Source organism: Amblyraja radiata, chromosome 32 (genome assembly GCF_010909765.2).
Source record: "Amblyraja radiata isolate CabotCenter1 chromosome 32, sAmbRad1.1.pri, whole genome shotgun sequence".
Classification (NCBI taxonomy): Eukaryota; Metazoa; Chordata; class Chondrichthyes; order Rajiformes; family Rajidae; genus Amblyraja; species Amblyraja radiata.
Window position 1 is genome coordinate 28,248,394 of NC_045987.1, and position 115,369 is coordinate 28,363,762.

The 115,369-nt window shown below is 46.9% G+C and overlaps 1 protein-coding gene across 1 annotated transcript; it reads right to left on the reverse strand.

Annotated features, from left to right (window-relative positions):
- Nucleotides 1–26,094: 26,094 nt before the first annotated feature.
- Nucleotides 26,095–70,755, reverse strand: stom (stomatin). Its single transcript, XM_033049038.1, has 7 exons — nucleotides 70,558–70,755; nucleotides 59,035–59,138; nucleotides 56,242–56,314; nucleotides 37,215–37,297; nucleotides 36,888–37,091; nucleotides 32,056–32,190; nucleotides 26,095–27,951 (listed from the first exon to the last, which is right to left on the reverse strand). The coding sequence occupies exons 1-7, from the start codon at nucleotides 70,706–70,708 to the stop codon at nucleotides 27,757–27,759; spliced, it is 945 nt and encodes a 314-aa protein (XP_032904929.1). The 5' UTR covers nucleotides 70,709–70,755; the 3' UTR covers nucleotides 26,095–27,756.
- Between the last annotated feature and the right edge of the window lie 44,614 nt (nucleotides 70,756–115,369).

Here is a 115,369-nt window from a genome sequence, read left to right on the forward strand (position 1 = left end):
TTTGTCACATGTACTGAGGTACAGTGAAAAAATTTTGTTGCTTGCTATCCAGTCTCTGTTCTCTGCCACAGAGGGCGTGGAGGCCAAGAAAAGACAATACATGATTAGAATAAGCCGTCCATAGCATGCAGATAAAGGGGGCAAGATTTAGTGAAAGATACGTCCAGTTAAAGATAGTTCAAAGTCTCTCAATGCGGTAGATGGCAGGTCGGAAGTTTGCACTCACCTGGTGATAGGATGGATCAGTTTGCCTGATAACAGCTGGGCCTGAATCTGGAGGTGCACATTTCAAACTTCTGTATGTCTTGCCTGATTGGAAGAGGAGGAGTGGTCTTGGATGGAGCTGTTTCCCAACCGTGCTGTGGTGCATCCCGATAAAATGCTTTCCATGATGCATCTGTAGAATTTGGGGAGGGTTTGTTGGAACATGCTGAACTTCCTAACCTTCCTAGCCTTCTAAGTGTTGATGTGCTTCTTGACTAATAGGCTGGTTCAGGACAAATTGCTGGTGATATTTATTCCTAGGAAGTTGAAGCTTTCCACCATGTCTACTTCTGCGTCATCGATGTTATACCACGGTGTGTGTACTGGTCGATTATAATCTCCTTTGTCTTGCTGACATTGAAGGGGAAGTTGTTTAATTTGGCATCAGGTTACAAGGATCTCACTCTCCTCCTGAACTCCGTCTCATCATTAATTGATATCTGGCCCACGACGGTGATGTTGGCTGCAACAGTAATGAGTGTATAAATGAGTATAGAAGGGGACTGAGAACACATCCCTGCAGAGTACCAGTGTTGAGGGTTATTGTAGAAGGTGATTTGTCCCCTATCCTTCACTGGTGTGTGGTCAGGCCAGTGCAGAGGTGATTGCTAACTCCAAATCCAGCGAGTTTTTGAGATGAGTTTGGTCATTTTTCTGAAATGGGGAAATAGGGCAGCACAGTGGCGCAGCGGTAGAGTTCCTGCCTTACAAGCGCCCAGACACACGGGCGCGATCCTGACTACAGCTGTTTTCTGTACAGAGTTTGTACATTCCTCATGTGACCTGCGTGGGTTTTTCTCCGGGCGCTCCAGTTTCCTCTCACACTCCAAAGACATGCAGGTTTATAGGCTAATTGGCTTCGGTAAAATTGTAAATTGTCCCCAGTGTGTGTAGATAGTGTAGTGTGCGGGGATCGCTGGTCGGCATGGACTAGTGGACCGAAGGGCCTGTTTCTCGCGCTGTATCTCTAAAGTAAACTCAACTAAAGAATAATGATTATGAGTTAAGACTTTTTCACCCAGAGAGTTGTGAATTTATGGAATTCTCTGCCACAGAGGGCAGTGGAGCCAAGTCCTGGATGGATTTAAGAGAGAGTTAGATAGAGCTCTAGGGGCTAGTGGAATCAAGGCATATGGGGAGAAGGCAGGCACGGGATTATTGATTGGGGACGATCAGCCATGATCACAATGAATGGTGGTGCTGGCTCAAAGGGCCGAATGGCCTCCTCCTGCACCTATTTTCTATGTTTCTAAAGCAGAGCCGCAGTCTATGAATAAAAGTGGTGTATATTTTACATCAGTATAACAATAACTGATAAAAATAGTGCTTTGCTAAAGTCTGCTGATTGTGTATAACTTTATGGCAGGTTAGGCTATAGAGAGGATATAGAGGGGCTTAGGGGGATAAAGACAAGATAATGACGGGTTCAGGACATTTGTAATGGGACATCATTTGGAAAGAGTTGAAGAACATCCATTTAGTCAAATGTAAAGATGGAGTGAAGATGGTGGTGGATGAGGGGAGAGAAGTTGAGGAGCTGCCATGTTTTGTCCAACCACTCTACTCTTCCTTTCTTTCCCCCCACCCATGCCATCTGTCTGAAAGAGTCCCAACCCCAAACGTGGCCTCTCCACGTTCTCCAGCAATGCTGATGAGCTGCTAAGTATTTGTGGCCTGTGGCGGAGGGTCTTGACCAGTGGAGTTCTGCAGGGATCTGTGCTGGGACCCTCTGCTGTGTGTGGATATATTAATGACTTGCATGTAAATGTAGATGGGTTGGCTAGTAAGTTTGCAGATGCCACCAACATGATGGAGTTGCAGACTGTGAGGAAGGCTGTCAAAGTGTGGTAGAGGGATATAGATCAGCTGCAGAATAGTGGAGAAATGGCACAGAAATGTTTTCAAGATGGAGTTAGATTTCCTTCTCAGGCCTAAAGGAATCAAGAGATATGGAGAAAAAAATGCAGGAACGGGTTACTGTTTTGGATGATCAGCCATGATACATTGAATGACTCGAAGGGCCGAATGGCCTACTACTGCACCTATTTTCTATGTGTTCTAAGTCTGACGTGGGTGTCTCTCTTGCCCAATGATCCAGGGGTGAGTGTAGAGCCAGGGAGATGGCATCAGCCGTGGGCTTGTTGTGGTGGCAGGTCAACTGCAGTGGGCCAAGGATGCTTGGTAGACTGGATTTAATGCGTTCCATAACCAAGCCTCGCAAATACTTCATGGTTCATGTCAAGGCCACTGGACGGTAGTCATTAAGGCATGAGATCATGCTTTTCTTGTGGTTTTCTTGAAGCAGGTGGTACCTCGAACAGAATAGGGGGGGTATTAAAGATGTCCGTGAATACGGCCACTAGTTGGTCCATGCAGTCCTAAGGACGGGCCAGGAACTCGGTCTGGGCCGTTGCTTTGCATGGATCCTCAGGAAGGTCGTGTCACTTCTACACCAGTAATCCTGGAAATGACACCGTTGATTTGAGGGATGGATGTCATCACCCCTCGTGGCCTTCTGCTCAAAGCATTTGGTTCATCAGGTGGGATTTGCAGCAAGTTATCGACTCGGACCTTGCCTCAGTCTGCGGGTGTTTTGAATAATTATACCGGGACTCAAGTTTGTCCAGGCATTGTATTGTAGGGGTCTGTACACCAGCCGATCAGGAACGTATGCCTGGATCAGGATCAGGAGTGTTCATGTATTCACCCCTCCGCGTTAAAACACAGCATCCACTGGAAAATGTGTTGCACTGTCGATTAACATGTACAAAAGTGGAATAAAAGTATGTTTGGGTATTAGAGTGTAACGGTGCCTGATTACAGGAGATAGACACAAAGCGCTGGAGTAACTCAGCGGGTCAGGCAGCATCTCTGAAGAAAGGAACAGGTGACATTTCAGGTCAGAACTCTTCTTCAGCCTTAGACTGGTCATATGAGGTTCACAGTAGACGAATAGACCTGAAACGTCATCCAATTCCTTCTCTCCAGCGATGCTGCCTATCCCACTGAGTTACTCCAGCATTTGTGTCTGTATTCGGAATAAACCGGTACACTTGCCAGAATAATTTGGGTTTCCTCCATGACAATGACTTTGGGAATGTGCAGACTGAGCATTTGTAAATAACAATGTGCTCACATGTGCAATACATTGGAAACTGGCCCTGACCTTTTCCACTATTTACAATCAGATGAAGCAGATTATACCTGTACACATACTTATCTCATGCCTCGTGGTTTTAATCACATAATACGGGGGAGTTCATAGAGTAATCTCACCAGCCCTACCTGTAACAATATTCTTTCTCATGTGCCGGATATTGTTACCCAATCTTCCTGCCACTTCCCTACACAAGAGGCAAGACCATCACATGCAGGAATACAACTGGATATTTAGCCCCCTGAATTTATGAATTTATGAATTTATGGAATTCCCTGCCACAGAGGGCAGTGGAGGCCATATCACTGGATGGATTAAGAGAGAGTTAGATAGAGCTCTTGGGGCTAGTGGAGTCAAGGGATATGGGGAGAAGGCAGGCACGGGTTATTGATTAGGGGAACGATCAGCCGTGATCACAATGAATGGTGGTGCTGGCTCGAAGGGCTGAATGGCCTCCTCCTGCACCAAGTTTCTATCTTTTCTAACAAAACTATCCATGTACCTGGCCAAATGCTACATTACCAGCCTCTCCCACCTCCTCTTGTAACTCATCCCACAAACCTTCTGTGTGAAAATCTGGTCTTCCAGATCTACTTTAAATACGACATGATACGATAGAACTGTATTTATCCCAGGAGGGAAATTATTCTGCCAAGAGTCATTAAACGATGCATGAAGCATGAATTTAAAGTAACAGGTGGCGGGGGCGCTGCGAGTCGGCTGCCCTGCCAGCAGCATGTCCGTTATTTATTTGGTTTTTTTAGTGTGTCCAAATGTCTATTTTAGTGTCTCTTGGTATGTCTTGTGTAGGGGGTGGGGTGGATGGGGGGGGGAGGGGAAAGGGGGAACCGTTATCAGTCGCCTCTTCCACGGGAGAGGTGACTTTTTCCATGTTGGGCCCGGAGCCTCAGCAGCCGGCGCAGCCCTTGCCGGGAGTCGCCAGAGAGGTGTGCTCCGATCGCTGGCCCGCCGACTGTTACATCCTGAAGCTGCAGTCTCCGGTAAGAAAACGACGATTCGGTACCTCCAAACGCGGAGTGTGTTCGACCGTCCCGACGTTGGAGGTTCAAATCAACCCGACGAGAGGGCCTGTACATCGGGTTGTCCGTAGAGGCGACTACGGAGGGTCTATGTCCCCAACTTCGGATGAACAAAGGAGGAGGACTGGCTGAACTTTGTTGACTTCCACCACAGTGAAGAATGCTGTGGTGGATGTTTGTGTTAAATCTTATTGCGTATTGTGTGTTTGTTTTAAGTGTATCGCTGCTGGCAAATTCATTTCACTGCATCTTAGGGTGTATGTGACAAATAACATTGGCTTTGACTTTGAGCGGAAAGTCCAGGATTGGGATGTGCAAAGATTGAGGAGGGGAGGGACGAGGGGAGGGGGGGGGGGGGGGGGGGGGGTGTCAGTCAGTCTATCACACGACAGCAGGGGGAGGAAGGAGCTGTACAGTTTCTCTGTTTTCTGTAAACCAATGTCCTTCAGTATTAGACTCCCCTGCGCTGGTGATAATCTAACATACCTGTGCCCCTTGTAATTTTACACAACCTTTGTCAGGGCTGCCCTCAGCCTCCTGCGCTCCAGTCAGGACAATCCCAGCCTCTGATCTCTCTCTGTGCCACTTAAGCCGCTCTTCCAGGCAACATCCTGATGAATCTTGCTGCTCTGCCCATCTTTTCCATAGTGTTTGGTCACCAGAACCGTACACGGGTGGCCTAAGCAATGCCCTGTACATCAGCAGTTTGCCGCCCCCCTCACACAGGGTACCCCATGTTACAGGGCCGGGGTGGGGGTTCCTATAGGCCGGTCCATACAGCACATGGGCGCACCAAGATACAAAAAAAACATCAGTTCAATAAAGTTGACTTTGTATTTATTTATTTGCTCGTCTCATGTAAATTCAGTGAATGTAAATTTTATTCCATATCTCAAATTTATGGGCAGTAATTTCTAAATTCTGTGACATTTTAGACTAGAGAAACAGCGTGAAACAGACCCCGCTCCCACTGAGTCCTGTGCCGACCAGCAATTGTACACTATGGACAATTTACAATCTTTACCAAAGACAATCAACCTACAAACCTGTACGTCTGTGAAGTGTGGGAGGAAACCGGAGGAAACCCCATGCAGGTCACAGGGAGAATGGACAAACTCCGTACAGACAGCACCCGCAGTCAGGATTGAACCCGGGTCTCTGTCGCTGTGAGGCAGCAACTCTAACGCTGCGCTACTGTGCTCCCCTAATCGGGTGAGGCCGACTTTCAATTACCCATCAGCAGTAATACGGGAGGCAATTCTCTGCCATATACCAGCCTATAAAGCCAAACCAAGCACATCCTTCACCACCCGTGGCATCAGTTTCAGCGAGCTATGTACAGAGAACCATGAAACAGCACAGTACACAAACTTCCCCACAGTGTGTCTGCACGTGACTTGATGCCACCAAACTCATCTCATTTGCCCACACATGATCCATACCATCCTTGTACATCCCTGCATGTTGTCCCTCCAAGCCTCCACCACTAACATGTTCATGCACCAACCACTCTCTGTTGCAAAAACACTTCCCCTGCACATCCCCTTTAAACGTTGCCCCTCTGGCATTGAAGCTGTGCCTGACATTTCCACCCTGGGAAAAAGGTTCTGGCTATCCACCCTATTTATGCCTCTCATCATTTGATGTACTTCTAGCAGGTCTCAACCTTTGGTGTACAGAGAAACCAATGCGAGTCTGTCCAACCTCTCCCTGTAGCCAATCCCCACTAATCCAAGCATCATCCTGTTAAACCTCCTCTCTCTGCCCCCCTTTCCAAAGCCTCCACATCCTTCCTGTAATGGGACGACCAGAAATACACGCAATACTGCAAATGCAGCCAAACTAAAATACTATAAAGCTGCATCATGACTTGCTGATTCTTACACTCACTGCCCTGACCAGGTGCTGAGGTTCAGTGAAAAGCTTTACGGGCCTGTCCCACTTGGCGATTTTTTCGGCGACTGCCGTCATCATTGACTGATGTTTCAGGTCATCGAAAAATTTGTGGCATGATGTGTTTTTTCAAGTGTCGCAACATTGTTTTTGTCGCCGCTGGATTTTGAAACGTTCAAAATCTTTTGGCGACACTGATATGGCGCCAGCAGTCGCCGAAAATATCGCCAAGTGGGACAGGCCCTTTATGTTGAATGCCATCCAGTCAAATCAGATAATACTATACATAACTATAATCGACACAACTCGAGTACAATGGATAGAGTAACATGGAGATACATAGTGCAGAACATAGTTCTCAGCATTGTTGTTCCAGTTCCAAAGTCTAATGTCCACAATCATAATCATACTTTATTAGCCAAGTATGTTTTGCAACATACAAGGAATTTGATTTGCCATACAGTCATACAAATAAAAAGCATAAAAACACACAAAATACATTTTCACATGAACATCCACCACAGTGACTCCTCCACATTCCTCACTGTGATGGAAGACGAAAAAAAGTTCAATCTCTTCCCTTCTTTGTTCTCCCGCAGTCGGGGGCCTCGAGCTTTCCGGGGCAATCTTGGCTCCCGCAACCGGTGGTCGAGCCCTCCACATCGGGGCGTTGAAGCTCCCGCTCAGGGGGATCTCAGCTCCCTTGCGCCGAGCGATCGGAACCCTGGGTCGGGGTTGGTCGAACCTCCGGCGACTTTAGAGCTTCCCAACATCAGTCTCTACCCGAGACTGCGAGCTCCTTGATGGTGAAATCCACAGGGATCGCAGGCTCTGATGGTAAGTCCACGGCCCAGCGGTGGGACTCAAAGTCAGTCTCGAGCAAGGCCGCCAGCTCCATGATGTTAGGCCGCAGAGTGACCGGAGATATGATCTGGAAAACTATCGCATCTCCGGCAAGGTAAGAGATTGAAAAAAGTTTCCCCCGACCCCCCACAAAACAAACCAGAGAACATTAACACATATTTTTTAAAACACACTAAAAATAACAAAAAAGACAAAAGACAGACTGTTGGCGAGGCTGCCATTGCTGACATTGCCACCCGGTGGGGTAGAGGTGAATGGGACAAGACCCTATCTTATGGAAGGTCCGTTCAGAAGCCTGAAGACAGAAGGGAATAAGCTGTTCCTGGGTCTGATGGTGTGTGCTTTCAAGCTTCTGCACTTTCTACCTGATGGGCGCGTGGAGAAGGAATGTTGGCGGTGTCCGCCACTGTTGTTCCTCCACTCCGCGTGGCTGCAGGGCCGTGTCCGATCCGCACGGTGGACCCAGGGTGGGACAAGAGTCTGAGGGGAAACCTGACAGAAGTATGTAAAATGATGAGAGGCATAGATAGGGTAGGGTTCTCCCAAGGTGAACCTATCACAGACTAGTGGCCACATAACTTAAAGGGCAAAGCTTAAAGGAGGCAAGACTTTACAGAACGAGATGTGGGGTCTGGAACAGACGGTCGGGGGTGGTGATGGAGGAAGATTCTGTCCCATATTGGCATTCAAGAAGCTTTTAGATAGGCACATGGATCATGTACAGGCGGGGGAGATTAGTTTAATGGCATCTTGATCGGCACAAACATTGTGGGCCGAAGAGCCTGTTCCTGTGCTAAGAAGGGGAGTGGTGGGGGGAGGGTAGTGGTGGAGGGGGGGGGGGGGGGGGGGGGATGGGGAGGGGAGGGGTGGTGGGATGGGGAGGGGAGTGGACTGGATGGGAGGGAATGGGAGCAGCAGTGGAGACACCGACAACATCGCCAGGCCAGGCCGACCCTGCAACTCTCACCCAGTGCCGTTGCCAGGACAACGGGGCCTTCACGGCCAAGATAAGACTTCACAGTTCTAATATCTTTGAACTTCATGGATACAAGATGGCGGCAGAAAGATGGCGAGTCTTGTAGTCTACAGCAGTGTAATCTACTATACTTACACTCTTGTACATGGGGATGGTTGTGCTTATGTATGGTAACATTTTACTGAATTTGCACAAAAGAGGAATTTGGCTGTACCCAGGTACATGGGCAATAGACAATAGACAATAGACAACAGGTGCAGGAGTAGGCCATTCAACCCTTCAAGCCAGCACCACCATTCAATGTGATCATGGCTGATCATCCACAATCAGTACCCCGTTCCTGCCTTCTCCCCATATCCCCTGACTCCGCTATCTTCAAGAGCCCTATCTAGCTCTCTCTTAAAAGTATCCAGAGAACCAGCCTCCACCACCCTCTGAGGCAGAGAATTCCACACTCACAACCTTCTGTGTGAAAAAGTGTTTCCTCATCTCCGTTCTAAATGGCTCACCCCTTATTCTTAAACTGTGGACCCTGGTTCTGGACTCCCCCAACATCGGGAACATGTTTCCTGCCTCTAGCGTGTCCAAACCCTTAATAATCTTATATGTTTCAATAAAATTCCCTCTCATCCTAAATTCCAGAGTATTCAAGCCCAGCTGCTCCATTTTCTCAGCATATGACAGTCCCGCCATCCCGAGAATTAACCTTGTAAACCTACGCTGCACTCCCTCAATTGCAAGAATGTCCTTCCTCAAATTAGGGAACCAAAACTGCACACAATACTTCAGGTGTGGTCTTACTACAGCCCTGTACAACTGCCTTCTCTGCCAAGAAGGACCTCTTTGCTCCTATACTCAACTCCTCTTCAGATTCAGATTCAGATTCAGATTCAACTTTAATTGTCATTGTCAGTGTTCAGCACAGAGACAACGAAATGCAGTTAGCATCTCCCTGGAAGAGCGACATAGAATATTGTTATAAAGGCCAACATGCCATTCACTTTCTTCACTGCCTGCTGCACCTGCATGCTTACTTTCATTGACTGATGAACACGGACCCCCCAGATCCAGTTGTACTTCCCCTTTTCCCAACTTGACACCATTTAGATAATAATCTGCCTTCCTGTTCTTGCTACCTAAGTGGATAACCTCACATTTATCCACATTAAACTGCATCTGCCCACCCACCCAACCTCTCCAGGTCACCCTGCATTCTCATAGCATCCTCCTCACAGTCCATACTGCCACCCAGCTTTGTGACATCTGCAAATTTGCTAATGTTACTTGTAATCCCTTCATCTAAATCATTAATATATATTGTAAATAGCTGCAGTCCCAGCACCGAGTCTTGCGGTACCCCACTAGTCACTGCCTGCCATTCTGAAAGGGACCCGTTAATCCTTACTCTTTGTTTCCTGTCTGCCAACCAATTTTCTATCCATGTCAGTACCCTACCCCTAATACCATGTGCCCTAATTTTGCCCACTAATCTCCTATGCGGGACCTTATCAAATGCTTTCTGAAAGTCCAGGTACACTACATCCACTGGCTCTCCCTTGTCCATTTTCCTAGTTACATCCTCAAAAAATTCCAGAAGATTAGTCAAGCATGATTTCCCCTTCGTAAATCCATACTGTCTCAGACCGATCCTGTTACTGATATCCAAAAATGCCGTTATTTCATCTTTTATGCCATTGAACCGCAACTTCTCTTCTGTGGTCATTCCACATTGTCATCGATTCCTTGATTTACTTCCTGCGGATATATTTCATCTATCTACTTCCTCTTTAAATATCCCCAACGCAATGCACCAGGGTAGAGAATGTCAGAGATTCACCACCTTGTGCAGGAAGTGCCCAGGGTAGGCAAAAGTGCTGGAGAAACTCAGCGGGTGCAGCAGCATCTATGGAGCGAAGGAAATAGGCAACGTTTCGTAGAAGCTCACCTGCTGCACCCGCTGAGCTTCTCCAGCACTATTGTCTACCTTCGATTTTCCAGCATCTGCAGTTCCTTCTTAAACAGAAAGTGCCCATGCATAGAACATAGAACAACAGCATGGCACAGGCACAGGCCCTTCTGCCCACAACATCTGTGCTGAACGTGATGCCAAGACTAACTCTTATCTGCCTGCACATGATCCATATCCCTCCATTCCCTGCATATCCATGTGCGCCTATCTAAAAGTCTCTTACGTCTCACCCATTTGTGATAAATGTCAATCTCAAGAAGCTACCATAGCGCACTCTTTTGTTTTTTGTATAAAAAACGAAATCTTTGAAATCTTCACAAAATTATTTTAAATAAAACTGATACCAAAAGCAGAATGGATTATCTTTGGAATAATGGAAGGTAGCCCTGAACTAAACATGTTCCAAAAGAATTTATTTATTTACGGGCTAATAATGGGAAAAAAGCTTATACTCAAATTCTGGAAAAACTCTCCTATACCAACAATAAAAATGTGGATTTCAAACATGTTCGAAACATAACACCTGGAAGATATGAGACTCCTCCTCGCAGGCAAAGCAGACCACTTCCAAAAGACGTGGTCTGCATTTGTGGACTTACTACAAGTATAAGGTGCAACAGTAATTTAAAAAATAAACGGTGCCAGGATCTGGTAACGGGGGATGAAAAACATGGCTGGTTATCCCTTTTTGCGTAGTTTTTTATAATAGAGCAATTGTTTCTCTTTCTTTCTTTCTTTTCTAGGGTCTATTTCTTAACTTTCTTCTCTAACTCTCTTTCTAATGGGCTTTCTTTTCCCAACACTTTCTTGCACTATCACGACTCTTTCTCACTTTCCTTACTTCCTTTATTTCTATCTAAAAAATGAAGGGGTACAACAAATGTAATAAGATATATGTGGTGTGTATTAATGAAACTTATTGTACTTCTAAAAAATAAATTAAAAAATAAAATAAAATAAAAGTCTCTTAAATAGCACGATTGTAGCTGCCTCAACCACCACCCAGACACCCACCATCCTCTGCGTAAAAAAACTTCTCGTATCTTGCTTCTCGTATCTATGTGCTTGGACACGCTAGAGGCAGGAAACATGTTCCCGATGTTGGGGGAGTCCAGAACCAGGGGCCACAGTTTAAGAATAAGGAGTAAGCCATTTAGAACGGAGACGAGGAAACACCTTTTCTCACAGAGAGTTGTGAGTCTGTGGAATTCTCTGCTTCAGAGGGCGGTGGAGGCAAGTTCTCTGGATGCTTTCAAGAGAGAGCTAGTAGGGCTCTTACAAATAGCGGTCAGGGGATATGGGGAGAAGGCAGGAACGGGGTACTGATTGGGGATGATCAGCCATGATCACATTGAATGGCGGTGCTGGCTCGAAGAGCCAAATGGCCTACTCCTGCACCTATTGTCTATTGTCTGTTGTCTATTGTCTATAGTATTTGATATTTCCATACCTCCACCCGAACACCTCCACCCGAATGCTCAGAAAAGTTCAACATGTCAGTTGGAGGGACCACATCACCAACGCCCTGCTCTATGGGGAGATTCCACCTCTGACCGAGAGGATCAGGTGGAGAAGGGTGAGGCTCGCTGGTCACTGCCAGCGCCACCCAGAATTGCCAGCAAACAAGATTGTGCTGTTGGAACCCACCCATGGAAGACGTGACCCGGGACAGCCAAACAAGACGATGCTGAAAACGTTGATGGAAGATGCATGTGTAGAGACAAAAGAGGAGCTTGCCAGCTCCATGTAGGACAGAAATGTGTGGTGCGCCCATCACCGTGCCCGTCGGAAACCAGCACCACTGCGTCGCTAATGTTTTCAACAATTTAATAATAATAAATAATAATGCATAATAATAATTATTATTATAAGTGACTGCCCCCCTAATGTTATAACTGTGCCCCTGTATCTGACCACTGTTTGGATGAAAGCCGGTCCCAGTATCTGAATGGGCTGGTGGGCGGCCACATGCCTTTCGCTGCAGCTTCACCGTTGGCCTTGCTGGGATGTCCGAGCTAACCAGGGAGAAAGCCCAAGGGGGAGGCTGGTGGGGAGCGGGTGAGAGGTTACAACACCTGCAGCCTGCAAGTTGGAAGTGAATTGTTTTTTTGGTTTGTTTAGAGATACAGCACGGAAACAGGCTCTTCGGTCCACCGAGTCCGGACCGACCAGCGATACGCCGCACACACTAGGGACAATTTACAAGCTTACCAAGCCAATTAACCTACAAACCTGTACGTCTTTGGAGTGTGGGAGTATGGAAGCACCCGGAGGAAACTCGGGTCTCTGGCACAGTAAGGCAGCAACTCTACTGCTGCGCCACCGTGCCACTCATTGACTGCTCTTCACTAGCCTTGATCACTCTTCAGTGGTCTATGATTCATGAATGTATGAACCATGCACACCCACTCAGTATATTGGCCCTCTACACAGGTCCTGGGTTGGCCCGGAAATCATTCATCTTCATAAGTTCTGGTAGAATTAGGCCATTCGGCCATTAAGTCTACTCCGCCATTCAATCATGTCTGATCTATCTCTCCCTCTCAACCCCATTCTCCTGCCTTCTCTCCATAACCCCTGACACCCGTCAGCAGTAATCAATGGGTGGAGGCCATTCACATGATCGCCATGCCCTTTCTCAAGGGCAATTGCAATATAGCCACCTTTGGAATGTTAAATTGCCCTTGTTTAAAGGCTAATGTTTAACTTGAAACAAATAATAAATGTGAATCAGTCCACAACGTGTGGCCTCGTGGGAATGACCGGCAAGTCACAAGTGTGGCTGTGACAATAATACGTGGGAACTAATTTTAGCAACAATGAATGTTACGTGTAGCTCAGGTAAATGTAAGTGTATGTTTACTTAACAAACATTGTTAAGGATTCAGGGTCATTTTGCAGGCCAAGCCTCTGGAAGCAGCTTCAGATTCTTGCTCAACAGGAAATGTTGACGTCAATATGAGGACCAGTGAGCATGTTAACTCATGCATGAGTCGTGCACCTTCAGCTCCAGGCAGCCAGCGCTCAGGGCTATCTCCTCATAACCTCTTCCCTTCAGAAACTGCCTCCTCCATGGCCTAATCATGGAGTCAAATAGCAGGGAAACAGGCCCTTCGGCCCAACCTGCCCATGCCGACCTTTACACCCCATCACACTAGTTCCACCTTCCTGTATTTGGCCTATATCCCATGATCTCCCGGTTGCCAAACAAGTTAACTCCACTTTCCATTCCCACACTGGCCTTATAGAGAAAGAAATGCTGGAGTAACTCAGCGGGACAGCCAGCATCTCTGGATGGAGGTACACAAAAATACTGGAGAAACTCAGCGGGTGCAGCAGCATCTATGGAGCGAAGGAAATAGGTAACGTTTCGGGCCGAAACCCTTCTTCAGACTGATAGGAATGGGGGGGGGGGAGAAGGAAGGAAAAAGGGAGGAGGAGGAGCCCGAGGGCGGGGGGATGGGAGGAGACAACTCGAGGGTTAAGGAAGGGGAGGAGACAGCAAGGGCTAGCAAAATTGGGAGAATTCAATGTTCATGCCCGCCGGACGCAGCCTTCCCAGGCGGAATATGAGGTGTTGTTCTTCCAATTTCCGGTGTTGCTCACTCTGGCAATGGAGGAGACCCAGGACAGAGAGGTCGGATTGGGAATGGGAGGGGGAGTTGAAGTGCTGAGCCACCGGGAGTTCAGGTAGGTTCTTGCGGACCGAGCGGAGGTGTTCGGTGAAACGAACGCCCAACCTCCGCTTAGTCTCACCGATGTAGGTCAGCTGACATCTAGAGCAGCGGATGCAGTAGATGAGGTTGGAGGAGATACAGGTGAACCTTTGTCGCACCTGGAACGACTGCTTGGGTCCTTGAATGGAGTCGAGGGGGGAGGTAAAGGGACAGGTGTTGCATTTCTTGCGGTTGCAACGGAAAGTGCCCGGGGAGGGGGTGGTATGGGAGGGAAGGGAAGAATTGACAAGGGAGTTGCGGAGGGAGCGGTCTTTGCGGAAGGCAGACATGGGGGGAGATGGGAAGATGTGGCGAGTGGTGGGGTCACGTTGGAGGTGGCGAAAATGGCGGAGGATGATTTGTTGTATTTTCCGGCTGGTCGGGTGAAAGGTGAGGACTAGGGGGACTCTGCCCTTGTTGCGAGTGCGGGGATGGGGAGAGAGAGCAGTGTTGCGGGGTATGGAAGAGACCCTGGTGCGAGCCTCATCTATGGTGGAGGAGGGGAATCCCCGTTCCCTGAAGAACGAGGACATTTCCGATGCCCTGGTATGGAACGTCTCATCCTGGGAGCAGATGTGGCGTAGGCGGAGGAATTGGGAGTAGGGGATGGAGTCCTTACAGGGGGCAGAGTGGGAAGACGTGTAGTCCAGATAGCCATGTGAGTCAGTGGGTTTGTAGTGTATGTCGGTCAGAAGTCTATCCCCTGCGACAAAGAGGCAGACGTAGCTGGGGCCCATGCGTGTGCCCATAGCTACGCCTTGTGTTTGGAGGAAATGGGAGGAGTCAAACGTAAAGTTGTTGAGGGTGAGGACCAACTCCGCTAGGCGGGGGAGGGTGTCAGTGGCTGGGTATAGGTTGCTCCTCTGGTCGAGGAAGAACCGGAGGGCTCTGAGGCCATCCTGGTGGGGGATGGAGGTGTAGAGTAACTGGACGTCCATGGTGAAGAAGAGGGGGTGAGGGCCTAGAGAGTGGAATGCGCGGAGGCGGCGGAGAGTGTCTGAGGTGTCTAGAACATAGGTGGGAAGGGATTTGACCAAAGGGGATAGTATGGAGTCAAGGTATGTGGAGATGAGTTCGGTGGGGCACGAACAAGCAGAGACAATGGGTCTGCCGGGAGAGCCGGGTTTGTGGATTTTGGGGAGAAGGTAAAACCGGGCCGTGCGGGGCTGGGGAACGATGAGGTTGGAAGCTTGGTCGGGCAGGGCGTGGGAGTTGATGGAGGGATGGGTGACATTTTCGGGCCGAGACTCTTCTTCAGACCCATTCCTTCTATACAGAGATGCTGCCTGTCTTGCTGAGTTACTCTAGCATGTTGTGTCTATCTTCAGTTTTAAACCAGCATCTGCAGTTCCTTCCTGCAACCTCCCAAACTCACCTTTCTGTCCTGGGCCTCCTCCACTGTGAGAGTGAGGCCCAATGCAAATGTAAGGAACAGGACCTCATATTTCGCTTGGGCAGCTTACCACCCAGTGGTGTGAGTATTGATTTCTCTAACTTCAAGTAACCCTTGCTTTCCCTCTCTCTCTGTCCCTCCCCCACCCTAGTTATTGTACTAGTTTCATTGTCGTCCAGCTGAGTTTCACTGTTTGTATCACTCATTATCACCTTCCCCACTGCCAACAATGGACCATTGTGGTCTCCACCTTTTACTTGATCATCGTTGCTGGCTTCGATACCTTTTACATACCTTTCATTTATTTTTTCTATGTACCTTTTCATATCTCTCGATTCCCTCTCCCCTGACTCTCACTCTGAAGAAGGGTCTCGACCTGAAACATGACCTGAAACATCACTCTTCCTTTGCTCCAGAGATGCTGCTTGGCCCGCTGAGTTACTCCAGCATTTTGTGTCTATTCTAAGGGTAATTAGAGTATGAACTGAACTTGCTGAAGGAGAGAGCAGAGTTTATGTGACAAGAGCAGAAAGGAATGACCACTTGCAGCCTGCTGGGGAGGTGGAGAGGAGGAAAACATCTTGTTTACTAAAATATCGCAGCCACACAGAGGTGTACTTTAATCCCTTTGGTGAACAGATAGTAGTTGACACTTTTTTAAACATTGACAGAAGGCAACACTGCGATGAGTCCAATTTAACCAATTCACCCCACCCATGTTCACAGTTTCCACACTACCATATGTTACAGATAAATTAAAATGAGATCGCTCCCCGCAGAGATCGCCACACTGATAATCAGTAGCAGAGATCTGCTCGGTGTTATAACGCCACCAACCTCACTTCAGTTTCTGCAGGTTGAGTTGGGGCCTTTGTAACCGACCCCACCCACTCCCGATACAAAACTAAAGGCTGCCCACCCTGGTGTAGATTGTACCATGTAGTATGTACGATAACAATCGTGAAACGTTTATTGTTTTTCACTGAGGTTCAGTGGACAGCGTGTTATGGTGATAGCCTGGCACGGTGGCGCAGCGGTAGAGTTGCTGCCTTACAGCACCAGAGACCCGGGTTTGATCCAGACTACGGGTGCTGTCTGTATGGAGTTTGCACGTTCTCTCCGTGACCTGCGTGGGTTTTCTCCTGGTGCTCCGAATTCCTCCCACACTCCAAAGACGTACGTTAACCTTTGTACGTTTGTAGATCAATTGAATTCAGTAAAATTGTAAATTGTCCCTAGCATGTGTAGGATAGTATTCAGGGATGGCTGATTGGCACGGACCTGGTGGGCTGAAAGGCCTGTTTCTTCGCTGTATCTCTAAACTGTACTGTACCTCGGCACATGTGACAATAAACTAAACACAAACATGGGATGCTGATTCATCAGCATTTGAGCATTTTCCCTGATCTGATCATAGACAGGGGGATGTCCCTCACATTTTATCACCAGTAAGTCAAAGATTCCAGACTGCAAAGCTGGAAACTAGAGCAAAACATACACGAGTGTTGGAATTGGTGAAGCGGCATCCGTGGAGGCAAAAGAATTTCCTGAAACTTCTACCATTCCCTTTGGTTCCACAGATGTTGCTTGACTCGCCGAATTCCTCCAGTAGCTGTTTAAAAGATTGGTTTTCTAACCAGGAAGTCACTTCACCCAGCCCACTTCACCCAGTTTAGTCAAGTTCAAGTTCAAGTTCAAGTGAGTTTATTGTCATGTGTCCCTGTATAGGACAATGAAATTCTTGCTTTGCTTAAGCACACAGAAAATAGTAGGCATTTACTACAAAACAGATAAATGTGTCCATATACCATGATATAAATATATACACACATGAATAAATAAACTGGTAAATTGCAAATAACAGAAAGTGGTTATTAATAATCAGAGTTTTGTCCGAGCCAGGTTTAATAACCTGATGGCTGTGGGGAAGTAGTTATTCCTGAACCTGGTTGTTGCAGTCTTCAGGCTCCTGTACCTTCTACCTGAAGGTACCAGGGAGATGAGTGTGTGGCCAGGATGGTGTGGGTCTTTGATGAAGACCATGATGTCCCATGGGCAAACAAGTTTGCAAAAGGGGCAGAGAAGGATGTGAGGAACAGCTTCTGTTCTGTGAGGTGGTGATCTGCAATCTACTGTCTAGGAGGGTGATGAAAGAGGAGAAAGCAGGATGAGGAACAGCTTTTTCAATAACACTATTACACTGCTGAACTCGGAGTCCCGTCGCTAGATATCTTTAGTCTCTCCCATTTGTATACAGTATTTGCCTATGTACCAGTTTTTTTCTAATCCATCCACATTCCACACATTGTTAACCAGTACTCTTTTACTCTATTGTATGCTTATTCTGTATTTTTATTTTCTACTTCTACTATCTTGCACTATGACTATGACCAGACGCTAAACTGCATTTTGTTGTACCTATACTTGTATCTGTGCAATGACAATAAAGTTGAATTGAATTGAATTGAATTGAATTGAATTTGGTTAGATTAGATTAGATTAGATTAGATTAGATTTGATTCCTTTATTATCATTCAGACCTTTCGGTCTGAACGAAATTTTGTTGCCTGCAGTCATACATATAATAATAAATAACAAAACATACAATAAACACAAATTAACATCCACCACAGTGAGTTCACCAAGCACCTCCTCACTGTGATGGAGGCAAAAGTCTTAGTCTCTGTCTCTTTCCTCCTTGTACTCCCTCTGCGCTGAGGCGGATCCAGGCCGAAGATGCCGCCCTCCAGTCCAGCGGACCTCCGAAGTGATATCGCTGCCGCCTCAGCTCCGATTCGGGCCGCTGCCGAAAGCTGGAACCACCTCAGCGAGTCGGGCCGCCACCACCTCAGCTCCGAGTTGGGCCACCGCCACCTCAGCTCCGAGTCCCGCTGCCTCAGCTCCGAGTCGGGCCGCTGCCGAAAGCTGGAACACCACCTCAGCGAGTCGGGCCACCACCGCCTCAGCTCCGAGTCGGGCCGCTGCCGAAAGCTGGAACACCACCTCAGCTCCGAGTCGGGCCACCGCCACCTCAGCTCCAAGTCCCACCGCCTCAGCTCCGAGTCGGGCCGCTGCCGAAAGCTGGAACACCACCTCAGCTCCGAGTCGGGCCACCGCCACCTCAACTCCAAGTCCCGCCGCCTCAGCTCCGAGTCGGGCCGCCGCTGGAACGCTGCCTCAGCTCCGAGTCGGGCCGCTGCCGAAAGCTGGAATGCCGCCTCAGCTAGTCCTGGCTGGCTCTGACTCTGGAGCCTCGAGGTCGGTCGCAGTTGGAGACCGCCAGCTCCACCATTAGGCCTCAGCGCAGACGGAGGCAAAGAAGGGGGATACGACAAGAAAAAGTTGCATTCCCCCGTAGGAAGAGACTAAAAAACATGTTTCACCCCCCCCCCCCCCTACACATAACACAACCTAATAAACTAAAATGTAACTAAAACAAGACAAAAAACAACAACAAAAAGTAAAATCAGACGGACTGCAGGCGAGCCGCAGCTGTTCAACAGCGCCGCCACTTCCGGATAGGTTCTCAAGCAACGTGTAGTGCTGGAAATTTGGAATACAAATAGAGAAGGTGGAAATATTCAGCAGGCCAGACAGTATTTGTGAAGAGAGCACCAGAGGCCTGGATAGAGTGAATGTGGAGAGGATGTTTCCACTAGTGGGAGAGTCTAGGACCAGCGGCCATAGCCTCAGAATAAATGGACGTACCTTTAGAAAGGAGATGAAAACTGAATAAGGGGGGTGGGGTGTCAAATGGGATAGTGGAGGATGGAGTTAAAGGGAACATTTTTCTTAAATGTGTGAGCAGAGACAGAGGGGTGTAAAATGAGGGTAGAAGCAATAGGTAACAAGGTGAAAAGTAAAAGTGGCAGGCAGACAAATCCAGGGCAAAAATCAAAAAGGGCCACTTTTCAACATAATTGTATAAGGGGTAAGAGTGTTGTAAAAACAAGCCTGAAGGCTTTGTGTCTCAATGCAAGGAGCATTCGTAATAAGGTGGATGAGTTGAATGTGCAGATAGCTATTAATGACTATGATATAGTTGGGATCACGGAGACATGCTCTAGGGTGACCAAGGCTGGGAGCTGAACATCCAGGGATATTCAATATTCAGGAGGGATAGACAGAAAGGAAAATGAGGTGGGGTTGCTGGGTAGAGAGGAGATTAACGCAATAGAAAGGAAGGACATTAGCTTGGAGGATGTGGAATCAATATGGGTAGAGCTGCGAAACACTAAGGGGCAGAAAACGTTGGTGGGTGTTGTGTACAGGCCACCTAACAGTAGTAGTGGAGTTGGGGATGGCATCAAACAGGAAATTATAAATGCGTGCAACAAAGGTAAAACAGTTATAATGGGTGACTTCAATCTACATATAGATTGGGTGAATCAAATTGGCAAGGGTGCTGAGGAAGAGGATTTCTTGGAATGTAGAGGAACCAACGAGAGAGCAGGCTATTCTAGACTGGGTATTGAGTAATGAGGAAGGGTTAGTTAGCAGTCTTGTTGTGCGTGGCCCCTTGGGCAAGAGTGACCATAATATGGTTGAGTTCTTCATTAAGATGGAGAGTGACATTATTAATTCAGAAACAAGGGTCCTGAACTTAAAGAAAGGTAACTTTGAGGGTATGAGACGTGAATTGGCCCAGATAGACTGGCAATTGATTCTTAAAGGGTTGACGGTGGATATGCAATGGAAGGCATTTAAAGACTGCATGGATGAACTACAACAATTGTTCATCCCAGTTTGGCAAAATAATAAATCAGGGAAGGTAGTGCATCCATGGATAACAAGGGAAATCAGGGATAGTATCAAAACAAAAGATGAAGCATACAAATTAGCCAGAAAAAGCAGCCTACCAGAGGACTGGGAGAAATTCAGAGTCCAGCAGAGGAGGACAAAGGGCTTAATTAGGAAAGGGAAAATAGATTATGAAAGAAAACTGGCAGGGAACATAAAAACTGACTGCAAAAGTTTTTATAGACATGTGAAGAGAAAAAGATTAGTTAAAACAAATGTAGGTCCCTTGCAGTCGGAAACAGGTGAATTGATCATGGGGTACAAGGACATGGCAGACCAATTGAATAACTGCTTTGGTTCTGTCTTCACTAAGAAAGACATAAATTATCTGCCGGAAATAGCAGGGGACCGGGGGTCAAATGAGATGGAAAAACTGAGTGAAATCCAGGTTAGCTGGGAAGTGGTGTTAGGTCAATTGAATGGATTAAAGGCCGATAAATCCCCCAGGGCCAGATAGGCTGCATCCCAGAGTACTTAAGGAAGTAGCCCCAGAAATAGTGGATGCATTAGTGATAATTTTTCAAAACTCTTTAGATTCTGGAGTAGTTCCTGAGCACTGGAGGGTAGCTAATGTAACCCCACTTTTTAAAAAGGGAGGGAGAGAGAAAACGGGGAATTACAGACCAGTTAGTCTAACATCGGTAGTGGGGAAACTGCTAGAATCAGTTATTAAAGATGGGATAGCAGCACATTTGGAAAGTGGTGAAATCATTGGACAAAGTCAGCATGGATTTATGAAAGGTAAATCATGTCTGACGAATCTTATAAACTTTTTCGAGGATGTAACTAGTAGAGTGGATAAGGGAGCACTAGTGGATGTGTTATATCTGGACTTTCAGAAGGCTTTCGACAAGGTCCCACATAAGAGATTAGTATACAAACTTAAAGCGCACGGTATTGGGGGTTCAGTATTGATGTGGATAGAGAGCTGGCTGGCAGACAGGAAGCAAAGAGTAGGAGTAAACAGGTCCTTTTCACAATGGCAGGCAGTGACTAGTGGGGTACACAGAGAGTGGTGAATCTCTGGAATTCTCTGCCACAGAAGGTAGTTGAGGCCAGTTCATTGGCTATATTTAAGAGGGAGTTAGATGTGGTCCTTGTGGCTGAAGGGATCAGGGGGTATGGAGAGAAGGCAGGTACAGGATACTGAGTTGGATGATCAGCCATGATCATATTGAATGGCGGTGCAGGCTCGAAGGGCCGAATGGCCTACTCCTGCACCTATTTTCTATGTTTCTAAAAGGAATTTAGGTTTGTTTAGTTTGGAGATACAGTGTGGAAACAGGCCCAGCACCCCCCCCCCCCCCGCACATTAACACTATCCTACACACATTAGGGACAATTTACACATACACCAAGCCAACTTACCTACATACCTGCACGTCTTTGGAATGTGGGAGGAAACCAAAGATCTGGGAGAAAACCCACGCGGTCACGGGGAGAACGAACAAACAGCACCCGCAGTCAGGATCGAACCCGGGTCTCCGGTGCTACAAGCGCTGTAAGGCAGCAACTCTACCGCTGCGCCACCGTGTGTCCCAGAGGGTGGTGAATCGGCAGAATTTATTGTCATAAACAGCTGTCTGTGGCAATGAATTCCACAGATTCACCACCCTCGGACTAAAGAAATTATTTCTCATCTCCCTTTCTAATGGTACGTCCTTTAAATCTGAGGTAATGGATATTTTTAAGGCGCAGATTGACAGATTCTTGATTTGTACGGGTGTCAGGGGTTATGGGGAGAAGGCGGGAGAATAGGGTTGAGGGGGAAAGATAGATCAGCCATGATTGAATGGCAGAGTAAGTAGACCAAAGGCCTAATTCTACTCCTAGAACTTATGAACTAATGAGATATTGCTTCAGTATGATGACTGTGTGTCGAGTGTAGAGGCTGTGACAATCCCCACCACTGTCCCGTGAGGCACATCATCGTAACACATGGTTGGGCTGCTGGATGGAATCGATGATTAGATTACCCACGTGGCCACTTCATTACCATAAGCAGGCCACTGGACAGGCTCTGAAGTTAAGTCGGCAGGTCAATGAGTTTAAATACTTCTCTGTGCGATGGTTAGCATTTATTTTTAAACAGGTTAATATTCTTGCTGATATACTGGAAGTAAGACATGAATATATGGAATAGTGTGCTAAATATAGCTCAGAGGAACACCAAGTTCTTCAGCGCTGCTCCTGTAGATCGACCTGTGTCTAATTACAAATAACTGGAACCTTCCAGATCACTCACAGACTGAAACAGTCTGTTAAACAGTCTGTGAGCAGGGGAGGAGTTAAGGTGGGGAAAGCAATAAGCGAGTTCGGTATACCAAAAGATGCAAGGAATCATGGGATTTGTCAAAGGTCGAACGCTATAAATTAAAATCGAATGAAGCGCAGTAGATTAAGTGAGTATAGTTTGGGTCCGATGTTTTGTCTTTTTTCAGTGGGGGGAGAGACCTGGCGGGAGGGGGTGGAGTTGCCGAACCGCTACGCGACCGTCCCCGTTCCCCCAACCCTGCATCCGAGAGGTCCGGACCGACGGAACACTAGCCTCCAGGCCCAGCACGGAGAAGTGCCAACCCCGCTCACCTCTGCCTCTCCCGCCGGGCCAACCGACAGTCCGGACCGACAACACCTGCGGCCCTAGACCCACAGCCAGCGCCAACTCCAAAGGAACCCCCTCCCCGATGGGCCGCTATTGCGATGTGCCAGTTCGCCCACGGTCCCAGCCGCCACCCCAAGTACAAGCCGTACCTTGCACACCACCGGCTTCTGCCCCCACGGTACCCGCTGCCACTTCATCCACAACCCCGAGGAGGAGCGAGGACCCCGGCCTCACCTGCGCCACAGCGCCAGCCTGGGCTCGGCCTCCTCCGTCCCGGTGCTCGACTGGGTCGCTTTGCGGGCGGCCTTCAGCCTGGAGATGGAACTGGAGCTGGCCCGGACTCTGAGCTTGGGGCTGGGCAAGGGAGGGGGATGATATTGCTGCCGCCATAACCGGTAGCTCCATCGGGCGCCCAGCCTGCCCATGGCCGGCAGGAGCCAATCCGCAGACCTTCTCTGGCCAGGACAACTCCAGCAGCAGCGGCTCCCAGTCGCCCGTCTTCAAGCAGGGCCGGCGGCTGCCCATCTTCAGCAGGATCTTGGTGTCGGACTGAGGGGAGGGGGGGTGGAGGTGGAGGGCTGTCGGGGCCAATCCCCGGACAGGCAGAGCCGAGCTGGAGCCAGCGGCTGCAAGTCCAGGGCCACCCCGGACAGGGACGGGACACCGGGGAGAGGACGGGGATGGCCCAACAGCAACCGCAGCGACGGAGAGCCGGGCCCGACCCCGACTACGTACGAAACGCAAGCCTGCACACAAAGCAGCACCACCATTCACAACAATGTTTTATAGCTGGTGACCTATGACCTGGGCATGTGCAGTCGGAATACCGAACTCACTTATTAGCTGTACAAATAAGCAATGTGCTTTTCCATTAATTCAGGAGGCGTCCATATTGGCGACAAGGCCAAAACCGAACACTTACCTCTAATTCCACATAGGGGGCGCTGTCCTGTGCACGGCTGCCCTGCCAGCAGTTGTCTGTCTTTTCACCGTTTTATTTTTAGTTAGGTAACGAAAGTGTTTTGTTTGGAGGTCTAGACTTTTTTGTGTGGGGGGGGGGGGAAGGGGGAAACTACCTTTCAGGGTCCCTACCTGGTCGGAGAGGCAGCTTTTCTCCGGGCTGCAGCTTCGACCCGTCCTCGCGGCCTACCAGCGGGCCTGGAGCGGCGTTTCCTGTCGCGGACCGCCCAGAACCTCGGCTTCGGCGGCGGCACAGCGCTGGAGCGCTATCGTGGAGCGGGCGATGCCTTGCCTGGGTCGCCGCGCTGGAGCTCCGGTGAGCTGAGACCGCCGGGTAAAACATCGCGGAGCTGCGGGACTGTGGAGCGGCCAGCTGCGGCGCCGAACTTTACACCGGGAGCCTGGGATCTCGCGACGAGATCGCCAGTTGTGGAGCTCCAACCGGCGCGGCCTTGTCGGCTACGGAAGCCGCCGCGGCCTCCAGTACGGAGGCAGCCGTTCCAGGGTTCCCATGCCGCTGTGAGGACTCTCCCGACGCCGGAGCACCACCACCCGGCGAGAACGGCCAGGAACATCGGGCCTCCGTAGAGGCAACTGTGGAGGCTTCAATGGGCCCGACTATGGGTGAACTGGGGTTGGGGACTGGACTTTGTGCCTTCCCTCATGGTGGGAGCCATTGTGGGGGGATGTTCTTTGTGTTTAAGACTCTCATTGGTGTTATGTCTGTATTCTTTCTTTGTGTGCTGCAAAACGGCAAAAAGCATTTCACTTCATTGCACCTCGGTGTATGTGAATGTGACCAATAAAATACCTTTGATACCTTTGAATTGTCCCAGAGAAAAGTGGAGCTGGAGCAAGTACTGTGTACACAAGGCTATTAATGAACATATTGGATTTGGAATCAGTCATAGAGCGTAGAAACAGGCCCTTCGGCCCAACTTGCCCACACCAACCAAAATGTCCCATCTACACTAGTCCCACCTGTCTGTGTTTGGCCTCTATCCCTCTAAACTATCCATGTACCTATCCAAATGTTTCTTAAATGTTGTGATAGTAGCTGCCTCAACAACCGCCTCCAGCAGCTCAATCACATTGTGCAAAAAGGTTGCCACTCAGGTTACTATTAAATCTTTCCCCCCTCACCTTAAACTTATGGTCCCTGGTTCATGATTGCCCTACTCTGGGCAAGAGATTCTGTGCATCTACCCGATCCATTCCTCTTGACATTTTGTACACCTCTATAAGACCACCCCTTATCCTTCTGCGCTTCAAGGAAGCCCCACTTAACCTCTTCCTACTACTCAGGTCCTCGAGTCCTGAAAACATCCTCAAAAATCTTCTCTGTACACTTTCCAACCTGAAACCTTTTATATAGCATGGTGCACAGACCTGAACACAACTATCTAAATGCGACATAAATGCAACATCTTACAACTGCAACATGACCTCCCAACCTTAACACCCAATACTCTAACTGATGAAGGCCAATGTGCCAATAGCCTATTATTTTACAAATCAGTTGTTTCATGGGTGTTATTTGCATACCAGATATATTTTGGATTTATTACTATTATTTGAATTTATACTCCCCACTTGTCAACAATAGGGTTAATCCAGCACTAGTTCACTGGGTTACTGGTCCCCCATTATTGCCTCCCTTTATGCGATAATTTTGAATTATATTCATGTTTTCTAAGGCGTCGCAAGAGTGGACATCATTGTTTTCAGCTCCCTGCAGCAGGGAACTCTGAAGAAAACAGTTTCAGCTTAAACCAGTTGATCCACCTGAAGGCGAACCATTGCATCACCAATGCAGAACGGACCGTAGAGTTGCTGCCTTACAGCGCCAGGGACCCGGGTTCCATCCGGACTACAGGTGCTGTCTGTATGGAGTTTGTATGTTCTCACTGTGACTGCGTGTGCTCCGGTTTCCTCCCACACTCCAAAGGACATGCAGGTGTGTAGGCTAATTGGCTTGGTAAAATTGTCCCGAGTGTGTGTGTATGTATGATGGTGTTAGTGTGCGGGGATCGCTGGTCGACCAAAGGGTCCGTGTTCGTGTTGTATTTCTAAAATAAACTATTAAAAAAGTAGCAGTCCCAGCTAGGCAATGAGGATGGTGACCTTGTGAAATTGGAACAACATGGAAAACATAATTCTCATTGTGGGCTCTTGAAATAAAAAGTATTGTAATCAACAATAGCACTGAGCCTTGGGGGGAAAATACATGCAGTAGATATGAAAAAAGGGTAAAGGGTTTGTGAAAACAAAGTTGTGCTGGTTTGGTATTGCCCCAAGTAGCAACCAACAGACATGTAACCTGGTACATCAACCCAAGCTCAGGGACAGCAGTCAGTTCAAACCCGACTCCAGCATTTGATCAGTAAACCAGCGACATCTTGGTGCAGCACCAATGGAGTACCACACCGTTGGAAAAGAAAGAAGCTACAAACAAATAGGTGATGGAGACTTTGATTGATAACATTTATTAAATGCATTGCAGGCTGAATTATAAAAGTACACTACGACAACCATATTGAACATGCTTTCAGAAACATTCCATAATGTGAAAAATATTAATTTCTGGAAGAAAAGCCTTGGTTATTACATATCGATTACATTCTAAAATGTTACTGAATTTACATTCATAAACTTCAAGAGTGGTAAAATTATACAGTGTATAGCATTGTATTGTAAGGCCTTTAAAACCCTGCCTTGGTCAATAAAAATGGGAACTCAATATAGGGAGCCTCAGCTGTTTGAAAAGCATGCTTTACCTTGTACTGGGGCCCCATTCACTCTCGAAGCTGGGCTGATTCCAGTCCACATTGGATTGAAAAACAGACAAAAAAAGGAGTGAGAATGGTCACCTGGAAATCTGTCTAGTGTACAGCTGAATTAATTATGACCGACAGATTTAAAATGGTATGAAGGCAAGTTCACAAAAAAAATGCAGATATGTGTTTTGTGTTTAAATTGTAGCCATTATTAGCTCCAAGTGCTTCCCGGGAAATCTTTATTGGCTAGATAGTGAGCAATGTCCCTGGTCCAACTATGCACCTTCAACTCCTACTGTAGAGCAGAAGCACTCTACAGGGCGAGCTCTTTCCACTTTCTCTGATGGACTGAGCTAGTTTCCCCTCTGTTTGCCGAACAGTCTAAAGGCATTTTGTGTGAAGCCAGTGTATACTGGGCTTACTGTAATAATGTTCACGCTACAGGTTCAACCTTGCAGGGAGCTACAGCATGATGACACATGCTAGCCTGGGTAAATATGTTCTAATTGTGGTCAGGACTTTCAAAATCCTGAACAACGTGACCAAACGCTGATCTTGCCTTTGAGGGGTGACTCTGAGATCAGTGGTGTGATGTCTCTTGCTCAGAGAGGGAATCTTAGACAGGCCTCATTGCAAAAGAAATAATTTATTTTTGGGGATTTTGGAAATAAACCACATGCATTTATAGAAGTACACATTTGAATACTTCTCACAGATAATGATATGCTGATTAATTGTCCAAGGACATGGATAGGAAAATGTTTCAATACAGATTTCCAAAAATTCAACAGCATCACAGTAGAAGCAAATATCTTATGCTATTGTTGTTCTCCTCACGAGTTCTCAAGTGTAGGATCAAGTGGCAATGGCTACACTTGGATTGTGCAGGTTGTAAGATTGTGACTGGACCATGCATCATGCAATGAAGAATCAATTGTATTAAATCAAATTGGTAAGTTTGTGGAGAATAGTATTGGCTTTGAAAATTAATGGCTAACAAGCTGCTCAGTTTTGCTGTTCAGACATTTAGGTCAACGCTAGAACAATAGAAATGTGAAAACGGCAATGGCTAAATTAATAGTCTGCTCGGGCCTAGAGAACAACTGTGAGCTGTGAATTTGCCCGTCATTGTATCGTTACATTCTGAAACTCGGCTTTAACAGATGCGGAAGCATTTACATGGTGCGTGTCGGCCAGGACAGCCCATCAAGGTGGGACCATCAATCCATCATTAATGTAAACCAGTACCCTTGCATGGAAAAAGAAAATTAAAAGTCATTCTAATCAAAGGTGCCATTGGAAAAACATACAGACAAACGGTGGTCACGTTTTGAGTTTAGTTACGTCACTTTCTTGCTCCCATAATATTTTGCACCAGGTCCATGGGCAGAGGGAACACAATGGTGGAGTTCTTCTCCGCTGCGATGGTAGTCAGGGTCTGCAGGTAACGCAGCTGCAGTGCCGCTGGAGACTCGGAGATCACGATAGCAGCTTCTTTCAGGGCCCTGGAAGCATTCATTTCTCCTTCGGCTGCGATCACCTGCAGGAACAAACATGGTCAATGGCTGTAGGGAATCGCAGAACACAAGGAAAACAAACGCATTCACAACTAAATAAATGGAAACGCTTTTAGAATTAGACCTGTGAATAGACAAAGCGACAGCACCGTAATGAGAGAGATAGAAGGGGACTCGACAACTACCCACCACCACCAGTCTCCACTGCCCACGTTGCACCAAGGTGTGTGGATCGCGGATTGGCCTCTACAGACATCTGCAGACCCACAAGTAGACCACCCCATGAAGAGGAGAGGGCAGTCATACTCATTTCGAGTGACCGCCAATGATGATGATGATGATGATGATGAGCATAGTGCTAGGGTACGGGGTGATCGCTGGTCGGCATTTCTGTGCTCTTGTCGCTAAACTAAATGAAGGATCTGTATGTTTTTTTTTAATTACCAAGAAATGGAGCAGGTTAAAAGTGCCATAAACAAAACATAGCATTGGGGTTGCTTTTCGTGGAATAGAATTGGAAATCAGATGATAATGCCATGTTTAAATCCCACTTTGTTTTTTATTAGAACAATCTGGTTCCTACATTATAGCAAGAATAAGGGAGAGATGAAATAAGTGCAAAGAAGACTTCATAGAATGGAGCATTACGTAGCAGGGAAGACTGATAATAGACAAGACAATAGGTGCAGGAGCAGGCCTTTTGGCACCACCATTCAATGTGATCATGGCTGATCATCCCCAATCAGTACCCCGTTCCTGCCTTCTCCCCATATCCCCTGACTCCGCTATTTTTAAGAGCCCTATCTAGCTCTCTCTTGAAAGTATCCAGAGAACCTGCCTCCACCGCCCTCTGAGGCAGAGAATTCCACAGACTCACCACTCTCTGTGAGAAATGTGTTTCCTCGTCTCCGTTCTAAATGGCTTACTCCTTATTCTTAAACTGTGGCCCCTGGTTCTGGACTCCCCCAACATCGGGAGTCATGGACTCATCGGGAACATGTTTCCTGCCTCTAGTGGGTCCAAGCCCTTACCTATCTTATATGAATAGTGATCTTCAAGATTATTGAAGGGTTTGATAAGGCAGAAATGCTTCAGGCTGTGAAACTAGAAATAGAGGTTAGCTTAGACTGTGATATTTAATTTAGTGTTTAGTTTTTGTGGAACAATTGATCAAGACCATTGCAGAGGCAAAAACAGTTCAGACACATAGCAAGTGAAAGGCTGTCAAACGCAGAGACTAAATGGGGACTTTCCTTTGCGTCAAAGCATTGTTTCATTCAATAGCAGTTACTTTGTTCATTGTTTAAGTCGGAAGAATATCATGCCTGAATATACATTGAAACTGGTTTTAAGCCAAGTGTCAAAAAAAATGTTAGCTGAAAGCAATGTAACAAAATATTTATGCTCCTGTGGAAGTGGAGGCCGTCAATTGCTATTTTTAAGGTGAAGATTGACAGATTCTTGATTAGTAAGTGCGTCAGGTGTTGTGAAGCTAAGACAGGAGATTAGGTTTGAGAGGAAAAGATAGATCAGCCATGATTAAATGGCGGAGTAGACTTGATGGGCCAAATAGCCTAATTCTGCTCCTAGAACTTATGAACAGACTAACACCAGAACACGCCCTTTGTCCCATAACATGAACATGTTGAACATGATGCCACGACCATCTCTTATCTACCTGCACACAATCCTTGTCCCTTCATTCCCTGCATATCCATGCGCTCCACATATAAATGTTATTGAGAGTTGACTTTGACATGATGCAAATTTATGGCAAGGGTGATCTGCAAACAACTTCAGAAATCAGACGCTAGAAGATTATGGGCGGCACGGTGGAGCAGCGGTAAAGCTGCTGCCTTACAGCGCTCTCAGCACTAGCGATTAGGGTTCGATCCCGACTACAGGTTCTATCTGTACGGAGTTTGTACATTCTCCCCGTGACCGGTGGGTTTTCTCCAGGTGCTCCGGTTTCCTCCCACACTCCAAACACCTACAGGTTTGTAGGTTAATTGGCTTCGGTAATCAATTTGAAATTGTCCCTAGTGTATAGTGTTAATGTATGGGGATCGCTGGTCGGCATGGACTCGGTGGGCAGAAGGGCCTGTTTCCGTGCTGTATCTCTAAACTAAGAGACGTAGGAGTGTGGCAGGACTGAGAAGAACAAGAAAATGGGCAAGATTGTCGCCCCAGTGGACAACGATGATGTTCAGTTATAGCTCAGGAACTGAACCTTCGTCCAACAATATCCATCCAGCAACAAATACTGGCAATTGGTGAGCCTTTGAGACTCGTTCAGTCTCGTTTAAGGCTTTCTGGAGCAGGGAAAGGACAAGCACAAACATGTAACATAAGATAGCTTTGCTGGGCTAGTAGTAAAATTCATATGAACCCGCACGGAGACTTGCACGTTCAATCTAGGCTGGTGCCAGCAGTGGGTACGATATCTTCAAATATTAAACATGGTGTTTAATATCCTATGAGATGGTTGAAGAGCAGAGCATTCTCAACATTTTAGCCAGCATTCCTCCTTCAACCACTCCCACCACAAATATCAGCTCACTCAGCCTGTTTATTCCACGTGGGACCCACTTCGCACAAATGATCTTGTTCATCCGGTCAACAGCATCCATGCTTCACAATATGTCAGTGTCATAGAGTCACACAGTGTGGAAGCGCGCTCTTCAGCCCAACATGTCCCATCTACACAAGTCTCATGTCGCTGTGTTTGGCCCATATTCCTCTAAACCTGTCCAATCCCATGTACCTAATTACTTCTTAAATGGTGCTATAGTCCTTGCCTCTACTACCTCTTTCGGCAGCACGTTCCATACACCCATCACCCTTTGTGTGAAAATCTCTGGACATGAAATATATCAAGAGAGCGAGGAGGACAGTCGGAAGCTCCCGACGAATGCCGCAGAGCCGTCCGAGAGAGGACTCGGCGGCAGGCGGCTAAGGACAGGCCCGCAGCTGGTGCTGGAGGTCGGACAGCCTGCGGTGGGCAATGGGGCCCATTGTGGAGGGCTGCCAAGTGAACAACGAGGGATGATTGTGGACTACTGTGAAGACTTTGCAACTCTGTCGGCACCCTATACGTGGCGACTCTTTGCATACTTGGTGTATGGTGTACAAAACAAAGAGTCTCACTGTGACATGTCACGTGTGATATACAGTAGCAATCAAATAAATAGGGCAGTTTTTAACAAGGTATAACATTGATCTACCAAGGGTAAAACAAAATCCAACTCATTACACTTAATCTTTCTAATGTGTGAATGGATATCAATGATCATATCAAAGATTAATGAGAAGTTACCAATGTTTCCAATTCTGCGTCCGCAATCTACAGCAGAGCAAACTTTCCCCTGGATAAATATCTTTGATACAGAAATGCTAGTAATGTTGAACTAGTTCAAATGCACATTGAGTACGAGTTGCTCCAAGATATCTAATTCTGGAAACCCAAGGCAGCCTTGAGTGTAAATAAATCCCAGAAGTCTCCAGCAGTCTAGAATCCAATGCTCAACAAACAAAGTCCAAATATATCGGCAGCCAAGACACCTCACTCATTCAAGTCGCAGCACATGGCCTGAGCAAGTGAATTCATTTAAATTTTAATTGGTCTGGACATGTACAAACTCCAATTATCCAAGCTAATACTCCTCTGCCTCACAATTTTGAGCAACAGCAGACAGCTAATAAAGATTCATGGGATCCCCTTGTCTGTCAATACAGATACACGGCAAGACTATCAAGTAACCTTGCTCACAGAAGCTTCTGCCTATCAAAATAGATATGTTGATTATGAGAAAATAGGACATCCAAATAGTGTTTCTGAAGCAGCAGCGACCAAGAGAAAGAAATGCTAAACTATATTAATCGCCAGAACATTTATTGCACAATTCAGATAAGATTGCTGAATGATTAACTGATAAATCCCATCATGATATTTGTTATTCCTGTTTGTGCAAAGATGGGAGGTTGAGGAGATAAACTGGATTAAAACCACACAAATAGAAAGAAGTCCTTATCTGCAGAGCAGAGAAATCAGATAAATGCAAGTCTACACACAGAGTTGTTATGCCACACAGAATACAGTGGGGAGCACTGAATCTGCCGTAAATTACCTTGGCTCTGGCCTCCCTTGAAGCCTCGGCTTCTGCTGCCATTGCTCGCTGCAGTTGCACAGGCAGCTTCACATCCTTGATCTCCACACGCTCAACCTTAATTCCCCATTCATCTGTGGCAACGTCCAGGGTTGTCTGTGGGAGTAGCAAGCAGAACGTTTACTGGTGTAAAATAACCAAAGCTGTGCAATTTTCTCTGGAAAACTGAAAACATTCATCACTAATAACACTCTCATGAAGCAATGACACTATACAAAGCCAGTCCCTTCTCCAAACCTAACTCTAGAGACTGAAGAGACTGCAGATGCTGGAATCCTCAGCAAAAGACTGGAGGGACTCAGTGAGTCAGGGAGCATCTGTGGAGGGAATGGACAGGCAACATTTTAGGTTGGGACCCATCTTCAGACTTGCAAGGGTCTCACCCCAAAATGTTGATAGTCCATTCCCTTCACAGATGCCCGACTCGCTGAGTCCCTCCAGCACTGTTTCTAACTTTGAGAGCCCAGAGGTTATTTCCAAAAGAATGATCAAAGTTTGACACCAAGCCACTTCTAGTCATACATTAATTGCCCCTTTCCAAAACCCCTACAAAGCTGATGGTAAGCTGCCTTCTTGAATCACTGCCCTCCTTTTGATGGAAAGCATCCTCAGAGTGTTGAAGGGAATTCAAGAATTTAGACTCAATGAGAAAGAAATGGCAATTGGGTTAGGGTTAGGGCAGTACTTGATTTGGAGGGGAACTTCATACACTGTCCCCATATGCCTGCTGCCTCGTTTGACTAATGATTATGGGTATGTTTTTTAGGAGGTGCTGTTAATGCAATCTTGTCATGTTCCTTCAGTTCATTGCATGGATGGTGCCTACCAAAACCATATGGCAGAGGGAGGTTATATTTAGGAAAGCACAAATCAGACAGGTTAGTTTCTTGTGGAGGGTTGTAAGCTTGAGCAATGTTGGAGCTGGACCACTGCAAGCAAATGGACAGAGTTGAAGCACACACCTGACTTGTGGTTTGTTTGTGTGTGGTGGGAGGGCTCTGGGGAATCAGGTGAGTCACCAGCTGTGGGTTGTGCATTCTATGACCTGCTCTCGGGAATATCTGCTGTTGATAGTTACGTTTGTGATCCACTGCAATGTGCCACACCACTTCCTTCCCCATCTCACGTCTACAATGGCAACATTCACTTCTTTGAATCCTAACCCAAACCCGAGCAAGTGTGCACTATGGGAGGTCATATCCAAAGAGAAAATATACAAATAATGGCAAGAGACTTAACAGCATTGATGTACAGAGTTGTTAGACTCAGAGTCCATATCCCTCTGACAGTGGCAAGCACAAGTAGAGAGAGTGGTAGAGAAGGCATATGATGGGCTTGCCTTCATAGGTTGGAGCATTGAGTACCAGAGTCAGGAAGCAACTTTATAATGCTTTGGTTAGGCCGCATTTGGAGTATTGCGTGCAGTTCTGATCACATTACAGGAAGGATGTGGAGGCTTTGGAAAGGGTGCAGAGGAGATTTGCCAGAATGCTGCCTGGATTAGGATATATTAGTTCCAAGAAGAGCCTGGGCAGGCTGGGATTGCTTTCTCTGGAACACCGCAAAAACAATGTGCATTATATTCTATGTTCTATACGGAAAGGTGGAAGCAGTAGACAGATACTAAAGGCTGGAGTAACTCAGTGGGACAGTTAGCATCGCTGGATAGAAGGAATGGGTGAAGTTTCGGGTCGAGATCCTTCTTCAGACTCGTTGCAGATTTAACAGCTGATGACTAAAAGAGGTCATCTTCAAGTCCACCTGCAACAAATAAACAACTGAAGGCACAGACAGTAAACTAATACATTTGGAAAATATCAAGCGGTTCAAAGAGCAGGACAGATAGTTGAGGGCTGTATGAATGGAGAACCGTCAAAAGTAATGAATGAATGATGTCAAGAGAGAGGATTTTAAAAATATTTTTGCTTATTCTGAAGACTATTCTGGTCAGAAAGCATAGGACATAAAGAGCTAGGTCACAGCAGGAGATGTGGGTGATTTACAGATTGCAGAGAGCGCAGAGGAATGACAATAATAAAGATGTTTAAGAAAGAACTGCCAATGCTGGGAAAAACTCAGCGGATGAGGCAACATCCATGGAGAGAGGGAATTAGCGATGTTTCGAGTTGAGACCCTTCAAAAGCGCTAAAGTGAAGCTGTGCGTCAGGCAACATCTCTGGAAAATATGGATAAGCGACATTTCAGGTCCGAACATTTCTTCTTCAGACCGGAAGAAGAATCCTGACCTATCACCTATCCATGTTCTCCAGAGATGCTGCCTGACCCACTGAGTTACTACAGCATATTGTGTCTATCTTTGACCAGCATCTGTGATTCCTTTTATTACATAATAACTCAGAGCTTTAATTATGCCACGACTGGCTGTGTTAAATACAGCGTGCAGTAAAATAATTAAACAGAGGATAAAAATATGAGAAGTTGCCAATTATTGGACCTTGAAGCTATTTTTATAACATGCCGCTGTCATTTTTGGTATTCTAAACCAATAAACTGATAAATACTCCTGCGATAAGGATAAAACAACATGAGAAAACCAATCACACATATTTTTTTCCATGTGGTTCCAATTATAGACAACATCATCACATGGCACCCTATTCTCTCAATAACAATATTACAATTACACAACACAACTTGTGCGGCACGGTGGTGCAGCGGTAGAGTTGCTGCCTTACTGCACCAGAGACCCGGGTTCGATCCTGACTACGGGTGCTGTCTATATAGAGTTTATATGTTCTCCCCGTGACCGAGATCTTCGGTTTCCTCCCACACTCCAAAGACGTACAGGCTTGTAGGTTAATTGGCTTGGTGTAACTGTAAATTGTCCCTAATGTGTTTAGAATAATGTTAATGTGCGGGTATCACTGATCGATGTGGACTCGTTGGGCCGAAGGGCCCGAGTTCGTGCTGTATTTCTAAACTAAACAATAGACAATAGGTGCAGGAGTAGGCCATTTGGCCCTTCGAGCCAGCACCGCCATTCAATGTGATCATGGCTGATCATCCCCAATCAATTTTGCTAGCCCTTGCTGTCTCCTCCCCTTCCTTAACCCTCTAGCTGTCTCCTCCCACCCTCTTATCCGCCCGCCCTCGGGCTCCTCCTCCTCCTCCCCTTTTCCTTCTTTCTCCCCCCCCCACCCCCCATCAGTCTGAAGAAGGGTTTCGGCCCGAAACGTCGCATATTTCCTTCGCTCCATAGATGCTGCTGCACCCGCTGAGTTTCCCCAGCAATTTTGTGTACCATCCCCAATCAGTACCTCGTTCCTGCCTTCTCCCCATATCCCCTGACTCCGCTATTTTTAAGAGCCCTATCTAGCTCTCTCTTGAAAGCATCCAGAGAACCTGCCTCCACTTCAGATAACTTTAGGAGACACTTGGTTGTGTTTATGGGTAAATAAGCGTGGATAGAAGCAAACAATGATCAAATGAATTTAATGTAGGGTAGTGAGAGGTCTAGAGGTCATTTTCAATCAGAATTTTTTCAAATTTAGTTTTTAGTTCAGTTTAGAGATACAAAGAGATACAGTCCCTTCGGCCCACCGAGTCCATGTCAACCAGCGATCTCTGCACATTAGCACTATCCTACACACACTAGGGACAATTGACAATTTTACCTAGCCAATTAACCCTACAAACCTGTACGTCTTTGGAATGTGGGAGGAAACTGTAGCTCCCGGGAAAATCCCACGCAGGTCACGGGGAGAATGTACAAACTCCGCACAGACAAGCAGCCGTAGTCAGGATTGAACCCAGGACTCAGGCACCAGAAGGCAGCAACTGTACCGCTGCACCACCATTGGAGGGAAGTTCGGACCTGCGGCTTAATTAAAATACCACCTACTCAGATCAATGAAGACCTTTCTACAGATGCAAAAACTACAAGGCTAATGTTGGTCATTAGCTCAAAAGGGTTAGGGTTTAAAAAGTGAGGAAATTACAGTCTCCAACTGTATTCAGTAAAGTGGGAGCAAATCTCAGGAAATATGCTTTGGATTGGAGAGGCTAATGGACAGTTTCACTACAATAGCACAAGGATTTAAAGGATTAAAACATGAAGGTTTAAAAGGTTCAATCATGAGGATAGGCTGAACAAAACTGGCCTAAATGTACAAGATTAGAAGGTTATGGGGTAATCAAATTAAGCATTTTCAAATGACAATGGGATTCAAAGCATTCATGCAGAGATCTGGTGTGGATGGGGCATAATAGAATACCTATACGATTTGTAGGTAAACAGGTTTGTAGGTAAATTGGCTTCGGTAAACAATTGTAAATTGTCCCTAGTGTGTGTAGAATACCATTAATGTGTTGGGATCGCTGGTCTGCGAAAAACCCGGTGGGTCGAAGGAGCCTGTTTCCGTGCTTTAGAAGAAACTAAACTACCACCCATCGAGGGGCTCCTAGACTTTAGTTACGTCTTCAAAATTATGTAAAAAATACATGTAAAACTTTGGTTGGGACCCTTTTCGTTAGAGCGTAGAAGGCTGAGTGATGACCTTATTGATGTGTTCAAGATCACAAGGGGCATGGATAAGGTGAACACATACCAGGGTAGAGCATTCTACAATAGTTGGGGTAGGGTTGGGGTTGGGGTGAATGAGGAATGAAGTGAGCACAGAAAGTGAAAAACTAAAGCTATCAGGATTACCAGAAGTGATGGCTGAAAGTTTAGAATTCTCCTGATCACCAACTTTGATGCTGACTCTGCTAAACAAAAGCTCATCAAATGAACAGGGAAGTAACCCGAAGCAGAAGCTATCTGCCACGCTCACCTGCATACTATGGGCAATCTCCTCCCGATCCGAGAGAATCTGAGACAGGTTCTTTGTTCCGAGTACATTTCTCAAGGTGGTCTGAGCCAGGAGACGGGTTGCAGAGTCTGCATTGGTGATATTTGCGACGGCAAGTATTGCATTCTGGACACGGTAATATACAACTCCATCAACACTGACTGTCACTGAGTCCTTGGTGAGGATCTAGAATTCAAAGGGAAAAAAAACTATTCAGAATGACCAAGAGGGTGGACAAAATGAGAGCAGAAGCTGAAGCAACAATGTGCAAGGTCGTTTTATACAGCATGGAATCTTTGTAGGGCCTACCTCTTGAGGCGGAATGTCAAACGAAATAGTTCTCATATCCACTTTAACAAAGGAGTCAGTACATGGCAGGACAAAGAACAACCCTATAGTCAAAGAAGAGAGAAGAAAATAATCAGAATGGTTACAGAAGCAGAATCAACCTGCTATTAATTTTATTTAAATGTGTACCATTTCAATACCAGGTTGTAATTGCACCTATGTGCCACCGTAATTGCAATCAAAGTCCTGAAAATGATTCGTAACGTTCACAATTTGATCGTTATTTTATTCATTTACAATCGAACACCAGATTGATTTCACTTATCTTTAAAAGCTGAGACTTACATTTTTACTACATGTTTCAAGAAAAACAAAATGGTGCCATATTTTAAATGAACCTTACACGGCATAACTATGTGTGCACTTATTTTTATACAACATTTCAGGCAGTCAGAAATTGCCTTTTCTGATGGAAAAAGAGATATTTTCAAATTCACTCTTCCTCTGTATTTGTGCCGCTGTATATACATATCATTAAAGACAGACAACGAGTCGGTTGGACTTCTCTCTCCTTGTAGATTAGGGAGACAACTAAACGCTACAGTTCAAAGAATGGGAAAGGTTTCTTTCAAAACCTTCTGCCCCGAAACAGGTGCTAAGTGAATTAATATTTTCATACGTTTAAAAATGGAAAAAAGGGACAGTTCACAAAACAAACTGGCATCGGGGCTCAGTATCGGCGGGGGAGGGGGGGGGGGGAGATTGAACCGTCAGTGCATTAGGTCGGAGAGGAGAGGAAAGACAGGCTGTCTCAAGGGGGGAAGGGGCAAGACTGGGGCCAGTAGTTGGGAGGTGTATCAAGAAAGGGTGAAGGATGGAGCCAGGTGGGGGGGAGAGGATTGGAGACAGAGGCAGGAGAGTCGTCACTATCCCAATTGATGTTCCATTAAGGTAAAGATTATTAATTTAAATCTTGCACAATTTCTTAGGGAACAAACAGCAAAGGAAAAAAAAATCAATCAATTACTGCTGGTCTGACATCAATGCTTGCTCCTTGCAAGAGCAATGTAATTAATCTCTTTCCATTGATTTTTCTCCACAGCTTTACAAACATTTCTGCTTCAAATATCTTTGCATTTTCTTTCCAAGCAATGCATTAATTAATAAACACAAAAGATCTGAAAAAAACTCAGGAGCACTGGAGAGAGGTACATAGTCAACATTTCAGCTTGATGATTTCTCAAAAGGTGCAGCCGACTGAAAAGGTCACCACAAATCCCAATGTTCCTCCGAAATTCTCTGAAATATTGTGGCTGTCTGCAATGTTGAGGTCTTGTGGATGCTACATCCTACTTTTAGAATATTGAATGTAGAACAGTACAGCACAGAAACAGACACTTCGGCCCACAATGTCTGTGCCAAGTTAAATTATTCTCCTCTGCCTGCACGTGATCCATATCCCTCCATTCAATGCATATCAGTATGCATACGCATATCACGTACAGCATGCCTTCGGACAAATGCCTGGACTGCTAAAAAGAGAATGCTACTATCGCATTTACACTCAATCCCCCAAGGTCCAGTGTAGTAAAGTCGGTATAATGCGCAGCATTTAGTGTGGCTACTACACAGCTCCAGCAAACAATGTTCGGTGCTCATTTTGGATGCGCTTGTGTGGAGTTTGCACATTTTCTCTATGAATGAATGGGTTTCCTCTGGCTGTTCTGGTTCCCTTCAGCACCCTAAAGACATGCTGGTCGGTTAATTGACTACTGACAATTAGCTCTAAACAGCGAAATAACAGGGGAATCAGGTGAGCACGTGAAAGAAAATAGATTAAGGAGGGGGAATGAGACTGATAGGATTGCCTGTAGAGCCAGCAGAGGCCAGATAGGCTGAATGGCCTCCATTGTCACAAGAAAATGTGAGAGGAATTATTCTTTTCTATATTCAATTGAAGTTAGTTAAAGGTCTGGGCATTCTTATGTTAAAAATTGATCTTTTCCTGCTTTGCCCTTTTGAGTGTGGGGTGGGGTAGGGATCTGTGAAGAGAAAAGTTTGGTGATAAGAGGGAATACAGGCTGTTCAGAAAGAGCATGGCCCATCAGAACAGTCTTCAAAGTCTTGCTCTTAGAAGCAAAAGTATAGTATTAAACCCCTATACCAAACACAAAGTGACAAGGCTTGCTTTTCTGCCACGCCCAGCCTATGCGATACCCAGGCACAAAAACGGGTGCTGCTGGTGTTCTTGGTGAAAACCCATGTGTTTATTTATGGAGGATCAAGGTGGACTAGAAAAATGAGGGATAACTGAGAGAGATAGTAGTGAACAGCCTAAATGGGAAGAAAAAAAACTTTGGACAACAAACTATTTGAACAATGCAGAATTTCTATTAAAAACACAACTGTTCACTTTACAATCACCAGACAGTCCAATAGAGACCTCCCCCCTTTGGACTCTCACATCATCAACAACCAGAGGGGGCCTCTTCTGGCCAGTCTTAGAAAGAAGCCTTGTGTTGTGGAAGCTTGGGGTGCTGACATGCACAAGAGCACCACTGAACTGCTGCTTTGTTAGGCGAAGCGGATTCTTCATTGTCGTCACGGGACTGGAATGGGGCAGGCTATAAAACCCAGGTGTCAGCTGATCACAGAGTACAAGTTGTTGTCCAGTGCCCTACACAAGATCATTAGGTAATGGAATTTGAGACCATTTTAATTGCAACGTAACATTTTCCAGAGACCTCCTCTACTGACACTTATATTGGATTTAATGTGATTAGTGCACGCTCATTGTGCAACCGCTCTTCAGTTTAGGTTGCTCTTTGTAACAAACAACAAGATAACAAGGTTTCCACTCACTTTTTTATCTTGTATGTACTTAGTGTTTTTTTCCACCTTCCCCACCAGTGCAAAAGTCGTGGCAATTAAATTCCCACCATCTCTAACCTCTCATGGTTTTCACAGCAAATTAATAATTGTCAGAACGAAAAATATTGTACTCTTTGTGACATAATTTAAAGCCTAACTGTAAGCTCGAGAGGCCATCAATGCCAGTCTGGGGCTGGATACCTGCTAACAGTAAAGGAAAGCTACATTTCAATTTGAATGAAGATGGACACAAGATGCTGGAGTAACTCAGCGGGTCAGGCAACATGTCTGGAGAAAAGGAAAAAGTGATGTTTTGGGTCAAGACCCTTCTTCACTGAGAATCAGGGGAGAGGGAAGCGAGGGGTATGAAAAGCCAGGTCTGATTGTTCTGTACCTTTTCATACCTCTAGTTTCCCTCTTCCTTGACTCTCAGTCTGAATAAGGGTCATGACCCGAAACGTCGCATTCCTTTTCTCCCGCGATTATGCTTGACCTGCTGATTTACTCCAACAGTTGCTAGAATATTTTTTTGCTATTCCAGCATCTGCAGTTCCTTGTTTCTACATTAACTGTCGCATTGTTTTGATCTCATATGTGAAATGTTTCTCAAGTGACAGATAATTCCAGCCATTCGAGATCCATTGTACTTTCCATTAGCTACAATGGTCTCTGCTTACAATACTTCAGCTGATTTTCAATTCTAAGCAATAACATTTCAGATACATTAAAGAGCACTTATTCAATTTGTACAGTAAATAAACCATTGTCGAACTATCCCTACTGAACGCCTTAAAATAATCTTTCTCCACTCCAGTGGAAATAGAATGTGTTCAGATCAACAATTTTTCCTAATAAGAGCAGCATAAATGGAATCATAAAATCAAGTTCAGTCACACGCAGCAGTGCGCTCACCAGGTTTCATGCATGGAAATCACCTACTCAATTACAATCTGGCTGAGAGTAACGCTGACACAAAATGCAGCCCTAACTAACCTTTGCAAAGCAGATCGATGGAAGGCGATGTAATATTGGCCAGCAACTAGTCTCTGGGTTGGAAACTCTTGGCAGAACATGATCCTTTGAAGAGAGACACAAAGTGCTGGAGTAACTCAGCAGGTCAGGTAGCATCTCTGGAGAGATGGAATAGGTGATGTTTCAGGTTGAGACATTCATCAGACTCCATAGAGCTAGAGAGGAGGAGGAATTGCAGAAGGGCCTCGACCCGGAACATCACCTATTCCTCAAGAGATGCTGCCTTTTGTGTCCATCTTCGGTGTAAACCAGCATCTGCAGCCCCTCCTTACACATGATCCTTTGAATTACTGATAACATTGTCCAAAGTTTTTGTTGACCTAAAGATGTCTAGACAGTGGCTAAATTTACTCATAAATGTCAAGGGAAGAAACCCATCTGCCATGGCTTCCCACTGTACAAGAAGCTTGGTGTGTGACAATTTATAGCTTGAACCAAATCAGATCCAACATCATTGATGCTTACTCTATTTTTACTACTCATGTAGTTGCTAGAATATTTAAGAAAAGGCAAACCACCTCAACAGCACCTTCTGATTTCTAAGTAGATCACAAAAGCTGCTAGTTTTAAATCAAGAGGTGATTCTTCTACATCCCATCTACAGAATCAAATGTTTTCTCTGACATTTGCTTCACAGTAAACAGGAAATAGTTTGGATTTTTGGTAGCAGATAAATGTAATTGACACCACAGGTAAGGTCAGCACCTACGATGCCAAACCTGTAACTGCCAACGACACCAATCTGCCACCCTCAATTGATACCACAGATATTATCTGCTCCCACAATCAACAGTGAACTTAAAATAGTGGAATCCTTTCGATCATTTCTACCAAGGAACCGTCAAACTGCAAGAACCTTTATGAGACCACAGATTACTCTAGAGATGCCAGTATTGCTTGAGGAAGTTTACCAACAGCTTTAGGCGCAGGACTCTGATTGTGAAATGCTCGGGGTAAATGGTTCCAGCTTGTACAAGTCTAATACAGAAAACAAAATCAAGTAGGCAAAATTATACACTGCACTTCATCTTCCATCCACTACGTCCCATTCAATTGAGGATCTGAATATAACCAAATATTTGATGGAAGATTTCCAGCAAAGACACCAGGAACAATCTTGTTTCTTTTGTTTGAAAGAATGCCACATGGTAGCAAGCAGGGCAACAGGAATGCAAGGACACACAGATAGAAGCTAGAGATTGGCTATTTAATTGAAGAGCTCTTATCATTTAACAATTTGACGCTATCTGTACATCATCTATTATCGTACAATCACTGAGTCGCTGACCTTGCAGGCAAACCACATTAACTAGGAGATCATAAACACATTGCAAGTCCAAAGAAACACTGACTACACCTCCTCCCCTTTCACAGGCAGCCTCGTACTCTGCTGTGGCCCATCACCTAAAACAGACGCACAGATGGCACTACTGAATTTTGGGAGGGTAATACATATGTACCTGCAAAGATTTGCTCAATTCCGAGGGCAGATCGGTTGACAAGTGCTATCCTTAAAAATGGAACCCGAGAGGCATCAAGATTAGCATGTGGAACTTGGCTGACCTGCCTCTCTCCAACACCACTGACTAAGTATAGCAGAATCTCCGTGTGGCTCAGAGAGCCAGCAATGTCGGTCTAGATCCCAAATGCAGCATTTGCACCTGAACTTTACTCTGCATAAGGCAGCGCGGTGGCACAGTGGTAGAGTTACAGTCTTACAGCGCCAGAAATCCAGGTTCGTTTCTGATTACTGATGCTGTCTGTACGGAGTTTGTATGTTCTCCCCGTGACCTACATGGGTTTTCTCCGGGTGCTCCGATCTCCGCCCATACTCCAGACGTACAGATTTGTAGGCTAATTGGCTTGGTATAATTGTAAATGATCCCTAGAATTTTAGGATAGTGCTAGCGTGCGGGGATCACTGGTCGGCGCACATTCACTCGGTGGGCCTGTTTACGCGCTGTATCTCCAAACTAAACTAAATAGACCATCTTGGCTCATCAGTTAATTTAGTTTGGGTGTAGTCCTGTCTTTTCCATTATCATCCCACTCCTCTGCTTTGCGTCTGGTCCCAAATTTTCCAAAGCTCCTGGGTTAAATGCCGTATCGTTGCTTGCTTGTGCCGCAATCGGGATATCACCAACACCTTCCATGGCCAAAACTGTTGACCCAAAACCCCCTGGCTTGAGATGCAATGTTTCAGCAGTCTCTAGCTAAAGTTGCAGCTTCCTTACAGCCCAGGCCCCAACCCAAGGACTGGATAAATATCCTCAGATAAATATCCTCAGTCTATCCTAACTGTTAATGAAGTTCACCAGATACCCTCCCCTTCATACACTTCAATATCTTAAACTGCATGTCCACAAGCAGCAGATAGAAAGGGGTTCTTGGTCGTATTAAGGAAGGGGAGGAGACAGCAAGGACTAGCAAAATTGGGAGAATTCAATGTTAATGCCATCCGGACGCAATGCCCCAGGCGGAATATGAGGTGCTGTTCCTCCAATTTCCGCTGGTGCTCACTCTGGCAATGGAGGAGACCCAGGACAGAGAGGTCGGATTAGGAATGGGAGGGGGAGTTGAAGTGCTGAGCCACCGGGAGGTCAGGTTGGTTATTGCGGACTGAGCGGAGGTGTTCGGCGAAACGATCGCCCAACCTCCGCTTAGTCTCCCCGATGTAAATCAGCTGACATCTAGAGCAGCGGATGCAGTAGATGAGGTTGGAGGAGATACAGGTGAACCTTTGTCGCACCTGGAAAGGGGCCCTTCCTGCTGGGTTCTCATTCTGTATAAACCTGAACACATCCAGAATCCTGCCTGTGCATTAGTTCTCATCAACTCCTCTCGTCCATGAGCTACGTTAGCTCCCACTTGAGCCACACCTGGATTTAAAAATTTTCAAGATTTACAAATCTTTCTGCTGCCTCACCCGCTGAGTTTCTCCAGCATTTTTGTCTACCTTCTATTTTTTATTCTGTACATTTCTAATTTAATTCTGCTGGCATTGGTAACTGTACTTTCAGCAGAGGCCCTAAACCTTGAACTCCTTCACAAACCTCTCCTTTTCCCCCTTGCCACATTGCCCAAAACCAACCCCTATTATTAAGCGCGTAGGAAGGAACTGCAGATGCTGGTTTAAACCGAAGACTGACACAAAATGCTGGAGTAACTCAGCGGGACGGGCAACATTTTTGGAGAGAAGGAATGGGTGACATTAGAGTCTGAAGAAGGGTCTCAAACTGAAACATCAACCATTCTTTCTCTCCAGAAAGGCTGCCCCTCCCACTGAGCTACTCCAACATTTTGTGTCTATCTCTATTATTAAGCTTTGTCCCAACGCAGTTTCCTAATATTGTTTTGCTACCTTAAACCCACGATGCGAGTGGAAGCAGCTGTTAAAAGATTATGCAAGGGAGAGAAACACAGGAAGATAATCGTTAATCCGTGAGGCACAATGCAGAAGGCATGAATGGCAATTAGTAACTAATGAGGCCCCACAGAGATCAGTGCCTGGGACTCAATTTATGATAAGATTGATAAAGAGACCCAGAATACTGAAGCAAAATGTAATGTTGTTACCAAAATAGGAGTGAGTGAGAAGGGCACAAAGGGAAGTGGAGAGGGTGATGGGCAAGAGGTTGGCAGGTGGAGGGCAATGTGGCAAAATGGGAGGGTTTCCATTTTGGAGGAACAATGAAAAAGTAATTTTCTCAACTGACATCCCTTTTGCCTTCACTGATACTGAGATTTTTCAGCAGTTTATTTTTTGCCTTCAATACCATATCTTGTTTAAATTTACGTAATACCAAATTATAAATCATTAAATAGTCACGGTGCAATAGCCTTGTCTTATCTAACTCACAATTCTAAAGGTAGATCATTAATCTCTGCTAGGGCGGCACAGTGGCGTATCTATAGAGTTGTTGCCTTACTGTGCCAGGGACCAGGGTTCGATCCCGACTGCTGGCGCGGTCTGTTTGGAGTTTGTACTTTTGCCCCGTGACCGTATGGGTTTTCTCCGGATGCTCCGGTTTCCTCCCACACTCCAAAGATGTACAGGTTTGTATGTTAATTGGCTTTGGTAAAAATTGTAAATTGTCCCTAGTGTGCAGGATAGTGCTAGCATATGGGGCCGAAGAGCCAGTTTCCGCATTGTACCTCTGAAGTAAACTGACTACCAAATGAATGAGGCAGTTATCCATTTCATGTTCATATGAACTACTGACAACAAATTGTATGCTAGTAGTAGGGAGGCAGAGAAAGTGATAAACAGACCGTCGACAATAAATGTGAGGTCTGGAAAACAGTCTCCATGGAATATTGTATTGTATTGTATATCTTTATTGTTATTTTCCTGAGTACTCACATACCCAGAGGAAACAAAAAAACGTTACTCAAACCAGTGTCCATTCAGTGTGCAGTAAAAAATAAATAGAAATAAAAATACATATATCATGAACAAGTTTAACACTACTCTCAACTAAACATCAACAGGCGTTCCGATCGGCAGCGGCACGACAGCTCTGTCCAGGTTGGTGGTTGGTGCGCGATACTTTGGCAGGGGGCAAAGTCCGTTTAACAGTCTTATAGCCTGCGGGAAGAAGCTGAGGAGCATCCTGCTGGTTTTGCAGCTAATGCTCCTGTACCTCTTCCCAGATGGCAGGATGGAGAATATGTGATGCGATGGGTGGTAGGGGTCTTTGATGATGGAGATGGCTCTGTTGATACATCTCTTCCTGTATATGTCCAGCAAGAAAGGGAGTGGAGCACCAATAATCCTGCTGGCGGTCTTCACAATCCTGTCAAGTTGGTGCCGTTCGTACGCCTTGCAGCTCCCGAACCAGGAAGTGATGCCATTGGTTAATGTGCTCTCGATTGTCCCCCTATAAAAAGTTCGTAGATGTGTAGTGGGGAGACCTGCTTTACGTAGTCTTCGGAGAGGGTGTAGTCGCTGCTGGGCTCTCTTGACCAGTGCTGTGGTGTTGGTTGTGGACATCAGGTCATCTGACAGGTGGAGTCCTAGGAACTTCACGCTGCTGACCCTTTCCACATCAGCTCCATCGATGTGCAGAGGTGTATGGTGTTGTTTTCCCGCCCTCCTGAAGTCAACCACCATCTCCTTAGTTTTTCCCACGTTGAGAATGAGGTTGTGGGATTTGCACCATCCTGTGAGCAGCTCCACCTCCATCCTGTACGCCGACTCATCATTGTCACTGATGAGACCCACCACTGTTGTGTCATCAGCGAACTTGTTGATGAAGTTGTTATTGAGTCTAGCAGTACAGTCGTGTGTAAGCAGACTAAACAGCAGGGGGCTTAGGACACAGCCTTGGGGCGAGCCAGTGCTCACGGCTATGGTTTTTGATGTTCTACTGCCCACCCTGACTGTCTGCTGCCGTTGTGATAGAAAGTTCAGGACCCAGTTACATGTGCCAGCATCAACCCCCAATAGCTCCAACTTCTCCACCAGCTGCTGCGGAATGATTGTGTTAAACGCAGAGCTGAAGTCTATGAAGAGGATCCTGGCATAAGTACCGTCTCAAAAATGTGAAAGGCCATTCACTTATGAAGAGGAAAAGTTTCTGCATTCAGAAGGCGAATCCTCGGAATTCTCTTTCTCCCACTACTCGTGCCCCTCCGTGATGGTAGTAAAGGCTCAGTTATTAATCGTATCCAAAGCAGAGATAGATAGCTCTCTGGATATTTTTTTAAAGTCAATGGACATGGGGTAGAGCAGGAAAATATAGTTTTACTACACGATTAAACATGATTCTATTAAATGGTGTTGTCGGCTTGAGGGCCAAATGGACTACTCTTGTGCAACTTACTTATACACTGGTTTAAACATCTTCCAAGTTGCATTATTTAATTTTATAATAGCCTAACATAGGCATTATTTTAATGGGAAAATTAAAATAAATAATTTCTGGAGCTGTGAAGACAAACCAGCAGTGGCAAGGTTACTGGAGGGGATTCTGAGAAGGGGGGTATTTTTGCATTTGGAAAGGCAAGGACGGATTGAGAATAGTCAGCATGGCTTTGTATGTGGGAAATCATGTCTCAAGAATTTGATTGATTTTTTTTCTCGAGAGATGACCAGGAGAATTGAAGAGAGCAGTGTGGACGATGTTGTCTATGTGAACATTAATAAGGACTTTGATGAAGTCCTGCATGGGCAGGTTGGTCCAGGTGAGATCACATGGGTTCCAAGATCAACTAACCAACTGGGAAGAACATTGTGTGGGGGAATGAACTGCAGATACTGGTTTACACCAAAGATAGACACGAAAAGCTGGAGTAACTCAGCGGGACAGGTAGCATCTCTGGAGAGAAGGAATGGGTGACATTTCGGGTCGAGATGCTGCCTGTCCCGCTGAGTTACTCCAGCTTTTTGTGTCTAAGTTTGGATAGAACATTGGCTTGGCAGTAGGAATCAGAAAGTGGTAGTGGAGGTTGTTTTTTTGACTGAAAGCCAGTAACTACTGGAATGCTGTGGTTCAGTGCTGGCTACTTAGTTCTTTGCCATATAGATCAACAACGTGGATGAGAATGTAGGTGGCCTGATTCATAAATGTGCGAATGATACCAAAATCAGTTTTTAATGAACAATGAAAAAAGTTGTCCAAGGTTAAAAAGGGATCTAGATCTACTGGGAAAATGGGCAATAGTGTTGACTATTAACTGGTGGGAACGTTTTTCCAGCGGTTAACAGTAAATTACAAGGAGCAGCCAACCGCAGGGGATAGGTTTCATCCTACTTCTCTCAGGCTCATACCACACCATGTCCATCCAAAACAGACCAAAAGAACAGGGGAAAAACCCAGCCATTTATTGAATCACAGCCTCAGCAGTAATCTGCAGTCCGTGAAGACCCGGGGTTGTTTTCCACCTCGGGTTCACATATTTGGTTGCAAGTCTGAACATGTCTGCTCACTACATAACATAGCACAGCAAGTGGCAGCAGCATCACCCCCGGATAAAAATAACCACAACAGCTGGTGCTATGTCACTCTGGGAGCCTACAGAATGGCAATAAAGAAACTTTAGGCTGATATGACTGTGGTCAAAAATCTGCATGAAAATAAGTGCAAACTGTACGCCTTCCCCATTTCGGTTTGCAGGCGAGGTTTTTGTAAAGATATCACAAACCCACAAGCTGTACAAATATATGAATTAGGGTCAGGCAACCATCGCTTGAGACTTTATTAAAGATAGTGGCTGATCAAGCTGTGACCTCAACTCGGCATTCCCATCTACCAGTGGTAACATTTCACAGCTTGCTTGGCACGGAATCACAAATCTCTGCCTTTATATTAAAAAAAAATCAGTATCTAATTTTACCACCCAGTGATGAGCTCCTAGACGACAGCTACATCTTTACAATTAATTTACCTATTTAGATGGCACGGTGGCACAGTGGTAAAGTTGCTGCTTTACAGCGCCAGGATTCAAACATGACTGCAGGTGCTGTCTGTATAGAGTTTGTATGTTCTTCCCGTGACCGGCGTGGGTTTCTCCAGGAGCTCCGGTTTCCTTCCACATTCCAAAGACGTACAGGTTTGTAGGCTAATTGGCTTGGTAAATTTGTAAATTTTCCCTAATGTGTGGGATAGTGCTGGTGTGCAGGGATCGCTGGTTGGCATGGACTCAGTGGGGCCGAAGGACCTGTTTACACGCTGTATTTCCAAACTAAACTAAACTTCTACCACCCATTCATGGGCTCCTAGACTTTAGCTACTTCTAAATTAATTTACCCTTTTACAACCAATATTTGGCAAGGGTAGAATAGGAATGGACGTGTTTACAAAGTTCCTTTTAAGGCACCGTCAAGCACATTTTCGTTAAGGAAGCACTAACTGGCAATAATGTAATTTAGGAAATAGTCCAGCTGTAGTAATAGATTGCATGGTCATAAAAGAGTTAGGAAGTGTGAAAAATAGTTTTGTAGCTAAACCTGCTGCAACAACTAATGATGGAAAATTCCATTGCCCAGGCAAATGTGACCAGGATTAACCACACTTGCTGGTTCAAATCTCCACAGAACATGTCCAATTCCAAAATTCAAAATCCAATATGGTAGGTGGCAGCATATTTGGACTTTAAAATGTTGAACTAAACAATGCATTGCTGTGCCTCGAACATCAACTACTCTTCACACTCTGAACAATGGGACTAGTTATATTCAGTCTAAAATGGTGTTTCACTATCTGCTGCAGGGGTTGTCCTTCATAGAAACATAGAAAATAGGTGCAGGAGGAGGCCATTCGGCCCTTCGAGCCAGCACCGCCATCCATTGTGATCATGGCTGATCGTCCCCAATCAATAACCCGTGCCTGCCTTCTCCCCATATCCCTTGATTCCACTAGCCCCTAGAGCTCTATCTAACTCTCTCTTACATCCATCCAGTGATTTGGCCTCCACTGCCCTCTGTGGCAGGGAATTCCACAAATTCACAACTCTCGGGGTAAAAAAGTTTTTTCTCGCCTCAGTCTTAAATGGCTTCCCCTTTATTCTGTGGCCCCTGGTTCTGGACTCGCCCAACATTGGGAACATTTTTCCTGCATCTAGCTTGTCCAGTCCTTTTATAATTTTATATGGTTTCCCCTCATCCTTCTAAACTCCAGTGAATACAAGCCTAGTCTTTTCAATCTTTCCTCATATGACAGTCCTGCCATCCCAGGGATCAATCTCTTGAACCTACGCTGCACTGCCTCAATCACAAGGATGTCCTTCCTCAAATTTGGAGACCAAAACTGGACACAATACTCCAGATGTGGTCTCACCAAAGTCCTATACAACTGCAGAAGAACCTCTTTACTCCGATACTGAAATCCTCTTGTTATGAAGGCCAACATTCCATTAGCTTTCTTCACTGCCTGCTGTACTTCCACGCCAACTTTCAGTGACAGGTGTACAAGGACGCCCAGGTCTCGCTGCACCTCCCCCTTACCTAACCTAATCCCATTGAGATAATAATCTGCCCCCTTGTTTTTGCCGCCAGTGGATAACCTCACATTTATCTATATTATACTGCATCTGCCACGCAGCTTTGTGTCGTCCGCAAACTTGCTAGTGTTGCTCCTAAATCCCTCTTCCAATTCATTTATATGGTAAACAGTTGCGGCCCCAACACCGAGCCTTGCAGCACTCCACTGCCTGCCATTCTGAAAAGGACCCGTTCACTCCTACTCTTTGCTTCCTGTCTGCTAACCAATTTTCTATCCATGTCAACACCCTACCCCCAATACCATGTGCAAAGAGTTTGGGAAGAATCTGCACAAACACATCATTCTCAACCTCAGCCTGACACAAGAATGATTGTGTAGTTAATATGAAACTGGGATTTCCAATTCGCAGTGTTTTGAATCCACCCATTGACAAAAAGCATCAACTTTAAATTGAAAATGTTGACTACCCTTAATCGGCTCCACTCTAACGAGACAGGAAACAATAAATTTAAATGTATATAACAATTCTTGTTTAACCTGTGCATATATTTGATAGCTTATGAACTTGTAATTTCACTTGGCCTTCTGGTTAGGAAAGTGGAACATTTTTTGTGTTTCATTAACCATACTTTGGCACTGAAGCCAGGCATCGCATGGTTAGATGTTGGTTGGAAATATACCACATGCCCTTGTATCTCGGTTCAAATCTGAGACAGATACCACTTCCTACCACTGTAGAACTTTCCTTCAGCCTGCCTCTGAGCCGACTGATGACTGTGACAACATTTCATGTAACATTCATAGTGGCACAGCGGTAGAGTTACTGTCTTGCAGCACCAGAGACTTAGGTTCAATCCGGACTTTGGGTGCTGTCTGTACGGAATTTGTACGCTCGCCCCGTGACCGCGTGGGTTTACTCCGTGAGCTCCGGTTTCCTCCCACACACCAAAGATCAGTAAAATTGTAAATTGCCCCTCGTGTGTGTAGGAGAGTGTTAGTTGTCCGAGAATGCTAGTCGGTGCAGACTCAGTGGGCCGAAGGACCTGTTTCCGTGCTGTGTCTCTAAACTAGACTAAATTCAACAATGTCCAAGTGGACAATACCCGGTATGTAAGAGCATTCCATTTAAAAATTCTCACCTTTGTGGCCTTCCATAGTATTCTAATTTCTTCCAACATCTAGAAATATCTGCACTTCTCTAATCCTGGCCTCTTGCTCATTCCCGAATGTAAATTGATCTGTGGCTAGGAACCTCAACTTTGAAATTACCTACATAACCTTTCCACCTTTCAAAACCTTCTTTAAGATCTTCAATAAAACTCGCCTCTTCAATAAAACGCACCCCAACACCTCTATTTCCATATAAGGCTGAGGAAGTTTGCATGTCCCCAACAAATTTCATCAACCTCTACAGATGCGCTGTGGAAAGCATTTTATCGGGAGGCATCACAGCACAGTTTGGGAACAGCTCCATCCAAGACTGCAAGAAATTGCAGAGAATTGTGGATGCAGCCCAAACCATCACACAAACCAACCTTCCTTCCATTGACTCCATCTACACTTCACGCTGCCTTGACAAGGCCATTAGCATAATCATGGACGAGTCGCACCCTGGTCACTTCCAGATTCAGATGTAATAGGGCAGATAGGAACGGATAGGGTGTGGGAGGAGACAAAATGGGAACCTAATTCACTACTCAGCTCAATTCTGCTGCTGTGATTGGAAAATGCTTTTTAAGCAAATGGTATGGGTAAAGGGGAATAGTGTTTGTACGTTCTCTTTTACGTTATTTTTCAAGCGTAACTAAATACTTGGCCATTCTGTATTTAGATTATCCGTGCATGTCTGATCAAGGCACAAATGTGTGCAATGTTCTATTTGGTTTGCATAAATCGGGTAAATTGATATACAAGTCAGTGACTGATCCTAGATTAGCAGCCAGAAGCAAAATGCTCCAGTCATTATACTAATTGAAAACAATCTTTCATTCAGATCTCCCAGTTTAATGAGGTATGTTACTACAAAGTAAGTGATATGAATTAAATTGCAGTGCAGAATACCCACGTATGCTCCAGTCTGCCAAATCCTCTCATCCGGTCAAAATGGGCAACTACACACTTTCCAACACCATGGTCCATTTCCCAGACCTTTGCCACTTATTCCATCCATGTTCTCTGCAGCCTCCGTTACAGCTTACTTTTCTACCTATCTTTATCTCATTAGAAAATTCAGCAACCATACCCTTGGTGCCTTCATCCAAGTCATTTCTATATAGTGTGAAGAGCTGAGGCCCCAGCACAGTTTCTTTAGACTTGAGATACAGCGCAGAAACAGGCCCTTCGGCCCAGCGACACCACGCCGACCAGCACACAAGCACTATCCTACACACACTGGGGACAATTTATAATTTACAGAAGCCAAGTAACCTACAACCCAGTAAGATTCCTTTACTGTAAATATGTTAAATATTGTTTAGTTTAGTTTGGTGATACAGTGCAAAAGCAGACCCTTCGGCCCACCATGTCGACCAGCGATCTCCGCACACTAGCACAGTCCTGCACAATAGGGACAATTGACAATTATATCAAGCCAATTAACCTACAAACCTGTACATCTTTGGAATGTGGGAGGAAACCGGAGCTCCCGGAGAAAACCCCACAGGGAGAACGTACAAACTCTGCACAGACAGCACCCATGGTCAGGATCGAACTCGGGTCCCTGGCACTAAGTCTACCGCTGCACCACCTGCCTCCCTGTTTCCATGAGCCATATTGTAGGCACAATATTGCTCTACAGTAATATTTTCTCCACAAAAATGAACTATTTTAGTAAAAGCAAAAGGCTGAAGGAAAGCCAGTGTGCTATTTATGGAGGAGTATCCAAATTCGCCCTGCTCATGAAAACGGCTGTGTAGTTTTGGATTATCCCCACTAGTTCAGCAGAAATACCCTCCTGTTTCCCCCGAATGTCGTAAAAATGGGTCAAATCCACACAATCTAGCTCAGAGTAGGGGAATCAAGGACATAGGTTCAAGGTGAAGGGGAAAAGATTTAATCAGAATCCAAGGGGTAACCTTTTCACACAAAGGGCGATGGGTGTATGGGACAAGCTGCCAGAGGAGATAGTTGAGGCTGGGACTATCCCATCGTTTAAGAAACAGTTAGACAGGTAGATGGATAGAACAGGTTTGGAGGGATATGGACCAAGCGCAGGCAAGTGGGACTAGTGTAGCTGGGACATTGTTGGCCGGTGTGGGCAAGCTGGGCCAATTTCCACATTGTGTGACTCTAACCCTAAATTGAATGGTCTTTTATCATCCACTGAAGGGCATTTAAAATATCAAGTTACTTGAGAAAAGAAAGTACTATTTCCCCACACTAATCTCAGCTGATACAAGCACACATCAGCCATTGGAAGGATGCGGTTGAGCATTGGTCAAGATAGTCACAGCTGACTCACCACAGGGTTGAAAATATTTTTACCATTCAGTGTCATCTTGCATTATAAAGTGCATTTCACTTTCCAGTTTAGGTGCCCCAAATATCTTGTTATTACAAGAGATAGACACAAAATGCTAGAGTAATTCAGCGGGACAGGCAGCATCTCTGGAGAGAAGGAATGAGTGACGTTTCGGGTCGAGACCTTTCTTGGTCGAGACACTTCTGCGGTCTGAAGAAGGGTCTCGACCCGAAACGTCACCCATTCCTTCTCTCCAGAGATGCTGCCTGTCCCGCTGAGTTACTCCAGCGTTTTGTGCCTATCTTTAGTTTAAACCACCATCTGCAGTTCTTTCCTACACATCTTGTTATTACATCCCCCTCATCTCACTTCAGAAACCACCACAGGACAAGAATCTAAGAAGGGGCAGTAGGGAATGTACAATATAAAACTTAGTTGAAGCAATATAGAGTAGCTGGCCACACTTGGGAGTACACAGGATGACAAAAGCAGGGATATGCGCCGCAGATTATGCCTCTCTCGTACATTGAAATCCGACGTCTACCTGCTTGAAATCTCTACCCATATGAGAACCAAAGATGAAGGAATGGAAACGAAGGAAAGGTCCACTATAAGAAGTAGCGCTGACATCAATAGCACGAGGGGCAGCAGTTTCAGGAACAATTAAGATTCCCCCACCCCCCCGCAAACGCGCGTTGGAGGAACAGATGGTCTAGTTCTGCACTTGGTCTAGTTAAGATCTGCACTTGGTCTAGTTAAGATTTAAAACTGCACTGTCAATATGCAGTTTAGTTTAGTTCATTCAGAGCAACCAATATTCCACCAAAACTGTCACATAAATTACTGAGGTATTGACATGCAATGTTTTGTTTTCAATTTCATTCTAACACAGTTAGGGGAAGAAAATAACAACTATCCCTAACCTACAGGGTGGGGTACTGGGCGGCACAGTGGCGCAGCGGTAGTTACTGGGTTCAATCCTTAGTACAGGTGCTGTCTGCGTGGAGTATGTATGTTCTCCCTGTGACCGTGTGTTTTCTCCAGGTGCTCCGGTTTCCTCCCACACTCCAAAGACGTGTTAAATGGCTTCTGTAATTTGTCCCTAGGGTAGGATAGTGCGATTGCTGCTTATCGCTGGTCGGCGTGGACTCGTTTGGCTGAAGGGCCCGTTTCAATGCTGTATGTAAAGTCTACAGGGTGGTGTAGATGAGAGCAGAGACAGAGTATAGCTCACTCAACACCAGCCCCTGCTTAGCTGCTACTCCACCAACAGAAGGAACCATTTGGGGCTGAGCTGCCAGGGTAGGAAGCATTGAAACAGACTACCATGTGCACCACACCAAGCACCTTTCCATACGAGAAGGTAAATCGTATGTATTGTTTTCATAATAGGAATGAGATTGCTCATCTTATGTTATGGTTTTATTGACTGTAACATAGCACAACACAGGAACAATACTTTGGTCCCTCAATATCTGTGCCAAACATGATGCCAAGACACGAGTAGGAAAGAACTGCAGATGCTGGTTTAAATCGAAGGTAGACACAAAATGCTGGAGTAACTCAGCGGGACAGGCAGCATCTCTAGAGAGAAGGAATGGATGACGTTTCTGGTCGCGACCCTTCTTCAGACTGATGTCAGGTGAGTGGGCAGGACAGAGATAGAATGTAGACCGAAAGTAAGATGGTGAGAGGCAATTTGCAATTGCAATTTTATGTAGTCCAGCCAGACCATCTTCAGAGCACAGGCCCTAAGAAAGCATGCACGATGCAAGGATGCCTCTGTGTATCTTTAAGCATCTTAAGAATGGGTGCCTTTTATAGATATTGTTTACATATATTAACCATCTCTTATTGCAAACTATGAACGGTCAGTGAATAAATACAATTTATAAAAGGAAATATCTAGATAGGATGCGTGAAGAGACTTCATGAATTCACCTTATAGAACTACCCTCTGGCACGGTTTGGTATTATTGATTTATATGCAACTATTTACAGAGTTGGCCAGCTCACGTTGAATAGATGCATCGCAAGGAACCTCTGCCCATGGTTCCCTCATTCACCTGGGCTGGATGTGATTGCTTCATCTGACTGCCTTTCCACACCTGATCCTGGTGTAGTGATGCAGAGGCCTTGCCCCTCGAACACCTCCAACAGAAGAAAGCAGAGGTAAGGCTTTACTTTCTGTCAAAGGCATCCCTGGAGTTAAAAGTTTGTTTAATATCTCTGGCATTCAGAGACATCTACAAACTATTAACTCTGAGGTAAAAAAAATAAAAAGAGTTAAAAGATTTAATTGAAAGCATTAAAACCAAGGAAACAGACAAGCAACTTTACTTTGCCCTCGTGTCCTAATTCACAGGCCTAGTAGCACCAATGAAATCAATGAATCTCCAATCCTTTGCCATGCACAAGATCAGAGTAACGATCACAAGCAAAATGCCGAGCAATACCAAGTAGTCTACAGCTTGTCCCCCAAACTATCCATGTCCTCAACTAGCAGTGATCATTCACACGTATGGGACTAGCATCAGTTTAATGCTTGAAATGTCCGTGGCTCCCAATTGGGTTTTTGTGCAAGAGTTAAACGTTGACACTAAAGCATAATCAAAATTCAGGAGAACAGAAAGTACACACATCAGAAGAATTATATGTGAACTTCTGGCTTTTAAAGAATAATAATTAATGTTGTGGCAGAGAGTAACAGATAAATACCTAATTATTTTCTTGCACTTACCTGGCCCTTTAGCTCCTCCTGCTACAATTCGACCAAGCCTGAATATTATAGCTCGCTCATACTCCTTGACAATCTGTGATGAGAGAAAAAAAAAGAAAAAAGTGTTGCCTGCATATTCCATTTTGTTATAGGAACAAAATCCTGGGGTAACTCAGCAGGTCAGGCAGTATCTCCAGTGAATGGGATCGGTGACGTTTTGGGTCGTCACCCCTCCCAAGTCTGCTGAAAGGTCTTGACCCGAAACCTTGCCTATTCCTTTTCTCCAGAGATGCTGCCTGACCCGATGAGTTACTCCAACATTTTGTGTCTATCTTCGGTGTAAACCAGCATCTGCAGTTCCTTCTTACATATTCCATTTTGTTTCCGTTTACTATACCTATTCTCAGGATCCACATAAAAGCCCACATTGACAGGAATTGAAGACCAACAAAAAAGTGAGAAATAACTGAATCTGCAACTCCCACCACTACCATGGTCTGGTACGGCAATAAGTAAATGTTCATTGGTAACATCTGAAACCACTGTGCAATTTGGCTTGACCACTTCTCATTCTGCAGTGTTGCAATGAGTCGTGAACCTACTTCTCAAAGAATCTCAGAGGCTCAGTGCTGGGAAAATTCATATAATGCTGCTATGTTGAGGTTGGGGTTAAGCATACCACCGGAGCATAGCAGAGGGAGCTTTTCTTTGTACATGAGCGTGCCAAATCAAGTGCAGGGAGCGAGAAAACATCAAAAGCCTCTGCTCGCCGACATTAGGTGAATGCAAACAGCAGCGGAAGATCTTATTATCTTTATGGAGTCTGAAGAAGGGTCTCAACCCGAAACGTCACCCATTCCTTCTCTCCAGAGATGCTGCTTGTCCTGCTGAGTTACTCCAGCATTTTGTGTCTATCTTATTCTCTTTAGAACTGCACGTCTGATTTTGCAGCAACGGTGAACACAGAATGTGTGGCCAGTACTAGACCGAACAAGCACTTTCTGAAGCAGCCTCACTTAATGCAGAGCGCACATAGCAACATCAAGGCTGTTGCACATCAACTATGCAATTGTGTGCGATGCCAAGGATTCATTGCAGTTAACTCCACGAGTACTGGATTTAAGGAAAATGATTATTTTTCACTGCAATGCTTTCAAACACTTCCCCCACCCCCCCCATTTTTCTCAGTTATTATCACCCCACACAACAAAGCCATGTCTGAGAGAAGCACAAGCTTGGGACTCCGTCTGGTTTGTCCAACAGAGACTGCCTGCATTCTTGCTTTATTAATCAATCCCAACAGGGATCCCGAGCCGAAACGTCCCCTATCCATGATCCCCAGGAATGCCGCCTCTCCCGGAGAGTTACAGCAGCCATGTGTGTCTACTTTCATACTATAAATCTTTCATACTATAAAATGCTGACACAAGCATTACATTTTCCTCCAGGCCCAATTCAGGATGGTCATAGTGCCGTTTATAGTTTATAAGTAACAACTGAATATCATAATTGGAACTTGATTAATTTGAAAGCCCTAAGGACTGGAACAAGAGACAGCTAAAGACACAAGGCTCCACTTTCTTTTGTTCCTTTTAATTGTCGAGGTTCCTTTTACAGAACCCAGGTTGTCAATAAACAGTAAACATGAGCCTACCCCTTTTTAAATTAGTTGAAGAGATACAGTGGAGAAACAGTCCCTTCAGCGCACCGAGTCTGCGCCGGCCAGTGATTCCTCTACACTCACACTATCCTACAAACTAGGGATAATTTACAATCTTTACCAAAGCCAATTAACCTACAAATTTGTACGCCTTTGGAGTGTGGGAGGAAACCGGAGCGGTGAAAGCACATGTTGTCATGGGGAGAACGTACAAACTCTGTACCGACATAGTCAGTATCAAACCTGGGTTTGATTCTACTGCCGGGAACATAGACACAAAATGCTGGAGTAACTCAGCGGGACAGGCAGCATTGCTGGAAGGAAAGAATAGGTGACGTTTCGGGTCAAGACCCTTCTTCAGGCTGAGAGCTGCGGCACTGTGCTCCCATTAGCAAATAGTTCACACATCAGGTATAAGTTTAGAAACAAGGAACTGCAGATGCCGGTTTATAAAAAAAGACACAAAGTGCGAGAGTAAATTAGCGGGTCAGGCAGCATTCCTGAAGAACGTGGATAGGTGACATTTCGGGTTGGACCGTTCTTCAGGCTGATTGTGGTGGAGAGAGGGGTGACGGGGAAGATATTCAACAGAAGCACAAAAGTCAACCAAGAAATAAAAGAAATACCAAGTAGGTAAGATTGGGAGCTTGCTGTCTGTAAACACAGTGGAAAAGGAAATAATTAAAGCTTTCAAAAGTAAGGTGGATAGGTACAAGGGAGGTAGACACAAAATGCTGGAGTAACTCAGCGGGGCAGGCAGCATCTCTGGAGAGAAGGAATGGGTGACGTTTCAGTTCGAGACCCTTCTTCAGACCGAAGAAATGTCATCCATTCCTTCTCTCCAGAGATGATGCCTGCATTTTGTGTCTACCTTCGATTTAAACCAGCATCTGCAGTTCTTTCCTACTCAGGTACAAGGGAGTATAGTTTGCAAGGAAATGGGAGAGAAAAAAAGGGATACGCAGCTGATATCACTGCTCAACCTGTAGCTGGTAAAACTAGGTAAAATGGCTTCCACGTTCTGGAATAATTCTATGATTCTAGTTAGTTTCTGACAGATGGCCTTAAACAGAAGTTACCCGTGATGTATCGTGCAGAGCTGCCATTAAGTACTTTGAAAGCAGTTTGATTCCTCTATATTTTGGTTGCCTTACCTTAATGCATAACCAAATGGAAAAGGGGAACGTGATGAGCATTAAGAAGAAAGAAATGACAACCAAGATCAATCCGCAACATCCAAGAGTGTTTTTGGACTTTCCTGTAAAACAAAGATGGTAAACAGATTTTGATGCCACACTGTACAAAGGCATTATTTAAGATTACACAATAAGCAATTAAGACAACTGAGGTACAATCAACATATGGGCAAGTCAAGTAGAACACATGAACTGATTGCTGGGTTGGGGATTACTTTGAGGGAAGTTAGGCTAGAAGCAGCAAATTCCCAGTGGCTGAGATGGATATAAATATTCCCATTGTGCAGTACATAATTTGACTAAAAGAGGCGCATGCTAAACCACACGGGGAAACCCACAAAGGCAATCCTTGAGCAATTTTCCTTGGAGATTGGAGGTTATCAAACCGCTTCACCTCACCACTGGACAACTTAAACTCACTGCCTGTCCCGCTGAGTTACTCCAGCATTTTGTGTCTATCTTCGGTTTAAACCAGCATCTGCAGTTCCTTCCTACAAATTACTATTGCAGTCTCTTGTTTTTCTGTCAGTCAGTCGTGATGGCATGTGGTATGTGTTAAAGGGCCACTAGCCAAGTTGTCATTCTTTTGAGTTGTGACGATTTTGCTTCGGTCTTCCCTCCCCTCCCCTCCCTGTCCTGGGCATGTCTATAATCACAGCCATGAAAGCTTAATTTAAAACATATCCAATGATAATATGGACACAGCACCCATGGAGTTGAAGTTCAATACAAACCAATAATAGTGGCAAGACCAATATTTAAGTTATGCTTTTGTTGACAGAATAAATGACCAGTTTACATGTATTTAACTTGATGAAAGCATGGTGGTTTCCACAGCAATAGGTGTCCCAACAATGGCAGCTCGTCACAGAGCAAAACATGCAACGCCATTCAACCAATATGCACTCTTGCCCAACAATGGAACTATCACGATGACTTGCATTTTTTAAAATCCAGAGTAGAAATGCTGGAGAAACTCAGCGGGTGAGGCATCATCTATGGAGCGAATGAATAGGTGACGTTTTGGGTCGAGACCCTTCTTCAGACTGATGTGGGGGTGGGGGACGGGAAGAAGAAAGGAAGAGGTGGAGACAGTAGGTTGTGGGAGAGCTGGGAAGAGGAAGGGAAGGAGGGAGAAAGCAAGCACTACCTGAAATTGAGAAGTCAATGTTCATACCGCTGCGGTGTAAACTACCCAAGCAAAATATGAGGTGCTGCTCCTCCAATTTGCGGTGGGACTCACTCTGGCCATGGAGGAGGCCCAGGACTGAAAGGTCGGATTCGGGATGGAAGGGGGAATTGAAGTGCTGACCCACCGGGAGATCAGGTTGGTTAATGCGAATTGTGCGGAGGTTTTGGGCGAAGTGATCGCCAAGCCTGCGCTTGGTCTCACCGATGTAGAGCAGTTGACACTATTATTATCCAGACATCTGTTCAGTACATCATAAATTATTCACTTTTGTTTCACACAAGAACTTACAACTAAAAACTGTGTGGTGCACTATTTTAAGCACAAACTACACGTATATGGATTAAAAACTTCAAATTTAAAATGCTGCCACTTGCATTCTTTAGTCTGTGTGACATAAGTAACACTGAGTGGGAAAGAACGATCTTGTGTCTTGCAAACTAGATTTTCTCAGTGCTATACTTGCCACGTGGTGCAGCAGTAGATTGCAGCCTCATGGCGCCAGAGATCTGGGATCGATCCTGACTATGGGTGCTGTCTGTAGGGAGTTTGTACGTTCTCCCCGTAACCTGTGTGGGTTTTCCACGGGTGATCTGGTTTCCTCCCACACTCCTAAGATGTACAGGTTTGTAGATTAATTAGTTGGCTTTATAAAATAGTATGTTGTTCCCAATGTGTGTAGGATAGTGCCAGTGTGTGGGGATCTGGAAACTGAACCAATATTATAGTCTGTGCCCAGCAGTATGGGTACAATTTCCCTTCCTTCCTTCTTCCCCCACCACACACAGCTGGTCTATTTGTTTCCTGATGGATTGCACAAGTGTAACATGCAAAATGTTCCCTCCCATTGAGCATCTGGCCCCATGCCCCTGGTTCCAGTTTATCTGTGCACAAAAGCAGCCTTCACGACTTACACCCATTTCCCCAGCCAGTGGCTTTCTTGTGTCACATTTAAGTGTTGAATACTGGCAAAGTTTTGGAAATAAAGATTTCCCAGCCTCCAATGTACATTCCACACACTTAGAAGGCGACAGAAACTTGCTCCAACATGAACCTATATAGAGCCTTCAATGTAATGAATGCTCTGCACAAAATTTGACACCAAACTTAGCCACTTATTAAGGAGGAACAAAGTGTTAGAAAGACAGATAGCTTTACTGGGGGGTGTGGGAATTCCAGCACTCAGCTTCTTGGCAACAAATGGCAGCATTGACAATGAGACAATTACAACCAAAATTATCCAGTAAACAACTCCCAATGTTACCTGGTTATCTTCCACCCACCCTCCCTCTCAATTCCTCTGACTCCACCGCATCTGCTCCCAAGGTGAGGTTTTCAATTCTAGGGCATCTGAGATGTCCTCTTTCTTTAGTAAATGTGGTTCTTTCTTCCCTCTTCTCCCCCCCCCCCCCCCCCCCCCCCCCCACCCACCCATGCCACCTCTGTGTCCCATAGTTCCTCTCTCACTCCCCCTCCCCCCACAGACAGAACATGATTAGAGTATCCCTGGTCCTCACCTTTCACCCTACCAGCTCCATATCCAACACATCATCCCCCAACATTTCCATCACCTCCACCGTGACCCCACCACCAGTCACATCTTCACATCTCTACCTCCTTCTGCAGGGACTGCAGAACTCCTTGGATCACTCACCCCCTCCCACCCAAACCACCCCCTACCCATGTACTTTCCCCTGCAACCACAAGAGAGGTTGTCCTTATTCCTGCTCCCTCGCCTCCATCCAGCAACCCCAGCTGTCCTTCCAGGTGAGACAGAGTTGCACCTCCTCTAATCTCATCTATTGTATCCGGTGTTCCTTATGTGACCACCTTGGTGAGACCAATCGTTGACTCGGGGAACGTTTCGCTGAACACTTAATGTAGGTATGTTGCAAAGCCTACCTGAAGCGTCCTTGAAAATCTTCCGCTGCGGGTGTGCGCGATTTTGGCGCCGTTTAGAGGGGGCGGGTTTAAAACGCGATTTTCTCTAAGCTGTTCCAATCGAAAATGTTCAGCCTAGTTAATTATTAACGAAAAATCGCTGGAAGACCCCGTCGCAAAAGCTATTATTAGGTTTAAAGGCCTTGAATAATAGTTATAGTAGTTTAAAAATCAATCTTTAAACCCGCGACCGTCACCAACCGCTGGGTCTCATAAAGCAAATAGCAGAAGTTAGGTTGTATATTTTTACATTAAAAAGGGCTTCTAAAGATCCCGTTATACAAAGTTTACTATTGCGAGTAGCTCAATTTGGGCCCATTATATCGCGCAGTATTTTTCTCGGCATTTGAGGCACAAATCTACCGCAATGTGAACGTTCTAAACCAGCGCGTTCCACAGGGACCCACTGGAAAGCTGATTTAAATGGGCATTTATTTACAGCAATTAAACACTAAATTCCTTCCATTTGGCCTATAAATTAATGTAAATGAGATTTAAAAATCATGTTTTATTGTGAATTATTTGTGAATATTATTTGGACATTTAGGCTATTTAAAAATGTTAATCATTTATTAAGAAATGGATAGATGTTTAGATCTAGTAATTGAAGTCTGAAATTAGCTACAATTAGGTAACTAACTAATTATATGCTTTAATTTCAGGTCATCCAAGTAAGATTATTTTATATTTGTTTCAGAATGCTTCAATCTATGATAACTGAAAATTTCATTCAGTTCTCTTAATTTTTAAGAAAGTTATGGGCTTTTGACTGTTCACGATCACAGCTTTTTTGTTATGTCCATAGAAAATCAATAGGGAACAAGATGCTCATTTCCCAGTATGAAAATGGCCATAACTTTTTAAATACTTGAGATATGAAAGTGAATTAGGTGTCAAATTAAACTTATTTTTATGCTTTATCTGATGGGATAAATTACAGACTTGATTTTTAAAATCTCAAAATTTTGTAACATTGCTACTTAATGGATCTCCCAATTTCTAACCATTTTAACTCCCCTTCCCATTCCCATACTGACTTTTCAGTTCTGGGCCTCCTCGATTGCCAGAGTGAAGCCACATACAAACTGGAGGAACAGCATGTCACATTCCAGTTGGGTAGCTCACAACAATGGCATGAACATTGAATTATCAAATTTTAGGTAACCTCTAACCACCCCCCTTCACCCTGCCCTTTCTCCCCCAATTCCCCCCCCCCCCTTCCTTCCTCCCTCTCAGGTCCAGTACCCACCTGGACTACTTTGTCCCTCCCACTCTACACATTCCTTCCTCTGCTTTTTTGTGGAATTCCTTGCCAGAGGGCAGTGGAGGCCAAATCACTGGATGGATTTAAGAGAGAGTTAAATAGAGCTCCAGGGGCTGGTGGAATCAAGGGATATGGGGAGAAGGCAGGCACGGGTTATTGATTGGGGACGATCAGCCATGATCACAATGAATGGCGGTGCTGGCTCAAAGGGCCGAATGGCCTCCTCCTGCACCTGTTTTCTATGTTTCACAATTACCAACCCTTCTATTCTTTTGTCTCACATCTCCAGTTTTAATCATCTGCCTATCAAAAAAACCCTTTGCCCGTGTCTGCACTTAAGAGACCCAACTCTCTTAACTTCCGTCTTAGCTTTCAGAGTCCCACATATCAATACAAAATCTCGTATTTCTACAGCGCCTTACACAGTGTTGGGATGTGCCAAAAGCAGTGTTTTTGAAGTCTGGTCATTGTTTGAATGCAGAAAATTCACATTCATACGTGATCATAAGAGAAGTTCATTGAAGTCAAATATGACAAGGCAAGATAATTCCCCTGCTCTTCAAAATAGCACCCTGGGATTTGCATAGAGGAGGAAAGTTTTATAAAGTTGCGACATGACTTCCTGACTGTTACAATCGCATTTTTTCGCTTAAACCCAGGAAATGTAAAATCCTGGGGCGATTTAAAATAAAAATGTCAAGATATTGGAGGAAACAGGATACTCTCCAATTTCAACTGTTTAGGGGGTCTGGCAGAGGGCCAGGGTAAAAATTGGAGCAGGGGCTTCCGGGAATGACAACGAGTTGTGGATGTTTGAACTCTTCCCTTTTTCTCATTCAATATAAGATTGTTGGATTATTTGTAACCAAAGACTCTGAGAAAAATCAGGAGAGCAAGGTTATGGAATTGTGTCACAGATATGCCATGATCCTAGTTTTAGAAATGACCTGGTGTCTTCCTCAGTTTGCCATCTTAGGATTTAGGGAGAAAATATGCGATTGTAACAGTCAGGAAGTCATGTCGCAACTTTATAAATCTTTGCTTTTGCCACATTTGGGGTATTTTGTTCAGTCCTGGTCATCCCATTACAATAAAGACGGAGGCTCTGGAAAGGGTACAGGTTTACCAGAACAATGCCTGAATTAGAGGGTATCAGCTCACAAAGGAGCGATAAGAAGAGTTTGGCCATAATTGGATTGCTTTTTCTGAAGCGTCAGGGATTGAGGGGAGACCTGATAGAAGGTTGAGGATTTAGCTTTGGCACCGATATTGTGGACTGAAAAGCACTGTTTGTGCTGTACTATTCTATGTTCTAAACCAACATTTTTGCAATCTCTCTTGCAGTAACTTAACTATCCAGGTACACTCTGATATTGCATTTCTCCAAGATCCTTTCTATAGTGTGGTGCAGTGTATAGAACAGAGAACAGCATCACCAGCGAACAGGGCAGCATGGTGGCACAGCAATAGAGTTTCTGCTATACAGCGTTTGCAGTAGTAGTCTCGGGTTCGATCCCGACCACGGGTGCAGTCTGCACGGAGTTTGTACATTCTCCCCGTGACGGCGTTGGTTTTCTCCGAGATCTTCGGTTTCCTACCACACTCCAAAGACATACAGGTTTGTAGGTTAATTGGCTTTGTATAAGTATAAATTGTCCCTAGTGTGTGTAGTAAGATAGTGCTGATGTGTGGGGATCGCTGGTAAGTGTGGACCCAGTGGGCCAAAGGGCCTGTTTTCTCGCTGTGTCTCTAAACTAATACTAAACCAAGTACAGCTCAGGAACAGGCCCTTCAGCCCACATTGTTTGGGCCATATTCCTTGCACTTCTATCAACCCCCCCACCTCCTTTGACGTTCCAAAAAAATCATTCCACATTTATCCAACCTCTCCTTGAAGTTGAAATCCCCTAATCCAGGCAGTATTCTGGTAAACCTCCTCTGCACTCTCTCCACATCCTTCCTGTAATGGGACAACCAGAAATGTACGCAATACTCCAAATGCCGTTTAACCAAAGTCCTATGTGGCTGCAACATGACATCCTGCCTCTTATACTCGATGCCCCTAACAATGAAGGCAAACATACCACATGTCTACTTGTGCTGCCACCTTCACTGGGTTATAAACTTGGAATCCAAGATCCCTCTGCACATCAACGCTGTTCAGGGTCTTGCTACTAACTGTATACTCTCTCCTTGCATTCAACCTCCCAAAGTGCAACACCTCATACTTTCTTGGATTAAACTTAATCTGCCATTTCTGCAACTGATCTTATATATCGCTGTATCTTCTGACAGACTTAATCACTGTCTGCAACTAATCAAATTTTGATGTCATCAGCAAACTTACTCACCAACCTATCTACATTTACGAAAAAGTCATTTGTATATCATAAACAGCAGAGGTCCCAGCACAGATCCCTGCAGAACTCCACTGGTCACAGATCTCCTACCAGAATATCTTCCTTCCACCAAAACCCTCTGTCTTCTATGAATAAGCCAGTTCTGAATCCATACGAATAAGTCATTGTGAATTCCGTGGATCTTAATCTCGTGGATCAGTCTGCCATCAGGGACTTTATCAAAAGCCTTACTAAAATTCATGTAGGCAACATCCATCACCCTACTTTCATCAATCTCCTTCATCACCTCCTCAAAAATACTATCAAGATAAGGGCCTGTCCCACGAGCATGCGACTCCATGCGGCAAGCGCGACCTAACATGGTCGCTTGAGCCGTACGGCCTCGCGGGGCCAGTCCCACTTTGATCGTCGGAGCCGTATGGAGTTGTGCGGAGCTGGTCCCGACATCGCGCGGGGCACCGAAAAACTGACCGTGTTCAAAAATTCCATGTGGCAACGGCCTGCCGGCCCGCAGCTGCCTCGAAGCCGTACGCACTGCCTCAACGGGTGTGTGCAGAGTCTCGACTGCGTACGTCACGCGGACTTCACGTCACTCACTTGACCTCCGCGCGGCCCCCGCTTCCGGTTTGGTCGCGCTCGCCACATGCAGGTGCATGCTGGTGGGACCGGCCCTGTACGGGGATCACTCAACCTCTGCGCGGCCCCCGCTTCCGGTTTGGTCGCGCTTGCCGCATGCAGGTTTCATGCTCATGGGACAGGCCCTTTAGTAAGACACGACTTGCCACATACAAAGCTGTGCTGACTGTCCCCAATTAGCCCATTCTATTCCAAATGGGGGTAAATCCAATCTCAAAGAATTCTCTCCAATAGTTCCCCTACCACTGATGTGAGGCTCACCAGCCTATAGTTCCCTGTATTCTCTCCATTTCCCTTCTTAAACAAGGGAACAACATTGGCCACTCTCCAGTCCTCTGGGACCTCACCTGCGGTGAGAGAAGAAACAGTGATCTCCAAGGTGTGGTCTAAAGGGCTTTGTATAGCTGCAACACAATCTTGTATTCTCGTCTTCCAAAAAGGCTAGCCTTTTGAGCATACTCTCTGATGAATGATGTTTAAACAATTCAAGCTTTGCAGCATAGAAGTGGCAGTCAAGGAACATGTACCTGGCCCATCTCCTCTGACGCTCTCACAGTCCAGAGTGCATCCAATCCTGAAACACATCTGAATAATCTGCCCACTTTCCCGTCGACTACCTGGCTTCCATATAAGATGGGTGCCTACACAATTATTCCTTGCAGTAACTAGTTGCACTCTTTAACCACTGCACAGGTAAAAAAGTTTTAATCGAATGCTTTATTACTATCTAACAGTCCCCACCTTTGGAACCCCATTCTCATAAGTGAATCTAAGAGCCATTATCATGCAAAGACATCATTCACATTTGTCCAATCTAGCCTAATCTCCACTAATGCATTTTTAAAAAGAAAACACATTGAATTATACATTGACAGTTGACACAAAACAATAACAATGTGCCTGGAAATCATAGGAGGGAGTATTGATAAGGCAACAGTGAATCACCTCTTCTAAATGGGTGCTTTATTTCTGCTTGTATTGGGCAGCAGAGTGGCGCAGTGGTAGTTTTGCTTCCTTACGGCGCCAGTGGCCCGTGTTCAATCCTAGCTACCGCTGTACAGAGTTCGTATGTTCTCTCCGTGACCTGCGTGTCTGGGAGCTTCAGTTTTCTCCCACACTCCAAAGTAGTACAGGCTTGTAGATTAATTGGCTTGGTACAATTGTTAATTGCCCGAAGTGTGTGTAGGGTCGTTTTAGTTTGCAGGGATCGCTGGTCAGCGCGGACACGGTGGGCCGAAAGGCCTGTTTCCGCGATGTATCTCAAAACTAAACCAAACTAAGAGGAGGCCGTTGAAATGCAGCAGCAGGCCAGACTATTTTGAGGCTCCCAGCATTTCAAGTGACCAGGTTTCAATTAGTTTCAAATACACAGGACTTTATTAAGGACATATCCAGATTGGTTTAACAGATGGTAGCTGATTACCAAACCAGTCAACGGCTTCAGAAAATTAGCAACTTTTGTAAATGCACAAAAGAGTGAAGAAATAATCTTTACTTCTTTAAAGTTTTTATTCAATTGATTGAATTGAATACCTTTATTGTCATTCAGACCTTACGGTCTGAACGAAATTTCATGCCTGCAGTCATACATACAATAAAAAACAACAATAAACACAAATTAACATCCACCACAGTGTATCCTCCAAGCACCTCCTCACTGTGGTGGAGGCAAAAATCTTAGGGTTACTGTCTCTTCCCTCCTCTTCTCCCTCTGCGCTAGAGGATTTAGCAGCACCGTCACGAGGATTCAGTAAGACATGGTGGGTGTAATGTTGTGGTGAAGAGAGAGAGAAACGTTTCACACGATCTAAATCTTTGCACCCAAGTATGCAATTATAGATTTTTTTAACATTTTAAACTGTGTAACACTCAGACAATTACTTGTGGTTGTGAATGAGAGGAGGCATTAACAAGTAATGGATCACAGGTCAGATTAGTTCTGTAACATGGGTACCAAGGTAATTAAGTACGGGTAATTAAGCCTAGCAACAAGCTGAGAGTCAGATTGTTACAGTACACATACAGGCCTTTAGCCCACTGGATCCATGCCAACCATCAAACATTCGTTTACACTAATCTCTTTTCACATATTCCCATCAATCTTCCATCCGGGATATCAGTCTCTCTCCACTGCCACCGCCTCCAGCCTATCCCAATCTCCATTGTCTATCTCTGCTGGAGAACATTGCCATAAGTGTACATGGCGTGCTGTGCCCCCGCAGTCACAAGGTATTCCATTGGGAGAAATCTCACAACTAAATGCAATGTCAAAAGCAGGTTTCAGACATAGCATGGACCATGCTAACATAGAGTGGACCAAAACTCAGGACCTTCAAAGTTGGGCGAGGAGCTTCACCAAAGAGCCACTCTATACAAAGCTGCTGCTTACTTCAGAGAACTAACCTGATACATTGATTTAATTTGTTCTTTTGCATACATTTCATTCATTTGTTCTATGTACCTTTTCTTATCTCTCATTTCCCCCTCCCCTAACTCTGTCTGAAGGATCTTGAACCGAAACATCACCTATTCCTTTTCTCCAGAGATGCTGCTTGATCAGCGGAGTTACTCCAGCTGATACAGATATTTAAACGCTGCTACTGAAACTTTGAGAATACGGCTTCATGATCTTAAAACACATTCCCGAAAAAAAACAGCCACTGAAAGAAGACCTACAGCCAGAATACTCATCGTCAACAGCTCATGTAGGTTGGTTATGCTAGGGGAAAAAATGATCAATAATCTCCATTTACATTTCATGTTTAACAAACCTAAACATCCCAACACCCTGCACAAGACTGCTATCATAATGAAGCAAGGAGCAATAAAACACCACAGGAGTGCCCTCAGCCCATGAAGTCTGCTCTGACTTCTTCAAGAAGGAAGATAGACACAAAATGCTGGAGTAACTCAGCAGGTCGGGCAACATCTCTGGAGAAAAGTAATAGGTGACATTTTGGTTCAAGATCCTTCTTCAAGAAAGATGGCAGTTTGTCTGCATTCGTGCAATTGTTTTGTTAGTGAAGCATTTGTACGATTCCCCTTTGAAACGTGCCACTGAACTCATTTCTCCCATTCATCTGAACCTATTACTGTAGCATTGTGATCAAATTACTGCACCAGAAGCTAAGGATCGGGACCATAAACAGGACACAAGTTTGAAATCCACTGTGACAGCTGGGGAATTTAAACACAGGTCATTACATATGATCTGGAATCTCAAACAAAATATTATAGTGGTGGAAAAACCCATCCACTTAACCAATTGCCTTCAGGGGAGGAAGTCTGACATCGTACTGTCAGGCTGATGTGACTCCAAATGCACCTATGCAACTGATCTTTCACTACCTTGTTAGATCACTGGCAAATTGGAATGTGACATTCCATGAACAAATAAATTAAAACCTAATGGGTTCTATCTTAACCAGAAAGGACATTTGCAAGAAATAACAAACACAGCTGAATTAATCATTAGCATTTATACTTTGGGATTTATTGAGAATAAGTGCCCAATAAAAGAAACACGAATGATCGATAGTATGTTCAATTATTTCCCTCAGTAACCTGCATCATTTCCAACTACTGTCTTACTAGCACTACTTTCAACCCCCCCCCCCCCCCCCCCCCCCAGATTTGCTCCAGTTGGAAAAAAATTCTAACAGAATACATTCTCACACAGCAAATAACCCAATATTGCTCAAGTTACTGTTAGGACTTCTGTTTCCAGAATTACATAACAGTTGATGAGACATGCTATCCTACATGGGGGGGGGGGGGGGGGGGGGGGGGGGGGAGCAGGGTGTTGGGGGTGGGGAGGGGAGGAAGGGCAGGGGACTAGGGAATGAGGGGAAGGGTTGATCGAGGATGAGGGGGAGCGCAGCCACTGCCAGCGCCGTCGTCGACAGTTCCAACCGATCGGTGGTGAACCCTGTGGCCGCCCTTGAGCATTAGGCTGCGGGTGGGAGAGCGGGGGAGCCGGGCCTCTCCCCCCCCCCTCCCTCAGGCGGCCACCGCCGCCTTTCTCCCCCCCCCCCCGTCTCTCCCCCCCCCCCCCCCGTCTCTCTCCCCCTCTCCCCCTCCCTCCTCTCTACCTTTATCGTCGGTGCGCCGCACTTTGAGTTGATCGACGGGGTCGGCCTCCATGTCGCTGCGCTGCTGCTGCTGCTGCTGATGTTCGGGGCTGACTCTGTTCACGGTGAAGACCTCGGGCGCTCTCCCCCAGTCGCGCTGCTCCTCCACCATGCAGCCCGCGCCCGCGCCGGCGGACCCGTCACTCACCCCGGGACCCCGCCCACAGACCCACCCCCCTCTGCCCAACGGCCCCGCAACCCCCCCAGCCCGCCGTCACTCACCCCGGGACCCCGCCCCACTGCGTCTCAGAGCAAACGCATGCACGGGTGCCTGCCTATGCGTGCATTGCATGGGAGATGACCTCTGCGTATGCATGCACGGGCGCATACCTCTCTGCGTGTGATTGGAACGGTGTTTGGCTTTCTGTCTGGTGTGGTTATCTATACATGGGGCTAGAGCATCTATCTTCTGAGTGTGGGTATGCATGTGTGCCTTATCTGTCTGTGCTGGTGAGCTAATTGTTTTCTGCACAGCTTAGTGTCTGTTTGTCTGCAGATTATTGTTGGTGTGCTTGTCTCTGGCTGAACATAGATGGTGTGTCTGGTTGTTGCTAGGCATTTCTTGCCTGGTCAACATGTAGGTCGAGTTGTATAACTGATCACTTTACATTTTTAAAAACTCACAGGCTCTTGCAAGTATATCCATCCTCAAGTGGGGAGATCAGACCTGTCATAATGGTTTAGATACGGCCACACCTGGGCGCTATATAGTCTTTACTCCTGTTAACCTTTTACAGTAAACCCCAGTATACTGCTTACTTTTCAATTGCATGTTAACCTCATAATTCATGTTTAATTATATTCATATCTGTAGGTAGTTATCCTCATGCTTTTTAAATATAACTAGACCAAGTGGGACCCGCTGGGCCCCGTTCCCCCAACGCAATATTCCACCCCATCTGTGCAGGTGGCTCATTTCCCCTCATCCCCCAGCAGTCCCTCCCCCTCCTCTGCACCCTAGAAACATAGAAAATAGGTGCAGGAGGAGGCCATTCGGCCCTTCGAGCCAGCACCGCCATTCATTGTGATCATGGCTGATCGTCCCCAATCAATAACCCATAGAAACATAGAAAATAGGCCTCCCTCCCTCTCTTTTCCCCTACCCTCAGTCACTCCCTCCCTCCTTCCATAACCCCTCTCCCCGCCCTCTATCTGTTTAAATAACATTAAACAACAATCCTCTCCACATCCCCTCCCCCACTTCCTCTCCTTGCAACAATGTAACAAATCTCTCATTGCACTGGCAGTCCTGTCTTTGTTAACATTGTAAGAGTGGAGCACGGCTGACGGACAGTTTATGTAAATAAGATCCTATTGTGACGTCATAGCTGTAACTGCCACTGCAACTTCAATTGATTTTTCTCAAAGTGGAGTTTTGTAAAGTTGAAAATGTGAATAAGGTAAAATATACCATCAATCGGAACAAAACTTTGATACAACACACCACAGAACACCTCACTCACTCACAGATACACACTCAAGATGAGAGTTTTAGTAATATACCAGACTAAGTGGGACCTGTTGGGTCCCAGTCACATGGGAGGCTTGGTCCCCCAATTCAACCCATTTCCCAGGGTGGTGCTGGAAGGGGCGGACCGTCCTGCGGAGTGACAGGAGAAGAGACTAATCTGCGTGGCGCTGACTGGCAGGTGAGAAGATTGATCTGCACAAGCACGGTTTTTAAGATTCTTAAACCTCAATAACTTTTACAACAGTCAACCGATCGGAACTAAACTTGGTGCACGCGTGGCCAAGAAGAACCGTGAGTGAGCTGACGAAAAATCGTAGTGCTATCGTGTACCGTTTTTGCGCAAATAGAAAGTCCACGCGAACTGCAAGATAACAAGATCAGAGTTTTAGTTATGTACTAGACCAAGTGCAGACCCATTGGGTCTGTTCCCACAACGCGCAGTTGCGATTTGGACCAGCTGATCTGTGGCTTCCACCAGCGTGACAAAGCCGGGCCGGGAGGGGAAGTGGAGGAGAGCCGGGCGGCAGCAGCCGTTATGGTCGCACGGGGCACGCGATGCGAAGGTTGCCAGCGGGAGGTGAAAAATGACTGAGTGGGGGGGGGTGAAGGATTTTATTAAAAATGTGTACAGAAAAATGACTAAATTTAATGAGGAGTGGATTTGCGAATGTAAAAGTAAAATCGCTAGTGAAATGGTAAAAATCTCGGTGTTTTTGCGTCTGGTTTTCGCGGAGTAACGAATCAAAGGCAAAATCAAAATGACATACACCCACACACACACAGAGTTTTAAAAGTATACTAGACCAAGTGCAGACCCGTTGGGTCTGTTCCTCCAACGCGAGGTTGCGTGGGGGTGGGGGGGGCGGCATGCGGCGTCACACGCACTAACCACCCCTACACATGCTAACTACCCCCATTGATATTATATTAATATTAGCTCCTTTTACAGCATACCCGCCCAAACCACAGACGCATAGCCCCCAACTCGCAGGCGCGTCTAGAAAGGGAGGACGGGGGGTTGAGAGTGAGGGCAGAGAGAGAATGGGATGAGACAGAGATAGAGGGGCAGAGACAGAAGGGCAAGAGACAGAGGGAGAGGGAGGAGGAGAGGGAGGGTGGGGAGAGAGAGATGGGAGGAGAGAGAGAGGGGAGGAGAGAGAGGGGGGCTGGGAAGGGGGTAGGGGATGGGTAGAGGGGAGAAGGGGGTTAGAGGAGGGAGGGCAGGGGGTGGGGGGAGAGGGGGGGGAGGAGAGAGAGAGGGGGAGAGAGAAAGGGGATAGAGAGGGGGAGGGAGAGAGGGGATAGAGAGAGAGGGGGAGAGAGAGAGGGGAGAGAGAGGGGGGGAGAGAGAGAGAGGGAGGAAAGGGAGGGGAAAGGGAGGGGGAGAGAGAGAGAAGGGGAGAGAGAAGGGGGAGAGAGAGAAGGGAGAGAGGGGGAGTGAGAGAAGGAGAGATGAGAGAGAGGGAGAGAGAGGAGGGAGAGTGAGGGGGAGAGAGAGGGGGAGGGGGAGAGAGAGGGATAGGGCGAGGAGAGAGGGGGAGAGTGGGGGTGAGAGAGAGAGAGAGGAGTGGGGCGGGGCGGCAGGTCGCGGGGGACCCGAGTGAGCCCGGAGCGATCCGAGGACCAAGATCCTATTGCGAGCTATAGGCTCTTCCTGAGGACTGGCAAAGCTTCCGCCGCGAACAGATGATCGGGCCCCGGACGGAGGGTAGGTCGTCCCCTGTGACGGGTAGAGAGGAGAGGGGAGAAGGTGGGAAGAGGAGGAGAGGAGAGAAGGGGGGGTGGGGGGCGGTCGAGTGAGTGGGCTGCGCTGAAGAGCCTGTCCTACCAGCATGCGATTGCATGGCGCGATAAGTACGCGCAAAGTTTCGCGTGTGACGTAATTTACGTCAAACTCACAATCAGCTGGGCAGAAGGCGGGCCAACTGAATTTGGATGTCGCAGGGCGTCGGGCCTGGTGACGTCACCGCGCAACGCCACGCGCTAGGCGTACGCTGTCAAGACGCTGCATATGACATCAAGAATGCTGCGTACGCCGTCAAGACGCTGCGTATGGCCCCAATGCGCCTGCGGGCGACAGGCCGCTGGCGCACGGAATTTTTGGGCAGTGCAAGATTTTTGGAGCCCGCGCAACGTCGAGACCATCCCCGCACAACTCCATACGCCTCCAGCGATCGAAGTGGGACCGGCCCCGCGAGGTTGTTCGCCTCAAGCGACCGGCAGCTGGGCGGGCGGGGCTTCACGAGCTGCACAGGCAGCGAGAAATCTTCTCTCGAGCGGCGGGGGGGGGGGGGGGGGGGGGGGGTGGTGTGGCAGTGCCGCGAGCAAGGGCATTGTGACGTCCCCAGCTGCTGATTTAAAGAAAAGAGTAAGTTTTGTGAAGGATTTTATTGAATGTAAAAGTAAAATCGCTAGCGAAATGGTAAAACCTCGGTGTTTTTTGTGTCTGGTTTTCGCGGAGTAACGAATCAAAGGCAAAAGCAAAATGACATACATCCACACACACACAGAGTTTTAAAAGTATACTAGACCAAGTGCAGACCCGTTGGGTCTGGTCCCCGAACGTGCTTCAGACCCCGAGTATGGGGGGGGGGGGAGGGGGGGGGCAGGGGGGGGGGGGGGGGGGGGGGAGGGGGGGTGTTCTTACCAAACTGAACTCACTGTGGAATGAAAAGTCAGTGAAAGCGGCACGATTAGAGACTGTGAGGTCTCGCATCCTCGGCACTTCTGAGACGCCGGCTCTGTCGCGCTGGCTGTTCCCCCGCTGCTGGAAAAGCAGCGGTTGAACATCCGATATTTGGCTTGAGGCAGCGTGACAGAGCCGGGCCGGGCACCAGCGGTAGGGGAAAATGTTGCCGTTTTTCGAGCAGAGCCAGGCGTCAGCAGCCGTTATGGTCGCTGGCCAGCAGAAGGCGACAAAATGAGTGAGTGGGGGGGGGTGGGAAGAAGGATTTTATTAAAAAACATGTACATAAAAATGTCCAAATGTTTTGAGGAGTGCATGAGTGAATGTAAAAGTGAATTAGCTAGCGAAATGGAAAAAATGACGGAGATTCAGTGTGTGGTGCTGGCGGACCAAGGAATCAAAGGCCGAATCTGGCGCGCACACACACACACACACACACACACACACACACACACACACACACACACACACACACACACACACACACACCCCACACACACCCACACACACACATACACACACACACACACACACACACACACACACACACACACACACACACACACACACACACACACACACACACACACACACACTTTTAAAGATAGACTAGACTAAGTGGGAGCCGTTGGGTCCCATGTTCACACGGGAGGACTGGTCCCCCGACGCAATATTCCACCTCTCCACCAATTCCAATATTGGTGGCCAGTGGGGGGGCTTTCTGGAGTGCTGGTATGGGTTATGGGGTGGCAGCTCAGTCCCTCAAGCCCGATCCGCTGGCAGCTCACTCACGGCTGGTGGGCTGGCAGTTGACTCATGACTATTCCTTGAAATTCCTTTTCAAGCAGGGTGCAAGGCCACCAAATTCAAGTGCAGTTTCCTACCACTTCAAGCAGGGTGCAAGGCCACCAATTCAAGTGCAGTTTCCTACCACTTCAAGCAGGGTGCAAGGCCACCGAATTCAAGTGCAGTTTCCTACCACTGCAAGCAGGGTGCAAGGCCACCGAATTCAAGTGCAGTTTCCAACCACTTCAAGTAGGGTGCAAGGCCACCGAATTCAAGTGCAGTTTCATACCACTTCAAGCTGGATCCAAGGCCACCAAATTCAAGTGCAGTTTCATTCCACTTCAAGCAGGATGCAAGGCCACCAAATTCAAATGCAGCTTCATACCATTTCATGCAGGGTGAAACCACCATAAAACCACACAAAACATCAAACTCACAGTTCAGTAGACATTCAGTGTGTTCAGTTGATTCACAGCTCAGACAGAGTCGTGACGTCCCCCTCCCCCATCATGCAGAGACTGAGCCACACCCACACTTCAGGGTTTTATAACACCTCCCGCTCCCACCGGAAAAGGTGTGGCTTTCATGGCGTGATTGCCAGGAGAGAGATTCTCAACATTTTTTAAACACTAATAACACTTTTATTTTTCATTGATGGGAAGAATTCTTTGCACCTGCTCAGCGGAGGGGGACTGAGTAAGATGGCCAAAAATTACAGCGGTAAGTGGTAGCGTTTTATCTAAAATCAATATACAGTGGAAACAGGAACTAAGTACATTTGCAGTAGTGCCTTTTAACTTCAAGCCGAAGCACCCAAGCAGCCATTTGCAGTAAGCATTGCCTTTCCACTCAAGCCAAAGCACCTAAGCCACCATTTGCAGTAAGTAGTGCCTTTCAACTTCAAGCCAAAGCACCCAAGCCATCATTTGCAGTAAGTAGTGCCTTTCAACTTCAAGCCAAAGCACCCGTCACCATTTGCAGTAAGTAGTGCCTTTCAACTTCAAGCCAAAGCACACAGCCCACCATTTTCAGTAAGTAGTGCCTGTCAACTTCATGCAACCATTTGCAGTAAGTAGTGCCTTTCAACTTCAAGTCAATGCACCCACGTCACCATTTGCAGTAAATAGTGCCTTTCAACTTCAAGCCAAAGCACCCAAGGCACCATTTGCAGTAAGTAGTGCCTTTCAACTTCAAGCCAAAGCACCCAAGCCATCATTTGCAGTAAGTAGTGCCTTTCAACTTCAAGCCAAAGCACCCAAGCCACCATTTGTAGTAAGTAGTGCCTATCAACTTCAAGCCAAAGCACCCAACCCACCATTTTCAGTAAGTAGTGCCTGTCAACTTCATGCAACCATTTGCAGTAAGTAGTGCCTTTCAACTTCAAGTCAATGCACCCACGTCACCATTTGCAGTAAATAGTGCCTTTCAACTTCAAGCCAAAAGCACCCAAGCCATCATTTGCAGTAAGTAGTGCCTTTCAACTTCAAGCCAAAGCACCCAAGTCACCATTTGAAGTAAGTAGTGCCTTTCAACTTCAAGTCAATGCACCCACGCCACCATTTGCAGTAAATATTGCCTTTCAACTTCAAGCCAAAGCACCCAAGCCACCATTTGCAGTAAGTAGTGCCTTTCAACTTCAAGCCAAAGCACCCAAGCCACCATTTGCAGTAAGTAGTGCCTTTCAACTTCAAGCCAAAGCACCCAAGCCACCATTTGCAGTAAGTCCCTGTCAACTGCATTCCACCATTTGCAGTGCCTTTCAACTTCAAGCCAATGCACCCACGCCACCATTTGCAGTAAGTAGTGCCTTTCAACTTCAAGACAAAGCACCCAAGCCACCAATTACAGTAAGTAGTGCCTTTCAACTTCATGCCACCATTTGCAGTAAGTAGTGCCTCTCAACTTCAAGCCAAAGCACACGTCACCAATTGCAGTAAGTAGTGCCTTTCAACTTCAAGCCAAAGCTCCCAAGCCACCATTTGCAGTAAGTAATGCCTTTCAACTTCAAGCCAAAGCACCCAAGCCACCATTTGCAGTAAGTAGTGCCTTTCAACTTCAAACCAAAGCTCCCAAGCCACCATTTGCAGTAGGTAGTGCCTTTCAACTTCAAGCCAAAGCACTCAAGCCACCATTTGCAGTAAGTTGTGTCGATTAACTTCAAGCCAAAGCACCCAAGCCACCATTTGCAGTAAGTAGTGCCTTTCAACTTCAAGCCAAAGCACCCAAGCCATCATTTGCAGTAAGTAGTGCCTTTCAACTTCATGCCACCATTTGCAGTAAGTAGTGCCTTTCAACTTCAAGCCAATGCGCCCACGCCACCATTTGCAGTAAATAGTGCCTTTCAACTAAAAGCCAAAGCACCCAAGCCTCCATTTGCAGTAAGTCACTACTTACTGCAAATGGTTTCTTGGGTGCTTTGGCTTGAAGTTGAAAAGCACTACTTACTGCAAATGGTGGCATGAGGTTGAAAGGCACTACTTACTGCAAATGGTGGCTTGGGTGCTTTGGCTTGAAGTTGAAAGGCACTTATACTGCAAATGGTGGCGCGGGTGCTTTGGCTTGAAAATGAAAGGCACTACTTACAGCAAATGGTGGCTTGGGAGCTTTGGTTTGAAGTTGAAAGGCACTACTTACTGCAAATGGTGGCTTGGGTGCTTTGGCTTGAAGTTGAAAGGCACTACGTACTGCAAATGGTGGCAGACGGGCACTAGGACCCAGTGGAGTTAAGGCCAGGAGAGTGGGAGTGAGCAGCGTGGAGGCTCCAGGCCCAATGCAGAGTCCAGGCTCCAGGTAAGGCGACGGCTGTGGGTTGCTGGAGGGGGGTGGAGTGGCGCGGGTCACCGGACCCGATGGTCGGAGTCCAGTGGCGTGGGACACCGGACCCGGTGGTCGGAGGCCAGTGGCGCGAGTCACCGGACCCGATGGTCGGAGTCCCGTGGCGGTTGAGTCGGGGTCCGCGGGCGATGCGTGGGAGATCCCGGTGGGTGGATAGTCGTCGGGGCGGCGCGGGTCGGCCATAGCGGTGGGGTGGCGAGATGAGTCGAGTGCGTTGCGGCGGCCATGTTGGGGGAGCCCCTGTCCGGCGGCGATGCCGGGTAGGTCGGGTCCGGCGGCGATGTTGGGTAGGTCGGGTCCCTTCACCTCCCCCCTCGACTCCATTCAAGGACCCAAGCAGTCGTTCCAGGTGCGACAAAGGTTCACCTGTATCTCCTCCAACCTCATCTACTGCATCCGCTGCTCTAGATGTCAGCTGATTTACATCGGGGAGACAATGCGGAGGTTGGGCGATCGTTTCGCCGAACACCTCCGCTCAGTCTGCAATAACCTACCTGAACTCCCGGTGGCTCAGCACTTCAGCTCCCCCTCCCATTCCCAATCCGACCTCTCTGTCCTGGGTCTCCTCCATTGCCAGAGTGAGCAACACCGGAAATTGGAGGAACAGCACCTCATATTCCGCCTGGGTTGCTTGCGTCCGGTGGCATGAACATTCAATTCTCCCAATTTTGCTAGCCCTTGCTGTCTCCTCCCCTTCCTTAACCCTCAAGCTGTCTCCTCCCATCCCCCCCCCCCGCCCTCGGGCTCCTCCTCCTCCCTTTTTCCTTCCTTCTTCCCCCCACCCCCCATCAGTCTGAAGAAGGGTTTCGGCCCGAAACGTCGCCTATTTCCTTCGCTCCATAGATGCTGCTGCACCCGCTGAGTTTCTCCAGCATTTTTGTGTACCTTCGATCTTCCAGCATCTGCAGTTCCTTCTTGAACACTTTGTCTACTCCACTGCGATATCTCCTCAAGGTATGCCTACTTTGAAGAAGTTCTCCTCCTCTCTCCGGAGACAGTTTCACAACCTCCTTTCTAACTGCACACCCTCTGTGATCCCCCCTGCCCTCCAACTGTACGACCACATCCTTACCCAGACTCGATCCCACAGCCACATTTGCTCCCTCGGGGCCTGCCTGCGCCTCCATCTCATACCCCATGGCTTCCAGCTCCAGTTCCCTACCTCCCAGTTCGGACCCCAACCGGACCATCGGTACCGACTGGCTATCCACTGGCATACCCAGCAATTCCCCAACCGGGCACTGAGATCCACCGTGGTCGCGATGCGCCGGCACCAGCAGGACCTCACATCGACACTCCCTGAACTTCAGGCCTCACTAACCCAGACCTGCAACGGACCCCAATTATATTTCATCCGCCGGAAGATCCACCTCTTCAATCAAAAATTCCTGGCCTACCTTAACTCCACCAAGGACCTTAAATTATCCCGCCTCCAGGCCGCTCCCGATGCCCCGCGACTCGACCACCAGCAGGCTCCAGGCCCCAACTCTGGCCTGCATCGCCTGCCCGAATCCCGCGGCGCCATCTTGGCCACGAGGAGCGCCTTCAATACTCACCAGGACGCCACCTTCACCGACCTCCACGTCGATGCCGCCGCCGACCCTCACCTGCCTACCGATGACGCCCAGCCTCGCTGCTTCTACGGTAACTTGGACCCCCTCCCCATCGCTGATTCCTCCGACCCTCGCCGCCCTCCAGGACTGCCTAGCCTCATCGCCGGACCCGACCTACCCTGCATCGCCGCCGGACCCGACTCACTCGGCATCGCCGCCGGACCCGACCTACCCTGCATCGCCGCCGGACCCGACCTACCGGGCACTGCCGCCGGACCCGACCAACCCTGCATCGCCGCCGGACCCAACCTACCCTGCATCGCCGCCGCACTGGGCCCGCCCAACATCGCCGCCGGACCCGACCTACCGGGCACTGCCGCCGGACCCGACCTACCCTGCATCGCCGCCGGACCCGACCTACCCTGCATCGCCGCCGGACCCAACCTACCCTGCATCGCCGCCGGACCCAACCTACCCTGCATCGCCGCCGCACTGGGCCCGCCCAACATCGCCGCCGGACCCGACCTACCCTGCATCGCCGCCGGACCCGACCTACCCTGCATCGCCGCCGGACCCGACCTACCGGGCACCGCCGCCGGACCGGGGCTCCCCCAACATGGCCGCCGCAACGCACCCGACTCTTCTCGCTGTGAGATATATTGTTTGTGCTCACAATCACTACTCAGAGACTAAATCGTGGAAACAAGAAATGCTTTATTGCGAGTCTGCAGAATCGGGTGCCTCTCCAAGTTGAGACACTCCGAGCAAAGGAAAAACGTCTATTTTTATACAATTCAGTATACAGTCTTTATTGATCGGACGCCTCCCCTTCTGACCCCTTCCAATCAGGGTACCGAGGTTCACAATCTTCCAACCCTCCCCTCCGTGCGTCATCAATCATTCCCTCTCCTCCCACATCATACATCGCATGTACATTTAAATTAGGTTCTTTGTCATGAGGGGCGTAAAGTTAATATTCATTTAACTTATTAAGCATGCGCAGTATCTGTTGCCCTAACCTACTTAATTGCCTTTGACCTAAAGAATAGCTTTTGTGTTGTCAGCTACATTCCTTACCTCATCTTGTTATTCTACAATGTTATCAACAGCTCTGAAGGTCTGACTGTTTGTTCGAATCACAAGGTTGGTGATTCCAACTTCTCGGCCCATCACAAGGTCGGTGACTGCAATCACTCGGCCCCTCACAATGATGGTGGTTTAATCATCTTATCCCTCACAATCCTCCCTTTTTCTTTTGCTACGCATCCTGTATTAAACCCCATTCCTAGACTTCCTGCTATTCCAAAGCTAATAACATTATTTTTATCTCTCTTTCCTCTGGGTCCTCTCTCGGCCTCATTATCATTATCTTCTGGACGCCCCCTTTCTCCCCCATGGGGACTACAACTACCTGCATTTGGCTTATACTTCTAGTTATAAGAACCCTAAGACATGGTATACAACAGGGGATAATGATCAATGCAGCTAATGCCCATAAAATCACCAGTCCCACCGCTTTCCACCAGGCTCCTCCTAAGATGTAATCCCACCATCCTGCTCCCATGATTGTGTTCCATCTCTGTACCGGGACATGTGCTATTTTTCTGATTCCTTCTGATATATCCATTACTGCTTGCCCGTTGTCATCTATGTTTAGGCAGCAATTAGAGAGGTTGAATTTTCCGCATACTCCTCCCTCTTCGGCTAGTAAGTAGTCTAAGGCCAAACGGTTTTGGTATATCGCTGTTCTCATCTGTGTCTGCTGCTTCGCCAACATCTCTAGTGCAGATGCAGTCTGGTTAGTAATTACTTCCAGCACTGCCTGTAGTCTTATGATCCAATTTAACATATACACTGGGGTCCGGTAGCCCCAGGATCCGTCCTGTGCCTAAGTGGCTGGTCCATAATATGAGACGATTCTTGCAGGTGGCCACTCATCATTTTCCCATTTTCCGATGTCCATTCCTCTCTTCGTTCGGTGTAGATCGTCAAAGATGGGTGTTCCTAGCGACTGCCCCTCCTCAGTGGTCAACAAAAAAAACCCTGGTTGTACCAGTCCAATTAAACAAGTCCCACTCCATTTTTCTGGCAATACCGAGTATGCCTTGTGTCCGCATATCCATAGCAGTCCTTCAGGGGCCGGTCCACTAGAGGTAACATTGTCCCATATGTCCTGCAACACTGGGATTCCCTGGTAAGGGTTGTTCCCGGTGCAATTCCATCATCCAGTCGATTCGCTTCCATCAGTCTTCATCCAGATAGTACAGTTTCCTTCAACCTTTACAGTGGGATACCATTGAGGTTCCTCTGGCCACCACACTCGGGATTGATTTGGCCACTGGGTGATGATGCGCTGGCAGGGGCTGCTGCCTACTAGGATGGCATCCTTTGCCCAGGGCCTGGCGATACACTCAGTTCCAACCGGGGTGTGTGTCAGGACCCATTCCTGGGGACTTCGATCTCTTCCCACCGTCAAATTCCACTTTATCAGGTCCCATACCTCAATGATAGATCCTCTCCATGGCCAGCGTGAGCTCATCATCGGTCCTCCACAAACCCAACAGTTAGTCACATTCAGGGTTCTGGCTATCCGGATGGCCAAGTCCACAAACAGGTTTCTCCCCACTTCGGGGATCTCAATCTGCTGCTTTATTTCATCATACATAGTCTGGTGCAGTTGAGGCTGGGAAGGTGGGGGAGGTTTGTTGACTACTGCTTCTGCTAACTTCCCTATCACTACCTCCTTAATTTTGTCTAATGTTTCCTCCCTGGCTCGGGAAGGGATGCCTAACTGTCCTCTCTTGGTCATGCAGACCCATTTCTCCCCTTTTGGGCAGGTAATGTGCCCAACACTTCCTACATGTCCCTTATTTTCTACTACATAATACCCCCTCCCTCCCGTCCTGACAAACAGCTCTAGTCCTTAGGTCGTAGCAATCATCACTTACATGGGAATGATAGGTAAATGATCTGGTTGTTCGCCCTCCATATCTGATAGGATGGTAGCACTTATCACAGTTATTAACACTTCTTATAATGGTTACATACATAGTTAGTAATACTACAACTGCTCCTTTCATGCTGTTAGTTTCATACACTTATTTCTTACTGAAAGTTAATGCCAGGGGCTTATTCCCTGGTTTTACCGTCCACTGATCGTCTTTCTCAGGAACTGACGTCTGGTCAACGGGTCCTTTAACCCGGGTCGCATGTGTCCACCCTTTTTCTTTTGTTCGTACTGCTGTCTCCGTTGTCAGCAATGCCAGGTATGGGCCAGTCCACCGGGGCTGCAGTTTCTCCTCCTTCCAACTTTTAATCAGTACCCAGTCACCGGCCTTTATAGCGTGTATTGGAAAGTCGAGTGGTGGACTTTGTTCAACAGTCCTTTTATTTTTAATTCTGCAAGGGAACGAGACACTGCCAGTAAATAGTTCCTCAGGAACACATCGCTGCCTTCGAAGGTCGGCGTGCCCTCTACCTTTCCAAGATAGGGCAGCCCAAACAACATTTCGTAGGGAGACACCGCAATATCTTTACGGGGTGCCGTTCGTATTCTTAATAATGCAATTGGTAAACACTTAGTCCAGGGTAGTCTGGTTTCCTCCATTAACTCAGTTATCTGTGTTTTTAAGGGTTGCATTCATCCTTTCCACTCGCCCAGAACTCTGGGGGTGCCAGGGTGTATGCAATTTCCAATTTATTCCCAAGGTACTGCAAACCAACAGGTGAACCTTAGAGGCAAAATGTGTTCCTCGGTCGGAATCTATGGATTCGATGACCCCGTATCGGGGAATGATTTGTTCTAATAATATCCGGGTTACTGCCTGAGCAGTGGCATTTATCGTGGGAAATGCTTCCACCCACCTGGTGAAATGGTCTACAACTACTAGGAGGTACTTCCACCTTTGTATTCTTGGAAGTTCTGTAAAATCTACCTGTATTCTCTGGAAGGGTCTTATAGCCAATTGTTGTCCTCCACCAGGGACAGCTCTCATTACCTTCTTGTTAACCCTCTGACATAACACACAACCGGAGACTGTCTGCTTAGCCAAAGTATAGATACCTCGGCAAGCGTAGGTCCGTAGTAGTGTGTCACACAGGGCCTGCGCTCCCCAATGTGACTGGGAGTGCAGTTGTGTCATCAAATCCCGAGTTAATCCTTTGGTTAACATTTGTTTCCCATCCGGCGTCCACCACCTCCCGTCAGTGGAACGCCGAGCCCCTAACTCATTCATTTTATCCTCCTCCTCCTGTGAGAATACAGGTATCTTTCCTACTCCTTCCCTTAATGGTATTAAAGACAACATCCTCACTGTTCCTTCTGTCGCTGCCTTTTTGGCGGCTCCGTCTGCCGCTTCATTTCCCCTTGCTTCTAATGAGTTCCCCTTATGGTGTCCCGCCACATGGACCACCGCTATCCTTTCTGGCAAATGTAATGCTTCCAGCGCCTTCTCAATTAATTGCTCATGTGCCAACTCCTTTCCTCTTGCTGTAATCATCCCCCTTTCTTTCCATATTCTCCCAAACGTGCGGTGTACACCGTTTCGTCCTTCCACTCCAACAATTCTAACACCCGTATTAAGGCATACAATTCACATGACTGAGCCGACCAACTACCTGGCAACCTGCCCGCCTCCACTCCTTCAAATCCTTCTCCTCCTATTATGGCATACCCACTATATCTTTTTCCATTTATACAGCGGGAAGAACCGTCTATAAACCACCTTTCTCCCTCTACCAGAGGCTGCTCCTCCAAATCCTCCCTGCTCTTGGTCTGTAGTTCTATAACTTCGCTACAGTAGTGTTCTGGTCTCTGCCCTTCCTGCTCGTCGTCCGCCGAGTATAAAAACTGGGAAGGGTTTAAATTCTTATCGGTCAGAATGGTCAAATCGTCTTTTTCCATAAGTATCACTTCGTACTTTAGGATCCTGGAGTCAGTCAACCACCGGTTGGACTTCTGAGTTAGTATTGTCCGGACCATGTGGGGAGTAGATACTACCAGGTCACCTCCAAATGTCAATTTTCTACTTTCTTCCACTAATATTGCTGTTGCTGCGACCGCTTGAATACATACAGGCCACCCTCGTGATACCGGATCCAAGAGTTTAGAAAGGAATGCGACTGGCTGTCGCTTCCCTCCTCTCTTTTGTGTCAGTACCCCCAACGCAATTCCATTCTCCGCATTAACAAAGAGATGGAATGGTTGATCGATGGACGGGAGGATCAGTACCGGTGCGGTGATCAGGCTATTCTTTATTTATCCAAATCTCTGTTCGTCCTCAGAATCCCATTGTACTTTATCAGTCTCCTCACACAATTTATCATACAAGAACTTGACTTGTCGGGTGTAATTGTCTATCCATAATCTACAGTATCCAATTAACCCGAGAAACTTCCTGATTTCTCTTTTGTTCCTTGGCATCGGCAGCCCGGTGATCCCAGCTATTCTTTCGGGGTTTATTCTCCTTTTCCCGTCACTAATCAGGGGTCCTAGATATTTAACCTCCTGTTCTACAAATTGTAGTTTATTTTTGACAACTCTCAATCCATTTTCCCCTAAAAAGTTTAAAAGGGTTATGGTTGCATCCCTTACTGGCTCTTCTTCTCCGCCTGAGAGTAACAAATCATCTACGTACTGCAATAATTGTGTCCCATAGGTCCTGGGAACATCCTCTAATACTTGTTCTAATATTTGCCCGAACAGGTTCGGGGATTCAGTAAATCCCTGAGGGAGCACAGTCCATCGATACTGTTGCTTCCTCAGTGTGTCTGGGTTTTCCCACTCGAATGCAAAGAGGTCTCTACTTTCCTCAGCCAGGAGGCAGCTCCAAAAGGAGTCTTTCAGATCTACCACACTGAACCACCTATGGTTAGGGGGTATACATCCCATTATGGTATAAGGATTTGGGACTACCGGGTGTCGAGTCCTAACTACCCTATTCAATTCTCTTAGGTCCTGGACCAGTCGGAACGTTCCGTCAGTCTTTCTTACAGGGAGTATTGGCGTGTTGTAGGGGGACATACAACTCTCCAATACTCCATCCTTCAGTAAGTTTTCTATAATTGGCTGCAGCCCTTTCCTTCCTTCCATTGAAATCGGATACTGTCTTACTTGTACTACTTCACTTCCTTCTCGCAAGGCTATCCTCAGAGGTGGTATTCTTAGCCCTCCCCTATTTCCCTCTCTTGCCCACACCTGTGAGACTATTCTTTCTTCATCTTTGGTCGTCAATTTATATAGTTGTACTATAATCTGTCCACCTACGGGAGCTGTGCCCATTCCTAATTGAACTTGTAAGTCCCTTCCCATCAGATTTATTCCTGCCTGGGGCACCAGGATTAAGTCTTCCATGGCCTCTCGATTTTCATATCTTACCATTACTCCTTCTATCTCGAGAGCTGTCATTACCTTTCCCCCTACTCCAGAGATTTTGACTTGCTTTTCCCCTAATTCCATTCCCTCTGGTATCCTGGTTACACTTGATCTTTCCGCCCCTGAGTCCACCATAAATACCGTGTCTTCTCCTTGGGGACCTAATTTTAAGTTTACCAAGGGTTCCCGTGTACGTCCTACACACCCCAAGGAGGGGAACCCCTGACCCCCCTATTCCTCCATCAGTGTGTACGATTGTACTTCATGCCTTATCTTTGGACATTCTCTTTTAAAGTGTCCTTCTTTGTGACAACGATAACACCGGGATGGCCCGGTGCGCCATCCCCCTGATCCTTGTTCTTTATTTCCCGGGGGACCCCAACCTTGGTCCCTCCATTCACCCCTTCCTCTTTCTCTTCTTTGAAAGTTTGGGGTCCCTGGTTCTCGCCCCCCCCTCACGGGAGGAGCAGATGCCCTGACCACGGGGGTTCTTTGGGTTGGGTTCCAACGCCACTTATTTCTCAATCCGACAACTCTTCGGATGTCTCAATAAGCCAGACGCACACCTCACCCCCCCCCCCCCCCCAACCCCATCCGTGCAACATCCGCCCCAATGGACTATCAGGCGGAATGTGCGGCTCTTCACCAGTTTGAGGCTTTTTCCCCGGGCCCTTACTTTGCCCGTTCCGGTTACCCATCCCTGTCAGACCTTTTCCCGTCCAACAGAACCCAATCGCCCGAGTAATACTTAATAGTCAATATTCTTACCCGAGTCCTGTGCACAGGAATTGCTCGATTGATTGATCCCTTTCACCGGATTCCCTCTTGTTTCCAGAGTCTCTTGTCCGAATATCACTCGCTCAAACCGCTGACGGCAAGCAAGGAGATCAGAGACTGCTGAAATCAGCAGGGTGCACCTTCCCTTCCTTTCGTGCCTCCGTCAAGCGGCCGGAGTGGCGATCGCGGACGAGCCCCAAACTTGTGAGATATATTGTTTGTGCTCACAATCACTACTCAGAGACTAAATCGTGGAAACAAGAAATGCTTTATTTGCGAGTCTGCAGAATCGGGTGCCTCTCCAAGTTGAGACACACCGAGCAAAGGAAAAACGTCTATTTTTATACAATTCAGTATACAGTCTTTATTGATCGGACGCCTCCCCTTCTGACCCCTTCCAATCAGGGTACCGAGGTTCACAATCTTCCAACCCTCCCCTCCGTGCGTCATCAATCATTCCCTCTCCTCCCATATCATACATCGCATGTACATTTAAATTAGGTTCTTTGTCATGAGGGGCGTAAAGTTAATATTCTTTTAACTTATTAAGCATGCGCAGTATCTGTTGCCCTAACCTACTTAATTGCCTTTGACCTAAAGAATAGCTTCTGTGTTGTCAGCTACATTCCTTACCTCATCTTGTTATTCTACAATGTTATCAACAGCTCTGAAGGTCTGACTGTTTGTTCGAATCACAAGGTTGGTGATTCCAACTAGTCGGCCCATCACAAGGTCGGTGACTTCAATCACTCGGCCCCTCACAATGATGGTGCTTTAATCATCTTATCCCTCACATCGCCGCCCCACCGCTATGGCCGACCCGCGCCACCCCACTGACTATCCACCCACCGGGACCTCCCACGCATCGCCCGCGGACCCCGACTCAACCGCCACGGGACTCCGACCATCGGGTCCGGTGACCTGCGCCACTGGACTCCGACCATCGGGTCCGGTGACCCGCGCCACTGGACTCCGACCACCGGGTCCGGTGACCCGCGCCACTGGACTCCGACCATCGGGTCCGGTGACCCGCGCCACTGGACTCCGACCATCGGGTCCGGTGACCCGCGCCACTCCACCCCCCTCCAGCAACCCACAGCCATCGCCATACCTGGAGCCTGGACTCTGCACTGGGCCTGGAGCCTCCACGCTGCTCACTCCCACTCTCCTGGGCTTAACTCCACTTGGGTCCTAGTGCCCGTCTGCCCAGCCTTGCTAACCTCAGTGGCTGTTCCACTGACTCTCCCCCATCCCCCTCCAACTGTGTCACCCCCGCTCTTCCCCACCCACATTACAGCCCTCTAACCCCCCCACCCCCTGACCACCCACCACCCCTCCAACACCCACAACCCCCCCCCTACACATCGCCCCGTCCCCAGTCCACCCACCTGCCTTCCTCTGGCCCCAACTCCCATCCCTGCCGGGTGTTCACCATCCCCCCCGACCTGCCCCTCTCCCACACCGAACGGTCTGTCCTCAGCAGAGGTCTTACCTTTGTCCCCCTCCGTCCCCATCTCAATGAGTTCCGCGCCCACCATGACTTGGAGCGCTTCTACCGTCGTCTCCGCCTCACAGCGCACTTCCATGGGAAGGAGTCCTCGCCCCCCAATGATGACCCATTTTCCCGTCTCCAACGCACCCCATCCTCGTGGAACCCCTCTCATAAAGTCCCGGCTCTGGAACTCTTTATCCAGAACTGCCGCCGCGACGTCAACCGCCTCAACTTCTCCACTCCCCTGTCTCACTCTAATCTTTCCCCCTCTGAACGCACTGCCATTGAATCACTCCGCAAAAACCCAGATTGGGTCATCAAACCAGCCGACAAGGGAGGTGCCGTGGTAGTCTGGCGCGTCGATCTCTACAAAGCTAAGGCCACGCGCCAACTCTCGGACACCTCCTCCTACTTACCCTTGGACCATGACCCCACTGACGAGCACCAGGCCACCATTTCTAGCACCATCACCGACTTCATCAATTCCCACGCCCTACCCGACCAAGCTTCCAGCCTCATCGTTCCCCAGCCCCACACGGCCCGTTTTTACCTTCTCCCCAAAATCCACAAACCCAGCTCTCCCGGCAGACCCATTGTCTCTGCTTGTTCGTGCCCCACCGAACTCATCTCCACATACCTTGACTCCATACTATCCCCCTTGGTCAAATCCCTTCCCACCTATGTTCTAGACACCTCAGACACTCTCCGCCGCCTCCGTGCATTCCACTCTCTAGGCCCTCACCCCCTCATCTTCACCATGGATGTCCAGTCACTCTACACCTCCATCCCCCACCAGGATGGCCTCAAAGCCCTCCGGTTCTTCTTCGACCAGAGGAGCAACCTATACCCAGCCACTGACACCCTCCTCCGCCTAGCGGAGTTGGTCCTCACCCTCAACAACTTTACGTTTGACTCCTCCCATTTCCTCCAAACACAAGGCGTAGCTATGGGCACACGCATGGGCCCCAGCTACGCCTGCCTCTTTGTCGGGTACGTTGAACAATCCTTGTTCAATACGTACCAGGGCCCCATCCCCGACCTCTATCTCCGTTACATTGACGACTGCTTTGGGGCCACTTCCTGCACCCACACACAACTGACTGACTTCATCCACTTCACCACCAACTTCCATCCGGCACTCCAATACACCTGGACCATTTCCGACACTTCCTTACCATTCCTTGACCTCACCATCTCCATCGCAGGGGACAGACTTCTGACCGACATACACTACAAACCAACTGACTCACATGGCTATCTGGACTACAAGTCTTCCCACCCTGCCCCCTGTAAAGACTCCATCCCCTACTCCCAATTCCTCCGCCTACACCGCATCTGTTCCCAGGATGAGACGTTCCACACCAGGGCATCGGAAATGTCCTCGTTCTTCAGGGAACGGGGATTCCCCTCCGCCACCATAGATGAGGCTCGCACCAGGGTCTCATCCATACCCCGCAACACTGCTTTCTCTCCCCATCCCCACACTCGCAACAAGGGCAGAGTCCCCCTAGTCCTCACCTTGTACCCCACCAGCCGGCAAATACAACAAATAATCCTCCGCCATTTCCGCCACCTCCAACGTGACCCCACCACTCGCCACATCTTCCCATCTCCCCCTATGTCTGCCTTCCGCAAAGACCACTCCCTCCGCAACTCCCTTGTCAATTCTTCCCTTCCCTCCCTTACCACCCCCTCCCTGGGCACTTACCGTTGCAACCGCAAGAAATGCAACACCTGTCCCTTCACCTCCCTCCTCGACTCCATTCAAGGACCCAAGCAGTCGTTCCAGGTGCGACAAAGATTCACCTGTATCTCTTCCAACCTCATCTACTGCATCCGCTGCTCTAGATGTCAGCTGATTTACATCGGGGAGACTAAGCGGAGGTTGGGCGATCGTTTCGCCGAACACCTCCGCTCAGTCCGCAATAACCTACCTGAACTCCCGGTGGCTCAGCACTTCAACTCCCCCTCCCATTCCCAATCCGACCTCTCTGTCCTGGGTCTCCTCCATTGCCAGAGTGAGCAACACCGGAAATTGGAGGAACAGCACCTCATATTCCGCCTGGGTTGCTTGCGTCCGGTGGCATGAACATTGAATTCTCCCAATTTTGCTAGCCCTTGCTGTCTCCTCCCCTTCCTTAACCCTCGAGCTGTCTCCTCCCATCCCCCCCGCCTTCGTGCTCCTCCTCCTCCCTTTTTCCTTCCTTCTCTCCCCCACCCCCCCATCAGTCTGAAGAAGGGTTTCGGCCCGAAACGTCGCCTATTTCCTTCGCTCCATAGATGCTGCAGTTTCTCCAGCATTTTTGTGTACCTTTGTCCAAAGTATAGCAGCTTCTTATTGCAGTATTTACATCCAGTGACCCTACATGATTACTGCAAGGATTAATATGCTGACTACTGACTGTTGTTTATCCTTCATACTGCAGGTTTTATGCTTTAAAAGTCCTCTGTACTTTTTTTTCCCTTCTACATCACCGGCTGACTGAGTAGACCGTTTATTTTAGTCTGTTTATTGATTGTAAAACCTCTTACTGATTCCATGCCAGGAGCCTCCTCACTATTGATGTGTCTCAGCGGCCTGTGGTTTAGTTTAGAGATACAGCTCAGAAACAGACCCTACAACTCACTGAGTCCGTGCCGACCAGCGATCGCCACACACTAACACACGCTAGGGACAATTTACATTTTATACTAAGCCGATTATCCTGCAAAACTGTATGTCTTTGGAATGTGGGAGGAAACCGAAGATCTCAAAGAAAACCCATGCAGGTCATGGGGAGAACGTGCAAACTCCATACAGACAGCACCCGTAGTCAAGATCAAACCGGGTCTCTGATGCTGTAAGGGAGCAACTCTACCGCTGCCCCACTGTAATGCCCTGTGCTGTTTCACAGTTTATCCTTACTGCCCTTTTTTAATAAGGAGACATGAGTTATCTTCCCAAACCTTCACAAGGATTCAGAATTCTCCATCAGAACCCCAACATTTCCTTGAAGATAGTCACAAAATGCTGGAGTAACTGAGCGGCACAGGCAGCATCTCAAGAGAGAAGGGATGGGTGATGTTTATGGTCGAGACCCTTCCTCAGGCTGTGTCAGGGAAGAGGGAGATACAAAGATAAGGAAGTGTAAGAGATCAAAAGAGATGCAGATTTAGGAAAATGTAGATTAGCGAGGAGAAGGTGATTCCAAGCAGACAGGGATGCAATGTAATCAGAGGGACAGGAACACTGGTCGGAGAACTGGGAAAGGGGTGGGATGGAGAGAGAGGGAAAGCAAGGATTTCCTTTGGATCCTTCCTTAATGTGTGCCAGCCTCTCACATCTCATCAGTAGTAATCTCAATAGGAGTAAATATCACCAACAACTTCTCTTGGACCACCATGTTAAGCAATGGCAAAGAAAGCACCCCGACGTCCCTACTTCCTCAGAAGGCCTAGGACGTTCAGCATGTTCCCAACCACTCTCACCAACTTCTATTGATGCGCCGTAGAAAGCATTTTATCGGGAGGCATCACAGCACGGTTTGGGAACAGCTCCATCCACGACCGAAGAAATTGCAGAAAATTGTGGACGCAGCCAAGACCATCACACAAACCAACCTCCCTTCTATTGACTCCATCTACACTTCACGCTGCCTCGGCAAGGCCAGCAACATAATCAAGAACCAGTTTCACCCCAAAGATAGACACAAAATGCTGGAGTAACTCAGTGGGACAGGCACTGGAGAGAAGGAATGAGTAATATTTCGGGTCGACACACTTCTTGAGATCTTTCTTTCAGATGGGTTAGGTTGAGTACGTCCTTTTATTTTGAGGCTGTGCCCTCTGGTCCCAGACTCTCCCACTAGTGGAAACATCCTCTTCACATCCACTCTATCCAGGCCTTTCACTATTCAGTAAGTTTCGATGAGGTCATCCTTCTAAACTCTAGCGAGTGCAGACCCAGTGACATCAAACGCTCACCATATGTTAACCCAATCATCCCCAGGATCATTCTAATAATCCACCTCCGAACCCTCTCCAGTGCCAGCACATCCTTCCTCAGATCCCGGGCGACACGGTGGCGCAGCGATAGAATTGCTACCTTACAGTGCCAGAGATCCTGACTACGGGTGCTGTGTGTACGACCTTTGTACGTTCTCCCCGTGACCTGCGTGGGTTTTCTCCGGGATCTCCGGTTTCCTCCCACACTCCAAAGACATACAGGTTTGTAGGATAATTGGCTTGGAAAATTGTAAATTGTCCCTAGTATGTGTAGGGTGTTAGCGTGCTGGATCACTGGTTGCCTTGGATTCGGTGGGCTGAAGGGCCTGTTTCCGGGCTGTATCTCTAAACTAAACTGTGGAATTCTCTGCCTCAGAGGACGGTGGAGGCAGGTTCTCTGGATGCTTTCAAGAGAGAGCTAGATAGGGCTCTTAAAAACAGCGGAGTCAGGGGATATGGGGAGAAGGCAGGAACGGGGTACTGATTGAGGATGATCAGCCATGATCACATTGAATGGCGGTGCTGGCTCGAAGGGCCAAATGTCCTACTCCTGCACCTATTGTCTATTGTCTAAACTAAACTAAAATATGGGGCTTATGAAGCTGAATAATAGTTTCAGGTAATGACATTAACAATTGGCAAATGTTCAGAAGCAGATTGCTTTTATGTCATTGTATTACCCATTGGTAGTGATGACGTCATTCCTTATTTTGACCCATGTTGTGTCAGTGGATATTCACTCCCTGGGTGACGTGATATGTTGCACCGCACCCTTTACCCTTTTACACTGGGTCTCCATTACACATCAGCATTTATTACGCTGGACATTGATCTGCCAGTCCTGCCCCTGTCTCCACTATGTGTAGGAAGAAACTGCAGATGCTGGTTTGCACCCAAGATAGACACAAAATGGTGGAGTAACTCAGCGGGACAGGCAGCATCTCTGGAGGGAAGGAATGGGTGACGTTTCGGGTCGAGACCATTCTTCAGCTTCACTGTGGCTACTGTATTTGCTTTCCCCGAAGCTCCTGTCTGCTGCCTGTATGCTGCTCAGTCTGTTCCACTGTCATTCCATCCGATCCATTCCGTCTGAAGAAGGGTCGTTACCCGAAATGTTACCCATTCCTTCTATCCAGAGATTCTGCCTGTCCCGCTGAGTTACTCCAGCCTTTTGTGTCTGTTTTATCTTCACCAAGTGTGTGTGATTGCTGCGATATCATAATCCCACGCACTGATTCGTGCTCCCAGCTCATCCTTCTCCCAGGGACGCTCCCTGCAATAAAGGAAGTGCAGTCTCCCAGCCCTCTGCAGCTTCCCCTCCTCTTTCTGTCGACTCGGACCACCGGACACCCCCCTGCTCTATTTTCCACATGTGATTCTGTTTGCCCAGCAGCCGCACTATCATTGTGGATCCCACACTCCCCTCCTCCCACGCCTCCTCCCACGCCACTCCCCTCCTCCCACGCCTCTGTTTGCCCAGCAGCCGCACTATCATTGTGGATCCCACACTCCCCTCCTCCCACGCCTCTCTAGTTTAAATCCCCCTGTGTCACACACACAAACCTCCCTGCAAGGAAAGACACACCGCGCTGGAGTAACACCCATGTACAACATCACAAGAGGAGTAGATCGGGTAGACGCATAGAGTCTCTTGCCCAGAGTAGGGGAATCGAGAGCCAGAAGACATAGGTTTAAGGTGAGGGGGAAAGATTTAATATGTACCTGAGGGGTAACTTTTTCACTCAAAGGGTGGTGGGTGTATGGAACGAGCTAACTGTGGAGGTAGTTGAGGCTGGGACTGTTACAATGTTAAAGAATAGTTTAGACAGGTACAAAGATAGGATGGGTTTCGAGGGATATGGACCAAATGTGAGCAGGAGGGTCTAGTTGGCCGGTGTGGGCAAGTTGGGCTAAAGGGCCTGTTTTTACACTGGAAGACTCTATGACTCCATAACTCAGCAGGCCAGGCAACATCTCTGGACAACTTGAACAGGTAACATTTTGGATCAGGCCCCTTTTTCAGAAGGGTCCTCACCAGAAACGTCATCTATCCACGTTCTCCAGAGATGCTGCCTGACTCGCTAAGTTATTCCAGCACTTTATGTCCTGTGGTGTATTAACCAGCAACTGCAGTTCTTGTCTCCACATCCTGCAAGGATCTAGATCCACCTCCAATTTAGGTACAACCCGTCATTGTAGTACAGGTCAATCCTGCCTGGAGATCCCAACAATGTAATACAACCAATACTTGAAGCCCCCTCACCACCACCTCACTCCGCCAGTTCTACAGCCACGCATTCAGTTGTCCCAGCTTCCTCTCCCAATAATCACCAGCACGTGGTACAGGGAGTAATCCCGAGATTACAACCCCTAGGATCCTGCTTGTCAACCTTCCACCTCAGCCCTTACATTCTCTTTGCAGGACCTGCTCTCTCTTCTCACCATGTCAATGTCACGGACATAGATAGCCTGCAGTGGCTGTTCACCCCACTGTTTCACAACCTTCTGTGCCTGCACAGGAACATAAACACGGCACTGTGTGGAGTTTGCTCCTTCTCCCTGAGACCGCACGGATTCCCTCTGCATGCTCTGGTTCCATCCTGCATCTTAAAGATAGAATATAGAACGGTTTAGCACAGGAACTGACCCTTCAACCCAACGAAGCGTGTGCCAAACATGATGCCAAATTAAACTGATCTCATCAACTTGTACATGGTCCATAACACCTCACACAGAAATGTGAAGTGTTGCACTTTGGGGAGTCCATGGCTGATCATCCCGTATAAATAACCCGTGCCTGCCTTCTCCCCATATCCCTTGACTCCACTAGCCCCTAGAGCTCTATCTAACTCTCTCTTAAATCCATCCAGTGATTTGGCCTCCACTGCCCTCTGTGGCAGGGAATTCCATAAATTCACAACTCTCTGGGTGAAAAAAAAATTTCTCACCTCGGTCTTAAATCACCTCCCCTTTATTCTAAGACTGTGGCCCCTGGTTCTGGACTCGCCCAACATTGGGAACATTTTTCCTGCATCTAGCTTGTCCAGTCCTTTTATAATTTTATATGTTTCTATAAGATCCCCCCTCTTCATTCTAAAGGACCTACACAGTGAATGTAGGCCTCTGGGGAGTGTTGTAGAGCAGAGGGATCTAGGAGTGCAGGGGCATGGTTCCTTGAAGGTGGAGTCGCAGGTAGATCGGGTGGTCAAAATGGCTTTTAGCACATTGGCCTTAATCAGCCAGAGTATTGAGTTTTGAGTTTAAGGTAGTTTAAGGTGCAGGCGTAAGGATTTAATAGAAATCTGAGGGGTAACATTTTCACACAAAGGGTGGTGGGTGTATGGAACAAGCTGCGAGAGGAGATAGTTGAGGTAGGGACTATCCCATCGTTTAAACCTGTTAAATATTTTCTCCTTCACCTTAAACCAATGTCCTCTCGTCCTCGATTCACCTACTATGGGCAAGAGACTCTGTGCATCTACCCGATCTATACCTCTCATGATTTTACACACTTCTATGAGATCACCCCTCATCCTCCTGTGCTCCAAGGAATAGAGACCCAGCCTACTCAACCTCTCGCTATAGCTCAGACCCTCTAGTTCTGGCAATATCCTTGTAAATCTTCTCTGTACCCTTTCCAGCTTGGCAATGTCTTCCTCCTATAAACACTGCCCCTCTCACCTTAAAGTTACAATTTAAAGACTAATTGGTCAATGTAAATTTCCGGAGTGCGGAGGTGATTGAGGTAGGATTGTGGGAATGGGAGAATGGTCATGGAAATGTAGAGCAAACCTGATGGAATTAAAGTAGGATTAACTGGTGCTTGATGGTCAGCGTAGACTGGGTGGGCTGAAGGGCCTGTTTCCCTGCTGTATAATTCAATGTAAGTCATTTTGTTCTGTGATAGAGCTGCTGCCTTACAGTGCCAGAGACACAGGTTTGATCCTGACTACGGGTGCTGTCTGTAAGGAGTTTGTATGTTCTCCTTGTGACCACGTGGGTTTTCTCCAGGTGCTCCGGTTTCCTTCCACACTCCAAAGACGTACAGGCTTCTAGGTTAATTGGCTTGGTATAAATGTAGTAAAATATCCCTAGTGTGTGTAAGATAGTGTTAGTGAGCGGGGATCGGTGGGCCCAAGGGCTGTATCCTCGCTGTATTTCTAAAACTAAAACTAAAAACTTGAATAGGCGACATTTTGGGCCGGGACCCACTGGAAACATCACCTTTCCATGTTCTCCAGAGATGCTTCCTGACCAGATGAACTAAACTAAACTAAACCTACTTTTAAATCAGCCCTCACATCCTGACAGTTGTTTACAAGGATGTTTCAAATGTCATTAGAAACGGGAATAATGCCGGAGGATTGGCGTACTGCGCATGTTGTTCCATTGTTTAAAAAGGGGTCTAAGAGTAAACCTAGCAATTATAGACCTGTTAGTTTGACGTCAGTGGTGGGCAAATTAATGGAAAGGATACTTAGAGATAATATATAAAAGCATCTGGATAAACAGGGTCTGATTAGGAACAGTCAACATGGATTTGTGCCTGGAAGGTCATGTTTGACTAATCTTCTTGAATTTTTTGAAGAGGTTACTCAGGAAATTGATGAGGGTAAAGCAGTGGATGTTGTATATATGGACTTCAGTAAGGCCTTTGACAAGGTTGGTTAAGAAGGTTCAATGGTTGGGTATTAATGGTGGAGTAGCAAGATGGATTCAACAGTGGCTGAATGGGAGATGCCAGAGAGTAATGGTGGATGGTTGTTTGTCAGGTTGGAGGCCAGTGACTAATGGGGTGCCACAGGGATCTGTGTTGGGTCCACTGTTGTTTGTCATGTACATCAATGATCTGGATGATGGTGTGGTAAATTGGATTAGTAAGTATGCAGATGATACTAAGATAGGTGGGGTTGTGGATAATGAAGTAGATTTTCAAAGTCTACAGAGAGATTTATGCCAGTTGGAAGAGTGGATTGAAAGATGGCAGATGGAGTTTAATGCTGATAAGTGTGAGGTGCTACATCTTGGCAGGACAAATCAAAATAGGACGTACATGGTAAATGGTAGGGAATTGAAGAATGCAGGTGAACAGAGGGATCTGGGAATAACTGTGCACAGTTCCCTGAAAGTGGAATCTCATGTAGATAGGGTGGTAAAGAAAGCTTTTGGTGTGCTGGCCTTTATAAATCAGAGCATTGAGTATAGAAGTTGGGATGTAATGTTAAAATTGTACAAGGCATTGGTGAAGCCAATTCTGGAGTATGGGGTACAATTTTGGTCGCCTAATTATAGGAAGGATGTCAACAAAATAGAGAGAGTACAGAGGAGATTTACTAGAATGTTGCCTGGGTTTCAGCAACTAAGTTACAGAGAGAGGTTGAACAAGTTAGGGCTTTATTCTTTGGAGCGCAGAAGGTTAAGGGGGTCTTGATAGAGGTCTTTAAAATGATGAGAGGGATAGACAGAGTTGACGTGGATAAGCTTTTCCCACTGAGAGTAGGGAAGATTCAAACAAGGGGACAAGACTTGAGAATTAAGGGACAGAAGTTTAGGGGTAACATGAGGGGGAACTTCTTTACTCAGAGAGTGGTGGCTGTGTGGAATGAGCTTCCAGTGAGGTGGTGGAGGCAGGTTCGTTTTTATCATTTAAAAATAAATTGGATAGTTATATGGACGGGAAAGGAATGGAGGGTTATGGTCTGAGCGCAGGTATATGGGACTAGGGGAGAATACGTGTTCGGCACGGACTAGAAGGGTCGAGATGGCCTGTTTCCGTGCTGTAATTGTTATATGGTTATATGGTTATATGGTTTTGAAGTTCCACAGGCATTTGTTGTTTGTCAAACCAGGAAACATAATTGGAGACAAAATACATCCACCCAGCTTAATTCGGAAATGTGATTTTCCTCGGATTACATGATAAAATTCTAGGGCCAAATACAACACTGACTTTACTTTAGAGATATAAGGTGGAAACAGGCCCTTCGGCCCACTGGGTCTGTGCCGACCAGTGATCCTACACTATCCTACACACCCTACACACTAGGGACAATTTACAATTCCCCCCCCCCCCTGAAGCCAATTAACCTACAAACCTGCACGTCTTTGGAATGTGAAACCATGAGCACCCGGGGAAAACCCACATGGTCACGGGGAAAAAGTAAAACTCCGTACAGACAGCACCCGCTGTCAGGATGGAACGCAGGTCTCTGGCGCAGTGAGGCAGCAACTCTACCGCTGTGCCACTGTGCTGCCCTGGTGTTGATTGTTTCACCACAATACTGAATTGGAAAAAAAAGAGTTTCAGGTGAATAAACAAGCTGGTCTTGAATCTAATGATGCTCATTGCATCTTTGTCAAAATACTATTGCGTAAGTGGAAAATGTTGTGCAGCAAACAACATGGGTGTTGTGTATGTGTGTGAGTGTGTGACAGAATGTGACTTGGTTCTCACATGACCATAGCTGTCATCACTCAGTAAAAGGAAACAGGACCTGTCAGGGGATTATTAATTGTTAATAGAGGCTCCATGAACACTATCCTAGCTATTGTCATTCCTGCACCTTCAAATCAATTGGCTCTAAACTTTTTGCACAGCTAAAGATGGCGTGAGCATTTCTTGGGGAGGTGAAAGCAATTTCATCCACACTCTTTCCTTTCAGTCCAGCAGCAAATCGATGTGGAATTTGCAAACTGCAACTGAACTGCAAGTTCCTTTGCCAAAGCTATTGCAGATGGAGTTGGTGGACTGCAGAGGGTCGGTGCAATTTCATTAATGAGCTTTGGCTCAATGTAATCCCTGGGTTGTCATTCACCCCAGCAGATGGGCTACAAGGTCCATTCTACATCTGTCGACATCAGATAAATGCCGATGGTCCATCACTCAGCCCTCCCTCCACACACCATCACACTCAGCCATGGCACCTGCTGGCAGGGCGGGACCTTGAAACAGTCAAGAAAAGAAGAGCTGAGAAACTACCAGGCCACAGCTTCAGCGCAGAAGGCCCTTCAGCCCATTGACTGTGCTAGCCCTTTGGTAGATCTATCCAATGAATATCACTCTTCAATATACTCAGAATTGGCCTGCATTTGGCCCACTACCCCTCTAAGCCTTTTCAAATGTCTTTTAAATGCTGTTACTGTATCTGCCTCAACTACCTCCTCTGGCAGCTCAGTCCATACACCCACCATACTGAGTGAAAACGTTTCCCCTCATCTTTCCCCTCTCACCTTAAACCTATGTACTCTTATTCTTCACTCCCCTACCCTGGGTAAAATACTCTGTGCATTCACTCTATCAAGTCCCCTCATGATGATATACGCTTCTATGGGATCACCCCCCCATCCCCCTGTGCTCCAAGGATTAATGTCCTAGCCTGTCCGACCTCACCCTGTAGATCAGGCTCTCAAAATCTGGCAACATCCAAGATGCAGCACAGAACGCCACAGGAGATCCTTCTTCCCTGTGACTATCAAACTGTACAACTCCTCCCCCTTCTGTCGTGGGGTAGTAGGGACTCCTCTCCCCCACCCCCCTCTCCCCTCCCCCCTCCCCAATCGTTGCACATTCCCAATCCTTTCCACTCGTCACTTTAATTTCATGTTTCGTGTATTTTGTGTTTTATGACTCTTGGCAGATCAATCTCCCTCCTGGGATAAATAAAGTTTGATCGTGTCGCATCGTAAATCTTCTCCGCTCTCTTGCAGCTTAACAACATCCTTCCTAATGCAAGGTGACCGAGACAACACAATGGAGGAAGGGCCTCGACCTGAAACATCACCTATTCCTTCTCTCTAGAGATGCTGCCCGACCCACTGAGTTACTCCAGCTTCTTGTGTCTGCCTCATGCTCTCGGATTTCATCTCTGTACTGTAGTTATCTGCTCTGTTGTAAGTAAAATAATTAGTCTTTATTTAATCTATTGAAAATTAGTCGCTTTGAATGGCTGTTACTAAATTTCCCCATAAACCTTCTGGAGGATGCTCCCTGGCCCTCCATATCTCAGACAATGCCTGTGCAGAACATGATGCCAAGTTAAAATGATCTCATCTCCCTGTACATGATCCATATCCTTCTATTCCCTGCATATCTGTGTGCCCATCTAAAAGCCTCTTAAACCCCACTATTGTATCTGCCTCTACCACCACCCCCAGACAATGCGTTCCAGGCACCCACCACTCTCTGTAAAAATCTTGCCCCGTACAACTCAATTAAACTTTTCCGTCTCAACTTATAACTATTCCCTCTGGTTTTGGACATCTCCAACCTGGAAAAAAAGTTCTTACTGTCCACCCTATCAAGGCCTCGCATAATTTTATATACTTCTGTAGGGTATCAACTGACGAGTCGAACAAAAGTCTCCAAGGAATAGTACAACTTTATCTTTATTAACACTCGAGTTTCTTAAGCATGCATGGAAACCTCTGACTTCTAATATCTCACTTGACTAAAGGGCCTGTCCCACTTACATGTCCTTGGCACGCTAATTACATGACCTCGTGGTCGCATTGAGCCGCGACGGTCCCGCGAAGGTCGCGCGCAACTTCATTCGACCGCACAGCCGGAGTATGCTGGAGTAACTCAGCGGGACCGGCAGCATCCCTGGAGAGAAGCAATGGATGATGTTTCGTGTCGAGACTCTTCTTCAATTTGCGTGCCAAGGACACGTAAGTAGGACAGGGCCTTTACTGTCCCAGCATATCATTTCTTACACTACATCACAAGACTCATAGCTTGGACTCGCATATTACCCGTATGAATGACTTGGTTAGTTTCACTCTTGATGTGGGTAGTCTTCCCTGAGCTATGAACACAGGTCCCTCTTTCTTTCGATATTTGTTCCTGCTTGTGGTTAATGCTGTTCAAGACTGCCCTTCTTTTATACTCATTTTCTTTCAATCTTCTAAAGGAAGACTTTGTTCTAACCCAAGGCTCTCACAACACTGCAATCAATCATTTCGTCACTCATCCAAGGGCTGAATAAACAAAATGCATCTTCATTCCAGATCAGGCTAGAGAGTTCTTAATTATGTTGCCTGTTCATATTTTAATTCTCATCGTACAGTCCCTTTGCAAAATGGCCGTTTCTAGACACCTTATCTTCTCAAGGCCACACTAGATAGCCATGAACGTACCTTCAGCACTGCTCCCATTAGATATCCATTACGTGACTATTTGCACAGTGCTTCTTTGTTCTCCTGGTCCCCGCATTTCTCCCTGACTCTCTCCAGCAAGCAACATGCTCCCAAAGCTAGTTGTGATACTTGACATCAAGTCTCCGGCTACACTTCTTTCAAGTCTATCCTCAAACGCTGACGGTCCAGAAAAAACAATCCAAGTCTGTCCAGCCGTTTGGGTGGCGCAGTGGTAGAGTTGCTGTCCAACAAGCGCCAGAGACCCGGGTTCGATCCTGACTACGGGTGCTGTCTGTACAGAGTTTGTACGGTCTCTCCGTGACCACATGGGTTTTCTCCGGGTGTTCCAATTTCATCCCACACTCCAAAGACATGCAGGTTTGTCGGCTAATTGGCTTCAGTAAAAATTGTAAGTTGTCTCTAGTGTGTAGGATAGTGCTAGTGTTCGGAGTGATCGCTGGTTGGTGTGGGCCGAAGGGCCTGTTTCTGCGTTGTATCTCTAAAGTCTAAAGTCTCCCCGTGTAGGTTTGTAATGTACTCAATTGGATTGTAAATTACTGACACAGAATTTCAGGTGTTATTCCTTCAGTTTGCATGTGACCGGGTTCGATCCAGACCTCAGGTGCTGTTTACACGGAGTTTACACGTAATCCTACCTTGTGATCGCATGGGTTTTCTCTGGGTGCTCCAGTTTCCTCCTAAATCCCGAAGACCTGCGGGTTTGTAAGTTAATTGGATTTTGTAAATTGCCCCGAATGTGTTTGGAGGCGGACTTTATCGTGCACTAAATGTTGTATCCGTTATAATTTATCTGTACACTGTGGATGGCTTCATCGTCATCATGTATAGTCTTTACTTTGACTGGGTAGCGGACAAACAAAGTCTTTACGCTGTACCTCGGTACACGAGACAACAATGAAGTAAACTAAACAAAACTAAACTAAGAATGTGGGATTACATACAACTAGTGTGATTGATTGTCGGCATGGACTCGATGGGCCGAAGGGCCTGTTTCCATGTTGTATCTCTAAACTATCCGCTCCCAGGAGGCCGTGTCCCTCCATCAGCCACCTCCACGTGGCTTCAGGGCGAACCCGTGCAGGCGGCCGGCCCCCTGCACTTTGGCACCTGTGGACCCGGCCTGGAAGTGGGAGGTCGCCGTGCTCGTCCCTCAAAGGCCAGGGACCGGGAGGATGCAGGCGATTACGCTGACAGATGGGTGAGCAGCGAGGCCGGTAGGAGAGGAGAGGGAACCAAGGTCTGGCATACCGCACCCTCAAGGTCTGCTGCCAGAGAGAGGCCCCCGTCCCGGGGAACAAAGGTGGGCGGGCGAGGAGAGGGACATGACGTCGAAGGAAAGTGATGCTGGAGGCCTGGTAACAGCCTTGGTATTGCGTGGATACACACAAAATGCTGGGGTAACCCTGGAGGGAAGGAGATGCTGCCATTTCCGCTGAGTTACTCCAACATTTGGTATCTACCTTTGGTTTAAACCAGCATCTGCAGTTCCTTCCTACACATTTGATCTTGCATGAAACAGGCACTGCTCATAGGACTAGAGCGAAGACCTTGAAGACCTTCCTGTACATTTGCTATGCGGGGATCGGCCGTATGGCATTACTTGACTGGACTGTTTGTAAGATAAAGAATTTCACTGCGTTGGCACTTTGCACATGTGACAATAAAAGCAGCATTAAATCTGCTCCAGGCCCTCCGTGAGGCCTCAACATCCTTTGGGTAGAATGGAGATTGGGGATGGGGGCAAACTTGTTCAAGATGTGGACTCTTATACATCGGCGAGACAAAACGTAGGCTGAGCGATTGTTTCGCTGAACGCTCGGTCCGCCTCGACCTACCTGATCTCCTGGTTGCGGGGCACTTTAATTCTCCTTCCCATTCCCACACTGACCTTTCTGTCCTAGCTCTCCTCCATTGTCAGCAGGAGGCCAAATGCAAATTGGAGGAACAGCATCTCATATTTCGCTTGGGCAGCTTACAGCCCAGTGGTATCAACATCGATTTCTCTCACTTCAAGTAATCGCTGCATTCCCTCTCTCCGTCCCTTCCCCACCCAAGTTGCACCAGCTTCGCATTCTCTCAGTCTGAAAAAGGATCTCAACCCAAAATGCCACCCATTCCTTCTCTCCAGAGATGCTGCCACTCCCACTCCCACTTAACTACTCCAGCATATTGTGTCTATCTTGGAGGTCGAGGCGATCTGCTGGATGAGACTCAGTCAGTTACTGTTGTAGGACATCACAAAATGTGCCTGTGTTGAGAGGTGTCACATAACCTGCAACCTCTGGCCACTACACAAACCCACCCACCAGTACCTACAATATACAATACAATCATACTTTATTAGCCAAGTATGTTTTGCAACATACAAGGAATTTGATTTGCCGTACAGTCATACAAATAAAAAGCAACAAAACACACAAAATACATTTTCACATAAACATCCACCACAGTGACTCCTCCACATTCCTCACTGTGATGGAAGACGGAAAAAAGTTAAATGTCTTCCCTTCTTTGTTCTCCTGTGGTCGAGGGCCTCGAGCCTCCGTTGATGGGGCGATCTTACTCCCGTATCCAGCGGCGGGCCTCCTCGTCGGGGCGATCAAGCTCCTGCATCGGGGGGAGGGGGGAATCTCAGCTTCCCCCATGCCGGCGATCGGACCCCGAGTCGGGGCTTGTCAAACCGTCTGCAGTTGGGTCTCCCGACATCCACGGTCTCCAAGGCTCCAAGACACGGTATCCAAGACTGCGAGCTCTTGATGGTAAAATCCGCAGGCCTGTTGGAGCGATCCCAGGCAAGGGTTCGGCTCCGATGGTAAGTCCGTGCCCTGCGGTGGGGCTCAAAGTCAGTCCCGAGCGAGGCCTCCAGCTCCAAGATATTAGGACGCAGAGCGACTGGAAAACAATCGCATCTCCGGCAAGGTAAGAGATTTAAAATATATACATAAACAAATATTCATAGAACATATTGAAACCCATAAATGTTTAGTGCCTTTGTGATTTCCTTCCTCACTGCCAGAGTTTACAGAGATCTCCTGATAGCTTATTAATCTTCTATTCCAGGAGTCTCCAGGATCATCTAATTCCAGCTGAGAACTGTATCCTGGTATTTAATCCAATTGCCTGCATTAGATTGGTTTTAACCAGGATTGTGCGGGTCTGTGGCGCAGCAGTAATTTAATTTAATTTAATTTAATTTAAATATACAGCACTGAAAAGGACCCTTCGGCCCATCGAGTCCGCGCCGACTAGCAATCCCCGCACATTAACACTTTCCTACACACTAGGGACAATTTACAATTGTACTGAGCCAATTAACCTACAAACCCGGACATCTTTGGAGTGTGGGAGGAAACCGGAGCTCCCGGAGAAAACACACACGGTCACAGGGAAAAGATACAAACTCCGTACGGACAAGCCCGTAGTCAGGGTGGAACCTGGGTCTGTAGCGATGTAAGGCAGCAATTCTACCGCTGCACAACTCTGCCACCCAGATAAACAACAGTAGCGTTACTGCCTTACAGCACCACACACCCAATTTTGATCCAGACAACGGATGCTGTCTGTGCAAAGTTTGTACATTCTGTCTGTAACTGTGTGGGTTCTCTCCGGGTGCTCCGGTTTCTTCCCACATTCCAAAGATGTGCAGGTTTGTAGGTTAATTGGCTTCTGTAAATTGTAATGTATCCCTCGTGTGCAGGATAGAACTAGTGTATGGGTGATCAATGGTCGGAGCAGAATAGGTGGGAAGCAGGGACTGTTTCCGCTCTGTATCTCTAAACTAAACGGACACTGGGAGTGATCAGCCTGTGAAATAATTGAATTTCATTTTCAGGATCTGCACCTTAGGGCAATGTTTAATCAAAGAAAAGTAGTGAATAAAAACAGGCCCTTCATTCCATTCACCAACCACTATCTTTGAAAGCTATAAGGTGAGGGAGAAAGTTTAAAGAAGATGTGTGGGCTAAAAACCTCTGACCTTGTCATAAGTGATAGGAGCAGAATTAAACCATTCGGCCCCTCAACGTCATTCAATCATGGCTGACCCATCCCTCCCTCCTAACCCCATTCTCCCCATAACCCCTGACACCCGTATGGCCAAGTCCTCGAGTATATGTCATTTCCATCCTGAGAAAAGGTTCGGAGTGTCTACAGTGTTGTTTAGGGATGCTGCCATTAACTGGAAACTCCTGTCTTTGTTTACTGCTCATCGCATTAGCCTTTGAGAAGATGGCGGTGTGCTGCCCCCTTCTGGTGAAGCAGTTGGTTTCAGGAGATACTAGAGGAGTTCCAGCTCCTGAAGCCAGCGATGCGGACAGAATGGTGACACACATCCAAGTCACAATGCTGTAGGACTTGAAGGGAACCTACAGGCGACGGTGATTTTATTTTCCCCCCAGCAGATGCCGGAAACCTGAAATAAAATCAGAAAATGCTAGAAGCACTCAGACGGTCGGGTAACATCAGTGGAAAGAGGAACTGTCTTTGTTTTAAATCTGAGATGCTTTGTCAGAACCGGCAGAGAGAGGTTTGCAGTCACTGAGAAGGTGGGGAAGAGATGACTAGACAACAGAGAAAAGGATTTGAGGACATGCTAAGCGCTTCCTTGGAGGAATTCATCTTCAAGTTTGCCGACGACACCACTCTTCTCCTTAGGATCAGTGTCAGGAGCACCGAGATGATGTGTGAAGGACAGAATACCTGCCACTGCCCCATCTGGGCAATAGTTTGCAGACAGCATGGTCACAACCGTGCGAGCAGCACAATGGCGCAGTGGTAGACCTACTGCCTCACAGCGCCAGAGACCCAGGATCGATCCTGACCACGGGTGCTGTAGGTACGGAGTTTGTGCATTCTCCCGGTGATCTACGTTGGTTTTCTCCGAGATCTTTGGTTTCCTCCTACACTCCAAAGGCGCACAGGTTTGTTGGTTAATTGGCTTGGTTACAAATGAAAAATTGTTCCTAGTGTGTGTAGGATAGTGCTAGTGTGCAGGGGTTGCTGGTCGGATTGGACTCGGTGGGCCGAAGGGTCTGTTTCCGCGCTGTATCTCTAAACTAAACTAAACATCACACACTGGTCTCATTAGCCATCTCAGAACCCACTGGAATGGAAGTTAGTGTAGATGCCCCCTATCCTGGCGCAGATGTTCCTGTCCCAGGGCAGGTGTTCCTGTCTCAGGGCAGATGTTTCTGTCCCAGGGCAGATGTTCCCCTGATCTGGGGCAGATGTTTCTATGTTTCTGACAGGCAGGTTTGCTAGTGCTACACGGGTGGGGGGGGGGGGGGGGGGGGGGGGGGGGTAGAGTCAACAATGTGGAAGCGCATGCGTGCAGTCAATGGGAAAGAGAATGTAGGAAAGGTCACGTTTAAATTAATGGGCAGGGGGATGGGAACCAATGCAAGGAGACAGATGGACATTAAAGGAGATCAGAGCAAAAGGTTGTTGGGAGATAAGAAAAACAAACCTGAAAGCTTTGTGCCTTAATGCGAGGAGTATTCGTAATAAGATGGATGAATTGAATGTGCAGTCAGCAGTTAAGGAATACTCTGTTGTGCTGCAGCAAGCAAGAATTTTATTGTCCTATCTGGGATACATGACAATAAACTCTCTTCACTTGACATGACTTGAATATGATATAGTTGGAATTACGGCGACATGGCTCCAGGGTGACCAAGGCTGGGAGCTAAACATGCGATATTCTGGAAGGATGGACAGAAAGGAAGGGGAGGTGGGGTGGCATTGCTGGTTAACGAGGAGATTAATGCAATAGTAAGGAGAGACATTAGCTTGGATGCTGTAGAATCTGTATGGGTAGAACTGCGAAACAGCCACGGGTAGAAAACGCTTGTTGGAGTTGTACACAGACCACCAAGCAGCAGTAGGGAGGTTGGGGACAGCAGCAAGCAGGAAATTAGGGATATGTGTAGCAAAGGTACCGCAGTTATCATTGGTGACTTTAATCTACATATAGATTGGGCCAACCAAATTGGTAGCAGCACTGAGGAGAAGGATTTCCTGGTGGTGTTTTTAAACCAATATGTAGAACTGACTGGAGGACAGGCCATCCTAGACTGGGTATTGTGGAATGAGGAAGGATTAGTTAGCGATCTTGTTGTGCAAAGCCCCTTGGGCACAGTGACAATAATATGGTGGTATTATCTATCGGGCGGCACCACCACGATGGCTGCCTAGCCAACAGTCTGTCAGTCCCCTCTGTGCTTTTATTGTTTTAAGTATGTTTTAAAAGTATGTTTTAATGTCTCTTGGTTTGTTTTATGTGGAGGGGTGGGTGGAATCGGGGGAAACCTTTTTCAGTCACTTACCTCGCCGGAGATGCGATTTTTCTCCGTATCGCATCTCCGTCCCCCCCTGCGGCCTACAACGTGGAGTGGTGCGGCCTTTCCTGGAGACTGGTCCAGAGCTTCAAGCCGCGGGCGCGGCGTTTAAAATCGGGAGCTGCGATCCTTTGCCGAGGGTCGCTGGCGGAGCTACGACCGCAGGGCCTGTGGACTTTAACACTGTGAAGCCGCGGTCGAAGCCGACTCGGGAGCTCCATGTTCCCATCCATCCCGACGACGGAGTTTTGATCATCCTGACGAGAAGGCTTGAGCAGCGGACCGTCGGTAGCAGCAAGTGCGGAGGATTCAAGGCCCCGACAATGGGTGAACAAAGGAGGAAGATGACTGAACTTTATAGCCTTCCATCACAGTGCAAACATAAAGCAAATAGTAGGAATTAACAGGTCCTTTTTAGAATGGCAGGCAGTGACTAGTGGGGTGCCATAAGGCTCGGTGCTGGGACCCCAGTTATTTACAATCTACATATCTATATTACTAAAAGTCTGATCTTGACTACTTCCTGTTGTTCTGTATATTGATTTTAGAAAAGACGCTGCCACTTACAGCTGTGATTTTTGGCCATCTTACTCAGAGTTCCCCTCCGCTGCGCAGGACAAGAGGATTTTTCCCATCGATGAAAAATGAAAGTGTTATTAGTGTTTAAAAAATGTTGAGATTCTCTCTCCTGAAGACCACGCCCCTTCCGGAGGGACTATAAAACCCGGAAGTGTTGAGTGCCTCAGTCAGTCTCTGCAAGATGGGGGGAGCGAGAGGGTCACGTCTCTCGGTCTGAGCTGTGAATAACACTGAACACTAAACTGTGAGTGGTTTCACTGACCTGTCAGTGCCCTTAATGTGGTTTGAAAATAAAGTTTGGAAATGCTAAAGCTGGGTTGCTTTTGGTTTGGAAATGCTAAGCTGTGTTGCCTTTGGTTTCTCTTGGTTTGTTTTATGTGGGGGGGGGGGTGGAATCGGGGGAAACCTTTTTCAGTCACTTACCTCGACGGAGATGTGATTTTTCTCTGTGTCGCATCTCCAACCCCCCATGCAGCCCAGAGCTTCAAGCCGCAGGCCCGGCGTGGACTTTAAAATCGGAAGCTGCGATCCTTTGCCGAGGGTCGCTGGTGGAGTTCCGACCGCGGGGCCTGTGGACTTTAACACCGTGAAGCCACGGTCTGCGGTAAGACGAAGCCGACTCAGGATCTCCATGCCGCGGACTGTTCCCATCCATCCCGACGCCGGAGTTTTGATCATCTTGACGAGAAGGCTTGAGCAGCGGACCGTCGGTAGCAGCAAATGCGGAGGGTTCAAGGCCCCAACCATGAGTGAACAAAGGAAGATGACTGAACTTTATAGTCTTCCATCATAGTGAGGAATGTGGATTCCACTGTGGTGGATGTTTATATTAAATTAAATTTTATTTTATGTGGCTGTCTGTATTGTTGCGTTTCACTTAGTATGGCTGTATGGCAACTCAAATTTCACTGTACCTTAGTTGGCTAAGTGACAATAACGGAAACTTAGGATGGAAAGTGACATGGTTAATTCAGAGACTAGGGTCCTGAACTTATGGAGAGGAAACTCTAATTGTATGAGACGTGAATCGGCTAGGATAGACTGGCAAATTATACTTATACTTCAAGGGTTGGTGGAGATGCAATGGCAAAGATTTAAAGACCACATGAAAAACTGCTCATCCCTGTCTGGCGAAAAAATAAAATGGGGAAGGCGGCTCAACCGTGGCTAACGAGGGAAGTCAAGGATAGTATTAAATCCAAGGAAAAGGCATATAAATTGGCCAGAGGAAGCAGCAAACCGGAGGACTGGGAGAAATTTAGAACTCAACAGAGGAGGACAAGGGGGTTAATTAAGATGGGGGGGGGGGGGGGGGGAGACCATGAAAGAAAGGGGAATATAAAAACTGACACTAAAAGCCTCTTTAGATATGTAGAAGGGAAAAGATTAGTGAAGACAATCAGTGAACTTATAGTGAAGTGAATTTACAGTATAATGGGAAACAAGGAAATGGCAGAACAGTTAAATGAGGACTTTGGTTCTGTCTTCACTAAGGAAGAAACAAACAATCTCCCTGAAATACAAGGGGACCGAGGATCTAGTGGGAGGGAGGAACTGAAGGGAATCCACATTAGTCAGGAAATGGTGTTAGGTAAACTGTTGGGACTGAAGGCAGATAAATCCCCAGGGCCTGGTGGTCTGCATCCCAGAGTACTCAAGGAGGTGGCCCTAGAAATCGTGGATGCATTGGTGATCATTTTCAAATGTTCTCTCGACTCTGGATCAGTTCCCGTGGACTGGAGGGTAGCCAATGTAACCACACTTTTTAAGAAAGGAGGGAGAGAGAAAATGGGGAAATATAGACCAGTTTGCCTTACATCGGTTGTGGGGAAGATGCTTGAGTCGATTGTTAAAGATGTTATAGCAGCGCATTTGGAAAGCAGTGACAGGATTGGTCAAAGTCAGCATGGATTTATGAAGGGGGAATCATGCTTGACTAAGCTTCTGGATTTTTTTGAGGATATAACAAGTAGAATAGATAAGGGAGAGTCAGTGGATGTGGCCTATCTGGACTTTCAAAAAGCCTTTGACAAGGTCCTACACAAGAGATTAATGTGCAAAACTAGAGCACGTGGTTTTGGGGGTAGGGTATTGACGGATAGAGAACTGGTTGGCAGATAGGAAGCAAAGAGTAGGAATTAACAGGTCCTTTTCAGAATGGCAGGCAGTGACTAGTGGGGTACCTCAAGGCTCGGTGCTGGGACCCCAGTTATTTACAATCTACATATACATAACTAAAATCTGATCCTGTGCTCTTCCGGGTTGCGCGGTCTTTAAATTTGCGCAAAAATGGTACGGGACAGTGCTGGCTCGCTCACCGTTCCCCTATGCTGCGAGTGCACCATGTTTCGTTCCAATCGGTGGTATATTGCAACAGTTAGCAAGGTTTAAAAACCTTAAAAACCACACATGCGCAGATCGATCTCCTCTTCTGCCAGTCAGTGCCGCGTGGATTGGTCTTTTCTCCCGTCATTCTGGGGGACGGTCCACTTGCGCCATCGCGTCTTTACTGGACCTGAGGATGGCCGGCGGAGGTTTCCAACTGCACATAATTTTCGGAAGGACCGGAAGCGGCCCGGCCCGACGCAGTGTGGGAGATGTCGCCAAACGGAAAGCGGAGAATCTGGTCCCGGCAGAGGAGAATGTCCAGCGACCAGCACCCGCTGAGAGGCCCCATCGCACCGCCAGCTCCAGCCCTTCCCATCTGGTCCCCCTCGCTGGCTCCTGCCCCCCCTCCCCGTGATACTCCTCTCTCCCCACAACCCCCATCTTTTATCCAAGCTTCCCCACCCCTGCCCACGAGTATATGGCAATAAAACTCGATCACTTGATTTTGAAGCATTCATGCATGGTGGAGGTATAATGTAGTCATAGAGTGATACAGTGTGAAAACAGACCCTTTGGCGCAACTTGCCCACACCTGCCAACATGTCCCAGCTACGCTACCTGCTTTTGGTCCATACCTCCAAACCTGTCCTATCCATGTATCAGTCTAACAGTTTCTTAAATGTTGGGATGGTCCCTGCCTCAACTACCTCCTCTGGCAGCTTGTTCCATACACCCACCACCCTTTGTGTGGAAAAAGGTACCCCTTAAAAAGTTCCTCTCGCAATGAAGGCCAACATGCCATTCACTTGGATTTCAATCACTTCAATGTTAAAGTAATTGGGAATGGGGAGCAATGGAACAAAAATATGCCCTCGGTACATATTAACTGTAATGTAATAGAAACATAGAAACATAGAAAGTAGGTGCGAGAGTAGACCACCAGGTCCGTCGAGCCCGCACCGCCATTCGCTCATGGCTGAACACTAAACAGACACACTTACCCACAAACAGTAGACACAAGACACAGAACACAAGACACTACCCTCCCCTTTATACCGCTATCACCCCTCTCCACCCCAAGAACCTCGTGATCTCCTGGGGAGGCAAAAAACCGGATAAAAACCCAGGTCCAATTCGGGAAAAAAATCCGGGAAATTCCTCTCCGACCCCAATCCAGGCGATCGACACTTGTCCAGGAGATCACTCAGGTCTTACTATACTAACCATACCTAGGTCCATATCCCTGCCCTCTCCCCGTAGCCCCTTATCCCCTTGGCAGCTAAAAAACCATTTTTAGTCTTAAATATATTTAAAGTTTCTGCTTCCACTGCTCCCTGGGGCAGTGAATTCCATAAATTAACCACCCTCTGGGTGAAGAAGTTCTTCCTCATCTCAGTTTTAAAAGAGCCCCCCCTTATTCTGCAACTATGTCCTCTAGTTCTAGTTTCCCCGATCATTGGGAACATCCTCGGTGCATCCACCCGATCAAGGCCCCTCACGATCTTATATGTTTCAATGAGATCGCCTCTCATTCTTCTAAACTCCAAAGAGTAGAGTTCCAGCCTACTTAACCTTTCCTCATATGTCAATCCCCTCATTGCAGGAATTAATCTTGTAAACCTTCGCTGCACTGCCTCCAGGGCTAGTACATCCTTTCTTAAGTATGGACCCCAGAACTGTACACAGTATTCCAAATGTGGTCTCACTAATACTGTGTACAGCTGCAGCAAGACCTCCGTGTTTTTATACTCAATCCCCCTAGCAATAAAGGCCAAAACTCCATTGGCCTTCCTGATTGCTTGCTGCACCTGCATACTAACTTTTAGTGATTCATGTACTAATACCCCTAGATCCCTTTGCGTTGCATTACAACGCAGCTCCTCCTCATTTAGAAAATAACTTGCCCTATCATTTTTTTTCCCAAAGTGAATGACTTCACATTTATTAGTATTAAATTTCATCTGCCAAGTTGTTGCCCACTCACCTAGCTTATCTATATCCTTTTGCAGACTCTTCCTATCCTCCTCATCCCCTACTTTTCCTCCCATTTTTGTATCGTCCGCAAATTTTGATATATTACACTTGGTTCCCTCCTCCAAATCATTTATATAAATTGTGAACAACTGGGGTCCCAGCACCGACCCTTGCGGAACCCCGCTAGTTACCGGTTGCCATCCCGAGTATGAACCATTTATCCCCACTCTCTGCTTCCTATTTGTTAGCCAATCCTCTACCCATGCTAATATATTACCCCCAATCCCATAATTTTTTATTTTTAGCAATAGTCTCTTATGTGGCACCTTGTCAAAAGCCTTTTGGAAGTCCAAGTATACCACATCCACCGGTTCCCCTTTATCCACCCGGGTTGTTACTTCCTCAAAGAATTCGAGCAGATTCGTTAAACAGGACTTCCCCTTCACAAAACCATGCTGGTTCTGTCCGATGAAGTCATGTTTATCCAAGTGCCCCAAGTAATAATGTATGCATGTTGGTAGGTACAATCAAAACAAACATATTTTTATCATAGTTGTGTCATGAATACCAGAGAAAATATTATGTACTCTCAAGATCACATTTAATAGAATAATATTGCTTAAATATATAGTTATTGGACTTTGCATTCCGGAAAAGTCCCAGCTGAGAGGAAGACAGCAAAATACTGAAAATATTGGGGGTGAAAATGACTTCAGGACAGTTTTTTTTTAAATGAAAGAAATGGTAACAGAATACTTATACAGCTGAGTGAGTATAATTTTATGGATGAGAAATTGTTTTCAACCAATTGATGACTTCTTTGACAAAGTAACTAGCATGTTAGATACCAAGGAAGCCAATGGATGTAGCAAATTTTGTTATACATAATTTGGTCTGTGAAGTGCCCCATAAAAGATTACCACATTAGATACGCACCTGTGTACTTGAACGTAATAGGTTAAGTCCAGGGGGTCAGATATGGGGGCCAGATATATTGTCAGTGCAGAGGGGCTAGGAGCAAGGCCAAGTGTGCATCCAGAATCAAGGTCTGGAATAGTACTAGATGTGCAGTCAAAGCTGGGACCAGGAGAGTTTTCAGCACAGGGAACCAAGCAGGTAAGCAGCTATGATCAGGGTGGAATAGGGGGCCAGGTGTAAGGCTGGACTCGGGGTCAGGAATGAGAGAAGGTATACAACTGGAGTCAGGGTCAGGAGCAGTACCAGGTGTGCAGTGAGACCCAGGTTGGTCAACATGGGCCAAGTATTTAATTATAATCTGATTTCCATATATGAATATACTAAGATCATTCGTGTGCTGCACGTGTTGATCAGAGCCTGGGCTCTACTGTGGAATGTAATTAGGAATGTAATTTAGTCTAACCTTATTCATAGCTAATCCAATTTAAAGCATATAACCATATAACCATATAACAATTACAGCACGGAAACAGGCCATCTCGACCCTTCTAGTCCGTGCCGAACACGTATTCTCCCCTAGTCCCATATACCTGCGCTCAGACCATAACCCTCCATTCCTTTCCCGTCCATATAACTATCCAATTTATTTTTAAATGATAAAAACGAACCTGCCTCCACCACCTTCACTAGAAGCTCATTCCACACAGCCACCACTCTCTGAGTAAAGAAGTTCCCCCTCATGTTACCCCTAAACATCTGTCCCTTAATATATATATATTGCATTCAAGTGTAAGTTAAAAGACTCGCTACAGTATGCCCATTATTGCACAATTTCAAGCTGAAAAATGCAAAACCAATGGGAGGGGGGACACCCTCCTCCCACACCCTCCCCCCACCCCCGGTCGTTACGCTCCCTCAGACTTGGTCTCTCGCAATTTCTCATTCCCAACTCTCACCCAATGTTGGCAGCCCTGGCTAATGGCATGTTGGCTTTCATTGCGAGAGGATTTGAGTTTAGGAGCAAAGAGGTCCTACTGCAGTTGTGCAGGGCCCTGGTGATTTGAGGAAGGACATTCTTGCTGATGAGGGAGTGCAGCGTAGGTTCACCAGGTTAATTCGCGGATGGCGGGACTGACATATGATGAAAGAATGGGTCCAGAACCAGGGGTCACAGTTTAAGAATAAGGGATAGGCCATTTGGGACTGAGCTGAGGAAAAATGTCTTCACCCAGAGAGTTGTGAATCTGTGGAATTCTCTGCCACAGAAGGCAGTGGATGCCGATTCATTGGATGTTTTCAAGAGAGTTAGATCTAGCTGTTTGGGCTAAAGGAATCAAGGGATATGGGGAAAAAGCAGGATCGGGGGTACTGAATTTAGATGAGCAGCCATGATTATATTGAATTGCAGTGCTGCTCGAAGGGCCGATTGGCATGCTCCTGCACCCGCACCTGTTTTTCTATGTTCCCCTGTCCCAGGACAGATGTTCCCCTGTCCCAGGGCAGATGTTCCCCTGTCTCAGCTATAG

Coding starts and splice junctions, on each gene's coding strand:
- stom (XM_033049038.1), bottom strand. CDS start 70,708: ATGGTGGAGGAGCAGCGCGACTGGGGGAGAGCGCCCGAGGTCTTCACC. Junction 56,315..59,034: donor CCATTTGGTTATGCATTAAG/GTAAGGCAACCA, acceptor CTCTCATCACAG/ATTGTCAAGGAGTATGAGCG. Junction 37,092..37,214: donor TTGACATTCCGCCTCAAGAG/GTAGGCCCTACA, acceptor TTTGAATTCTAG/ATCCTCACCAAGGACTCAGT.